Source organism: Triticum urartu, chromosome 6 (genome assembly GCF_003073215.2).
Source record: "Triticum urartu cultivar G1812 chromosome 6, Tu2.1, whole genome shotgun sequence".
Taxonomy (NCBI): Eukaryota; Viridiplantae; Streptophyta; class Magnoliopsida; order Poales; family Poaceae; genus Triticum; species Triticum urartu.
The window spans coordinates 230,274,866-230,419,044 of record NC_053027.1 but is presented as its reverse complement, the minus strand read 5'-3'; positions in this window follow the sequence as shown (position 1 = coordinate 230,419,044).

Here is a 144,179-nt window from a genome sequence, read left to right as displayed (position 1 = left end):
CAGAAGCCTCGCCGGTCGCCTTGGCGGCCCCCGCAGCGGTGTCCTCAGCAGCATCCTTGGCGGCCTCGTCAGCATCTCTGGCGGCCCCCTCGGCAGCAATCCTGTCGGCCTCCGCCGCGGCCTCCTCAGCAATATTCCCAACAATAGTATCCACGTCCTCCATACCTATTGAAGGAGGGCCTGGGTAGTAATGGGAGCTTTGAAGCCAAGAAAAAGAACAAGGAAAAAACAAAGATGGAGGACAGGCGACTCACCAGTGCCAGGCTGTGAAGCAGAAGTTCCCCCCCGCCAGCATTTGGCGCCATGGTAGAGTCACCAGCGCCCAAGTTCCCCTCTTCCTCCATCGGTGTGGGCTTCGTGCTTGATGCCCTTGCCGGGGACGCCCCCCGCGGCGGCGTAATCGATGGGGGTGGTGTGTTGGGGGTAGCCCTCTACGGCTCCTCCTGCTGCCGCTCCCCTCCTGCAAACCCGACAAGGTCAACACCATAGCATCAAATGCCTACCACGTGTCGAATAAGAGGAGGGTGACGAACTTACGCTGGGGGTTGTGCCGGGGGCTGCTGTCCGGGCTGCTCAACACCACCAGTGGCGTCTTTGAAGCCCCAGCCGGGGGCTGACTGCTCGCCGAGGCCTTCGCCCTCTTCACCCTCTGGGCCAACGTCTCTGCATCCCTGCAAAAGCAAAAACGGATCAATATGAGTGACTTAATTCACAGGAATGGAAATGGCAGTAAGGAACGGAGTACTTACTCTTCATCCATCTCCTCCTCTTCCACCACTCCCCTTTTCCTCTTTGGGCTGAGATGCCCAAGATCAAAAGGGAGCTCCGCGTCGACATCCGAGTCGACATCTGCCGGAGGAGGCGAAGAAGGTGGGGTTTGTGCGCGCCCAGATGGGGAAGGGGCAGTTGTCTTCTTCTTCTCAGCGGCCTTCGTCAGCCTCTTCGCTGTCGTGGCCCTCGTGTGACGCCCGGACCCCTCCAGGGTCAATTGAGGCCACGCAGCCCTGTCGGGCCGGACCGGCTCGCCAGAGCCAGCCCGCCGCAGGACTCGCCCTCTTCCCCTGGCTGCGTCGAGCCCGCCGCCACATCCTCCTCCCCCGACGAGTCGTCGGCCGCATCTTCAACAAGCAGAGCTCCCTTGTCGGTGCTGCTAACCTCCCCGGAGGCCACCGCCCACCGGGTGAGCTCCTCTTCCTCTGCAGTCGTTGCGGCCTTGTCCTCCACACCCCCGGTGCTGCCGGCCTCCATGGCAAGCTGTGCCTCCCTCGCCCTAGTGGCGATGTCGTCCAGCTCTGCCTGGGTGGTGTCCATGACAAGCCACCGCTCGGCGTCAGCATTGACATACACCTCAATCAGGGTGTCAAAGAATTGCTGCACATCAGCTTCCTTCGGCTCCTTCCAGCTCGGGACAGGGCCATGCGTGTTACAGTCCGGCATCATAGCGATGATCTCAGACCGACGTGAATTATTGCACAACGGGACCACCCCCGCTGGCAACTTGAAAAACGGCCCCTTGATGGCCTTGCCGACCTTTGCGGCAGCCCTCGCGGCCTTGCTGGTCCATTCGACCTCGCCGTCGCGACCCACATCAAGCTGAAAAAGCCACTGGCAGAAGTGGGCATGCGCCATCACCGTGAAATTGTGGTCGAGGCCAGGGCGGAGTCGCATAAAGTCAGCCGGATTCGTAAAAAGCCAGGCTGGCCTCCCCTTGTTGTGCAACGGGGAGATCCGGCGACGAATGAAGTCCGCCCCGATCATCTCAAGGGTGAGTCCAGCCCGGGTGAGCCAGAGAATCCTGGTGGTGGTGACAGTGAGCCTCCCGTCGGCGACGTCGACATCACTCCAATCGTTGCCGCGGACCGGCGGCACTCGGCAGACCTTGCAGAATTCCAGCGGGTCTTCATCTTCAATCCAGCACCACCGGCCACGCCATTCCTCCCACCTCTCCTTCACGGCACTGTCCAGGTATGCCCCCTTGGATCTTGGGATCCAGGTGACGCAACAAGAGACGGCACCTCCCGGTTGGATCCGAGGGGAGAAATAATGGCAGGAGAGTGTCGTGTTGGGCTGCACCCCGGCAAAGCCTTCGCAAAGATGCGCGAAGAAAGCCATGCATGCCACCGCGTTCGGAGTAAAATCCAAGAGGAGAAAGCCAAAGTTGTGCATGATGTCGCAGAAAAAATCGGAAAAAGGGGGACATAACCCGCAAGAAAGATAATCGACGAAAAAGGGATACCGATTTGGGGCAGGATCGGCGCAAGCGGTAGGAATGACGCGCGTCGCCGGATGTCCTGAAATCTCTCCCCCCATATTCACTCCCCATAGAGGCCTGAAGGAGGCCCGGAGCTCACGAACATTAACCATCAAGGGGAAGAAGAAGGCGGATTTCGTCCGGTCCCCCAATAGCACACTCTCCGGTGGCTCCACAGTCCCAGCGCACTTAGCCACCCCCTTGCCCTTGGCGGATTTGGGCGCCATGGCGGCTAAGAAAGTTAGAGGACTGAGGAAGGGGGATGGCGAAGCAACAACGGCGGGCGACGGTGGAAGCTTAGGAGGGAAGGAAGAGAGGAAACAGCGGCTCTGAGATTGGAGAAGGCACGAGGAAAGAGAAGAAAGTGAGCAGCGCGCCCACGGTTATTCCTTCTTACGGGGGAAAACACGGACCACCTCCTTTCACATTAACTGTGATGTGACGCATGCCCACGAGAACCAACCCCCCGCATATCACCCACAACACACGCACCTCCCCACGCCGCGCCACGCGCGGGAATCGTGGGAAGCGCAGCACGCGAAGAATCTTGCCGCGGTAAAAACCGCCCCGCCTGCCCGCGCACCGTTTTTGGGCCTAGCCCAACAACACGTTGCACTTATGTGTGGCCCAGGCCCGGGGGCTCCTATCGGTGTACAAAAAGAGGGGTACACTTTTTGTACCCCTATAACTGTGCACAGGCAGTCTGAGCCGCGGATACCACCACACCAAGCAAGGCAAGGGAGGTAAGCCAGGGTAAGACCGAACCTCGGGAGAACTAGAACCACGCCAAGGCCAAGACCACGAAGAGCAAAGGGGACGAAGCGGACTCCCCCGGCAAGATCCTTGCCGGCAGGCAGTTCTAGCAGCCCCGGCAAGACCATTGCCGCGGCGACTCGTCCCGCGCCTACGGAGCAAATCACCCTTGAGTCCACTGCCCCCAAAGGGCAAGGATTCGGGAGACATCCCCGTGGCGGCATGCAGATCTTTGTGAAGACATTCAAGATCAGATACGCACTAAGGAGACGACAACCCTTGGCGGGATCCTAGCCGAGGAAGACCACAAGGCCCCCGGCAAGCGCCTTGCCGGGGATGACAGCAGGCGCCTCGGCAAGACCCTTGACGGGGCCCCGGCAAGGCCCTTGCCGAGGACACCCGCAGGGCCACCATTAGGCCCACGCCGACTAAACCTCCACCACCGTATGCATGCAGCTGCCGACCGAACCAGCTGGGCAGGCACCCGCATGGCGGCATGCAGATCTTCGTGAAGACCCACCACTGCGCCACCGCAGCTGCCTGCCTACCTACATGGCATCGCAGGCGCTGCTGGCCAGGGCGCGTGTCGACACAAGAAGGAGCGGCGATGGACGAGACAAGTTTCTCCCCCGTCCACGATAAAGCAAGGACACCTAAGCAAGACGCATTAAATGCGCCTTGTCATGTGATGCGAGGGATAACCTCGCAGCACTGTACCCTTTCCACCTCCTGTGTGCCACTGTGGCAACCCCTTTTTTCTATAAAAGGAGGCCCGAGGCGACCAGAGGAAGGATTCTGCTTTTTGGAGCTCCTCACGCCCCATAGCTGGCTCAAGAACACAGATGTACAATCCACCAAAGCAGGAGTAGGGTTTTACGCATCCTCGCGGCCCGAACCTGGATAAACGAACCGTGTGCTATCTGTTTGATCCGCTCTTCTGATGACCCCGCGCCCTGCTAACCACGGTAGGGATTCTTGTGATCCCATAGGTGTCGTTCCCACCAACAGAGAAGGTCGATTCTTCTAGAGTTTTCCCTTTCTTCTCGTTGTCATGTTGGATGGAGTTCTCAGAGCAAGACGTCGAGACAAAGATGATGATCAAATCCATGTTCTTATAAAGTGCAACCTAGATCGTTAAGATCTTGTTAGCTTTGTGATCCCTCTGTCTTCTTACCTCACGTCTTGAATCTCGAGACGAGATTCTTGTTTAGTGGGGGTGAGTTGTCACATCCCTAGTTCTGGTAATGCTTAGTGCTAGCATCTTGTGTTGCATCATTCTTAAGTTTCAATTAAACCTGAAGTGGGGAATGACCAAACCCTAGCACCAAATGATGAAGATAGGCTCCAATAAAATCATTTTCAATGATCCCAAAATGCCCTTTGAAAATGTTCATGATTTCTGATAAAGGTGAAAACCTCTGCCAAAAATGATGAACATATTTCTAGGTCATTCCTGGATTTTTGAAATAAATCATATTATATTTGACTTTGGGCATTTAAACACTATAAACAGTTTAGATGCTCAAATAATGTTGGAACTATTTGTGGGCCACTAAAATAATTCAGTAAGTGCTCATGAATATTTTTAGGTTTTACAAAATTGATTTGGTTTTTAAAACTAAACTAGAAGCAAACTGCAAAATTAGAAAACATAAAGAAATAAAAGAGAGAGAGAGCGAGAGAGAGAAGGACTGCCTAGCCACCTACCTGTAGCCGACGCAGCTCGTTGGCCCAGCCCACCTGGTGCCTCCTATCGTCTTCCTCCTGCCAGTAGGAGCAGCTGCGTGCTTGCACGCGCGCGGCCGAGGAGGCCAGCTCCTCCCAGCCTGCCTGCCCCCTCCTCGACGCACCTGGATGACGCCATGCGACCCCCCAGACCCGCCCGGCTCTCCCACTCTCTCCCTCGAGCTCCTCCCCCCTCTTCTACTCTCTCCCTCCCACGCAACCGAGCGCGCCATCGCCGCCGTTCGCTGCCACCGCGCTAGAGCCACTGCCTCGCCTCGTCTTCGTGCCCCCAGCTCCGTCTCCTCGCGCTGAAGCTCTACACTGAGCCGGCCAACACCGGGAGCCCCGTTGCCACGCCATCACCACCATCTTCATCGCCATGGCCGTCGATCGCCGTCACTCGATTCACAGCAATGAGGACGCCCCCGAGCTCACCAACCCCTTCGTTCGATCTGCTGTGAACTGGTGCGTCGGTCCCCCTCTCCCTGGCTCTTTTCCTCCCACTAACGTCATTTCCCGTCGCGGCGAGAGCTTGGCTCCACCGGCCATGTCGCCGCCGTGGCCACCATCACCTAGAGCTGCAACCGAGCACACAGACGTGCTCAGCGCAACGCCAGAAGCCCAAAACCCCCTCTAGCTGCTCCTACCGTGCACCGTAGTGCCAAACCCGACCCTCCCAAAATCCGTCCTCCACCGCGAGCTCGTTTCCGGCGAACTCCGGCCACCCCAGCTACTGCCGCTTTCTGCAACGGATGCGGGAGAGCACCCGCTCCAAGCCGAGCCCCTCCTCTGTCCATTTTGTTGCCGGAGCACGAATCTCGCCCTGCCTCGCTGCGTCTGGTCATCGCCGGCGTTTAAACGCCGGTGGTTTGACCCGCTGACCAGGGATTTTACCCACCTGGGTCATTGACATGTGGGCCCTAGCCCTACTAACTTCGGGTTAAGTTTATAACTAAACTTAATTAACCCACTGACACATTGACTAGTGGGCCCAGGCCCCATTGACAGTTTAGTTAGTATTAATTTAACGCTAATTAACCCTGTTAATTAGTGGTGACACTGACATGTGGGTCCCACTGGCCAGGTTTGACCTGGACTGGCCCTGTTGACCGCTGACATCACAGTGACATCATGCTGATGTAGTAATTCTTTTTTGGAATTTAAATAAATCTTAAATGGTTTATTTATTTCATAAAATATTATGAATTTCTAGAAATCATATAAAATCAACCGTAACTCCAAATGACATAAGTTATATATGAAAAATTATCAGAAAAATCCAATATATCCGTATGTACCATTTTCATGCATGTTAGAACAACATATGGCTGATGTTTAGGACAAATCATATAAAGGGCATTTAAACATTCACATATGGAGTTTAAATTTGAACCTTGGGCTCAAACCAACTTCATTTTAACTTGTTGCTAGCTACATTAGCTCAAATCACAACATTTTGCCATGTCATAATCATGCACCGTATTGTCGCATTACATTGATTGTGTTCCTTCTCTGTTTGCCGGTGTTGTTTCCACTCAGTAGACGTTGATCCGACGATTAGTTCAGTGACATCGATGAAGAGCTATATCATCTTCAGAAGTGGCAGGCAAGCAAAATCCCCTTGTTCATTCCGATACAATCCCACTCTCTTGCTCATGCTCTCTTTTACTGCATTAGGACAACAAAGATTGAACTATTACATGTTGTGGTAGTTGAACCCCTTTCCTCTGCATGACCTGTCATTGCCACAGTAAATAGATGAAACCCACTAGCATGAATAGGAGTTTTTTGAGCCCTCATGTGCCTACTCATTCATGCTTGTTGTCATGCCTGCTACTGCTTAGAGTTGAGTTAGGTCCGATTCATCGGGGATGAATTGGAATGGTGATGAACATGTCCTATTGTGTGTGAGCTAAGTGTGTGAACACCATTTGGTAATGGTAGCAGTGAGAGGCCATGTAGGAGTACATGGTGGGTTGTCTCATTGAAACCGTCCTCAGGAACTGAGTTCTGTGTTTGTGATCCATGAACGGCTACTACCACACATTGGGCGCTGAAATATGACCCCGCTCAACTTATTAACCCCCCTGTCCTTTGTCCAGGAGTTGCAAGTAGTTTTTGGTGTTTGTAGTATGCTGGAGGCCATGCACAGCGCTGACCCGAGGGGTGGGTTGTGATGCGGTAGGCATGCCCGGTGTACCGAGTCACCCGTTTGGTGCCTCGGGAACCCTAAACACATCGTTCGGGCCCGTACGTGGAAACCTCGGCCGGACTCCCTTCGGATGGAACCTGAATAGGTGATAAACCTAGACTAGGGACTTGTGTGGTTAGTCAGGTCGTGGTCTACACGCACATCGGCTTTCGCTTGAAGTCTGCCGACCATATATCGTGTGGAGAAGCTAACTGGTGGAAACATGTGTGAATAAGTACACCCCTACAGGGTTATAAATGATCTATTGAAATAGCCGCGTCCGCTGTAAAGGACCTCTTGGTTTCCTATACAGTTCATAGACAAGTGAAAGTGGATACTCCAAAATGCACAAGATAAGCGTGAGTGCTATGGATGGCGTTCTCGTAGGGAGACGGGAGCGGGTTGCTACCTCTTGAGCATGCGTTGGTTTTCCCTTGAAGAGGAAAGGGTGATGCAGTAAAGTAGCGTAAGTATTTCCTTCAATTTATGAGAACTAAGGTAACAATCCAGTAGGAAACTACATGCAAGTCCCTCGTACCTGCACAAACAAACAAGAACCTCGCAACCAACGCGATAAAGGGGTTGTCAATCCCTTCACGGTCACTTACGAAAGTGAGATCTGATAGAGATAATAATATAAATATTTTTGGTATTTTCGTTGTATATATAGGAAAATAAAGATAGCAAAATAAACGACGCCAGAAATAGCTAGTTGACGGGAGATTAATATAGTGGAAAATAGACCCGAGGGCCATAGGTTTCACAAGTGGCTTCTCTCAAGATAGCAAATTATACGATGAGTGAACAAATTACTGTCAAGTAATTGATAGAAAAGCAAATAATTATGAGAATATCTAGGCATGATCATTGGAAGTGCGTTAAGTTGACTAGAGGGGGGTGAATGGGAGATTTTTATTAATTCTTCACTGAGGAATTACAGGGTGAGGAAATTCCTAAGAGAAGAACTACTTGAAGTGGAATAAGTACTCAGATGAAAACATAACAGAGCATAAGCATGGTCTTCATGATGAAGTGAAACAAGCACAGAATACAGAAAGTGTAAGCACGGGATAAATAGAATGAAGACAAACAGACTGAAGAAATTGAACTGAGGAAATTGAGAAAGTCTTCAGTCAATTTCTTCAAACAGATATGAAGAAGCACACAACACGGCAGTGAAGAAATGGAAGGGTTTAGGAAATAGAACCATTAGGATTGGTGAAGACAATGATTTGGTAGACCAGTTCCACCTGCTGTGACAGTTGTACATCTGGTTAGGGTGGCTAGGTATTCAAACCTGAGGACACACAGTCCCGGACACCCAGTCTTGAACACGCAGTTCAGGACACTTAGTCCTCACCGTATTCCCCTTGAGTTGAGGTCACATAGACCTCGCCCAATCACTCGTGGTAAGTCTTCAGGTGACTTCCAAACCTTCAAAAACTCGGTCACTCGACGATCCACAATTTCCTCTTGGATGCTCTAGACCATGACGCCTAACCGTCTGGAAGGTGCACAATCTTCAAAGGTAACAAGCGTCAAATCCACGCAGGATCAATCTCTTCGGTGATGCTCAATCACTTCGGGTTTGTAGGTGTTTGGGTTTGGGTTTTCCTCACTTGATGATTTTTGCTCAAAGTCCTCGGAGGATGGGATGCTCTCAAATGACAAGTGTCAGTTTCTCTTGGAGCAGCCAACCAGCTAGTGGTTGTAGGGGGGCGGCAATTTATAGCCTAGGGAGTAGCCTGAGATGATAAAACATAAATGCCCTTCAATGATATGACTGTTAGGTGGGAAGATATTTTGGTTCAGCTGGCGCGTAGCACAGCAACGATCAGAAATTTGACTATCAAATTCCTCAAGGCTATCATGTTCCTCACTTGTAGGCAATTCGCACTAGCGAATTCCTAACTCCCCAGTTACAACAAATTCCTCAGTGACCAGAAGAACTTCGTCTCTGTCACTGAAGAAATTGACTGAACTTCCTGATATTTCCAATGGCTTCACTCAAAGGGATTGGTAGGTGTAGGATTTTGAGTTGAGCATCACTTGAAAACTTTTCCTTAGTATTTCCTCGACCCCCTTTAACAGTACAGTGTTTCCTATGACTCAAGAATGAGAAAATGAAACTACGAAAACAAAAGTCTTCACGCTTCATGTTCCTCGAGTGAATACCAAGTCTTCACGGTGACACCAATTTCTTCACTTTCAAAGTCTTCAAAAAGTCGTCAGAAATCCAAAGTCTTCAGTTGAAGAACTTCATTTTTAGGGGTCGACTTTCTCTGTAAATATCAAACTCCTCATATACTTAAATACCTGTGTACACTCACAAACGCATTAGTCCCTTAACCTATAAGTCTTCAATACACCAAAATCACTAAGGGGCACTAGATGCACTTACAATCTCCCCCTTTTTTGTGATTGATGACAATATAGGTTAAGTTTTCAATGGGGATAAACATATGAAGTGTAAATAGTGATATTGAGGAATTTGATTGCAAGATATAGAATAACTCCCCCTGAAGATGTGCATAGTGAGGAATTTGCTTTTGAAGCAATGCACACTTGAAGAGTAGAATCATGGAGATCTCCCCCTATATCTTGTAATTCATACACGCATTTAACTTATACTACAAAGAATTTGAAATGAATGATGAAATATGGTGACTGATGTAATTTAGCATGCGTGCATTAACATATATGAGGAATAAGCATGCAGAAGAACACAACAAAAGTATAAGTCCGCCATCGGGTTTTAAGTTTACAACTCGATCTAGCAAAGTCTTCAAAAGAACGAGAGTTGTAACTTAGAAAAAACACCCATATAAGTAGACCCGTTTGAAGACAAACTCAAATTTCTTCCCCATTGTCATCGAATGACCAAAAGGGATGAAAAATGAGGACTAACGCCCCTAAAGAATATCATCACACAGTCGATGAAGGAGCGCCAGCATTGTTGGGGTCGGTTGTTGAGGTAGGTCCTGCTGCAGTGTCGTCCAAGTCTTCATGTTCATCAGTCGCGCTTGATGAAGAATATGAGATGGCTACCAAGGAAGGAACTTTGGTATTCTTGAATTTCTTCGCCGGTGGCTGAGACCAGCCAAAGTCCTGCTTGAGACCCATTTGCTTTAGATCATCTTCACCATACAGATGCGACAAAACAGCCCAGGTGCGACCGAAGACTTCATGGAGGTAGTAATGGTTTTCCTTCACTACATTGAGTGTAGCATTCATGTTGTGAAGAATAGAACCAAACTGACGATTAACCCATTTGTGGTTGCGATTGACCTTCTGGTGAAGACTAAGGACAAGCTCACGGCCAGTCATCACGCTTGGAGTTGTGCCTTGAGGATTTTGCTTTGAAGCATTGGCGGCAGAGTCATGAGTGGTAGAGTCATCAGTGGTGGAGTAGGATGTAGCTTTGCGGAATAGACCATCCAATGGATGAATGCCTTTATCAATAATTGTAGTAGCCTTGCCGTTTTCATTAGATGAGGAAAATGTCCGCTTGAGGACTTCTATTGGGGGCAGGTAACTGACGTGATTCTGAAAATCAGCCTTGTAGTTGAGTGAAGACCTTGTTCTGAGGAATCTCATAATCCAAGGAGCATAAGGCTTCAACTCAAATGGAGAGAGTGCGACATTTGCCAGAGTCCTCATGAAGAAATCATGGTAGATGATAGGAATGCCATGTATGATATTGAATAGCAGATTCTTCATGTTGCCAACAACTTCTTCGTCATTCGAATCATGGCCTTTTATTGGACTCAATGTCTTTGTCAGAATGCGATAGGCAGTTCTAGGTACAAACAGCAATTCCTTCACGAGGAATTTGGTCCTTGGGGCTTAACCGGGCTTCAGCGGCTTCATCAACACTTGCATGTAGTGAGCGGTAAGTTCAGGTTCATGATATATGCAACGAGCGCCTTCAAGGGGAGGACTGACAGGCAGGGCATGAAGCAATTCAGAGGCCGGTTCTTTGAAGTGAGTATTCTCTGTCATCCAGTCCAATACCCAAGAGTTCACATCTTCAGCATCTCCTGTGATATGCAGCGTTGCATAGAACTGAAGAATTAGCTCTTCCTTCCAATCAACAATATCAGTGCAAAAGTAGAGCAGTCCAACATCATGAAGAACACTGAGGATTGGGATGAAGCAAGGCAGTGATTCCATGTTCACATGAGGAATATGCTCATGGTTGAAGACTTTCTCTTTGTTGAAAAGCAGCGAAGAATAGAAGTTTGCTTGGCTGGCAGTCCAGAAATGCTTCCTTCTAAGACGAGCAGAGTCATAGGGGTTGTAGTACGTGAAGAATACATGCTCGTGGAACAAGTCATCAGCCTTGAATTTTTGCTTCTTTGAGAAAGGATCCTTTGTCTTGGGGTGAGGAGTGTCAGTCAATTGCATCACACCCTTAGGAATCGCAATCCCAGGATCCGCAGGCTGAGGAATTACAGTTTCTTCTTCAGTGGCAGCCTGGGTCTTCAATTCTTCAGCAGCAATTTCATCAGCACTAGTGGCTGGAATCTCTTTAGGGATATATGAAGTGGGGTGTGGTTCTTTAGATCCCATTTGAACTTCAGTAGTCACTGGGGACTGAGGAATTTGTTGCAGAGGAGTGAACAAAGGAGAATTGGGGTGCCGACTTTCCCAAAAGTCAACATTCATCACTGGCATTGTGCACCCAATGTCCACATCCTCATCTTCTCCACTCATTTCTTCAACGTTGGCCTCTTCAGCAGTAAACTGAGGCATGGGCGATGAGACAACCAGAGTTGAAGGGATTGCATCCACTTCAATTTCTTCATCCAACTACTCTAAAGAGCAGCAGAAGGAATATCTTCATCTGATCCGCTTGGGATCATGTATTCTTCATCAAAAGGAAGGAGTTCCTTTGATGGCATGCTCGAGACTGGAACAACATCAATCGGATTTTCAAACGAGCTGGTCAATTTCTTCATCTTCTTCGGAGCTGAAGATTCTGATGAAGTTGATGCTTTTCGTTTCTTCACACCTGCATGCTCCGCAACCATGGTCTTCTTCGCTTCTGATGCAGAACGAAGAATTGGACTTGGTGTAGTTGTAGGAGGAGAAGGGGAAATTGGTTCCGTTTCTTCAGGCACAACTGATGTAGTTGCCCTGGCATGATCAGTTTCTTCAGGCACCGCGGTTGAAGCTTCTGCTATCTTGACAATTTCTTCAGGCGCAACACTAGTGGTTACCCTGGCAGTTTCATCAGTGGCTGGAATGCTGTCATCAGCCTGGTTCTAGCATTTTCTTTAGTAGCCTGGTTGTCATCAGCGGTGCTGGCATTTTCTTCAGTAGGCTCAGCAGATGCTTCAGCCTGAGGAATTTCTTGTTGCATTGGAGCTGCAACATTGGTAGTGAATTTTTCAGCTAACTTCACAAATCTGACCTTGGCTCCAAGCCAATCTACACGGTATGCGTCAAATTCATCATTGAGGTTTTTGATACCCGTCTGAGAAGCAATGAGTTCATCAGTGATCATTTTCACAATGTTTTTCTTTAGAAGGCGCTCCTTCTTGTACTGCGCATTCTTCAGCTGCCTGGCCTTCTCAAACTTCCATTTTTCTTCTCCTATGAAGGCGGTCAGCATATGACTTTGGCCATAAGTCAGCTTGAAGTCTGGCATAGGACTGTTAGGGTCCTTGTGCCAGAGGTCAATGTACCCAAGCATCAACTTCGGATCCAGTAAGAGAGGAATTTCACTTCCTTTGGCTCTAGCGGCCCTCTGCTATCTGTCTCCGATGATTTCTTCAAGTTCTTCATCATCAGCTTCGTCCTCAGAGGACGGTACTTGAAAGGTGACCAGCTTCTTTTGAGGACTCGGTCTAGTGCCTCGTCCAGAAGTGGCCTTGGTCTTCAGCAAAGAGGTGCCAGTTGAAGAATGCAGAGGAGCTGATGAACTTGCAGAGGCTCCTGAGGCAATAGAGATGCATGTTGTCCTTTGGCACGAGGTGAGATGCGTAGGTGCAGAGGACTTTGAAGGAGGAGCTGAGGATTTTGTAACTTGAGGAACTGGGGCGGCTTGAGGAATTGGCCGGGAGGGCTTAGTAGAAGTTCGCCATGAGAGCATTGCAGAGGAGCTTGTCCGTGAGGGCATTGAAGAAGAAGAGGTACTGGGCTTGTGTGTGGGCTTCTTAGGCATGGTCTTCTTCGTCATGCTAGCAGAGGCCTCAGCAGTGGAAGCAGCAGAAACAGAGTCTTCATTACATGCCTCTTTTGCTACTTTAGCCAACTTAGCTTGATGCTTTTCCCATTCATCAGGATAGTCCTCACCGCGCTTGAGGCTAGTGGGATCAGCTTCTTGGCTAGGTGCCAATGGAGGTCTTGGGTAAGGAGGGTGAAGAGCGAATTTCTTCATACATTTTGGAGTGACATACCTATACTCTATCCATTCCCGTGCCCATCTCCTCTCTATCCTTTTGTATGCGCATCTTGCGCTGATTTTTGTCCTCCTTTCCACGTGTGGCCTCATCAGGAGTGCAATAATCCTTGTAAATGTCATTAGGGATCTCAAAAGCGGTGGTGACTTCCAGCTTCTTTCCTCCCTTCTGAGGTTTCTTTCCGTCAGCCATTTTCTTCAGCTGAGGGTTTTGAACTATTGAATTCTCTGAAGAGGTATGCAACTTTTCTTCAAGGAACGCTGCAAATGAGTTAAGTTGATGGCAACCTAGAGATTTAGCAACGGACATGTGTACCTATGAACAGAGTATAGGTGCGAAGAATTTGGAGAGGTCATATGTGTTCTCAGATGTTATTGCAAAAAGAACAGGTTTGAGGAATTTGACCAGATGAGTCTTGAGGAATTTCACTAAGCGTTCTTTGACTTAGGTTCCAGAGTTGTACAGATTTGAAAATCCACACAATTGAGGAATCTTGAAGAAAAATGTTGCTTAGGGAAACAGATCAAGAAGAGATGATATGATATGTGAGGTGTTTAGTGTGTGAAGATTTCAGGATCAAGAAGAAATGATATGATATGTGAGGTGTTTAGTGTGTGAAGATTTGAGGAATAAAGACCTTCTAAAGATTTGAAGAAAACATCAGAATCAACAAGGGCAGTAAAAGTAACTTTTAATTACCCTTGACGAAGAAAATGATGAACTATGACGAGTAGATTTAGAAGCTCATCAGTTCAAATCTTCCACAACCTAACTTGGCTGAGGAAGACAACTGCGGCGGCAGGGGAGTGAAGAAATCCGCAACCGGTGCGAGTACGATGGTGACGAGGTCGAGGCAGCGAAGCTCTTCCTCATCAGCGACGATGGAAGTAGCGGCGGCGCTAGTGTTTGAGAGCTCGAGCGCTGGAGTGAGGTCGAGCGGAGTAAAAATGAAGTGAGGAAGGGTGGGGAGTATTTATAGCAGAAGTGAAAAACTGCTCGCCCAAGGATATTGGACGAATATGCCCCTAACCCTTCTCATTCGCATGACATGTGTCACCCACGTACAGAGAGGTGACGATCGTGTGCAATTGTGGGTGAATAGGATAATATATCGCGAAAGGTGGAACGGTTTGAGCGGCAAAAGCCGAAAATTCAGATAAGATAAGTTCAATGTTTTGTTCGCAAATTCTTCACCTGATAAGGACATAGTGAACATCTTGAACGAGTTTCAAATATAACGCACATGAAGAATTTGTGAATATACTGGGTTGAGTTTAGCATAGAGGGGGAAGGGTCGGATCACATTCACTTTGCAGAACAAGCAACTTGAAGAAATAGCAATAAGTGAATGTTGTAGAGGACATAAACTCATATATATCTATATTGCCAATGAAGAACAACAAGGGAAAGAGTGAAGACATTGCAAACTTGAAGAAAATGAACAACTGAGGAATTTCAAATTAGGAAAAAAACTCAAATTGAAGATTTTCAACTTTTGGTGGTTGCGGGACCCACCGTATAAGAATGATGATTTCAGACAGCGCGAACAATTGTTGTAGGGTTCTGAGAATCAAATTCTTCGTTAATTTCTTCACACTTGAGGGTTAGTCTTCATTGATTGAAGAAAAATGTTACTTCCTGTGTTGCACATCTAAGGCATCAATTTTGCATAAGTGTTAGGATGTGTGTCCTTTTCAAAGGACATTCAAAGATTCTAAGATATTTAGCTCACACCTCAACTTGCTAAATCTCTTCTCATCCAAGGGATTTGTGAAGATATCGGCTAGCTGCTCTTCAGTCTTCACATGCTCAATAGCGATGTCGCCCTTCAACACATGATCATGAAGAAAATGATGACGAATCTAAATGTGCTTTGTCTTCGAGTGCTGAACAGGGTTATGAGCAATCTTGATGGCACTCTCATTGTCACAGTAGAGAGGCACATTCTTCATGTTGACACCATAGCCCTTGAGGGTTTGCTTCATCCACAGCAATTGAGCACAGCAAGAACCAGCAGCAATGTACTCAGCTTCAGAAGTAAACAGTGATACGCAGTTCTGTTTCTTTGAGGACCAACAGACCAAGGATCGCCCAAGGAAATGTCATGTGCTTGATGTTGACTTGCGGTCCACAAGATCACCAGCATAGTCAGAATCTGAATATCCAATGAGATCAAAAGCCGAGCCCTCGGAATACCATAATCCAAGTGTTCGTGTGTGAGATAGATATCGAAGAATATGATTCACAACCTTATGGTGTGATTACTTCGGTGTAGCTTGAAATCGGGCACACATGCAAACACTAAGCATAATATCTGGCCTAGATGCACATAAGTACAATAAAGAACCAATCATGGAGCGGTATACCTTTTGATCGAAGTCAATACCATTTTCATCAATGCATAGATGGCCATTTGTGGGCATAGGGATTTTGACTCCTTTGCAATCTTGCATGCCGAATTTCCTCAGTACATCCTGGAGGTATTTCTCCTGAGATATGAATATGCCATTTTGCTGTTGACAAATCTGAAGACCTAAGAAGACTTTCAATTCTCCCATCACAGACATTTGATATTCTTCACTCATCATATAGGTAAATTCATCACTGTAACGTTGGTCAGTATTGCCGAAAATGATATCATCAACATATATTTGGCACACAAACAATTAACCATCATAAGATTTAGTGAAAAGAGTTGGGTCAAGTGAACCGGGTTTGAAGCCTTTCTTCATGAGTAATTCCTTCAAAGTCTCATACCATGCCTGAGGGGCCTGCTTGAGGCCATAGAGGGCCTTATTTAGTCTGAGGACTTTGTCAGGATGCTTTGGATCTTCAAAACCTGGAGGTTGAGCAACATATACTTATTCCTCACGCTTACAACTGAGGAATGCAGTTTTCACATCCATCTGATATAAGATGATATCATGATGGTTAGCATAAGCAAGTAATATGCGAATAGCCTCAAGTATAGCAACAGGTGCAAAAGTTTCATCGAAATCAATTCCTTCAACCTGTGTCTAGCCTTGAGCTACAAATCGTGCCTTATTCCTCACCATAAGGCAATTTTCATCTTGCTTGTTGCGGTAGAACCTCTTCATTCCAATGATATTGTGCTTGCGAGGATCTGGACGTTTGACCAGTTCTCAGACGTTGTTGAGCTCAAATTGATGTAACTCCTCTTGCATAGCTTGAATCCACTCAGGCTCTAGAAATGCTTCATCTACCTTAGTGGGCTATGTGATAGAGACAAAAGCAAAGTGCCCACAAAAGTTAGATAAATCTGAAGCTCTTGAGTGTGTGAGAGGATTTGGAATGTTGATGTAGCTGATGATTTTCTCAATCTGCACTTCATTTGCAATGCGAGGATGAGCTGGTTGTCGTTGAGGAATTTGATCAACATTTTCTTCAGCATCATTTTCCTCAGGTGCATCAGCATGACGTTCTTCATGTTCTGGATTGATTTCTTCAGTAGATTCTTCTGTACGAATGACATCCTTAGTAGCCTTGAACTTTATGGATTTCTCAGTAGGTATTTCATCTGTCACAGGAGGTAGGTGCTCTCTTTGCGAGACATTAGTTTCATCAAACCGGACATCTACAGTTTTAATAACCTTATGGTGATAGGTTTTGAAGACTCTGTAGGTGTGCGAGTCCTTACCATAACCAAGCATAAAACCTTCATGTGCTTTTGGTGCAAATTTAGAACTATTATGAGGATCTCTAATCTAGCATCTAGCACCGAAGTCTTTGAAATAACTCACATTGGGTTTCTTGTCAGTGAGGAGTTCATATGCAGTCTTCTTGAAGAATTTGTGAAGATATACCCTGTTGATGATGTGGCACGTGGTATCAATTGCCTCAGGCCAGGAGCGAGTAGACGTCTTGTACTAATCAAGCATAGTGCGAGCCATCTCAACAGGAGTCCTGTTCTTGCGCTCCACGACGCCATTTTGCTGAGGAGTATAAGGAGCAGATAACTCATGAGTGATACCAAGTTCACCAAGATAGTCATCAAGACCAGTGTTCTTGAACTCAGTTCCATTATCACTTATGATGTGATTGATCTTCACACCAAAGTTGGTTGAAGCCCTCAAGGAAAATCGTTTGAAGACTTCCTGCACTTCAGTTTTGTTAGTGATGATATGCACCCATGTATATCGAGAATAATCATCAACAATGACAAAGCCATATAAAGATGCAGCATTAGTAAATGTGGCATAGTGAGTAGGACCAAAGAGATCCATGGTAAGCAATTCAAATGGATGAGTGGTAGTCATGATGGTCTTTGAGGGATGCTTGTCCTTGGTCATCTTTCCGGCTTCACAAGCTCCACACAAATGGTCCTTGAGGAATTTGACACCCTCGATGCCAAAGACATGCTTCTTCTTCGCGAGCGTGTGCAAGTTCCTCATCCCAGCATGACCAAGCCGTCGATGCCATAGCCAGCCTTCTGAAGATTTTGCAAGTAGACATGTAGCAGGTTGTGGTCATGTAGAGAAATAAATAATATACAAATCTCCTCTCCTAAAGCCTTCGAAGACTTTGGAATTGTCAGCTTCCATGATCACAACACAATGATGCTTGCCAAAGACAACAACCATATCAAGATCACAAACCATTGAGACAGACATGAGGTTGAACCCTAAGGACTCGACAAGCATGACTTTGTCCATGTGTCGATCATTTGAAATTGCAACCTTACCTAGACCCAATATCTTGCTTTTGTCGTTGTCAGCATAGGTGATATGCTTCAGATGTGATGGAGATAAACCAGAGTCCATAAATAAGCTCCTGTTACCAGTCATGTGATTTGTACATCCACTATCGAGGACCCACTCAGTGGCTTTGGGTTGATCATCCTACAGATGAATTGGTGCAGCTTATGAACTCATACACTTCATCAGTGAAGAATATGATATCAATTTCATCAGATCAATTTCATCAAGCAATAGAACAGATAAAGTAGTATGAGGACATGAGAAATGTGAATTCATTTCTTCATGATTAGCTTGCTTCCTTTCAAGCATATTCAGGTCTGCAGCAAATTCTTCAGACGTTTAAGTTCGTCTGGAGACCTGACCCTACATAAGAGATTAGTTCTTTTTCTTTACCACCCACATCTGAAGGGGTGGCAAAGAGTTCATCATTCTGCGAGCTCCATAAGAGAAAGGTGGCATAGAAGCCATTCCACTTCGTTTCACATAAGAGGGGTTAGGGTAATCATAAGAGTAAGCAGAGAAATTCTTCGGGGACTTATGAACATAATGATTTGAAGAATAATGTGCATATCCATAATCCTTAGATCTTCCCTGCAAAATAGAAGGGTTAGCACGATGATGTTCATATGAGGACTTTGATCCTTTTGAGGAATTTGATCCATGTGAGGAACTTGGTCCCTATGAGGACCTGGATCCATATGAAGAATTTGGTCCATATGAAGAATTTGATCTGGGTTCCTATTCTTCACAGGTGGTGTCATGATGACATTCACCTGAATACTTTCAAGGCACCTTTTGGGAACCCAGATTTTCTTCATAGGAGAACCGTTCCTGCAGTTAGTGCCAACATATCTAGCAAATACTTCACCATTCTGATTTTTGAACTGTTTATAGTTGGAGTCAAATGACTCAACAGAAGAATATGAAGATTCACATGTAAAGCCAGATAAAGTAGATGGATCCACTAAAGGTCCTTTTGCAGCAATCCATGAGGTTTCGGGATACTACTCAGGTTTCCAGTAGGTCCCATCAGCATTGAGTTTCCTCTCAAAGGCAATACCCTGTTTCCTAGGGTCCCTATTGAGGATCTGCTTTTTAAGCACATCACAAAGAGCCTGATGCCCTTTGAGGCTTTTGTACATGCCTGTCCTATACAATTCCTTCAGCCCTGCATCATCAATGATACTAGCAGTGTCCTCAGATGAGGAATTAGTGATAGCAGAGACAGTTGAAGAATTTGTAACATTAGAAGCATATGAGCATTCAGGTGAAGAATTAGGATTTTCACGTTCAATGCATTTCAAACATGGTGGAATAAATTATTCCTCAGTAGCGCTGATTTGTTGAGCAAGTAATGAATCACGCTCCTTCTAAAGATCTTCATAACTCACTATTAACTGCTCAAGATCTTGCTTTCTTTGAAGAAATTCATAAGAAAGCTTCTCATGATCAGATAAGAGAGTGTTATTATGACCTTGAAGATTGTCAAACTTGGAATGAAGTCTCTAAAGATTTTCAGTCAAAATTTTAGTGCGATCCATTTCATCACCCAACATATCATCGCTTTTGTCTAGCATATTTTGAACCTTTTCAAGAGCCTTTTGTTGTTTCACAGCAATCTTAGCAAGTTTAGAATAACTAGGCTTGATATTTTCATCAGATTCACCCTCACTTGATTCAGAGGAGGGATATTTGAGTACCTTTGCACCTTTTGCCATGAAGCAATAGGTGGGAGCATAGTCATCATCGCCGTCGTCAGTGGTGCTGGATAGGTCCTTTTGCTCAGAGTTGAAGATGGACTTGCTGATGAACGCGGTAGCGAGGGCTAGGCTCGCCACACTAGAGTCTGACTCCTCAGATTCCTCCTCTTCCTCATTTTCCTCAGATTCAGTCTCAGAGTCCATTTTCTTACCAATGAATGGCCGAGCCTTCTTGGAGCTTCTCTTCTTGTGAGATGAAGACCTTGAAGGTTTTGATGAAGAGGACTTTGAAGATTTCTTCTTCTTATTTGAATCATCAGAACTGTAGTCCTTGTACTTCTTCTTCTTTGATTCCTTTTCCCACTGAGGACAATCTTGAATGTAGTGACCGGGTTTCTTGCATTTGTGGCAGAGTCTCTTTTTGTAATCATGGGATGAGGAATCTGGTCTTAAGTCACCACTTCTTGAGGATTTTCCAAAATGACCACGTCTTGAGAACTTCTAGAATTTCCTCACGAGCATGCTAGCTCCTGGCTTAGTTCTTCAGGGCCACCAAGGCTGCTACCAGAATCTTCACCTTCAGATTCAGACCCTGCCTTGCCCTTCCGAGCTCGTGATCTTCCATAGCTTGGTCCATAGAGATCTCTCATCTCAGCAAGCTGGAACTCATGACTATTTAGCCTCTCGAGGATATCAGCGGGATTAAGTGACTTATAGTTTCCATGTTCTTATATCATCAATGCCAAAGTATCAAATAAGGAATCAAGCGATCTCAGCAATTTCTTCACCACCTCATGGTCGGTGATGTTAGTGGCACCAAGTGCTGGAAGCTTATTTGAGATGTCAATGAGGCGATCGAAGGTTTGCTAAACATTTCCATTGTTGAGTGTTTTGAAGCAGTTGAAGAGATTGTGAAGAACGTCAACTCGAGAGTCACGCTGTGTTGAGACTCCTTCATGGACCTTGGACAGCCTGTCCCAGATAAGCTTTGTTGTATCCGAAGCACTCACTCTGCCATACTGCCCTTTTCTCAGATGGCCTATGATGTTCTTCGCTTGAGAGTCGAGTTGCTTGAATCTCTTCACATCAGCAGCATTGACGGTAGGAGTGACATAGGGAACACCATTTTCCACAACGTACCAGAGATCGTTGTCAATTGCCTCAAGATGCATGTGCATCTTATTCTTCCAGTAGGGGTAGTCCATCCCATTGAAGGTAGGACACCCAGCAGAAACCTTGATCATACCTGCGGTCGGCATAACTAAAACTCCAGACGGTTAAACCAAAATCACACAGAACAAGGGAGTACCTTGCTCTGATACCAATTGAAAGTGTGCTAAGTCGACTAGAGCGGGGTCAATAGGTGATTTTTATGAATTCTTCACTGAGGAATTTCAGGGTGAGGAAATTCCTAAGAGAAGAACTACTTGTAGCGGAATAAGTACTCAGATGCAAACACAACAGAGCATAAGCATGGTCTTCATGACGAAATGAAACAAGCACAGAGTACAGAAAGCATAAGCACAGGATAAACAGAATGAAGACAAACAGACTGAAAAAATTGAACTGAGGAAATTAAGAAAGTCTTCAGTCAAAGCCTTCAAACAGATATGAACAAGCACGCAACATACTAGTGAAGAAATGGAAGGGTTGAGTAAATAGAACCAGTAGGCTTGCTGAAGACAATGATTTGGTAGACTAGTTCCAACTGTTGTGACAGTTGTAGGTCTAGTTAGGGCGGCTACGTATTCAAACCTGAGGACACACAGTACCGGACACCCAGTCCTGAACACGCATTTCAGGACACTCAGTCCTCACCGTATTCCCCTTGAGCTAAGGTCACACAGACCTCGCCCAATCACTTGTGGTAAGTCCTCAGGTGACTTCCAAACCTTCACAAACTCGGTCACTCGGCGATCCACAATTTCCTCTTGGATGCTCTAGACCATGATGCCTAACCGTCTGGAAGATGCACAGTCTTCAAAGGTAAGAAGCGCCGGATCCACGCAGGATCAATCTCTTCAATGATGCTCAATCACTTTGGGTTTGTAGGTTTTTGGGTTTGGGTTTTCCTCACTTGATGATTTTTTCTCATAGTCCTCGGAGGATGGGATACTCTCAAATGACAACTGTCAGTTTATCTTGGAGCAGCCAACCAGCTAGTGGTTGTAGGGGCGGCTATTTATAGCCTAGGGAGCAGCCCGACATGATCAGACATAAATGCCCTTCAATGATATGACCATTAGGTGGGAAGATATTTTGGGAGAGCTGGCGTGTAGCACAGCAATGGTCGGAAATTTGATTATCAAATTCCTCAAGGCTATCATGTTCCTCACTTGTAGGCAATCTGCACTGGCGAATTCCTAACTCCTCGGTGAGAACAAATTCCTCAGAGACCAGGAGAACTTCGTCTCTGTCACTGAAGAAATTGACTGAACTACCTGGGATTTCCAATGGCTTCACTCGAAGGGATTGGTAGGTGTAGGATTTTGAGTTGAGCATCACTTGGAAACTTTTCCTTAGTATTTGCTCAACCCCCTTTAATAGTATGGTGTTTCCTATGACTCAAGAAAGAGAAAATGAAACTACAAAAACTAAAGTCTTCACGCTTCAGATTCCGCGAATGAATACCAAGTCTTCATGGTCACACCAATTTCTTCACTTTCAAAGTCATCAGAAAGTCTTCAGAAATCCAAAGTCTTCAGTCGAAGAACTTCATTTTTAGGGGTCGACTTTATCTGTAAATATCAAACTCCTCATAGACTTATAGACCTGTGTACACTCACAAACGTATCAGTCCCTTAACCTATAAGTCTTCAACACACCAAAATCACTAAGGGGCACTAGATGCACTTACAATCATGTATATAGGCATCATGTCCGCGACAAGTAGGCCGAAATGATTCTGCATCTACTACTACTACTCCACACATCGACCGCTATCCAACATGCATCTAGAGTATTAAGTTCATAACAACAGAGTAACGCATTAGGCAAGATGACATGATGTAGAGGGATAAACTCAAGCAATATGATATAAACCCCATCTTTTTATCCTCAATGGCAGCAATACAATACATGCCTTGCTGCCCCTGCTGTCACTGGGAAAGGACACCGCAAGATTGAACCCAAAGCTAAGCACTTCTCCCATTGCAAGAAAGATCAATCTAGTAGGCCAAACCAAACTGATAATTCGAAGAGACTGGCAAAGATATTGAAATCATGCATAAAATAATTTAGAGAAGAATCAAATATTGTTCATAGATAATCTTGATCGTAAACCCACAATTCATCAGATCTCGACAAACACACCGCAAAAAGAATTACATCGAATAGATCTCCAAGGGAATCGAGGAGAACTTTGTATTGAGATCCAAAGAGAGAGGAGAAGTCATCTAGCTAATAACTATGGACCCGAAGGTCTGTGGTAAACTACTCACACATCATCTGAGAGGCTATGTGTTGATGTAGAAGCCCTCCATGATCGATTCCCCCTCCGTCGGAGCGCCGGAAAAGGCCCCAAGATGGGATCTCATGGGTACATAAGGTTGCGGCGGTGGAAATAGGGTTTCGTGGTGCTCCTGGATGTTTTCAGTGTATATGGATATATATAGGAGGAAGAAGTAGGCCGGTGGAGCTGCGAGGGGCCCACGAGGGTGGGGGTGTGCCCACCCTGTTGGGGCGCGCCCTCCTGCCTCGTGTGTGTCGCCCCGAGACCGATGCGCCAGGTGTCTTCCAGTTATTCTCTGTTGTTCCCTTGTCTTTTGCTTGCGTGTTGCATCTTGCCATGTCATCATGTGCATTGCATCTGCATGTTTTCGAAACGTGCATTAGTCCGGGTCTCCCAGTTCCTTCCATTGTCCGTTCTGAGCCTAGACACACTTGCACGCGACCGCGGCATGTTCGAAATAGTATTTTATAAGTGGCCGGAGAATGTTCTCGGAATGGGTTGAAAGTTGGCATGCGGTGTTGTTATGTTGTCAGTAGGCCGCCTGCCATGTTTCATCGCTTCGGAGTATGTTTAACGCCCCAACGGATAACTATAGTGGCAATAGTAGCCGATCTATCGTCGGACGTTTTCGGTCTCCGAAAACAGTTGCTGGGCTTTCCCTCTCTTTCCTCCCTAGACCGTCTACACAGTCCACTACCTACCGCCATGCCCTACCTAACACATCTCGTCAGCCTGCGCCCTCCTCGCGCGCACGTTCGGAAGCTGTCTCGGACCCGACCCGGGCAGTCATCACCGTTGCGTCCGGATCATCCCCAAACATCTCCGTTTTGTTAATTGGGCCCCCTAACCTATTTATCCGGGACCATCTGATTAAGTTTGGAGGGACCAAATGCCCCTATCTGAAAATCCTTTTGCCTTATATATTAGACCAAACCCTAAAAACTAGGTCATTTGTCCACTCTAGCCGCCACCTACAGCCTTCTCTGCCTCGGATCCGCCGCCGCCACACTCAAATCCCACATCGGGATCCTCCCAGATCCTCTTTCTCCTCGTTTTTCCTCCTCCACCCAATCCCGAAGACATCGCGGTCTCCTCTGTTTCCCTCGTCATCACTCGATCCCAGGAGCAGCCACCACCTTGCCCGCGCCTCCGCTGCCCCGACTCCACCTCACCTCGTCGTCCGGCAACCGGTGCTGGCGCCGGCGACCACATCCAGCCACCAGGTCGTCTTGCACTTCCCGTGCTCCTTTCTCGCTCCTCTCTCCCGTGAACTCTCCCTGACCTCATCTCTCTCTCTCTTTCTCTTTCACAGACAGGAGCCCAACCCCGGCGTCTGCGTCGCCATGCAGCCGCCTTGCTCCGCCCTCGTCGGTGAACATCACCAGCAGGAGCTTCAGGGAGACGAACGCAGCCGCACCTGCAGCCTCTCGTCCCGCAGCACGCTCTTACTCAGAGATCCACGCCAGGAGCTCCTTCTCTTTGCTCGCTTCGACCCCGGGTCGCCGGAGACACCAGGGGATCTCCTCTGCCTTGCCCCGTTCTCCCACAAGTTCCACAGCAGCACCGGAGTTCGCTCCGTTGACGAGAACCACCTTCAAATGAGCCCCGCGCCGCCCATTCCTTCCTTTCCCGATTCTCTCTGCTCCCTCTCACATCTCTATCGCGTTTCCTTTTTCCGTCAGAGAACCAGAGCCGGAGTTTGCCTCTACCTGGTCCAAGCCACGTCTTAGCCGGATCTCGCCGTCGTCGCCGCACCTCGACGTCGGTGCGCCTCCACGGTCAGACCTCGCCGGATCCACCTCGGGTGCCCGCTGCCAGGCCTCCTTGAGCCAAGTCCCCGCATCGCTCCCGCCCCTGTTGCTTCGTCCACGCGAGGGAAACGAGCGCTCGCCCGCATGCGTTGACTGCGCCCACGTGGACCAGCAGGCCTCGTTCGCCACCAGATCCAGCACCCCTGGCCCAGCTCCAATGCCCGCGTGGGCCACAGGCAGGCCGGCCCAGCGCGCCCCCTTGCCAGCCTCTCTTCCACCGAACGGGAAAATGCCCATGCTGAGGACGCGCACAACCCTCTCTTGTGCATGTTGGGCCAGCTAGCTTTAGCCCAGTGCACGTTTTTTTCCCCGACTGCGAATTTGTCTATTATCCAGAGGTCTATAGTTTTTACAGAATAACCCTTCTAGTTCATGCATTTAATAATTCACCAACCATGCATCACATGTAAAACATTATATATGTAAATTATTATAATTGAATCTAGATTCATAATATCCAACTTTCACGCATGTTTAAAATGTTGTTTGTTTAAATTTTGCTTAAATAACTTATTAAAATGCTTTATTTCATAACTAAATAACCGTAGCACGGTTTTAAATAAACTTTATATGTAAATGGGGTAGAAAAATGCCTAGTTTAACATGGTGACTTTACTTTGCATGTTTAACAACTCTAAAATATGGTTTAGGGCAGAAGAGTAAAAATCCATATTTTGCATATGAGGATTTTCGGATTCGTTGTTTGTTGTTTCCGGCCTCATTTAAACTTCCCTAGTTAGGTAGTTTCATAATGCTTCACCATATTGCCTTGTTTAATAACATTTAATATTGTTGGGTACATAAACGAGAGAGAGCTAAATAAGTCACGTGGTGTTTCGTCAATATGGAACGGAATTGCATATTGAGCTCCACTTAATTTGTAGGATTGTTTGTGCATTTTGCCATGCCATGTTTCATTAAACCGGACATGCATCATACTTGGTTGTGCATCATGCCATGTTCATGTGATGGTTGTTTACTATGTTGTTTGCTTCTTTCTGGTGTTGCTTCTTCGGGTTAGTTCCGATAATGTCGCGTTTGTGAGGATCTGTTCGACTACGTCCGTTTGTCTTCTTCATGGACTCGTTCTTCTTCCTTGCGGGATCTCAGGCAAGATGACCACACCCTCGAAATCACTTCTATCTTTTCTTGCTAGTTTCTCGGTCTATTGCTATGCCGCGCTACCTACCACTTGCTATATCATGCCTCCCATATTGCCATGTCAAGCCTCTAACGCTCCTTTCCTAGCAAACCGTTGTTTGGCTATGTTACCACTTTGCTCAGCCCCTCTTATAGCATTGCTAGTTGCAGGTGAAGATGAAGTTTTGTTCCATGTTGGAACATGGAAATTGTTGGGATAGCATAACTATATCTTATTTACTCTAATGCACCTATATACTTGGTAAAGGGTGGAAGGCTCGGCCTTATGCCTGATATTTTGTTCCACTCTTGCAGTCCTAGTTTCCATCAAATTGGGGTTATGTTCCTTGATTTTGTGTTCCTTACACGGTTGGGTGTTATGGGGACCCCTTGACAGTTCTCTTTGAATAAAACTCCTCCAGCAAGGCCCAACCTTGGTTTTACCATTTGCCTCACCACCTCCTATTTTTCCCTTGGGAGTCGTGCTTCCGAGGGTCATCTTTATTTTAAGCCCCCCCGGGCCAGTGCTTGTTTAAGTGTTGGTCCGAACCGAGTAGACTGCGGGGCCACGTAGGGGAATCTTGAGGTTTGTTTTACTCGTAGGATGTCTCATCCAGTGTACATTGCCCTGAGAACGAGATATCTGCAGCTCCTATCGGGATGTCGGCGCATCGGGCGGTCTTGCTGGTCTTGTTTTAACATTGTCGAAATGTCTTGTAATCGGGATTCCGAGTTCGATCGGGTCTTCCTGGGAGAAGGAATATCCTTCGTTGACCGTGAGAGCTTGTGATGGGCTAAGTTGGGACACCCCTGAAGGGTTTGAACTTTTGAAAGCCATGCCCGCGGTTATGGGTAGATGGGAATTTGTTAATATCCGGTTGTAGAGAACTTGACACTTAACTTAATTAAAATGCATCAACCGCATGTGTAACCGTGATGGTCTCTTTTCGGCGGAGTCCGGGAAGTGAACATGGTTCTTGTGTTATGCTTGAACGTAAGTAGTTTCAGGATCACTTCTTGATCACTTCTAGTTCACGACCATTCCGTCGCTTCTCTTCTCGCTCTTATTTGCGTATGTTAGCCACCATATATGCTTAGTGCTTGCTGCAGCTCCACCTCACTACCCTTTCCTACCCATAAGCTTAAATAGTCTTGATCTCGCGGGTGTGAGATTGCTGAGTCCTCGTGGCTCACAGATACTTCCAAACAGTTGCAGGTGCCGATGATACCAGTGCAGATGGCGCAAACTAAGCTCAAGTCAGAGCTCGATGGAGATTGTGTTCTTGTGTTGTTTCGTTTCATGTTGATCAGTAGTGGAGCCCAGTCGGGACGATCGGGGATCTAGCATTTGGGGTTGTCTTCTTTTATTTTGGTTCCGTAGTCGGACCTTGATTTTATTCTGGATGTTGTATGTTTAACTTGTATTGTGTGAAGTGGTGACTGTAAGCCAATTCTTTATCCCTTTCTTATTCAGTACATGGGATGTGTGAAGATTACCCCTCTTGCGACATGCCTACCATGCGGATATGCCTCTAAGTCGTGCCTCGACACATGGGAGATATAGCCGCATCGTGGGTGTTACAAGTTGGTATCAGAGCCTTCCCCAACTTAGGAGCCCCCTGCTTGATCGAATCGCTGATGTTGTCGATTCTAGAAGAAAATGTTTTGAGTCTTAGGATTGTATATATCGGAGAGTAGGATTCTTTTTACTCCTCAGTTCCTTCGTCGCTCTTGTGAGGCCTCCTGACGTAGAGTTTTGACTCTTCTCTCCTTAAATTTCATGATTTTTTAGGATCACGCGAGTATCTTGGAATCGTTCCGATAGTCTTGTGACGAGAACATTGTTCTTGGTGCCTCCTGACATTTAGGGGTTGTGGCAGTGTCCCGGGGAGTTGAGCTCCGAGGTGTTGTCGTCACAATTTTATCGTTGCAGTTCTAGAATACCTGAGTTCACCGACATAAGAAATCTCTTTTATGCAGTTGTTGGTGAGATAACCTCGACGCCACCCAGTACTGGGGCGGGAGTTCGGGAGTATTTCCATAACTCGTATAACGAATGCTTTTCGAAGGTTGAGGTAAATGATTTCCGAAGGTTTCTTGGTTATGTGTTGAAGGATGGATACAGCTGGATGCAGGATTTGTTAGTTTGGGTGAGATATTATGCTTCCCCTGTATCCCCAACACCTGATTGCATAACCAGAAAATTTTGGGAGTTTATAAGTAGGAATTCAAGTAGCTCCTAGAATATCTTTCCAACAGACACATGATATGATATTGGATCTATCATACGTTTGTTTCTGGCTTATTTTGCAAGCCAATCCTTTGTTTTTTTTGTTTTGAGTTGTGGTATTCGAGTTGCTTTAATGTCAAGTGTTGATTCCATACCTTTCCTAAGCGGTGTTCTCATACTCCTATGTGAATACAAATCCTTCATGTTAATCAAGATTGTCATGTCAATCCTTTTCAACCGGTGTGCTTCTCTTTAAGTGGATCCGATCTTTTTCAACATCCGCAAGATCAACTCTAAGTCTTCTCAATGTTGTTTGTTTCATCCATCCCAAGTTGCCTTTGTTTCACCCGCCCTACCACCCTTTTTTCTTCAAGGACTCAGATTTCTAAATCAAGTATCCATTTTATTCATGTGAAGTCTCTTCATTCTTTTTAGTCAATATTCTTATCTGGTGATTCTCAGGAAGAGACTAACGGAGCATCAAGTTCATCATTCCTCGTTTATTTTATATTCACCGGTGGATTCAAGTCAAGCTTTCGGTGTTGATCATATCCCTTTTCCTCGTTTCAAATACTTTCTCATGCCAGTGCACCTCTTCATTATCCACTTCTCGCTATTCAATTGTTCCGGAGTGCTGAAGATATCTCAAAAGATTCGTGTTCCCTCTATGCATTCGTTCAAGCTTTTGCGAGGATGTTATCTCATTCAAGCCATTTAATTCAACCGGCGCAATCTCTCTTTCAAGTCGTTCAACGGTCTTTTTCCAGGATCTTACCCGACTCTTCTAATTTTACCGGAGTTATTCTCAAATCTTTCAAAGTTTGACGTAAGAATGAATTGTCACCAGTCAAATGTCTTTCTCCAAGGTCTTTCAAATTCTTCATCGTTGGTTCAACCTTTCTATTCTTCATCCTGGAGTATCTCAACAATTCATGGTGGTCTTTCTCATCGTCATTCTCTGCATTTGATGATCGAAGAAGACTTTCTCTTCAATCATATCTGTTTTTCTTGAAGATTCATTGTTATAGGCTTGATGCCTTCCTCTCATAATTGTTCTCGATTGTGAGTATTCTTTTCACCCATCCGGAGTTATTCAGGAGTCCTTTCAGTTTGTTTCTCGAGAGCCCATCATCTCATAATTGTTCATTCTCAGCTTTCAGCTATTGTTCTCCAAATCTTACCAGTGCATCATTTAAGTTTCCTCTAATCAGTTCATGATCTATTCATTCTCGTGTATCAATTCCCTCAAGTATCTTTATTCGTTCTCTAATTCTTCCCGGTGTTTCTTTATCTTTTCTTCATTCATTTTCAGTTCTTACGGTGGTTCATTCAAGATTTCTCTTCCTTCGTTATCATATCAATTCATTCGTTCTTTCCAAATACTATCGGTGGTTCATTGAAGACCTTCCAAGTTTGTGCCATATCTATCTTAATCCTTTTTACGAGAATAAGTAGTATGCATACTTCGTTGCTTGCCATCAATTTAAATTGGTGAAGGATACGCATAACATAATTCTTATTCTTGTTTCATCCAAGTAAATTAATTCCTTGTTCCGGAGGCTCATCAAGTTCTCGGTTGCAATTGTTTCATCTTTTCTTTTCCTGGAGTCCCAAGCTCTATCAATTATATCGTCGCAAAGATCCATCTAAATCATTACAAGGTTTGGCCTTGTGTTAGATAGTTTTGTCATCGTTTGATCATCGTTTTGTTACCGGAGTATCATCGTTTTGTTACCGGAGTTCTTCATGGAGGCTCTACATCGTGGTTTGTCAAGGATTCCTTTCATTCTTAAATTGTCCCGCCAAGCTATACTCCAAAACAAACATGTTGTTCAACACATGTCTTGTTTTGAGGAGTTCAAGCATTCTTCTTCTTCCATTCCGAAGTGCAATTCTTTCTATCTTATCTTTTGAGGTGGTGTTATTTCATTCTTGACAATTTTTCTTCATGTTTCATGATTCACAAGTTGTAAGGAATGACATATTTTAAAGCCATCATTTTCAATTTGTTCATGAGATCCTTTGAACCAATCAATCTCTTCATTGGATTTATATTGGTTATATTTCACCTAAAGCTTTCCCTATGGATTGTTGCTATTTATGGTGCTTATAAATGACCCAAGTTCTTCATTTATCCTCCCAGTGAAATAAGTTTCTCGTATCCTTGTTCACATCAATCCAATCTCTTGTTTTCCATAGTGGCATGTATTCACCTCTAAGTTTTGAATTGTTTCCATATGCCCACACCAAGCTTATTCTTACCATTGTTGTTTTTCTCAAACAACTCCGTTCAATCCTACTTCGTAAGGATGCTCTTTCAAATTCATTTATGGTAGGAGATTTTGGTTTCATTCATAGTTCTATTCATTCCAACTATCTAACTATCATGCATTGTTTCCAGAGGCAATGTGTTGTTGATTTCGTCAAGTATCATCCAGTCTTCCTAAGTTTACGTTCAATTCCTTCCATTTACAGTCGGAGTTTTGTCCAAATTATATCATTCTTTTTCCTTCTCTATCTTGTATTAACCGGAGTGTTGTGGCTATCATTCCTCGTCTAACCGGAGTCTCATCCAAGTGCTTTCATTTTGCCAAGTTCATATTATTGCCTTCCATTTCCAACCGAAGTGTTGTCGTAATTGATCTTTACCGTTCCTTGTACATCTCGTTTCAACTTGAGTGCTTGCATGTACTTCTTGTCCATTGCAACCTTTTTTTTCTTATATCTTTCAACCTACAAGGTTCTAGTAATGTTCCTTGTTCCCCTTTTCTAACGGAGTGTTTTCAACTTTGTTCATCTTTGTTGTATTCTTTCTTTCAATTTGTTCAACCTCTCAAGGTTTTTTTTGGTTTCACTCGTTTGTCAAAGAAGCAACTTAGTTTTACCTCTTCTCTCTTTCGTTTTCTCTCCGGTGCCATCCTAGATCTCGGGACGAGATCCTCTTGTAGTGGTGGAGTGTTGTGACGCCTCGAGACCGATGCACCAGGTGTCTTCAAGTTATTCATTGTTTTTGCCTTTCTTTTGCCTGCGTGTTGCATCTTGCCATGTCATCATGTGCATTGCATCTGCATGTTTTTGAAACGTGCATTAGTCCGGGTCTCCTAGTTCCTTCCGTTGTCCGTTCTGAGCCCAGACACACTTGCATGCGCTCGCAGCATGTCCGAAATAGTATTTTATAAGTGGCCGGAGAATGTTCTCGGAATGGGTTGAAAGTTGGCATGCGGTGTTGCTATGTTGTCAGTAGGCCGCCTGCCAAGTTTCATCGCATTCGGAGTCTGTTTGATGCTCCAACGGATAACTATAGCGGCAATAGTAGCCGGTCTATCGTCGGACGTTTTCGGTCTCCGAAAACTATTGCCGGGCTTTCCCTCTCTTTCCTCCCTAGACCGTCTACACATTCCAATACCTACCGCCAGGCCTAACCTAACCTATGTCGTCAGCCCGCGGCCCTCCTCTCGCGCGTGTCCGAAAGCTGTCCCGGACCCGACCCGGGCAGTCGTCACCGTTGCGTCCGGATCATCCCCAAACATCTATAAAGCATCTCTGTTTTGTTAATTGGGCCCCCTAACCTATTTATCCAGGACCATCCAATTAAGTTCGGAGGAACCAAATGCCCCTATCTCAAAATCATTTTGCCTTATATATTAGACCAAACTCTAAAAACTAGGTCATTTGTCCACTCTAGCCTCCACCTACAACCTTCTCCGGCTTGAATCCGCGACCACACTCAAATCCCACATTGGGATCCTCCCAGATCCCCTTTCTCCTTGTTTTTCCTCCTCCACCCAATCTCGAAGACACCGCGGTCTCCTCTACTTCCCTCGTCATCGCTCGATCCCAGGAGCAGCCACCACCTCGCCCGCGCCTCCGCTGCCCCGACTCCACCTCGCCTCGTCGTCTGGCAACCGGTGCTGCCGCCGGCGACCACGTCCAGCCACCAGGCCATCTTGCACCTTCCCGTACTCCTTTCTCGCTCCTCTCTACCGTGAACTCTCCCTGACCTCACCTCTCTCTCTCTTTCTCTTTCACAGACAGGAGCCCAACCCCGACGTCCGCGTCGCCATGCCGCCACCTTGCTCTGCCCTCGTCGGTGAACAACACCAGCAGGAGCTTCAGGGAGACGAACGCAGCCGCGCCTGCAGCCTCTCGTCCCGCAGCACGCTCGTCCTCAGAGCCCCACGCCAGGAGCTCCTTCCCTTTGCTCGCTTCAACCCCGGGTCGCCGGAGACACCAGGGGTTCTCCTCTGCCTCGCCCAGTTCGCCCGCAAGTTCCGCAGCGCCACCGGAGTTCCCTCCGCCAACGAGAACCACCTTCAGATGAGCCCCGTGCTGCCCGTTCCTTCCTTTCCCTATTCTCTCTGCTCCCTCTCACATCTCTGTCCCATTCCCTTTTTCCGTCAGAGAACCAGAGCCGGAGTTTGCCGCTGCCTCGTCCAAGCCGCGTCCTAGCCGGATCTTGCCGTCGTCGCCGCACCTCGATGCCCGCGCGCCTCCACGGTCAGACCTCGCCGGATCCACCTCGGGTGCCCGCCGCCGGGCCTCCTTGCACCAAGTCCCCGCATCACTCCTGCCCCTGCTGCTTCGTCCACGCGAGGGAAACGAGCGCTCGCCCGTGTGTGTTGACCGCGCCCGTGTGGACCAAGAGGCCTCGTTTTCCACCAGATCCAGCACCCCTGGCCCAGCTCCAATGCCCGCGTGGGCCACAGGCAGGCCGGCCCAGCGCGCCCCCTTGCCGGCCTCTCTTCCACCGAACGGGCAAAGGCCCATGGTGAGGACACGCACAACCCTCTCATTTGCATGTTGGGCTAGCCAGATGCAGCCTAGTGCTCGTTTTTTCCCTGACTGCGAATTTGTCTATTATCCAGAGGTCTACAGTTTTACAAAAAACCCTTCTAGTACATGCATTTAATAATTCACCAACCATGCATCACATGTAAAACATTATATATGTAAAATGCTTAGAATTTCATCTAGATTCATAATATCCAACTTTCACGCATGTTTAAAATGTTGTTTGTTTAAATTTTGCTTAAATAACTTATTAAAATGCTTTATTTCATAACTAAATAACTATAGCTCGGTTGTAAATAAACTTTATGTGTAAATGGGGTAGAAAAATGCCTAATTTAACATGGTGACTTTACTTTGCATCTTTAACAACTCTAAAATATGGTTTAGGGCAGAACAGTACCAAATCCATATTTTGCATATGAGGATTTTCCAGATTTTTTTTGTTTGTTGTTTCCGGCCTCATTTAAACTTTCCAAGTTAGGTAGTTTTATTGTGCTTCACCATATTGCCATGTTTAATAACATTTAATATTGCTTGGTACATAAACGAGATAGAACTAAATAAGTCACGTGGTGTTTCATCAATATGCAACAGAGTTGCATATTGAGCTCCGCTTAATTTATAGGATTGTTTGTGCATTTTGCCATGCCATGTTTCATTAAACCGGACATGCATCGTACTTGGTTGTGCATCATGCCATGTTCATGTGATGGTTGTTTACTATGTTGTTTGCTTCTTTCCGATGTTGCTTCTTCGGGTTAGTTCCGATAACGTCACGTTTGTGAGGATCCGTTCGACTACGTCCGTTTGTCTTCTTCACGGACTCGTTCTTCTTCCTTGCGGGATCTCAGGCAAGATGACCATACCCTTGAAATCACTTCTATCTTTTCTTGCTAGTTGCTCGATCTATTGCTATGCCGCGCTACCTACCACTTGCTATATAATGCCTCCCATATTGCCATGTCAAGCCTCTAACCCACCTTTCCTAGCAAACTGTTGTTTGACTATGTTACCGCTTTGCTCGGTCCCTCTTATAGCGTTGCTAGTTGCAGGTGAAGATGAAGTTTTGTTCCATGTTGGAACATGGATATTGTTGGGCTATCATTACTATATCTTATTTACTTTAATGCACCTATATACTTCGTAAAGGGTGGAAGGCTCGGCCTTATCCCTGGTGTTTCGTTCCACTCTTGCCATCCTAGTTTCCATCATACCGGTGTTATGTTCCTTGATTTTGTGTTCCTTACACAGTTGGGTTGTTATGGGGACCCCTTGACAGTTCTCTTTGAATAAAACTCCTCCAGCAAGGCCCAACCTTGGTTTTACATTTGCCTCACCACCACCTATTTTTCCCTTGGGAGTCGCGCTCCCGAGGGTCATCTTTATTTTAAGCCCCCCCGGGCCAGTGCTTGTCTAAGTGTTGGCCGAACCTAGTAAACTGCGGGGCCACCTCGGGGAAACTTGAGGTTTGGTTTTAGTCGTAGGATGTCTCATCCGGTGATGCCCTGAGAACGAGATATGTGCAGCTCCTATCGGGATGTCGGTGCATCGGGCGGTCTTGCTGGTCTTGTTTTACCATTGTCAAAATGTCTTGTTACCAGGATTCCGAGTCTGATCGGGTCTTCCTGGGAGAAGGATTATCCTTCGTTGACCGTGAGAGCTTGTGATGGGCTAAGTTGGGACACCCCTGCAGGGTTTTGAACTTTCGAAAGCCGTGCCCGCGGTTGTGGTAAGATGGGAATTTGTTAATATCCGGTTGTAGAGAACTTGAAACTTAACTTAATTAAAATGCATCAACCGCGTGTGTAGCCGTGGTGGTCTCTTCTCGGCGGAGTCCGGGAAGTGAACACGGTCTTGTTTTACGCCTGAACGTAAGTAGTTTCAGGATCACTGCTTGATCACTTCTAGTTCACGATTGTGGTTTGCTTCTCTTCTCGCTCTTATTTGCATAAGATAGCCACCATATATGCTTAGTGTTTGCTGCGGCTCCACCTCACGACCCTTTCCTATCCCATAAGCTTAAATAGTCTTGATCTCGCGGGTGTGAGATTGTTGTGTCCTTGTGGCTCACAGTTACTTCCAAATAGTTGCAGGTGCCGACGATACCAGTGTAGGTGATGCAACCCATCTCAAGTGGGAGCTCGATGAAGATCGTGTTCGTTGTTTTGTTTCATTTCTCGTTGATCAGTAGTGGAGCCTAGTTGGGGCGATTGGGGATCTAGCATTTGGGGTTGTCTTCTTTTATTTTGGTTCCGTAGTCGGACCTTGATTGTATTCTGGATGTTGTATGTTTAACTTGTATTGTGTGAAGTGGCGATTGTAAGCCAATTCTTTATCCCTTTCTTATTCAGTACATGGGATGTGGGAAGAATACCCCTCTTGCGACATGCCTACCATGCGGCTATGCCTCTAAGTAGTGCCTCGACATGTGGGAGATATAGCCGCATCGTGGGTGTTACATCGTGGCCTCCTAGCTTCTTTCTTGACGTCCACTCCAAGTCCCCTGGATCACGTTTGTTCCAAAATTAACTCTCCCAAAGGTTTCATTCCGTTTGGATTCCGCTTGGTATTCCTTTTCTGTGAAACACTGAAATAGGCAAAAAAACAGCAATTTGCACTGGGCCTTTGGTTAGTAGGTTAGTCCCAAAAATAATATAAAAAGGTATATTAAAGCACATTAAACATCAAAACAGATAATAAAATAGCATGGAACAATAAAAAATTATAGGTACGTTGGAGACGTATCAAGCATCCCCATGCTTAATTCCTGCTCGTCCTCGAGTAGGTAAATGATAAAAACAGAATTTTTGATGTGGAATGCTACCTAGCATAATTCTCAATGTAATTTTCTTTATTGTGGCATGAATGTTCATATCCGAAAGATTCAAGACAAAAGTTCCATATTGACATAAAAATAATAATACTTCAAGTATACTAACAAAGCAATTATGTCTTCTCAAAATAACATGCCCAAAGAAAGTTATCCCTACAAAATCATATAGTCTGGCTATGCTCTATCTTCATCACACAAAGTATTTAAATCATGCACAACTCCGATGACAAGACAAGCAATTGTTTCATACTTTTGATGTTCTCAAACTTTTTCAATCTTCATGCAATATATGAGTGTGAGCCATGGACATAGCACTATAGGTGGAATAAAATGGTGGTTGTGGAGAAGACAAAAAGGAGAAGATAGTCTCACATCAACTAGGCATATCAACAGGCTATGGAGATGCCCTTCAATAGATATCAATGTGAGCGAGTAGGGATTGCCATGCAACGGATGCACTAGAGCTATAAGTGTATGAAAGCTCAAAAAGAAACTAAGTGGGTGTGCATCCAACTCGCTTGCTCACGAAGACCTGGGGCATTTTGAGGAAGCCCATCATTGGAATATACAAGAAAAGTTCTATAATGTAAAATTCCCACTAGTATATGAAAGTGACAACATAGGAGACCCTCTATCATGAAGATCATGGTGCTACTTCGAAGCACAAGTGTGGTAAAAGGATAGTGACATTGTCCCTTCTCTCTTTTTCTCTCTCTCTTCTTTTTCTTTGGGCCTTTTCCCCTTTTTTACGCCCCCCTTTTTTTTCCGAAGTCTCATCCCGACTTGTGGGGGAATCATAGTCTCCATCATCCTTTCCTCACATGGGACAATGCTCTAATAATGATGATCATCACACTTTTATTTACTTACTACTCAAAAATTACAACTCGATACTAGAACAAAATATTACTCTATGTGAATGCCTCCGGCGGTGTACCGAGATATGCAATGAATCAAGAGTGACATGTATGAAGGAATTATAAAGGTGTAACACCCATGATGCGGCTATATCTCCCATGTGTCGGGGCACAACTTAGATGCATAGCTGCATGGTAGGTTTGTCGCAAGAGGGGTAATCTTCACACAATACCATGTATTGAATAAGAAAGGGATAAAGAGTTGGCTTATAATCGCCACTTCACACAAATACAAGTCAAACATACATCAACCAGAATACAATCAAGGTCCGACTATGGAACCAAAATAAAAGAAAGACAACCCCAAATGCTAGATCCCCAATCGCCCCAACTAGGCTCCACTACTGATCAACGAGAAATGAAACAAAACAACGAACACGATCTTCATCGAGCTCCCACTTGAGATGGGTTGCATCACCTACACTGGTATCGTCGGCACCTGCAACTATTTGGAAGTAACTGTGAGCCACGAGGACACAACAATCTCACACCCGCGAGATCAAGACTATTTAAGCTTATGGGATAGGAAAGGGTCGTGAGGTGGAGCCGCAGCAAACACTAAGCATATATGGTGGCTATCTTATGCAAATAAGAGCGAGAAGAGAAGCAAACCACAATCGTGAACTAGAAGTGATCAAGCAGTGATCCTGAAACTACTTACGTTCAGGCGTAAAACAAGACCGTGTTCACTTCCCGTACTCCGCCGAGAAGAGACCACCACGGCTACACACGCGGTTGATGCATTTTAATTAAGTTAAGTTTCAAGTTCTCTACAACCGGATATTAACAAATTCCCATCTTACCACAACCGCGGGCACGGCTTTCGAAAGTTCAAAACCCTGCAGGGGTGTCCCAACTTAGCCCATCACAAGCTCTCACGGTCAACGAAGGATAATCCTTCTCCCAGGAAGACCCGATCAGACTCGGAATCCCGGTTACAAGACATTTCGACAATGGTAAAACAAGACCAGCAAAGCCACCCGAATGTGGCGACAAATCCCGATAGGAGCTGCACATATCTCGTTCTCAAGGCACACCGAATGGGCAAGACGTCGGGTTGGCATAAACCCTGGATGCCCAGGGGGCACCGGACATCGGCCAGTTCGGACCAACACTTGGAGAAGCACTGGCCCGGGGGGGTTAAAATAAAGATGACCCTTGAGTTGGCCGACCCAACGGAAGGGTAATAGGTTGTTAGGAAAATGTAAAACCAAGGTTGGGCCTTGCTAGAGGAGTTTTATTCAAAGCAAACTGTCAAGGGGTTCCCATAACACCCAACCGTCTAAGGAACGCAAAATCAAGGAACATAACACCGGTATGACGGAAACTAGGGCGGAAAGAGTGGAACAAAACACCAGGCATAAGGCCGAGCCTTCCACCCTTTACCAAGTATATAGATGCATTAATTAAATAAGAGATATTTTGATATTCCAACGTATCCATGTTCCAACAAGGAGCAAACTTAATCTTCACCTGCTACTAGCAATGCTATAAGAGGGGCTGAGCAAAGCGGTAACATAGCCAAACAATGGTTTGCTAGGAAAAGGTGGGTTAGCGGCTTGACATGGCAATATGGGAGGCATGATAAAGCAAGTGGTAGGTATCGCGGCATAGCAATAGAGCGAGAAACTAAGCAAGCAAAGATAGAAGTGATTTTGAGGGTATGGTCATCTTGCGTGAGATCCCACAAGGAAGAAGAACGAGTCCATGAAGAAGACAAACAGACGTAGTCGAACGGATCCTCACAAACGCGATGTTATCGGAACTAACCCGAAGAAGCAACACCGGAAAGAAGCAAACAACATAGTAAAACAACCACCACATAAACATGGCATGATGCACAACCAAGTATGATGCATGTCCGGTTTAATGAAGCATGGCATGGCAAATTGCACAAACAATGCTACAAATTAAGTGGATCAAAATATGCAACGAGTTGCATATTGCCAAAAACACCACATGACTTATTTAATTCACTCTTGTTTATTTACCCAACAATATTAAATTTTGGTTAGCATGGCAAGAGGTGAAGCATAAGAAAACTACTTAACTATGCAAGTTTAAATGAGGCTGGAATAACAAACAACAAGTCCGGAGAATCCCCATATGCAAATTATGGATTTGGTACTGTTCTACCCTAAACCATATTTTATAGTTGTTAAACATGCAAAGAAAAGTCACCATGTTAAACTATGCATGTTTCTACCCCATTTACATATAAAGTTTGTTAGGTTTGGAGCTACGGTTATTTAGTTATGAATTAAAGCATTTTAGCATGGCAATAGAGCAAAATTAATCAAACAACATTTTAAACATCTCAAACATGGATGAAAGTGGCATATTATTAAACTAGATGAAATTCTACGCAAGTTACATATATAGTTTATTTAATTCCGATGCATGGTTGTGAAGTTATTATATGCAGGATGCCTAGGGGGTTTTCTGCAAATCTGCACTCTCTCAATAAATAGGAAAATCCTCCTGAACTGAAAAAGAATATAACGGTCCGAATCTGCAGGCTGCTGGGGCGCTCACCATGGGCTGAGGCCCGGTCAGTGGAACAGGCCGGCGGATCTGGCAGCCCACGGCGATGGCAAAGTAGAGGAGGGCGCTGGGCCTGCGCGGCTGTGACCCAGCCGACGCTCGCGGTCAACGGGGACCGGATCGAGCTTGACGCGGCAGAGAACGAACAAGACGGCGGCACTGGAAGTAGAGTTTCGCGGGCGCACGCTGGGACTTTCAGCGGCGGGCGCGTTCTCCGGCAGCTCAAGGCGAAGGTGACCGGCAGCGGCTCGGTCCAGTGAAGAAGGAGACGGGAAAAGGGGAGCTGCGTGGCTACATGCTGCGGGCGGCGGAGCACTTCATCTGCGGGGCTCCGGAGGGGCGGCCGGGCATGTGCGAGGAGGAGGCACGGGGTTCCATCTTGCAGAAGAACAAGCGGCGCCATGTCCCTGGGGTGTGATGATGCTCGCCGGCGGTGACGAGCGCAACCCCTCGGGGCTTCCTGCGAGACGAGACAGAGATGAGAGAGGGATGAGATACAGAGAGGAGGAAAAACAGAGGAAGGAGAGGGCGCGACGGGGGCTCATCTCCGGCACGGCGGTGCTCCAAATGGCGGCGGTGGTGCTCGTTCTGGTTGGAGGAGGAGCTTGGGCGCGTGAGGGAGCCGGTCTCCGGTGAAGCAGAGGCGCGGCAGAGGGGGGTCCATAGCGCGTGGGCTTGAGGCCGTGGGGCCCTGGTGGCGCGGTCGCCAGCGACGTTGGAGGCAGCGGCTGCTGGTCTTGGTCGTCGGCGGGGATGGCGGGGCCTGATGGCGAGGCAGGAGAGACGGGGCATGGTGAGGGATGTAGGGGGCGCTTGCGAGGCTGCTTGCGGAGAGGGAAAAGTGGATCGATGGGATGGATGGAGCAGAGGGGATCGGGCGATGCTCTGGTTGGTTCGATGGAGGATTGAAGGGAGAGTGGGTGGCGGCTGGAGGTTGGGCAGCGCGGATCCCCAAGAAGATGGTGGCAGCGGCGGACACGGAATGGATGGGACAAGCGGGCTAGAATTTAGGGATTAGTCTAGGGTTGCCACTATATATAGCAATAGAACTTTGGGTAGAAGCTAATCCGGTCCCTCCGATTTAGATCGGACGCTCGAGATAAATAGGCTAGGGAGACCAAAAAGAAAAACGAAGCTGTTTTGTAGATGTTTGGGGATGATCCGGACCCATCGGTGACAACCGCCCGGGTCGGGTCCTAGAGATCTTTCGGATGCACACGCGAGGAGGGCCGCGGGCATAACCGGGAGAGGTTAGGTTGGGCCCGGCGGTCAGTAGCGGACTGTGAAGACGGACTAGGGAGCAAAGAGAGGGAATGCCCGACAACTGTTATTCGGAGACCGAAAACGTCCGACGATTTGACCGACTATATTGTCGCTATAGTTATCCGTTGGGGAGTCAAACGGACTCCGAATGCGATGAAACTTGGCAGGCGGTCTACTGACAACAAAACAACACCGCACACCAACTTTCAACCCATTCCGAGAACATTTCCTGGCCACTTATCAAATAATATTTCGGACGTGCCGCGGGCACGTGCAAGTGTGGTTGGGCTCAGAACGGACAACGGAGAGAACCAGGAGACCGGGATGGATGCAAGTTTTGAAAACATGAAGATGCAATGCACATGATGAAATGCAACACACAAGCAAATGACAAGGCAACAACAACTCATAACTGGAAGACACCTGGCGCATCGTTCTCGGGGCGTCACAAAAGGTGGCTTTGCCACAAATATGATGTCAACTACATGATCATGCAAAGCAATGTGACAATGATGAAACGTGTCATAACAACCGGAATGGTGGAAAGTTGCATGGCAATATATCTCGCAATGGTTAGAAATGCCATAATAGGTAGGTATGGTGGCTGTTTTGAGGAAGGTATATGGTGGGTGTATGATACCGGTGAAAGTTGTGCGGTATTAGAGAGGCTAGCAATGGTGGAAGGGTGAGAGTGCGTATAATCCATGGACTCAACATTAGTCATAAAGAACTCACATAGTTATTGCTAAAATCTATTAGTTATCAAAACAAAGTACTACGCGCATGCTCCTATAGGATAGATTGGTAGGAAAAGACCATCGCTCGTCCCCGACCGCCACTCATAAGGAAGATAATCAATAAATAAATCATGCTCCGACTTCATCACATAACGGTTCACCATATGTGCATGCTACGGGAATCACAAACTTTAGAACAAGTATTTCTCAAATTCACAACTACTCAACTAGCATGACTCTAACATCACCATCTTCATATCTCAAAACAATTATCAATTATCAAACTTCTCATTGTATTCAATGCACTTTTTATGATAGTTTTTATAATACCCATCTTGGATGCCTATCATATTAGGACTAATTTTATAATTAAAGCACATTACCATGCTGTTCTAAAAGACTCTCAAAATGATATAAGTGAAGCATGAGATATCAATAATTTCTATAAAATAAAACCACCACCGTGCTCTAAAAAGATATAAGTGAAGCACTAGAGCAAAATTATCTAGCTCAAAAGATATAAGTGAAGCACATAGAGTATTCTAATAAATTATGAATCATGTGGGTCTCTCCAAAAGGTGTGCACGGCAAGGATGATTGTGGTAAACTAAAAATAAAATAGTCAAATCACACAAGACGCTCCAAGCAAAACACATATCATGTGGTGAATAAAAATATAGGCTCAAGTAAAGTTACCGATAGATGAAGACGAAAGATGGGATGCCTTCCAGGGCATCCCCAAGCTTAGGATTTTGGTTGTCCTTAAATTTTACCTTGGGGTGCCTTGGCCATCCCCAAGCTTAGGCTCTTGCCACTCCTTATTCCAAAATCCATCAAATCTTTACCCAAAACATGAAAACTTCACAACACAAAACTCAACAGAAAATCTCATGAGTTCCGTTAGTATAAGAAAACAAACCACAACTTCAAGGTACTGTAATGAAATCATTCTTTATTTATATTGGTTTTAAACCTACTGTATTCCAACTTCTCTATGGTTCATACCCCCCGATACTAGCCATAGATTCATCAGAATAAGCAAACAACACACGAAAAACAGAATCTGTCAAAAATAGAACAGTCTGTAGTAATCTGTAGGTTTCGAATACTTCTGTAAGCCCAAAAATTCTTAAATAAATTGGTGGACGTGAGTAATTGTCTATTAATCATATGCAAAAAGAATCAACCTAATCGACTCTCCAATAAAAACTGGCAGCAAATCTCGTGAGCGCTAAAGTTTCTGTTTTTTACAGCAAGATCACAAAGACATCCCCCAAGTCTTCCCTAAGGTTCTACTTGGCACAAACACTAATTAAAAACATAAAACCACATCTAAACATGAGCTAGATTAATTATTTCTTACTAAACAGGAACAGAAAAAAAGAAACAAAAATAAAATTGGGTTGCCTCCAGCGCTATCGTTTAACGCCCCTAGCTAGGCATAAAAACAAGAATAGATCTAGGTATTGTCATCTTTGGTATGCAATCCATAAGTGGCTCTCATAATAGATTCATAAGGTAATTCAATTTTCTTTCTAGGAAAGTGTTCCATGCCTTTCCTTAACGGAAATTGAAATCTAATATTTTCTTCTTTCATATCAATAACTGCACCAATCGTTCTTAGGAAAGGTCTACCAAGAATAATAGGACATGTAGGATTGCAATCTATATCAAGAACAATGAAATCTATGGGCACATAATTTCTATTTGAAACAATAAGAACATCATTAATCCTTCCCATAGGTTTCTTAATGGTGGAATCCACAAGATGCAAATTGAAAGAAAAATCATCAAATTCACGGAAACCTAACACATCACACAAAGTTTTTGGAATCATGGAAAAACTAGCACCCAAATCACATAAAGCATAGCATTCATGATCTTTAATCTTAATTTTAATAGTAGTTTCCCAGTTGTTGGTGTCAAAACCGGCGGATCTCGGGTAGGGGGTCCCGAACTGTGCATCTAAGGCGGATGGTAACAGGAGGCAGGGGACACAATGTTTTACCCAGGTTCGGGCCCTCTAGATGGAGGTAAAACCCTACGTCCTGCTTGATTAATATTGATGATATGGGTAGTACAAGAGTAGATCTACCACGAGATCAGAGAGGCTAAACCCTAGAAGCTAGCCTATGGTATGATTGTATGTTGTCCTACGGACTAAAACCCTCCGGTTTATATAGACACCGGAGGGGCTAGGGTTACACAAGGTCGGTTACAAAGGAGGAGATATACATATCCGTATTGCCTAGCTTGCCTTCGACGCCAAGTAGAGTCTCATCCGGACATGAGATGAAGTCTTCAATCTTGTATCTTCATAAGACAACAGTCCGGCCAATGGAGATAGTCTGACTGTCCGGAGACCCCCTAATCCAGGACTCCCACAGTAGCCCCTGAACCAGGCTTTCAATGACGATGAGTCCGGCACGCAGTATTGTCTTCGGCATTGCAAGGCGGGTTCCTCCTCCGAATATACCACGGAAGAATTTGAATATAAGGATAGTGTCCGACCCTGCAAAATAAGTTCCACATAGCACCGTAGAGAGAATAATATTTCTACAAATCCAATTTGCTGACTTGTTTTGCAAACACGACATTATGTCACGGCCCGGTGATTATTCGAACCGTTTCCTTTAACTAGAAGAGATCGTGTCCCCTTATCACGGGATTCTCATCAATACGGGTGTGGGTAACCCAACCACGCCATCGATTGCGGCGCTTGGGGGATAAGCGAGTTTTACCAGGCTAGTGGGGATGCATAGTTTCGTCTGCCCATATAAAGGGATAAGGATTCACCTTTTCATCCACGCCTTCTTCCTCCTTTGCTCATCCATTTTCATGCACTCGAGCTCCAACACCCAAGTCCACATCCCTTCCCTCAACCTTCTCCAAACATGTCCGGAGCAGGAGGCAAATGGATGGTTTCCTCCGTTATGGAGGGACATATCAAGATGTTGCGCGGAGCTGGATACTTAGCCGCGAATATCGCGCATCGGTTGCCCGCTGCGGGGTAGATCGTCCCTACCCCGGAACCTCACGAGAGGGTAGTTTTCCTCCACCACTTCCTCCGCGGACTGGGGTTTCCCCTCCATCCATTCGTCCGTGCTCTCATGTTCTACTACGGGCTGGACTTTCATGATCTGGCCCCGAACTTCGTCCTCAACATTTCGGCATTCATCGTCATGTGTGAGGCTTTCCTCCGCATCCGGCCCCACTTCGGCCTGTGGTTAAAGACCTTCAATATCAAGCCGAAGGTGGTGGGAGGCCAACAAGCAGAATGCGGCGGAGCCATGGTGGGCAAGATGCCCAACGTTATATGGCTTGAAGGCTCCTTTGTGGAGACCATAAAGGGATGGCAATCGGCGTGGTTCTACATCACCGAGCCACGCGATGCCAAATGGGCAGCGGCCCCCGAGTTTCGATCCGGATTCCCTAAACGACTCACTTCCTGGAAAGAGAAGGGCTTGTCGTGGGGTTCATCGGTGGAGCTGGATGGACTCCAAAAATGTATCCGGAGTATGGCAAGCAAGAAGCTCAAGCTTGTCAACATAGTCCAGGTTATGCTCATCCGCCGGATCCTCCCGTGTCAACAACGGGATTTGAACTTGTGGGAGTTCGACCCGGCCCAGCACCATACTCTGAGCGAGCTCTTCGATACGACACACAAGGACGTCTGGAAGGTGCTGTTCAAGGGCACCGAGGTCCCTCCTTCTCTCGCCGAGGACCATGGACTAAGCGCAAAGCGCCTAGCGCATTCGGTGAGTTCAATACGTCCCGTAGGACATTTTTTCGCCTAGCTTAATCATGTCCGGGGTCTAATCTCCATGCCTTTGACATGACTGGGTGGAGACGTCAGGGCAGATTAACTGTCCGGCCCCCTTGCCCGAAGACACTGCGGGCGCTCTCCTGACGGAGATGCCGACTCCGGCTCCTTACAAGGTGTTGGAGAAGACCAAGAAGGCCAAGGGAACCCGAAAGAGTTCACGACGCCAGGCGTCGTCGGACTCACCGTCTGATGACTCTGCGGCGCACTCCTCCCCCGAGGACGAGGAAGAATAAGAAGATGCTCCCCCTCCTGTTGGGGGAGATAAGAAAAGGAAGGGCGCCCCAACTGGGGGGCCCAAGGGTCCATGAAGGGAAGGACTCTCCTTCCGGACAGTTCCACCACCGCCGACGAAGGCGAAGACGAGTGGTTGCCCAGGGCCAATCCCCTGGGGAGATCGTAAGTATTCGGATACTAGAGTAACTCATAGCATTCCTTTGTCACACTGCTTTCCCTAACGCCGAACATGATTATGCAGGCCGCCACGAACCAGTATCGATGTATCATCGGACGGCTCCTTGGGCTCGTCGGACATGGATAGTGGTCCAGTCCCGACTGCCACCTCCCCTCATCATGCTGACGACGCCAAGGTGCTATCTCACAAGGCACCGGGTCTAGGGGAGACAGTCCCGGAGGTGCCTCGAGGCGGCTTCCCGGACTCCGGGAGCCGAGGGGACAAGGCCCCTGAGAGCTCCGAGTTCGGCCCCCAGCCGAACACCGCGCCGGAACCTCCAGTGGTTCCGGGCTCGGGCAGGTGGCCTCCTTCTAAGAGGGGCGAGACGCCTGTACTGGTGACCTCTGTCCATCCAGAGGTGCCGGACAATCTACTGGAAGCGCTTCGCAGTGCTTCCATCGACGAGGAGCACCGCACTATCATGAGTGCGGTGATCCAGAAGGTTCAGTCAGCCAAGAGCGGATTGACTGAAGCCTATGCTAGCCTTCTAACAGGCTTTCAGGTAAGTGTTTGAAATATAGGAAAATATTACCGCATAGACAGTGGCCCCTGATGCTCTGTTCGGTGTTCACAAAGAAAAGCCGAATAGAGGATCAAACAATATCGCAGGAGTCTAATATGAGTATGTCAATATGCGTATGCAGGCTTCGTTGCTGGCGTCCGCCGCACTGACTGCGGAGGTCACTGTACTGAAGTAGGACCTCGAGGGGTCCAAGAAAGAGCTCGGCCTTGCCAAGAGGCAGCTCGAGGAGAAAAAGGGTAAGTAATACCCTGTCTATAGATATGTATATATAAAAGAAGACGCGATTGCAAAATGACAGGATCATCGTATATTTGCCAGGGGCCATGACCGAGGTGGCAACCCTGAAGCAAGCGCTAACCAAGGCCGAAGATAAAGCGGCCAAGGAGCGCACCGAGCGGGAAAAGCAAGAGGCTCGTGTGGGCGAGGTGCAACAAGAGCTCCAGGCTCTCGTGACGAAGCACGAGGCGTTGGAGCTTGACTCGAAGACGCGGGAGTCTGAGCTTGCCGCGTCCCTCGAGAGCGCAAAAAGTGCCAAGGCCGAAGACCAAAAGGCCCTCCAGGAGATCGACGCAATGAAGAAGATAGCGGCGGGTAAGGCATTCTATATGCGGAGCAAGCTTGTGAAAGTAAATTATCGATTACTTACCCGAATTCAGAGCTCTCCAGGAGCATTCGCAGATTTGCCCCGCAGCGTGTCGGATGCCGCGCAGTTTTACCAGGCCAACGTGGGAAGCTCAATGGAGAAGCTGTTCTGGTCTCAGTATACTGGGACCGAACACCCGATGCCTCTGAGCGATCAGCTAAAGCAGCTGGTCGAGCTACACAAGGCGGCCGAACAGGCCATGAAGGGCCTTATAGTCCGGCTGTGGCCTGGCGATGCCCTTCCGAATAGCTACTTCAGCCTGGTGAGGCGGCTTGTGGATGCCTGCCCACGGCTGGAGGTCGTCAAGCGGTCCGTCTGCATCGAAGGTGCATGCCGGGCTTTAGCCCGTGTGAAGGTGCAGTGGGCCAAGCTAGACGCCGTGAAGCTGATCAAGGAAGGACCGCCACAGGGCAAGGAGCATCGCACCCCCAAAATTTATTATGAGGGTGTCCTGAAGGGTGCCCTTCTTGTAGTGGACGAATGTTCAAAGTATGTAATATTTGAGTAAACTTGCTCGTGTGATCCTGTATGATGAAAACTTGTTTCATATGCGCTATGCAACGCTTGTGTGAATTTAAAATACTACCTTATGTTTGGCTGTTTATCCAATCTGAGAGCTGGCTCGTTCTCGGCTTCTGCCCCCATGCCACGAGTGCTGGGGTGTTCGGGATAAACGTGAGCACTCTTGTTCCCATGTTTGGGTCCTTCGAGGGAGGTGCTCAACACAACGAACAAGCCAACCGGACTAATAATGCTTTATCACTCTCACTTAGCCATAGAATTCTATAATTTTAAATTTCGGCGAAGCCCATGGTATTCGGAAGGCCGAATTCGGGGCGCGATACACGCCTTTAAGCCGGACAGGGCCGGCCCCTCGCTCTAAGCGGCATAAGTCTTTAGGGACTCGAAAACCTCGCCGACCAGCGACCAGTCTCTCGCCTTATCATGACAGTAAGTTTTAGCTTTCTCTACTGAGGTGCTTTAGCCCAGCAGAACCGGGGCACAATCGCAGTAGTTCTCCTAGCGCTACCTTAGCCGATAGAGCGGAACGTAAGGTACCAAAACATAGGAGCCGGGAAAACCCAACATTTGACCAAAGGCATGATTCGGAGCTGATGCATATAATGCTAAAAGTTCGGGGTGCCGCACTTGTAAAAGTGTTCGGACTTTTCACACCATATTGTGGGGTACGTAAGCCCCTGGTGTATTGGCCGTACCAAAGTGTACGGTTGCAAGGCGTCATTTAATGAACACACATATATATAACAAGAATGCAATAATAGTCGTAATGTTATGCATTGTTTATTCAAAAAGGTGCGTTAAAGCAGAATGATACAGATGGTGCGATAAGCAAAGAGTAGGACTATGTCCCTTCCAAGGGAAAGTTGAGGAACAATATTAAATCAAATATTTTGCTTTTTTACTGTAATCCACCTGGGAATTCCGTGGTGTGACCTAGCTTTCTGCCTCCTTGGTTGTTGCATCATGTATTCGGTGATAGTGCTGCCGGACAGGGTTTCCAGAGATAAAGGTCCTGAAAAAGAGAAAAATAACCAAACGGGAAGCCCCTAGTGCGGTTTAAGCTGCGTCTTGGGGCGTGGCACAGTGTGTCCCCCCTCCCCACCTCTGCCCATGGTATTTTTAATGCTTAATTATGTACGCGTGGCACGAGTTTCACCGTTCGGCTGGGACTGGGGTGGGGGCCGCATTGCTATGCGAGCTCAGATCGCGCCAGGCAGTCTAGTTGCCGATTGCTCCGAGCACGCTTGAAGGTGTCCGGGTCTTGAAACGCCGAACTGGTGGATTGCCTTGAGAGGTTGCTTTGCGCTTCTGCTGCGAGGGCCACGGTGTGCTCCTCCGTTCGAAGAGAGCGCTCTGTGTTTCCATTGACTATAATAACCCCGCGAGGTCCTGGCATCTTGAGCTTGAGGTATGCATAATGCAGTACCGCATTGAATCTCGCAAATGTGGTTCGCCCGAGCAGGGCATGATAACCACTGCGGAACGGGACTATATCGAAGATTAACTCTTCGCTCCGGAAGTTGTCCGGGGATCCGAAGACCACTTCCAGTGTAATTGAGCCTGTGCAATGGGCCTCTATGCCTGGAATGACGCCCTTAAAGGTCGTTTTTGTGGTTTTGATCCTTGAGGGGTCTATACCCATTTTGTGCACTGTGTCCTGATAAAGCAGGTTCAGGCTGCTGCCGCCATCCATAAGGACTCGAGTGAGGTGAAATCCGTTAATGATTGGGTCCAGAACCAGTGCGGTGAATCCTCCATGACGGATACTAGTGGGATGGTCCCTGCGACCGAAAGTGATCGGATAGGAGGACCATGGGTTGAACTTTGGGGCGACTGGCTCCAACGCATATACGTCCCTGAGCGCACGCTTCCGCTCCCTCTTGGGGATGTGGGTTGCGTATATCATGTTCACTGTCCGCACTTGTGGGGAAACCTCTTCTGTCCTCCGGTGTGTGGCTGCCGGGTCTCCTCCTCGTCATCGCTATGTGGCCCCTTGTCCTTATTTTCGGCAATTAACTTGTCGGCCTGCTTGAACACCCAACAATCCCTATTGGTGTGATTGGCTGGCTTTTCTGGGGTGTCATGTATTTGACACGAGTGATCGAGTATACGGTCCAAGCTGGATGGACCCGGTGTACTTTGTTTGAATGCCTTTTTCCGCTGACCGGGTTTAGAGCCTTTGAATCCGGCATTGACTGCCGTATCCTCGTTATGATCGCTGTTAATGCGGTGCTTATGTTTGTTGCGACGTGACCTGCTATTGCCGTCCTTGGTACCCGAAGTACCATGGTTCTTTGATATGTTATTACTGCGAGCCAGCCAGCTGTCTTCTCCCGCACAAAAGTGGGTCATGAGTGTCGTGAGGGCTGCCATAGATTTCGGCTTTTCCTGACCAAGGTGCCGGCTAGCCATTCGTCGCGGATGTTGTGTTTGAAAGCCACTAGGGCCTCTGCATCCGGACAGTCGACAATTTGATTTTTCTTTGTTAGGAACTGAGTCCAGAATTGCCTGGCCGATTCTTCTGGCTGCTGAATTATGTGGCTCAAGTCATTGGCATCTGGTGGCCGCACATAAGTGCCCTGAAAGTTTTCGAGGAATGCGGCTTCCAAATCTTCCCAAGAGCTAATGGACTCTGCTGGTAAGCTGTTAAGCCAATGTCGCGCTAGTCCCTTGAGCCTTAGTGGGAGGTATTTGATGGCGTGTAAGTCATCACCCCGGGCCATGTGGATGTGGAGGAGGAAATCCTCGATCCATACCACAGGATTTGTTGGTCGTTCTATCATTCAATATTCACAGGTTTGAAACCTTTTGGGATTTGATGATCCATTACTTCGTCTGTGAAGCATAAGGGGTGTGCGGCGCCTCTGTATTGGGCTATATCGCGATGCAGCTCGAATGGGTCTTGCCCGCTCTGTTCGGCCCGGCCAGATTTACATTTACTGTATCCGGCGTGACGTTTATCCTCTCGTATAGTGGCGCGCCCTCGTGATCCATAGATCGATCTTGCATGCTTTGCTTTGTCCTCCAATATGTCTCGCAGGTCTGGCGTATCTCCCCATGCCTTTTTATTTGAATGGCGTCTGGGTGCAGGCTGAGTTTTTGGCTGAAATGCCAATATATCGCGGCCACGAGGTGGCCGATCAGCCGCGTCATACACTTCTTCCTCCAATTGGGGTAGCAACCTGCATTTGGGTAACTCTTGGAGGGGCGCTCGAGTTTATATTCCTCGGCCACGAGGACTTCAGTCCATCTATCAGCTAGCAGATCTTGATCAGCTTGAAGCTGCTGCTGCTTTTTCTTAAGTGATGTGACCCCAAATGTCGTCGCTAAAAGTATTGTTAGTAAGGTGAACCGGAGAAATACTGGGAAGTATATAGTTCCTACCAGACGCAATGAGAAAAAGAAACAAGCTACTATTGTACATTGCAGCAATCAAGGAGTTGAACTGAGAGACAACTTTCTACACTGTGGGAAGACAACAACACATATTTTCATTGGACATGTTCCTGTTCAGCTTGTTGCACCAGACGACGTGGAGCCACGATTCAGAACGCCATGCATGCAAAATCATCTACGTGAGGACACAAAGGAGTAGTACTAGTTTGTTTTGTCTTTTGTGATCAGTGTGCCCTATTTTAAAATTAGTTAATTAGTGATGAAACAAGATAGGAGAGAGAGAGGGTTGGATCAGTAGTAGTACGTGGTTGTGGTCAGGTCGAGTCCAACTAGTATTCGGAAGGAGTCCAGGTCGTTTGTACCTAGTGCCTGCGTGCACTATTAATAGGGCCAGCCGGACGTGTATCGAGGGGGGTTAGTTTTTTTTGTGTGAATTGCAAACAGATGATAATCCGCCAGGTTCCGGCGGCACGCTTCAATCAAGAATCCCATCTATGGCTTGTGTTTCTTGGCTAGGAGATTAGACGGCGCGCCCTCTAATTTACTGCCGATTCTAGTAGAATCGCCCATGTGCTTCTTCTACCTGAAGACGTACGTGTAGTTCTCACTGGTTTGCATCTACTTGATCGTAAGCCTGTGTTTCTTTCATCTGTTATTTGGTGTAGACTGGATATTGGACTGGGAGTTGCTGAGTTTGTACTGTGAAAGATTGGGAAATTTATTCACGCCATCGATTTTCTTAAGCTATTTGCCGTGGTTATAAGCCGGTGTTTGAAGCGCTCTTGTTCGACGGGATCCTCTAGCACGGCGAATTCGTCATCGCCGAGGCTTGCCTCGTCTTCGGAGGGGGGCATGTAATTATCATCCTCCGCCTCTCCATCTGCCGCTCTCTCAGGAGGGCTGGCTCTTCCATCCTCCTGCTCTAAATCTTGCTGGAGGGGATTGTTGTTTTCTTCGGCACTATCCGGAGTGTTATTATCTCCTGTGCCGGTATCACCACTTTTGCTTTGGTGGGACTTAGAGCGGCTCCGTTGACGTCGGCACTTGGGTTGCTTCTTGGAGGGGTCATCCTCCGCTATCTCGTCGCCATTGCCTTCTTTGGGTGTATCCACGATGTATATATCGTATGATGAGGTGGCTGTCCAGTGCCCTGTGGGCAGTGGTTCCTCTTCGTCTCCCGCATCATCGTCCATACCGTCGATGTCTTCGGAGTCGAAGTCGAGCATGTCGGTTAAGTCATCGACAGTGGCTACTAAGTGGGTGGTGGGTGGGCCGCGAATTTCTTCGTCGTCCGCATCCCAATCCTGCCGGACATAGTTCGGCCAGGATCCTCCTGACAAGGAGAGAGACCTTAATGAGTTCAGTATGTCGCAAAAGGGCGAGTGCTGAAAAATATCCACGGAGGTAATCTCCATGATCGGCACCCAATCGGATTCGATAGGAACGGGCGCAGGCGGTTCGGAGTCCGTGGCCGGAGAAGGATCCGGCAGTTTAACAACACGGCTTTCGTGTAAGGTAAGGTCGATGTTTGGCTCGATCGCCGCTGAGGGTAAGGCCTCCGTGGCGGGGTCCATCCACCCGTCCATGGACGGCGCAACTAGCTCCGAATTGAGGGTCGGAGCGGCTGCCTGTGCGATCTCCTGAACACTGTCCGACGGTAGAGCTAAATCGTACTCATCGTGATCGCGTGACGCACAAGGCAGAGGCTCGAATCCGTCGAAGATCAAGTATCCATGGATATTGGCCGTGTAGTTTAAGCTTCCAAACCTGACCTGGTGGCCAGGGGCGTAACTTTCAATCTGCTCCAGATGGCGAAGCAAATTGGCCCGCAGTGCAAAGCCGCCGAACACGAAGATCTGTCCGGGGAGAAAAGTCTCACCCTGGACTACATCGCTGTCGATGATACTAGGAGCCACCAAGCCTAATGGCGACGACACATAGGAACTCCCAATGAAAGAACCAATGTCGGTGTCAAAACCGGCGGATCTCGGGTATGGGGTCTCGAACTGTGCGTCTAAGGCGGATGGTAACAGGAGGCAGGGGACACAATGTTTTACCCAGGTTCGGGCCCTCTTGATGGAGGTAAAACCCTACGTCCTGCTTGCTTAATATTGATGATATGGGCAGTACAAGAGTAGATCTACCACGAGATCGGAGAGGCTAAACCCTAGAAGCTAGCCTATGGTATGATTGTATGTTGTCCTACGGACTAAAACCCTCCGGTTTATATAGACACCGGAGGGGCTAGGGTTACACAAGGTCGGTTACAAAGGAGGAGATATACATATCCGTATTGCCTAGCTTGCCTTCCATGCCAAGTAGAGTCCCATCCGGACACGAGATGAAGTCTTCAATCTTGTATCTTCATAATCCAAAAGTCCGGCCAATGGAGATAGTCCGGCTGTCCGGAGACCCCCTAATACAGGACTCCCACACCACTCATCATAAAGTTTTCTAGGGATAGAGACTTCTAATTCGAGTTTCTCTTCATAAGATTGCATTACAGCATCAACGATATGTTTGGTAAAAGCTTTATTTTGACTATAAGCATGAGGAGAATTTAACATGGATTGCAACAAGGCAATACAATCTATTAAAAAATAATTATCATATTTAAACTCGTTGAAATCCCAAATAGTGGGTTCATTGCTATGTAAAGTTTTGACCTCTTCAATCCCACTTTTACCAATTTTTGTATCAAGATCAAAAAACGCCGAATCATTGGGACACCTTTTAACTAAAGTTGACTCATCTCCAGTCCCATCATTATCAAGATTCATATTGAAAAACAAATACTTGATAGGAGACACATCAATCACTTTTAGATCTTCATCCTTATTATCATGAAAACTAGAAGAACACGCTTTTATAAATCAATCTTTTTAGCACGCATCCTAGCAGTTCTTTCCTTGCACTCATCAATGGAAATTCTCATAGATTTGAGAGACTCATTGATATCATGCTTAGGTGGAATAGATCTAAGTTTCAAAGAATCAACATCAAGAGAAATTATATCCACGTTCCTAGCCAACTCATCAAACTTAGGCATTTTTTCTTCAAGCAAAGCATTGAAATTCTTTTGCGAAATCATAAATTATTTAACACTAGTCTCAAAATCAGAGGGCATCTTATTAAAATTTCCATAAGAGTTGTTGTAGGAATTACCATAATTATTAGAGGAATTACTAGGAAACGGCCTAGGATTAAAGTTTCCTCTATACGCGTTGTTACCAAAATTGTTCCTACCAACAAAATTCACATCCATAGATTCATTATTATTCTCAATCAAAGTAGACAAAGGCATATCATTAGGATTAGAAGAAACACTCTTATAAGAAAACAGTTTCATAAGTTCATCCATCTTTCCACTCAAAACATTAATTTCTTCTATAGCATGAACCTTTTTACTAGTAGATCTTTCAGTGTGCCATTGAGAATAATTAGCCATAATATAATCTAGGAGTTTAGTAGCTTCTCCTAAAGTGATTTCCATAAAAGTGCCTCCCACGACCAATTCTAAAAGATTTCTAGAAGTAAAATTCAATCCAGCATAGAAATTTTGTTTGATCATCCATAAATTTAATCCATGAGTAGGGCAATTGCGTATCATTAATTTCATCCTCTCCAAAGCTTGTGCAACATGCTCATGCTCAAGTTGCTTAAAATTCATAATATCATTTCTAAGAGAGATGATCTCAGCTGGAGGAAAATACTTAGAGATAAAAGCATCTTTGCACTTATTCCATGCAATACTATTTTTAGGCAAAGAGGAAAACAAAGTTTTAGCATGATCTCTAAGCGAAAACGGAAATAGCTTCAATTTAACAATATCATTATCCACATCTTTCTTCTTTTGCATATAACATAGTACAACAAAGCTGTTTAGATGGGTAGCGGCATCTTCACTAGGAAGGCTAGAAAACGGATCTTTCGTGACAAGATTTAGCAAAGCAGTATTAATTTCATAAGATTCAGCATCGGTAATGGGGGAAATCAGAGTGCTAATACAATCATTATTGTTGGTACTGGAAAAGTCACACAATTTAGTATTATCCTGAGCCATCATGACAAACAATCCAACACACAAGCACACAAGAAGCAAGCAAAAAGAGACGGACAGAAAAGAGGCGAACGAAAAAGAGGGCGAATAAAATGGCTAGGGTGAAGTGGGGGAGAGGAAAATGAGAGGTAAATAGCAAATGATGTAATGCGAGGGATAAGAGTTTGTGATGGGTACTTGGTATGTCTTGACTTGTGCGTAAATCTCCCTGGCAACGGTGCCAAAAATCCTTCTTGCTACCTCTTGAGCATGCGTTGCTTTTCCCTTGAAGAGGAAAGGGTGATGCAACAAAGTAGCGTAAGTATTTCCCTAAGTTTATGAGAACCAAGGTATCAATCCAGTAGGAGACTACACACAAGTCCCTCGGACCTGCACAAACAAATAAGAACCTGGCAACCAACACGATAAAGGGGTTGTCAATCCCTTCACGGTCACTTATGAAAGTGACATCTGATAGAGATAATAAGTTAAATATTTTTGGTATTTTTGTTGTATAGATTGGAAAATAAAGATAGAAAAATAAACAGCGCAAAAAATAGCTAGTTGACGGGATATTAATATAATAGAAAATAGACCCAAGGGCCATAGGTTTCACTAGTGGCTTCTCTCAAGATAGCAAATTCTATGGTGGGTGAACAAATTACTGTCAATCAATTGATGGAAAAGCGAATAATTATGAGAATATCTAGGCATGATCATGTATATAGGCATCACGTCCGCGACAAGTAGACCGAAACGATTCTGCATCTACTACTATTACTCCACACATCGACCGCTATCCAGTATGCATCTAGAGTATTAAGTCCATAAGAATAGAGTAACGCATTAGGCAAGATGACATGATGTAGAGGGATAAACTCAAGCAATGTGATATAACCACATCTTTTTATCCTCGATGGCAACAATACAATACGTGCCTTGATGACCCTGCTGTCACTTGGAAAGGACACCACAAGATTGAACCCAAAGCTAAGCACTTCTCCCATTGTAAGAAAGATCAATCTAGTAGGCCAAACCAAACTGATAATTCGAAGAGACTTGCAAAGATATTTAAATCATGCATAAAAGAATTCAGACAATAATCAAATATTGTTCATAGATAATCTTTATCATAAACCCACAATTCATCAGATCTCGACAAATACACCGCAAACAGAATTACATCGAATAGATCTCTAAGAAAATCTAGGAGAAGATTGTATTGAGATCCAAAGAGAGAGAAGAAGCCGTCTAGCTAATAACTATGGACCCGAAGGTCTGTGATAAACTACTCACACATCATCAGAGAGGCTATGGTGTTGATGTAGAAGCCCTCCGTGATCGATTCCCCCTCCGGCGGAGCGCTGGAAAGGCCCCAATATGGGATCTCATAGGTACAGAAGGTTACTGTAGTGGAAATAGGGTTTCGTGGTGCTCCTGGATGTTTTCAGGGTATATGGATATATATAGGAGGAAGAAGTAGGTCGGTGGAGCTACGAGGGGCCCACAAGGTTGGGGGGCGCGCCCACCTGCCTCGTGGCCTCCTCGCTTCTTTCTTGACATCCACTCCAAGTCCCCTGGATCACGTTTGTTCCAAAAATAACTCTCCCGAAGGTTTTATTCCGTTTGGTATTCCTTTTCTGCGAAACACTGAAATTGGCAAAAAACAGCAATTTGCACTGGGCCTTTTATTAGTAGGTTAGTCCCAAAAATAATATAAAAAGGTATATTAAAGCCCATTAAACATCCAAAACAGATAATATAATAGCATGGAACAATCAAAAATTATAGATACGTTGGAGACGTATCACGGGTCCATAGTGGTGTATTGATTGGTGAATATGTGGACTCATGTGCACCACCTCAACAGAGTTACTTGCAGACGTAGTTCAGGATAGCCACTAAGTCAAAGTTGGCTTGCTGTAGTTAAACTCCACCACCGCCTTTGTTGATACTGATCCATACGTAGCTAGTTCTGATGTAAGTATTACTGGGTACATTTGTACTCACGTTTGCTTAATTTATGTTTTTGCAGAGAGACTTCAGTCTCACTAGTTGTCGGCATCCTAGGAATGGGGGTCCCCAGACTTGCCTTCCTGCGGCCCGCTGCGTGGCTAAGCCAGCAGGCCGTACGACCCATCTTCATCAACAAGGCATCCAAGACCCTCGTGAGGGGCCAAGCCTCGCCAGGAGGATGACATGAGACCTGCTCTGGAGCGGCCTAGTCAGGCAGGCTCATGAGGAGCGGAGATATCAAGGCGAGGCGAACCTCATGAGGCTCTCGTGACGTGAGCCATGACGATCGACACCAGGCGGGCGCCAACATGCACAACATCCTTGTTTCATCTTTGGTGCTAAGGAAACTAGTGCAGGAGAGGAGTACTGAGGCATCAAGCAAAGGTTGCCATTTTGGTGCAACAAGACCAAGACTAGAAGGACGGCAAGACTGAGGTCATCGTGGAGCCCAAGACGGCTTCACCACCAGAGCCTTTCGCAGGTGCAGACCACCTTCCATCAGGATAGCTTGTACTAGCTGTCCCCCTTCAACTTAGCCCGCCGTTGTTGGCTCCCTTCCCACTCAATACTTGGGTAGAGGACCAGGGCCTCTATAAGTAGGGCTAGCCACCACCATAGAAGAGGGGGGCGAGGAGACGACATCTTAGATCACTCTCTCACGCATACAAGTTAGCCATGCACAAGAACACCTCAACCTCAGGAGGTTGCTCCTTCCCTTGTATTGTTCGTCATCAGCCCTAGAGGCAATCCACCACCACCACACTGGAGTAGGGTGTTACACCACAACAGTGGCCCGAACCAGTATAAATCCTGTGTCTTTCTGTGTTGCGAGTTCATCGAGTTCGTCCGCGAGATCTTAGCGAGCTAGGGCGTAGATCGGTAGGAGGGAAAGACTTCGCGCACACCCCAGTGTTCGAACCTTAAGGGTTTGCCGGAACCCCACATCCGACATTTGGCACTCCAGGTTGTGGTGCACTGTAGCTTTCCTTCTGTCAGTTTGTCGCTCCATCGCTCCATCGTCTCCATGGCGGACGCTTGCCGCGCTCGAGCTGAGCGTCGGGCTGCTCTCACCGCCCGCCTTGCTCAGACAGCTCCCATCGGCGGGCCACCATGTTGTTCTCCGTCCCCCGCCGCCAATGCTGCCACCGGCCCGGTGGGGAACGGGAAGCAAGCGTCTTCGCTGCATCCTTCGGTGCAGCAAGATGGCCACACCGCCACTCCATCGCTGGCCCCAGCCGGTTCTTCGTCTCACGCACATCGCGCTCCCATGGAGGCGCGGGCCGCACTCCTCACTGCAAACGAGCTCCTGCGCTACCACCCAGTCGACGACCTCTAAGAGGAGTGGCTCGACCGTGTCGCCGAGCTTGTCCGCACCGCATGGGGCTCCCCGGTGCCGTCCCTCTCTCGGCCTCACCCTCAGCCAGCCACGGGCAATGAGGCCCGAGGCGCGCCTCCACCACCCCATCCCAAAGATGGCGCCTTGGCACCAAGGCGCGCGGCCCCGCGATGTGATCCTCCATGACCGGTGCCCACGCGCGAAGAGAGAAGCTACCAAGAAATCCCACGGCCGCGAGAAGCTGCACCCGCGCTTCCCACGCCGCCTCGTCAAGACCATGCGCCGCTTGCGGCGGCGCCGCGCGGACCTCGACAAGAGCAAGCTCTACCTCCGAGGCGGGCCCCAGTAGCCACGTCCGGCTGCCGTGCCTTCACCCTCGAGCTCCGCAGCGTTGCCTGGCCAGGCAAGTTCAAGCTGGATCTGCCTCCTCGCTATGACGCCACCGCTGACCCCGCAAAATTCCTGCAGCTCTACGAGCTGAGAATCGAAGCAGCCAACGGCGACGAGAGAGTCATGGCAAACTGGTTTCCCATGGCTCTTAAGGATGGGGCCCGCACCTGGCTCCTGAACTTGCAGCATGGCTCGATCTCCTCCTGGGACGAGATGCGCGACCGCTTCGTCGCCAACTTCCAGGGCACTCGCGACCACCCTCCGGCCGTGACCGATCTGCGCCGCAGCAAGCAACAACCAGGGGAGACATTCCAGAAGTACATCTAACGCTTCAACAACACCCGCCTCAAGATCCCCAAGGTCACGGATGAGGCCATCATCTCTGCGTTCTCCAAAGCGTCCGTGATGTCAAGATGAAGGAAGAGCTAGCCATCCACGAGGAGCTCTGCACGTCTCAGGAGGTGTTCAACCTGGCGACCAAGTGCGCAAGAGCTGTGGAGGGGCGCCTTTCCCTCCTTGAGATACCAGCCGCAGGCACGGAGGAGAAGAAAGCCAAGGCCAAGGACGTGAAGCACAAGGAAGTGGTAGTGCTAGCTGCGGAGCCCGACACCAAACGGGGCAGAGATCAGCCCGAGTCATCCAAGAACAGCCGACCGTTCTACGCCTTCCACAACCTGAACAACCACAACACCAGTGACTGCCAAGAGCTCCGAGCCCTACGCGAGGGACGCTACGGTCGACGCCCCGAGCGCGGTGACTGGGTCTACGACCATGGAGGAGGACGAGGAGGCGGACGCTGGGACGACCGCGGCCTGCGCTAGGAATGGCGCGACAGACCTCGTGAGGAACGCTGGCAGGACCATCCTCGCGAGGGGCCCTGGAGGGACCAGCCTCATGAGGATCGCCCCCAAGGCAACACCGGTCTTCCTCCACTGCCGCCACCAACAAGGAAGCTGACGACATCGACCGGAGAGCATCCAAGCGGCAATCGCAGGAGCCGGGCGTCTTTGAGGAGCAGCTCTTCAAGCCATCAGTTGCGCCACCTCTTTCAAGCATGACCCAGCCTCGGGAGGAGCTCCCCTAGTCTCCGGCCACGGGAGCCCTGACCTGTGGACCGACCTCCAGGGCTCGGCTGCTCCTGGCACTCGAGCCTCAAGAGGAATGCTGGACCAAGGAATTCAAGGAGTACTTAATGCACGGGGCGTTGCCGGAAAATGAAGAGGAGGCGGAGTGCGTGGCCCGGCAAGCCACGGCATACTGTATCCAAGACGGCGAGTTATATAGGAAACGACCGAACGATGTCACACTACGCTGCATATCCAGCGACCAAGGAAGGGAGTTGCTGATTGACATACATGGCGGGGACTGTGGACACCACTCGTCATCACGGACCCTCGTCGGCAAGGTGTTCCGAAGTGGATTCTACTGGCCTACAACACTCAACGACGCAGCTGAGCTGGTGAAGTCTTGCGAAGCCTGCCAATTCCACGCCAAGCAAATCCATCAACCAGCTCAGGCCCTTCAAACTATCCCGCTCACATGGCCGTTCACGATCTGGGGGCTGGATATCCTAGGCCCGTTCCCTCGGGCGCCAGGGGGCTACTGTTACCTCTACGTCGCCATCGACAAGTTCACCAAGTGGGCGGAAGTGGAAGCCGTCCGTACCATCCCAGCCGGCTCTGCTGTAAAGTTCATCAAGGGCCTCGTGAGTCGCTTTGAGGTCCCCAACCGCATCATCACAGATAACGGTTCGCAGTTTACTAGCAACCTCTTCAAAACCTACTGTGCTAACCTTGGAACGCAGATCTGCTACGCTTCGGTGGCCCACCCCAGGAGCAATGGTCAGGCCGAATGTGCTAACGCAGAGGTCCTGAGGGGCCTCAAGACCAGGATCTTCAAGAAGAAGCTGGAGGCATGCGGCAGGGGCTGGCACGACGAGCTCCACTCCGTACTGTGGTCCATCCGGACCACCGCCACCAAGCCAACGGGAGAGACTCCATTCTTCCTCGTCTACGGAGCCGAAGTGGTCCTCCCTCACAAGCTCAAGCATCGCTCCGCATGGGTCCTGGCGTTCGACAAAATGCAGCAGGATGCCGCGCGGGGGATGGACCACGTGTTAGTGGAGGAACATCGCTGCGGAGCTGTGCTGCGTGTGGCGAGGTACCAGCAAGCACTGCGGTGATACCACTGCCGCAACATCCGCTCCAGGACACTCGAGATGGGAGACCTAGTCCTGAGGCGGGTCCTCTCCAGGGAAGGGCTGCATAAGCTTTCACCAATGTGGCAGGGCCCGTTCAAGGTCGTCCGCATCTCCAGGCCTAGCGCTATGCGCCTGGAGACACAAGACGGAGTACCGGTCCAAAATGCCTGGAACATCCAGCACCTCTGGAGGTTTTACCCATAAAGCAAGCCCCAGAACCTGAGAAGCAAGGCCGAGAGCCTGAGAAGCAAGGCCCAGAGCCAGAGAAGAAAGGCCCAGAGCCTGTGAAGAAGGCCCGGTGCCTGTGAAGAATCGCCGCCCGTGACACTCTCACGTAATAATGAGTTGGAGCTGTACATGCCCTAGAGTCTCAGGGGTGCCGGCCTCAGGCCCTGGGGCTCCCGCCCACGCCTAGTGGACAACACTTAGCTCCGCGCTGGTGAGAAGACTTGAAGACTAGATTAGGTGCCGGACGCGGCTTTTTCATTTGCTTTCCGTATTTGGATCCCTTTTCCTTAATCGAAATTTGCTTTTGGCATTCCTTGTTGAGTTGACCCTCTCGTTTCTCGCTGCGTTTTTTCGGCTCGGGTTAGATCCTGTTCTCTCTCTCGCATGCCTCATGAGGGGGCTGGGTAGGTGCCCTCGCGAGCATTTTCTCCCTTCTCTCCCTTATCGTGAGCCACCCGCGTTCGAGCCCAAAAGCTGGCGTGCCTCTCCTAGTCCGTGCCCCTCAGGTACCGCGATACAAGGCGCCAGGCCAGGACCAGGACGAACGGCAAATCTTTTAATGCACTTCCTAATGAGCTTTCGCAGTTCCCCAGCAGATGCAGGCCACCAAGGAAAGATGGCCACGAGGAAATGAGCACCTCGTGAGGAAGAGGGCGTCCCGGATACACCAGGTTAAGTCATCTTTGTAGGAAATAACGACACAACACGCACGGTGCCACGATCGAGGAACCATAGCTTGATACATGCCCCCCTGGGCCCAAACTGGTTACATTCTTGATGCAGGAAAAAGAGTAATACAAAAGCAGCGTCATAGCAATGTGCGGAGGCAGGCCCCTAGCGGCACCCCGAACTTACCCAGATCCTTCTTCGCGCTTGACGGAGGCACGGCGACGGGATGACGCACTGCTTCCTCCAAAGCGGGCGCGGCGGCTGGTTGTGGCCACTACTGCTGGAGCTTTCACTGGAGGAAGAGCCGCCATAGCGGGACAAGATGTTGCCGCCCCCGAGGGCAGGCTCGCCCCCATCCTTGTTGCGACCGTCCCCGAGACCGAGCACCTCCTCACCATCGTTCACCTCCGGGCAGCACCTGGCACGGGGACCATCTTCCCCAAACACCCTCACGAAGAGGGTTGATTCGCTGTAGTACTTGAAGTGGAGGGCGCACCGCCGGCCCAGGACGCGCGCGCGGGCGAACGTCTGCCAACCGCGGGCCACGGCTATGTTGCCTGCAGCGGAAGTCGCGACTATACCCAAGAGGCCTTGCTCCAGCAACCATCCACTTGCAGCCAGAGTCCGCCTGGACCGGAGGCCGGCAGCTCGTTGGCGAAGAAGCATGGAAGTTGGAGCGAGTTGCCGGCTGGGTTCTCCCACCAGATGACAAACTCCGGCGACACCTCCACCGTGTGGAAGCGCGGATGGGGGGGGGCGCCACCAAAGCATGCCTCCCCTCGTCAGTTGGATCGCCGTGGCCGGGATGACCCACTCCGCGTGTCGTGGCGCCACTCCGACAGTGGGCCGCGACAGGGGATGCTGTGGGCTTGCGCGGACGGCCACGTCCGCGCTTGGGCGCCGGCGAGCCGGGTCCCTCGCAAGGGGCCTGTCCCTTCTTGGTGGCGGAGAACTTCCTTCGTGGCGCCATTGGTGGCACAGCGAGCAACAAAGCGAAGAAGAAGAAGCTAGGAGCGAAGCGAGGAAGAAGAATCTAGGAGTGGAGCGAGGAAGAAGAAGCAGCAAGCGAGGAAGAGATGGGCGACGGGGGCTGCGCCCCCTCCCCATTTATAACAAGAGAAGGCCAACTGGCACCTCCCACGACCGGAGGTAATGTTGGTTTCCCTTGCATGTCATAGGGACTCATCAAGTCGTGCAGTCACTGAGGCAGCATCGGGAAGCGGAGGCGCCCACCACCACTCAACCGCCACGCGTCAACCAAGGCCGCAGGCTTCGGGGGCCCGTGTTGCTCCGTGCTTGGCCCTTGGCTTCGACACGAAGCCAAGCCCGAGCACACCTTGGGCCCCGGGGCTACTGTCGGCATCCTGGGAACGAGGGTCCCCAGACTTGCCTACCTGCGGCACGCTGCGTGGCTAAGCCAACAGGCCGTACGGCCCATCTTCATCAACAAGGTATCCAAGACCCTCGCGAGGGGCCAAGCCTCGCGAGGAGGACGACATGAGACCTCCTCTGGAGCGGCCTAGTCAGGCAGGCTCACGAGGAGCGGAGATATCAAGGCGAGGCGAACCTCACGAGGCTCTCGTGACGTGAGCCATGACGATCGACACCAGGCGGGCGCCAGCACGCACCGCGTCCTTCTTTCCTCATTGGTGCTAAGGAAACTAGTGCAGGCGAGGAGTACCGAGGCAACAGGCAAAGGTTGCCATTTTGGTGCAACAAGACCAAGACCGGAAGGACAGCAAGATGGACGTCATCGTGGACCCCAAGACGGCATCACCACGAGAGCCTTTCGCAGATGCAGACCACCTTTTGTCAGGATAGCTTGTACTAGTTGCCCCCCTTCAAATTAGCCCGCCGTTGTTGGCTCCCCTCCCGCTCAATATTTGGGAAGAGGACCAGGGCCTCTATAAGTAGGGCTAGCCACCACCATAGAAAAGGGGGGTAGGGAGACGGCATCTCAGATCACTCTCTCACCCATACAAGTTAGCCATGCACAAGAACAGCTCAACCTCAGGAGGCTGTTCCTCCCCTTGTATTGTTCATCATCATCCCAAGAGGCAATCCACCACCGCCACACTAGAGTAGGGTGTTACACCACAATGGTGGCCCGAACCAGTATAAATCTTGTGTCTTTCTGTGTTGCGAGTTCGTCGAGTTCGTCCGCGAGATCTTAGCGAGCTAGGGCGTAGATCGGTAGGAGGGAAAGACTTCGCGTGCACCCCAGTGTTTGAACCTTAAGGGTTTGCCGGAACCCCACATCCGACACTAGTAGTTTCATGTGGACTTTGACGTTTAGCTTGTTACCTCAGCTACGATCTTGTGCCCTCGGAAGTGTCTTGTAGATAGTCAGGCTTCTCAGCCTTTTTCATTTGTAGTTGTCTGTACTCAGACAAGTTAAGGTTATGCATGTGCTTGTTGCTTGTATGACTTGAATGCTAGGTCATCAGACCCATATTTGTAATATCTGGCTCCTCAGAGCCTGATGAATAAATACTTTGAGTCATAGAGTTATGTTGTGATGCCATGTTGTGTTTGAACATATCGAGCATATTGTCTGTATGTTATTTAAATGCTTGGTATGTGTGGGATCCGACAACCCCGTTGTTTATTCTTGGTAGCCTCTCTTATGGGGAAATGTCTCCTAGTGCTTCCACTAAGCCATGGTAGCTTGCTACTGCTCCGGAACACTTAGGCTGGCCGGCATGTGTCCCTCTTCGTTCCTATGCCTGTCCCTACAGGCCACAAAGTGATATGATGTGTTACATGCTAGATCGGTGCGTTGCGACCGGACCCAAGTGGATCGAAGTCTTTGTGCTTCAGTTTCATCCATGGATCGGTTTGCTGACACACACAGTACTCGAGGAATTATAACAGAGTTCAATCACACACTTTATTACATCGAGGTCCTCAAAAGAGTATTTATGAAAATAACTTGGCCAAAGGCCATTTAAATAAAAATAACTACGGAAGCATCGTAGGTAAATGGGTCCATCCAATTCCACGACAAACTGAGTGCAGAACAACAACCTATCGCACCTTTAATGCTCGTCGGAAAAGTCTACAACATGAGACATTGCAGACGTGTAGGTCAGCACATGGAATATGCTGGCAATTTTCACACCATAGAATAATAATGAAAAAAAATACTATCTCTATATGCAAATTTAGCTAGTGGAGGCTGTAAGTTTATTTTTTTTGCAAAAAGCCAATTTTACCCTACAAGAAAGGAATACATTTTTAATTACTATTAAAATGCCATTATTGAGAAGGTTCCTCCAACTCAATCCCAAATTCCCAAGTTATTGGTAACCCAATAATTTCATTAAAAAGAGTGATGAGATCAACCAATAATTCACTGCTAGATACTCAAGTTCTCCATAATCGGGGACATGGCTAATCATGATTAGTTTGTAGACTCTGCAGAGGTTTGTGCACTTTTCCCCACAAGACTCAACCACCAACATAATCAGAAGATCGAGACATAGCCTTTCAGAAGCGTTGCCCCTTAACCCTGGGTAGATCGGTACACCTACTTTCCCCTACATCAGCTAGTCTACCATGGAAAGAGGTCACCCAACTATGCTAGAGCCCATAATGGCTTGTGGCTGCACACGGAAGTTTCTAGTCATGAAGTGTTGTATGATCCCTTTGAGCTTGGGTGGCGGACCTAGGGTAATCACACGGGTACTCCGGGATCCCCTTAGGCAAACACTGGTTACTCCAGGTGCCCCAAACAATCGACCCAGATGTGTGTTAAAGTTGCCACCTTATGTTCTCCCAAAAATATTATCTCTCTCAACTTGCATGGATCACACGTACCAATCCCCGCCCACGAGAATGACTATCCAATATATGACATAACGAATATTTCTGGGGTGATCAAAGGGCATAGGTTCCTACCACATGAACTACATAGCATAACCACATGTTCCCAATCCTATTCAGGCAATCTTTGATGGTGAAACTAATGCATAGTAAAAACTGGGTATTGAAAAATATGATCAAAGTGTGAACTTGCCTTGCTGACGATAGTTGAACTCTAAGGATTTGTAGTAGAAAGCTTCGCACTATAGATGAACTAGCGTAAGCAAGCAATAACATACATAAGCATATAAGCAAAGATCCAAAAAGAAAACAAACAAAAGACTTCGAAAAACTCCAAAAACAATCGAATAAAGTTTCTGTACAGAACAAAATGTTTACACCAACAAAAATAAATGGTTTTGGTTTTAACAGAAGGTACATGTCACAAGCTTCGATTTGCAAAAAGAATCACCCAAAACGGAGTTACGAAACTCAAGTTATGGCCTAACAAAATTTTAATTCAAATCTATTTGAATTCAAATTTTAAATCTTTCAAAAATATTTTTCGTTTGGTTCTATGGATAGAGGGAATTTTTATGAAACCGTAGGAAAAAGAATCGGCTAAATCGGATCTATAGATTAAAAGATATACTAGAAAGAAGATTGGTAAATAATCTGAAGAAAAAAAACGTGAAAATACTAAATTTCAGCCGACAGTGGCCGTGGTGCCACGTGGCACTGCGGGATTGGCTGCGCATGTTTGCTACTACGGACGGCGGATCCTTATAAAAACATATCGTGGTGGGTAAAAAAACAGTATCCAGTTTGATCTAAACTGTAGAAAACCGATCTAACCGGTCTAATTTAGAAAAACCAAAACGTTTTGTTTAACTGAAGCGAACGGATGCTCTTTCAACTTAGAGCTTACAGAGAAGAACGAGCGTTTGTGGAGGCGCTCGGGCTCCGGTGATCATGGAAGCCGAGGATGGCGCGCCCCGACTGCAAAAACATGGCATATCCATATCAAAAAGGTTCACCAAGACGAAGCATGAAGGAAGGGAGAAGAATGGGGTCTAGGTACCTTGGACGACGCCGGTTTCGTCCGAAAAACAGCGGCTGCGGACGGTGCTCCGGCGAGGAATTGAGGGTAAACGAGGGGGAAAGAACTCCCACTAGGAGGGGGTTTCGGTCGAGGAGGTAATGGGGAAGGGGCGGGGGCTTTTATAGGTGTCAGGGGAGTCAATATGACGAGATCCACCCAGAGCTTAGTGCAACCATTAATGGTTGTTTGTGCAAGAACGTTTCCGGATCAGCTCGGCGATTTAAGTCAATAATGTTGGGTTTTAATTCTCTGAATAGGTTTAACTTATATTCCTCTGTATGTTTCGTGTTAGTAGAGAGTCGAAAGGGTGAAAGAATTTACTGGGAGGAGGAGAGGGAGAGGTGGTGCCATGGTTGTTCGTCTTGTTCTGCTGGTGTTCTTCAGGTACAGGAGGAAGAAGATGACTACATGGGGAAGGGGTACGGGCCTTAGCAGAAGAATAGGCCCAATAAAAGAAAGACGAAGAAAAAAATAGTGATAGCAAAAAATATATTTTTATATAGGACAATATATATATATATATCAAAAAAATCAAAAAAAGAAATCCTACATGATGAACTATTTTTCAGAGGCTAAATAAAAATTTTCTAAAAAACATTTTTCTTAAAAAAATCCAAATGAAACTCAAATTTGAATTCAAAACTTTTGGCATTTGTTTTCTTCTGACTTTTGGAGTGTCATGTTAGCTCCTCTCATACTTTTAAACAAGTAGTTGTCAGGGATTTTTGAAATAACTTTCAAATGCCAAGTTGAATTCAAAGTCAGATAAAACTCAAATGCCTCTGAAATTTCCAAATGCCACTCAATTCAAACAAAATGCATAGATGCTTAGCTAAAAATTGTAAAACATTCCAAATTGAAATTTTGGGTTGTTACAAACCTACCCCCATTTAGATGAATCTCGTCCTCGAGATTCGGGATGGCTAGCAAAAAGGTGTGGGTGGTCCTATCGAAGATCTTCTGCTCGTTCCCAGGTGGTTTCTTCCTCGGTATGGTGACTCCACCGAACCTTGCAAAACTTGATGACCTTGCTGCGGGTTACTCTGTTGGCAAACTCGAGAATCTTGACAGGCTTCTCCTCATATGTCAGATCAATATCCAACTGTATGGCCTCCATTGGCACTGTATCTCTCAAAGGAATATCATCCATCTCTGCATGGCACTTCTTCAACTAGGAAACATTAAACACATCATGAACTCCCGACAAGGCTTCGGGTAACTCCAACTGATATGCAACTTATCCTCTGCGTTCCAAAATTCTGTATGGCCCCACAAATTGTGGTGCAAACTTTCCTTTGACTCCAAATCGTTTAACTCCTTGAAGTGGCGACACAGGTAGATATGCTCTATCTCCGACTTCATAGGTTACCTCCTTGCGTTTAGTGTTGGCATAACTCTTCTGCCTGGATTGGGCTATTTTGAGTCTGTCACGGATCAACTTGACTTTGTCCTCTGAATCTCTAATTAAATCTGGTCCGAACAGTTTACGGTCTCCAACTCCATCCCACATCAATGGTGTCCTGCACCTACTTTCGTACAAAGCTTCAAAAGGGGCCATCTTCAAACTAGCTTGATAGCTGTTGTTATATGAGAATTCTGCGTATGGAAAACTATCATCCCAACTAGATCCATAATCTAGCGCACAATCTCTCAACATGTCCTCCAGAATCTGATTGACTCTCTCGGTCCGCCCATCTGTCTGCAGATGAAAGGTTGTACTTAACTCTAGCATGGTACCCAAAGTTTCATGTAATTGATACCAAAACTTCGAGGTAAATTGTGTTCCTCTACCTGATACGATCGTCCTCGGAACTCCATGCAGACATATGTTCCTGGTCATGTATATCTTGGCCAACTTAGCACTTGCATATGTGGTTTTCATGGGGATGAAGTGAGCTACCTTGGTCAAACGATCAACTATAACCCAGATGCAATCATATCCTTAACGAGTCCTGGGCAATTCGGTGATAAAATCCATGCCAAGCTTATCCCATTTCCAATCGGGTATCGGCAAGGGCTGAAGTAATCCTCCTGGTTTCTGATGCTCTGCCTTAACTCTCTAACATACGTCGCATACTGCTACATACTCGGCAATATCCTTCTTCATACATATCCACCAGAAATTTTCCTTCAAGTCCAAATACATCTTGGTGTTGCCCAGGTTTATCGAGTAAGGAGAATCATGAGCCTCCTGTAGAATCAACTTCCTGGTCTCTGGATCATTTGGCACGTAAATATGCTGCTCAAACCATTAGGTTCCGTGTTCATCCTCACGAAAACCTTTTGCATTTCCTCTGTTCATCCTTTCCTTTATTTCCACAATACCTTTATCAAACTTCTAGGCTTCTTGGATCTTTCCCAACAAAGTGGATTGAATTTCCATTGCGTAAACAAAACCTTGTGGTACTATCTCCAATCGGAGATCTCTGAGATCATTAATTAACTCCTGAGGTAATCCTCCTGCTATCAGGGTATTAGCATAGCTCTTGCAGCTCAATGCATCAGCCACAACATTGGCCGTTCCTGGGTGATAATGCAATCTCATATCATAATCCTTTATGAGCTCCAACCATCTCCTCTGCCTAAGGTTCAAGTCCTTCTGTGTGAAGATGTATTTCAAACTCTTGTGATCCATGTAAACATCACACCTATTTCTGAGAAGAAAATGTCTCCAAGTCTTGAGTGCGTGCACTACGACGGCTATTTCCAAATCATGTGTGGCATAATTCCGCTCATGAGTTCGAACCTGACATGAGGCATATGAAACAACTCTTCCTTCTTGCATAAGAACACCTCCAAGTCCCTGTCGAGAAGCGTCGCAATATACTTGGAAATCCTTGCGTATATTCGGAACAATTGGCACTAGGGGTGTAACCAAACGTTTCTTCAACTCCTGAAAACTAGCCTCACATTCCTCGTTCCAATTAAACTTGGTGTCTTTCTTCAATAACTCTGTCAGGGGCTTCGCGATCTTGGAGAAATTCTCAGTAAACCTCCGATAATATCCTGCGAGTCCAATAAAACTGCGAATCTCTCTGACTGAGATGGGTGCCTTCCATTCGGTGACGGCTTCAACCTTGGAAGGGTCTGCTGATATTCCTTCTCATGATATAACATGTCCAAGAAATCCGACTTCCTTCAACCAGAATTCACAATTGCTGAACTTTGCGTAAAGTTGATGTTCCCTGAGCTTCTCGAGAACCAAGCGGAAATGTCCCTTGTGTTGTTTTTTCATTCTTCGAGTAAATCAATATGTCATCAATGAATACCATGACAAACTTATCCAACTCCATGAATACCTTATTCATCATACTCATAAAATAGGCAGGGGCATTCGTCAAACCAAAAGACATGACAGTGTACTCATAAAGCCCATATCTCGTGGTAAAAGTTGTCTTGGGTATATCCTGTTCTCGAATCTTCAGTTGGTGTTATCTTGATCGAAGATCGATCTTGGAGAAAACTTTTGCTCCTTGTAGCTGGTCAAACAAATCATTGATCATTGTCAGAGGGTAATTGTTCTTGATGGTCACCTTGTTCAGCACATGATAATCTACAACCATTCTCAAGGATCCATCCTTCTTCTCAACGAGAAGCACTGGGGCTCCCCAAGGTGATGAACTTGGTCGAATATAACCTTTCTCCAATAATTACTTAATCTGCTTCTTAATTTCCTCCAGATCATTTGCGGGCATCCGGTACGGTATCTTGGATATTAGTCCGGTGCCTGGTAACAATTCAATCAAAAACTCTATGTCTCGATCCGGTGGTATTTCAGGCAATTCCTTTGGGAAAACATCGGGATAATCCTTCACAACTGGTACTTCCTCCTGAATAACTCCCGAAAGAGAATTCATCTGAGTCCTCCTTGGAATATGCCTCGACACATACTTGATTCATTTTCCATCTGGGGTGGTGAGAAGAATCGACTTACGGGCACAATCAATATTCCCTTCATACTTGGATAGCTAGTCCATGCCTAGAATTACGTCCAATCCTTGTGATTCTAGGATGATGAGGTTTGTGGGGAAAACATGTCTCCCTATGGTCAATGGCAACTTAAAGCATCCCCGACTAGCCATATACTCTGCTCCTGGGGAACTCACTAACATAGGTGACTTAAGGGCTACGGTCGGCAACTTAAACTTATCCACAAACCCCCTTGATATGAATGAATGTGATGCACCAGTGTCAAAAAGAACAAGGCATGTAAATGAATTAATCAGGAACTTACCAACACCGGCGTCGAGCTGGTCATAAAATTCCTCCACATTGACATGGTTCACCTGACCACTGGTGAAGGGATTGGGCTTCTTGCCTCTAGAGCTTCAATTTCCGTTCCCGTTCTTGGCCTGAGGGCAATCGGTGGCATAGTGTCCAGTTTTCCCGCACTTGAAGCAGGTAATGTGGCTCAGATCCTTCTTTGCTAGTGTAGTGGGGTTGGAGCAATGTTGATTGTTGTTTCCTCTATTCCCATTGCCATTACTATGGCCATTATGATTGTGTCCACTTCCTCCATGATGTGAATGTCCTCCATGGTTATGGTGAGTGTGTCCACCATACTTGCTAGAACCTAATCCATTATTTCCTGAGTACGGGGTATAGCGGGGCTTCTGCTGAACTCCAGAGTTGTACTTTCCCTGTCCATACTTCCTCTTGCAATTCTCCAACTACTGCTGCTTGCCTTCCAGAATAAGAGCCTTGTCGACCAACTCTTGATAATTGTTAAAGGTAGCCACGGTCAACTGAAGTCCCAGATCATCGTTTAGTCCCTCCAGAAATTTCTCCTGCTTAGCGGCATCATGAGCCACGTCTCCGGGAGCGTACCTGGATAACTTGCTGAATTCCTCCACATAATCACCAACAGAACGATTTCGCTAGCGTAAGTTGTGGAACACTCATAGCTCCATCTGAAACATGTGCGGTATGGAATGCCTACTGGAACTGATTCCAAGTCACATTGTCTATGAGGACTGTGGTGGTGTAATTCTCCCACCATGAAGCTGCTGGTCCATCCCGTTCATGTGTGGCAAAGCGCACCTTCTCAGCGTCAGTGCATCCTGCGGTGGTCAGCTCCCTTCCGATCTTGCGAAGCCAGTCATCTGCGACGATCTGCTCCGTGCTGCTAGAGAACGCGGGTGGGTTCAACCTCGGGAAACGGGTAAGGTTGTCGACCGGGGGTGGTGGCGGTGGGTTGTTGTTGCTCTAGTTCTGATTCTAGATGAGTATCTGCATGAGGGCATTTTGATTCTGGATCAACTGGGTAAGTTCCGGTAGGAATTCCGGGTCATGTCTCGGAGGCATCTGTTCGGTTTAGAGTGGATGAGAAATTAGAATAGAATAAGGGCCTAATGAGAGAAATCACTACCCATATGCTTATGATAGCAGGAAAACTTCAAATCAAGCAATTCATACAGATCACACCACACAAGCAAAACCTACATGTAATCTCATATCCACAAGAGATATGATCTCTTCATACTACCAAAAATCATTAGTTGGACTCAACTTGGTAGTGGTGGTCTGAACAAAATCTCCTCAAAACACTGTCAACTCTAGCTTCTTCTTCGCCAATGTTGTCTTCATAGGTCATGGTCTCATCGGGCTGAGCAACTTGGTGATGGGGTTCAACAACTATTTTATTGAATTGGAGAAGATATAGAAATGAATAGAGAAGAGTATAGACGAACGGATATATAAGGAAGTCGTAAAATAGAGTTTTCTTCCTATTGCTTTCCATTTCCTAGTGGTCGTGTCCTACAGTCAGCATGTGCTCTGATGCCATCTTGTAACGACACGACCCAAATGGATCGAAGTCAATGTGCTTAAGTGTCATCCCTGGATCGGTTTGCTGACACACATAGTACTCGAGGAATTATAACAGAGTTCAATCACACACTTTATTACATCGAGGTCCTCAAAAGAGTATTTATCACAATAACTTGGCCAAAGGCCATCTAAATAAAAATAACTGCGGCAGCATCGTAGGTAAATGAGTCCATCCAACTCCACGGCAAACAGAGTGCAGAACAACGACCTATCGCACCTTTAACCCTCGTCGGAAAAGTCTACAACATGAGATGTTGCAGCTGTGTAGGTCAGCACATGGAATATGCTGCCAATTTCACACCATAGAATAATAATGAACAAAAAAGACTATCTCTATATGCAAATTTTGCTGGTGGAGGCTCTAATTTTATTTTTTGCAAAAAGACAATTTTACCCTACAACAAAGGAATAAATTTTTAATTACTACTAAAATGCCATTATTAAGAAGGTTCCTCCAACTCAATCCCCAAATTCCCAAGTTATTAGTAACCCAATAATTTCATTAAAAAGATTGATGAGATCAACCAAGAATTCACTTCTAGATACTGAAGTTGTCCATAACCGGGGACACAGCTAATCATGATTAGTTTGTACACTCTACAGAGGTTTGCACTTTTACCCACAAGACTCGACCACCTCCATGATCGAAAGATCAAGACATAGCCTTTCAGAAGGGTTTCCCCTTAACACTGGGTAGACCGGTACATCTACTTTCCCCCACATCAGCTAGTCTACCACAGAAAGAGGTCACACAACTTACTCAACTATGCCAAAGCCCATAATGGCTTGTGGCTGCACCAGGAAGTTTCTAGTCATGAAGTGTTGTATGATCCCTTTGAGCCTGGGTGGTGGACCTAGGTTAATCACACGGATACTCTGGGATCCCCTTAGGCAAGCACTGGTTACTCCAGGTGCCCCAAACAATCCACCTAGATGTGTATTAAAGTTGCCACCTTATGTTGTCCAAAATTATTATCTCTCGCAACTTGCATGGATCACACATACCAATTCCCGTCCTTGAGCACGACTAAGCAATATATGACATAATGAATATTCCCGGGGTGATCAAAGGTCATAGGTTCCTACCACATGAACTACATAGCATAACCACATGTTCCCAATCCAGTTCAGGCAATCTTTGAGGGTGAAACTAATGCATAGTAAAAACTGGGTATTGAAAAATATGATAAAATTCTAAACTTGCCTTGCTGACAATAGTTGAACTCTAAGGATTCGTAGTAGCAAGCTTCGCACTCTGGATGATCTAGCGTAAGCAAGCAATAACATACATAAGAATACAAGCAAATATCCAAAAAGAAAACAAACAAAAGACTTCAAAAAACTCCAAAAACAATCAAATAAATTTTCTGTACAGAACAATAATTTTACACCAACAAAAATAAATTGTTTTGGTTTTAACAGAAAGTACATATCACAAGCTTCGATTTGCAAAAAAAATCACCCAAAACGGAGTTACAAAACTCAAGTTATGGCCTAACGAAGTTTGAATTCAAATCTGTTTGAATTCAAATTTTAAATCTTTCAAAAATATTTTTCATTTGGTTCTCTGAATAGAGGAGATTTTTATGAAACCGTAGGAAAAAGAATCAACTAAATCTGATCTATAGATTAAAAGATATACAAGAAAGAAGATTGGTAAAGAATATGAAGAAAAAAAAACATGAAAATACTAAATTTCAGCCGACTGTGGCTGTGGTGCCATGTGGCTCTGTAGGATTGGCTGCGTGTGTTTGCTACTACGGATGGCTGATCCTTAGAAAAACCGATCGTGGTGGCTAAAAAATAGTATCTGGTTTGATCTAAACTGTAGAAAATCGTAATCGGTCTAATTTAGAAAAAAACCGAAACGTTTTTTTAACTGAAGCGAACAGATGCTCTTTCAACATATTTACAGAGAAGAACGAGTGTTTGTGGTGGCGCTCGGGCTCCGGCGATCATGGACATCGAGGATGGTGCTCCTGACTACGAAAACATGGCATATCCATATCAAAAAGGTTCACCAAGACGAAGCATGAAGGAAGGGAGAAGAATGGGGTCTAGGTACCTCGAACGGCATCGGTTTCTTCCGAAAAACAGCTGCTGCGGACGGTGCTCTGGTGAGTAATTGAGGGGAAACAATGGGAAAAGAACTCCCACTAGGAGGGGGCTTCGGTCGAGGAGGTAATGCAGAAGGGGCTTTTATAGGTGTCAGGGGAGTCTATACGACGTGATCCACCGCGAGCTTAGTGCAACCATTAATGGCTATTTGTGCAAGAATGTTTCCGGATTGGCTCGGAGATTTAAGGCAATAATGTTGGGTTTTAATTCTCTGAATAGGTTCAAGTTATATTCCTCTATAAGTTTCGTGTTGGTGGAGGGTCGAAAGGGTGAAAGAATTTAGTGGGAGGAGGAGAGGAAGAGGTGGTGCCATGGCTGTTCGTGTTGTTCTGCTGGTGTTCTTCAGGTATAGCAGGAAGAAGATGACTACGTGGGGAAGGGTACGGGCCTCAGCAGAAGAATAGGCCCAATAAAGGAAAGACAGAGAAAAAATAAAGATAGCAAAAAAAATTTGTATAGGACGTATATATATAATCAGAAAAAAGAAATCCTACAAGTTGAACTATTTTTCAAAGGCTAAATAAATTTTTTAGAAAAAACATTTAAAAAAAAAATCCAAACGAAACTCAAATTTGAATTCAAAACTTTTGGCATTTGTTTTCTTCTGACTTTTGGAGTGTCATGTTAGCTCCTCTCATACTTTTAAACAAGTAATTGTCAGGGATTTTTGAAATAACTTTCAAATGCCAAGTTGAATTCAAAGACAGATAAAATTCAAATGCCTCTGAAATTTCCAAATGCCACTCAATTCAAGCAAAATGCATAGATGCTTAGCTAATAATTGTAAAAGATTCCAAATTGAAATTTTGGGATGTTACATGGTGTGACTTAGGATCGGGATCCTGACAGCTTCCACGTTTCAGATTAAAATATCTAGCGGCCCCAATTCCAGCCCTGCAAAATCTTTCTTCTCCACCGTCCCCTTCAGCGCCTAGATTGCTCAAATCCCTTATTTGCCGCCAACCCAAGCAAAGTTTGAATCGCCCCTCATCTCGTCCCTTTCCCCACGTTTGTGCCAGACGACGACGATGGAGACAACAGTCGCGCTTCACCAGCGCACCGGAACTACCTCATTTATGCTCTCATCCACCACACCGGGTGGTCCACCGACAACGTCGGCCGCCGCAACCAACGTGCCTCACAAACACCGACTTCCACCGCATCAGGTGCACTTCATCGACGTTGTCTCCCACCTCACCGGGGCTACTTCACCGAGCACATCATCGCACCTCCGCCCCCCCCCAAGGTCATTGGGGCTTCACCAATGGTCTCGTCCACCGCATCGTAGTGCTCAGCTGCCACTCAAGATCTGCATCCATGCGTGGCCAGCCAACGCATCACCCTCAACGGTTCTGAAGTGACCCACACTCTAGCTAGGCGAGCATTCCCAAACGCCGGCCCGAACTAGGTATCCACACATCACTCCCTTGTGCACTGTTCTGATGATGTTTGGATATCCTTTCAGTGCTCTCTTAGCTTACACGCCTATGTAACTCTGACTTTAACTCTTATTTCTTCTAGAGATATCATCTCAAACAAGCAAAACCATTTTTTAGCGAAGCATGACGGCGCTGTGGGATCTGGTACACATCCTGCACACCCGTATAACATTGTAAGTATCTTTCCTCTGATACAACAGCAAGGTCGATTCCTCTTATTTGATCAACCATTCACCGTGTCAAAAATGTAGAGGGCGATGAAAGGAGCACAACGCCTGCACATCCAAGCAAGTGGTAACATGGACTTGTACATGGAACATCCCAAGCGCAAGCAGAGCTGCAGTGAGCCTGTACAACGAACTAGCGTAAGTCCCTGCATTTCATTTAATTCATATTGGCCTGCGTGTATGATTTGTGTGCAGTGGCGGATCCACGAATTCAAGTTACCAGGGGAGAATATTTAACTTAAAAAATACAAAGGCACTTGCACTCTGAAAATGAACATAACCTGAGAAATGTGAAGCTACATGCACTTTGAAAACCAGCTAATGATCCAAAGTAGTTCAGATTATAAAACACTAAATGATGCAAGAACCAAAAAACACAAAATGCAACATGGTGTACAAGGACTACTAACATCGTTTGTACCTGCTTGAATTATTCATTCTCTACTTGAAAATATCAAAGTGTGATTACACCTATAACCAGTGCGCAAACTGCATATCAATATATCTATCCTGCACAAGTATGCCAATAGTTTCAAACAACATATTAGAAAAGTATTTATGCTAAGTTGTCATGATACGGGGACTTTCTGGTAGATGGCCTCGACATTTCCTCAAGCCATGAAAATGTACTATAATTTCCTTGTCATCAATTGCTGCAAATCTCTATGTCTCTCTCAACATATCAGATCATCATTAGACACTAAATCCTTCAATGGGAGCTTGCAAAATGCTTGCATTAGATCCCTCATTAGACACTATATGTTCATCACAATGAGCATGTAAAATGTTTGCATCAAATCCTTCATTAGCAGTCTGTTCCTTAGACACTTTAGGCTCAAGAACAACATGAGCTTGTATGTTTGCACCGGAAACTTGATTAGATACATCAGATTCGGTCAGTTCAGTAATGATTGGGGAGTTATAAAATAAGAAGAAATTAGTTTCATTTTCTCATAGATTCCCCACATACAAGCAGTTTTACAACACCGCCAGGTTTCACTATTGGCCAGAAATTGAACAGTTGAATTAGATATAATCAGGGATGTGATGTACCTGCTCGTTGCGCATGCTGCTCTTGCAAGCTGGGACTGTCCATTTGCACAAGCTCGATGCTATGCCCGTGCTGCCGCCGCTGCCTCCCATGCAGGCTACACCTACGGTTGGATCTTCATCTTCTTGTTCTTCCATTCGGTTGAAGCCCGGCGACCGCCCTCCAACGAGGGCGCAAGGAAGTGATGTGTCGGTCTGTCCAGCGGCGGCTAGGTTAGAAGCGAACCAGACTAGAGGCTGGAGCAAACGAATTGGGATTTTTCCTGCTATCGATCGATATGGGAGGCGCTCATTTGGGCCGCGAGCCTACTATAGGGCCTACCTTGCACTTACGTTATTTGCCCATCCAAATTGAAACGTTTTTCTTCCTTTTTTACATTGCCTGTTCGTGCGTTGGGACGAACAAAACTAGCTTGGACCAACCTGGATGACTCAAACTAGGTGCACAATTTCCAGCCACCCGAGGCAGCCGCCCATACCAGCCCCTACGGTGGCGTCGTCCCTTTTTGCGTGTATGATTGGGGTAGTGAAAAATATTCCAGTGGCGCTTTTGATTTATCCACAGAATGGTTGAATTGCTTGTTTCTATTAACTGAGTTCGCCAATAATGTGAAGGATGTCATTCTTTTCATCCTATTGTAGATTGATTAGATCTCGATATGCCAAATGTAATCGCATGAAATATACAGTAAAAGCCAGTGTGATGTGTGTGGCTACAACTAGTCTGACTACACGTCCTCATATAACATATCAAGGATGCACCATCTTACCAGATTAACCATTCGACTTACCAATGCAGTGTGGGAAGAAAGAAGTATTGGGACTGCGTATCCAAGCAATTGATTCCATGGACTCCTTCGTAGAACCTTGTAAGCAAAAAATAAGTTGCAGTGTGCCCGTACAAAGAGCTAGCGTAAGTTCAGTTACCTGTTTCTCGGAATTTTAGTTAGCCACTTATTGCAAAATTGTTCAATTACGTTGCTTGGCTTAACTTAGTTTGCTACTGATTACATAAAGCCATAGTCTATTAATCCTATTATAGACTGCGCCTATCTATGTGGTCGATACATACTGTTAAGAATTACCTGTTTGCCTGAACTTAAATAGCTACATAAGCACATAGATAGCTGGTCATATGTACTTCTAGGGTGCAGCAGAATTCACGTGTAATTTACGTTCTGATACCGTGAATGCTTAAATGGTTTGTTGTTATTACTTGTAGCACTAGTAATTTTTGCATGTTCATAGATAGACAACTGTCAGGTTTATATGAGGGACACTGTCTTTTTAACTTATATATGTGTTGGAATCATTTTTCTTACATCAAAGAAATTTACAAATGTCTGTGTTGCTGGTAAACGGTACCGACTTTTTACGTTAATATGTTGCCAAGAACTTGTTAGTTTTACTAGTTCATGTGTAATTAACTACATTGCCAAAACTGGTTAGTTTTACTAGTTTGATGCTAGTTTCTTATGGCTCTTGCAAAACTTTATTTATTGATTGCTTACATTGATGTTTGCAGGATCAAACTGAAACTCCGTTGGCACAACAGGTATGTTTTCAGAAACTTCCTTGTTTACCTGGTTTGCTGTTGTAACTTGTTGCTATAATCATCTAACCAACTTCAAGTTTTCAGGATCCAATTGGAAGTCCAATTGCACAACAGGTACATTTTCAAAAATATATTTGTGTAACAGGTTTGCTGCAGTAACTTGTTGCTCTAATCAAGTTATTGAGTACTCAACTTTTCAGGACCCAAGAGAAACTCTAATGCCACAACAGGTTCATTTTGCAAAACTTGTTTGTTTAACTGCTTTGCTGCTGCAATCGGTTGCTCTAATCACATTACTGGCTACTCAACTTTTTAGGATCCAAGAGAAACTCCAATTCCACAACAGGTACCTTTTGCAAAACTTGTTTGTTTAACTGCTTTGCTACTGCAACAACAACCGGTTAGAATGATGTTAATAACTACTTTTCAACATCCAATTGAAACTCTTTAATTCCTTGTTTGTTTAACTGGTTTACTGTTATAACTTCTAGTTGAGATGTTTTGCTAACTTCAACATTTCGGAATCCAATCGAAACTATAATGGAAAAACAGGTTAGCCCAAGATCAAAGAGCGAGGTCCCCGTGGACTTTGTATCATCCCACAGAAGAGGCACCGACCCAATCGTGCATCATGAATTGCCAACTGCTGATGCTCTAGAGGCTAAACTAGTGGTAGAAAGAGACTCTGCTTCTGCACTTAGAGATGAAGTTGACAAGTTGAGGAAGCAAACAACACAATCACAAGCAGTACTCAAGACAACCATTAAATATTTGGTGGATTTCAAAATGAAGCAAGCTGAGACTGACTGCATTGTAAAGCTCCTGAAGGAAAAAAGGAAATTAAATTCCCAGTTGGTAAATCATAGGTGAAATGTTCTTTCCATCATTGAATAACCTTTGTGTTGTTTGTTCATGTAATCAATCAAACCATTTGTTTTAGAGATCATGTAATAATTGTTTGTGTTTTTTGGTTTGTAGTTTTATTTTAGCACAACTCTGTATTAATTGATAAGACTCGGAGACATTTCATTTTGATTGTTGTGCCAAACCTACAAATATGCCAATCGGGCTGAATGTGCATTCAGCAATAATAATAGTATAGATGGACCATAAGTGGCACGCATCGGAAAGGGCCAAGATGATGTACTAGCTTTGCTGAAAAAAGGATGCTCTTCTAGCAAAAAAAAGTATAGTGGCCTGGCTTATGTATGTTAGTTGATATTATTGATCCATATACTCTATAAGTGTTTATATGTCTATTAGTTATGTACATTCTTTGTTGATTGACTCAGTATTTGAATCTTGATACATCGCTTGTGTACATATCTAAATGGGAGTACACATTATGCAGTGTGTGACATTTGAGTTGGACATAAAGTGTTCCAAATATTCAAATTCACCTTAAACTGGATTCTAGCTTCTGAATTTGAGTATCGGCATTTGTAAATCATATTCATATATGACAGTGGAATACACCGCTGTCGTGCTTTTGAAGATATACAAAAACACATAGAATGATTTATAAAGATTCATATAGGAATACAAAATGGATTCGAATTTAGTTGCCAGGGTAAACGTGGATGCTTATTGTCCCAACATTCAAAAGAAGCGGGAAAATGTCCACTCCCATGTCGGCTGCGCAAAGCCAAGTGTTTGGGAGATGAAAATTACTGTCTACCCCTTACACAGACAATCCATCGGCCCGATTTCCACTTCTCTCAATAGGTCTAGGTTAGTAACTTCAATTAGACGTGACTCGACCTCCTCTGAGCACATTCCGACATGGTGGGCGCCAAACATGGGCCGCAAAACACATTTGATTCAAGCTTGTCCGGAAGACCTCTGTTTCTCCCTCAATTTCCCCATTCATACACGGTGGGCGGCAAAACAAACTCGACTCGGCTGAAATCGATGTAGGTAAATATTTTCAATAGGTGCAGGTTTGTAACATAACTCAGACGTGACACAACCACCCTACCTGTCAGCCCCGTTCATACACCATGGGCGCTAACCATGGGCGCCAAAACACCCTCTCCTCACCCGAAATCACTCTGGGGAAATATTGGCAAGATGCGAGATTACCATCCTATCCCCAACCGACGAGACGTCCAAATTTTAAACGGGGGCTAAGTTCGTAACTTTCCCATATTTCAGACAGGCGTGTCCCAAAAACATGGTTCCGCGTACCTCTCCCTCCATTTTCCCATTCATACTCCGTTCGTGCTAGAACACCAACCCCACACTAGCCTCCTCTGTCCGCCACCCCATCCATCGCCGCCGTCCTCCACCCCATCAATCGCCACCGTCCTCCACCATGCCGCAGCGCCTACCAAGACCGCGTCGTCCACTGCTAGATATGGACGTTTCTCATCCACGGCGATGGACTAAGACACTTGCATCGCGTACTCTCGCTTCATCAGCGACGTCATCTCTTTATCGGGGCCGTTCACATGACCTTCTCTTCCACCACAATGGGACTTATCCCCAGATGCACCCATCTACCGTCGCAGATCTGCTTCAACGCCACTGACAGCCATTGCACTCCCGATGCCTACACGGCGCTGCAAGAGAGGTGGTATTTCATGTCTCCTCAACTTTTTGATCTCAACTAGAAAATAGATCATAACTTGGTTACTATACTTTCTTTTCAGCTCTTAGAATTTAGTTCTTAGTTCGAAGCAAACAATGGATGTTAAATAGCGTTTCTCCGGTTTGCAGCTTAAAATCTGCCATGGCACAGTCATAATAGGGTTTAATTGATCATGCTTAGGGTTTAGTTGATCATGTTGGTTCTGTGGTGGTTTCTTTAATATAAGTCGGAGGGGAAACCCTCTTTTGCTAAAAAAATGCTTAGGGTTTCCCCCTTTTATGATCACTATACGATCAACATACGTGCTTCGTGTCATAATAGCACTGCTCCACCCATCAAGCAAAACAAGCTTAGTTGTTCAAATATGAATCTGATATTATTAAAAAAGAGTAGTTTAATTGGTCAACTAAATGTTCCTAATTTAGTTTCAAAAATGCATGTTCGCCGCTCAGGTGTGTATCTCTATCGGGTGCCCACGGTGGGCCGTGGCCCACCCTGTGATTTTGGGTCGGCCCAGGCCCCGATTCCCCTCGGTTCTGCTATGCAATTCTGATCTCTACTCGGCCCCAGCCGCATGCCTCACCGGTGAATTGCTGTCCCCAGACATCATGACTCTAGCTAGGAGGAGACGCCGGACTACTAGGAGGTCAGGAGTCGCTCACCCAACAGTGTCACCGCTGTCCGGGAGCACCGCCGTGCCTACCTTCCCAGTTCGTTCAGGACTCAGGCGTGCAGCACCCACTAAGCCATCCCGATTTATCCTAAGATACGTCCTCAACACTCAGCAGCCACTCCTCATCACCCATTTTCTAATTGATTTAGTACTCATTAGGCAGGACTGTCATTAGGGTTTGTTGTGTGCTGATTGCTACCTACACTTAATGGTTCTGACGTATTTCAGTAATCTTTAGTACCTGTAAAGTTCACACGGTTTCAAAATTCCGGCCCTAGGAACAGACACTAGTCATTTTGGATTGGTGGTCGTAGTGACATTTCCCTAGATTACTATTGCAGGCCATGTTTGTTGACAATTTTACTTGTCTTTCTTACTCATTCGATATGATATCCAATTATTCATGTCGATTAGTTGCAAACAATAAGTGCTAGACAAACTTCTTGATTCAGATTTTCGATGGTCTCTTACTGTAGTTACAATTCTGCATACTTGTCCTAGTAAGCTCACAAGCAAATGATTGATTCACTACATCTATGCTTGCCTTGTCATATTTGTTGTCAATATTCTTTTTGGGTGGACCACCCTGTTTCAAAATACTGGAATGTAGACATGAGTGAATAGTATTTCTCTGTGTGATCTCTTCCATCATGTGTGGGCAATGAACACTGCATTGTATAGAAAGAAAGTGTCATTTCCAGCTTTTACATGGACTACGATCTTTTACATGGAATACAATCTGCCTACTTGCTTTGGGTCGCACTACCAGCACTCCACCCTTGAAGCTAAACATTATGCCACTCATAATTCCTTAGTTTATTCTTCAAATACGAATTTGATATGATTATAATGTTCCGACTTCAGTTTTGAAATGTGTGTCTTCCTGTTATAGAGACATAAGAGGTGTGTATTTCTGTGTGTGGTCTGGTCAGCGCAGTTGGGGGTGAACTTTGCATATGCAGGGGTTTATAGGGAGACACTCTTCGAGTTGAATCCGCAATGCATTCCATAGATAATCTGACTACTTTTTATGTTTACATGAATCTCAGATTATGAACAGCACCATAATGATTACGAGCTTGCGCGCATGAAAAGAATAAAGAATAACAATGCCATGGTTGTCAAACTTGGCATTAAGGGACTAAAATCAAGTCTTGATGCAATGCAATGCAAACGCTCTCCACCTACAGATTCATGCTCAGAATATTATCCTAACAGTGATTTTGAGCTAGAGGGAGACCTAAGTCAATGTAGCTCCCTAGTGGAGGAGTCAGAGGCAAATGCCCAATCTTATTCACCCATCAAGGTGCTTTCTCTAACTTTCCAAGGTTATATTGGTCGCGCATATCTTGCAACTGATGCTTTGCATTCCTTCTACTATGTTGCACTCACATTAGCTTAGTTTACACATCGTGTATGTGAATATGCCCTGCCTATCCATTTTCAATACATATTCCATCTGTCATCATACCATATTTATCCATTCAAATGTTGTTCTTCTGTATTAGACGTTCAGAAGGAAGAGGGCGATTGCTGATGGCGGAGGAACACGAGCAAAGTATTTGGAAAAACGTAGTGACACCTGATAATTCGAATAGCCCATTAGGTGTAGTTGCAATATCACCTGACCCACAAAACAACCCAACTCTAGCAGACTCTAGCCCTACTACACTGGTCATTTCTAATGCCCAACTTAGCAGACCCCAACTGCAGCAAATAGTATGATGATGCCAGTTGACATAGCACTAGCTCTACGACGCAAAACCCCCATTCCAACAAAGAGTACACCAAATCCAGTTTCCAAATCCCTTTTGAAACCAAAGAGAGCCCCAATTACAGCAAAGAGGACCCTTGTTCCAGTTCTTCCCAGTTTAGAAGACGATGCTTATATGTGTTGTCAGTAACTTTGTGCGGATCTTTCCTTCATGGAAAGATTATACCACAGACACAGAACAATTTCCAATATTCCTCCGCAACTTACGCATAAGTAATGTACTAATGTTATTCATGGTAATTACTGCATATGTTTCTGCTGACAGAAGACACAAGATTTCATTCTTTTAAATAGGCGAGAACCAAACTGGATTGTCAAGACGAGCAAGGGTTGGTTGCGCTTTTCAAGCACTCGTTGATGAAGTATCGTTCCTACCTGAGGTAAGCGCACTTTGATGGCAAGCGTCTAAACGAAATTTCTGTAAAGTCTCCGGTGCTACATTTATCCGATAGTGACTGGAATAATCTTATTACACATTGGTCTCGTCTCCAGCGTAAGGTACTGTCTATGATATCACATCACAATTTGAACTACGTTTCTGCATTTGCCTTAACTTCTCACTTGTACGAAAACTGTTAGCAGAAGAACATTCATTCTCAAGGGACCACGGAACCTCACAACTATACTGCACACTGCATTACTCTTGTGAGTACCTCTTGCCCTGTATGACCATACTTGCTTTCATAGTTGTTTGATTATGTAGCATCACTGCACATGTTAGCCTCGTTATCATCCATTTGGTGGACATTATAAGATCCGTATGGACTCTTACATAAATTTAGAATCAACCCAATGCTTTTGAAGAGGTTTAGCTTTGCAGTACTCTTGTAAGGACTGAACGTCATCTATCACTATACTTACATTAACAGCTACTCCCTCTGTCACCTAATATAAGAACGTTTTGTACAGTACACCAGTGTTCAAAACACTCTTGTATTATGGGAAGATGGATTGGTTCATTGTGTAGCATTCTGCATCTTATCTCCCTCGCCCACCATTTACTAGAAAATATCAAATCTATATTTTATCTTACCAAAATTTTGCATAAACAGATAATGCCAGTGCAGAAGTGTAGCCCATTGCTCTTGTCCGTACATTTTGTCCTGTAACGCTTGTACTTCTAGGGATTGGTAGTTGATTATGTAGCATCAATCTGCATCTTATCTTCATTATCCTCTATCCCTTCCAGTATTATCATAGCTATTTAATTTGCTCGTACTCCCTATCATTTTCTCTGTTTAGTTTGTTGTTTCTATTAAAATGCATGTTCGCAAGAACCATAAGTTCCAAGTTTTACTTGTAAAACCAAATTCCTTATTCATACCATGCACATTACTCAATACTCCCTATATGTATGCTTATTTTGTTGATCTATAATCCAGTGTGTGGTGAAGTAGCCCACGTTTGCACCTTGTCATCTCCTGTTCTATCTCAGCGATGTGGCTGATGATATGAACAATGTGCCATGCACATTAACCAGAATAGATACAATGATTGTCTTTGCCCTTCATCTATGCTTGTTATGTTGACATGGTAATCTAGTAGTGTGGTGAAGCTCCCCGCATTATGAACAATGCCAAATTATGCTAATAATATTTTGAAATTACTCTTTATTTTCTAATTTGAAATTGGATGGAATTGATAGCACAATTATCATCTTTGTTTATACACGTGGAAAACATGTCATCTCTCTGCTTGTTTCAGGGTGATATGCCTGATAGCATGCACAAGTCTACTGAAGGTTGTGAGACAAAACCAACATATATTGCAGCAAAGAAGGCAAAACATCTTGAAGATAGCGAGACAACCGCAAAGTCTTGTCTTGATGCAGTGTTCAAGTTACTTGAGACTAGTAGTCAGACCAGCTCACAGAATTAGCTGTCTGAATTAGTTTGACTTCTTTAGTCCCAAGTTCTAGCAGAAAGGCATTCCGCAACTCAACTTCGACTTGAAGTCCTATCTCTAAGAAAGATTGCGGAGAACACCAATGAGTACCTCATTACTAAACAACTACACCTAGAAGCTATTCCCAATATGCTAGGCCGGTCTCACATCCTTGCTCAGCAACTTGCACAACATTTCCCGCGCAAGGCTAATGTTTCTTGAACTGTCTTGAAGTGGTATCGGTTCAATATTAATTTTTTACGATGCAATGGTGCCCAGTTTTTGTAATCTGCTTCTTCGTTGCTCTTTATGATCACTGGTGGCAAACTTTGATGCCCAGGATGTAATATACCATAAATCCTTTATTGTATAGTGTAGGTTTATTCTAAGTTACTATGCCATAATTTCTTTATTGTATAGAGTAGGTTTGTTCTTAATTCCTACTAGTTACTCCCATCATTCCCTATCTGAAAAAATATGATGTAGTCGACCGGGACGAAACATTCGCCTCTACCGGGCCTAGTTTTTAGCGGGCCACAATTGGGCCGGCCTACATCATTCTTGGGCCCCAATGGACATTGGGGCCTTCACAATTTGTGCCAGGCCCACAACTTACTACAGCCTATATTCGGCCCAAATTTTAGTTGGGCCTTTTTGTGGACCCAGTGCTTAGTTTGGCCCATGTAGCGTTGGGCCATTAACATGCTGAATATTCTGCTGGCCTGTTACGGCCCAGAAGAAACCATGGGCCATTAGCAGGCTGAAATACATGTTGGGCCTCAATTTTCACTAGTCATCGACGGGCCTTCAGCAGGCTGTAATGTAAACCGGGCCTTTTTGTCCCAGTTATATGACGGGCCATTACCAGGCCGAAACATATCACGGGCCTTAGTTGGCCCACTGATATCATGGGCCTTTAAGAGGTCGAAAGCTTAGTACAGGAATCAACGGGCCAAATTATACGACATGCCTTTAACAGATCCAAAGTCACGTTGGGCTGAACTGTTGCCACCTTTATCACGGGCCGTTAGTGGGCCGGATGTCGCGTCGGACAATATATGGCCTATGGGCAGCATGGGCCATTCCCAGGCTGAAATACACGCCAGTCTAAAATGGGCCGATGTCTACATCAGGCATCTAACAGGCCGAAAGTCACTGGTCTGTAATTGGGCCCAAATATTCGGCGAATAATTAACGGGCCAGATCTGGCTTCGGGCTGTAAATGGGCCTTTATTAAACAGGCCGTTATTGGGCTAGCCCACTAGTACCTGAGTAAGTACTATGGGCCTTTGACTGGGCCGGCCTTTTTCACCTATATGGGCCTCTGTTGGGCCCTGCCACGTGTCCACGTATCATAGGCATGTCTACTCCAATGGACGGACGGCATCTAGCCCACCAAGGAGCAGACACGTGTTTCCTCCAGCCAATGATGATTTTACAAGTGGAAAATGCCCATTGGTCCGCGCTGTTAACGGGTTATCGGATCCAAACTGGAACCAGATAGCTTAATGGCGACCCGTTATGGTGCATGCCACGTGTCGGTCACCCTTGAAGAAAGCACTTCTCTGACGCGTGATTTATCGTCATGGAAGTGGACACTTCCGTGATGACAGTTTTGGTAATGTCATGGAACACTTCTATGACAACACAGGTATGACTATCTTGATTCTGTCATAAAATTGTCATGGATGTACATGCACGACAGAAAACGTGACCTACTATGACAAACACGTATTATCACGGAAGTGTATTTTTTTGTAGTGCTAGAGATGGCCTTATGACTTGTTTATTTCAGTTCTTCACAATGTGATGCACTATATGTGCAATTATTTTCCGTTCAGTTCAATTTCATCAATAACTGTTTCAACAATACCACTATGAATTACGATATTTGGTTGCTGTTAAGGATATTGCAATTAACATGCCTTTTCATTTTTTATCAATAACTAGTGTACTTTAGACCTGCAAAATACCAGTTTGAATGACTATTTGCTTGTTTTTAAATGTTATGCCTGATGCCATTAACACACCTTTCCACTTCTTGTTTTGCTTAACTAGCGTGCTTAAGCCTGCACACTGAAGCTATCATTGTAGATTATGTTGTCTACCAGGGATATATTTGGTTCATGTTTAGCCTGTTGTGCTTAACATGCCTTTATATGTACTCATGTAGGACAATATTGAGAATAGTGTTGTTTTCCATCGAGGTTAGTTTCATCACATTGCTTATATGTACTCACTGTTCAGGATATCAGTAGCTGGTACCATACAGCATGGGGCTGATAAGGGATTAATCATCGAATCGGACATTTCATTGAATATATCTATAACCCATTTATAAGTAGGTTAACTAGGGCCATATTTAATATATCTGAGGCTACATAGCAACATGCATTGTACTGAATGACTAAATATGCAATCCCGGGCTACATAGCAACAAGGAAGAGTGTTACCTTAATGTTCTGATGATGTCTAGATATACATGTAATAAAACCTTATATAATGGGATGGAGGGAGTGTTGTACTACATCATTTTTCTATTGTTGATTAGCTTCTAATATTAACTTGGTGCTTTTAGGTACATATATCATTGCCAAAGATCCACACTTCGACCCTTTCTGCGTATGGGGCAATGAGATATTCATGAACCAGCATCAAGTGAGGAAACTGATAAATATTGTTATTAAAATGGGTCAAAAGATGTCAATCGAACTATTTGTTTACACTTTATGCAAGACAACAGTGAACTATAGGATGGTAAGTAAGAAACCTGTAGCCTTCTTTTTACTGCCCATAATGAGTTGTGTTAGATGACAATGTCTGAATCTTTTTTATTTTACAGTGGATCCTGAAGCTGTTTACTCAAGATTACCTCTCAAACTACATGATTGGCGGCCGGCCATCACAAGGGGTTGGACTAGAGTCATGCATGCCTTTTGTATCCAGTTGAGCACAATAGGGCCATTCCTCTTCACCTTGTCCATCAACCGGAATGTTTGTCGCCTATTTCTTTACCATTTGTAATAATACAAGTATAGAACCCTGTTCATCATTCTTTATTTGGTGCTTATGTAATTCTTAAACATATGTAGCTATGAATCGAATAATGCATTGGTTGTTTGAACCTGATGGATATGAATAAAGCTATAGCCTACTTTCAAGTTTAAATTAGGTACAATTTTAAATAGCAGCAATTAAATTAGGGCGAAATTACGGTGTGCAGGTCATCACAGCGCACACTATTAATAAAGCACAATGTGTGCGATATACATCATAATGCGACACGGTTCACGGGGAGGAAACTTGTGTAACAATGCACACAATTGCCGTTTGCAAAGCGTGTGTGATGTCAGACACTATCACATACGGTGCGGGAAAACTAAATGTGTGTGATTGTCTACCTATCGTACACTGTTGGGGATATTACTATTAAGTATAAACCGGCCATGAGGGGCCGGGTTTTGCCCACAAGGAGTTAGTCATGTTCGAAGCCCATGACGACAAGAGGTATGACGCTTTACAGAGGAGATCTACATAAAAGCCCAGGGCCCAAAGGCAGATTAGGGCCCGTAGATATAAACCGCCATATGATATGTAACTTATATTGTAAAGCAAGGAAAGGTAGAAACCGAGCCGGGCACGTGTATGATCCGACCTCGGGATTCTGTAAACCGTCGGGCGTTTACCTGTGTATATAAAGGGACGACCCGGCGGAAGATTAGGGAAAACAAACAATAACTCGAGAGCTAGGCAAAGCGGATTCACTCCCTGGTCATCGAAACCCTAGCAATTCCATCACAACTGGACGTAGGCTTTTACCTTCACCGTAAGGGGCCGAACGAGTATAATCCCTTGTGTCCCTTGTCCACTTTAACCCCTTCAAGCTAACCCATTGCGAAGTCTCCACGACTAAGTCCTTTCACTAGGACATCTGCCGTGACAATTCCACGACAGTTGGCACCCACCGCGGGGCAATCGCACGATGGTTTCGAGTTCTTGAAGGGCAGCTTTTAAGGACTCAAAGGATACGTTGTGGGCCGGATGTGTAACGCCCTCGATGCGGCTATATCTCCCACGTGTCGAGGCACGACTTAGAGGCATAACCGCATTGAAAGCAATGTCGCAAGTCGGGAAATCATTACACATCCCATGTACATAAATAATATAAAGGGGAGAAACATAGTTGGCTTACACTCGCCACGTCACATCAAAGTACATAAATAACATCCATCATACAAATCACTCATAGCCCGACTACGGTGCCAAAATAGAAAAGACACCCAACATGCGACAAGGCCCTGAATCGATAACCCCAACTAGGCACCACTACTGATCATCCGGAAAAGACACGTAGTATCGCTGAGAGTCCTCGTCGAACTCCCACTTGAGCTCGTAATCATCAACTGGAGCAGAAACACCTGGACCTGCATCTGGAGTTGTAGTATCTGTGAGCCACAGGGACTCAGCAATCTCACACCCACGCGATCAAGACTATTTAAGCTTATAGGACAGGTACGGCAATATAAGTGGAGCTGCAGCAAGCAACTAGCATATATGGTGGCTAACTTATACGCAAATGAGAGCGAGAAGAGAAGGCAAAGCACGAGCGAGAAGCTAAAGGAACATCCTGCGCAAGCATAACTCCAACACCGTGTCCACTTCCCGGACTCCGCTGAGAAGGGGCCATCACGGTAACACACACGGTTGATTCATTTTAATTAAGTTTTAGTTCAAGTTATCTACAACCGGACATTAACAAATTCCCGTCTTCCCATAACCGCGGGCATGGCTTTCGAAAGATCAATCCCTGCAGGGGAGTCCCAACTTAGCCCATAACAAGCTCTCACGGTCAACGAAGGAATAGACCTCTACCAAGACACACCGATCAGACTCGGTATCTCGGTACAACAAGATGATTCGACAGGTTAAAACAAGTCCAGCAACACCGCCCGAATGTGCCGAAAAATCCCGATAGGAGCTGCACATATCTCTTTCTCAGGGTACACTCAGATGAGCAATCCGTACAACTAAAACCAGCCCTTGAGTTTCCCAGAGGTGGCGCTGCACAGGGCTCTAGTTCGGACCAACATTCAGAGGAGCACTGGCCCGTGGGGGGCTAAAATAAAGATGACCCTCGGGCTCCGGAAACCCAAGGGAAAAGGGGGTAGGCGGAAAATGATAAAACCAATGTTGGGCATTGCTGGAAAAGCTTTAATCAAGGCGAACTATCAAGGGGTTCCCATTATAGCCCAACGGCGTAAGGGACGCAACAATCCGGGAACATAACACCGATATGACGGAAACTAGGGCGGCAAGAGTGGAACAAAACACTAGGCGAGAGGCCGAGACTTCCACCCTTTACCAAGTATATAGATGCATTAAGATAACATAGCAATATAATGATATCCCAACAAGTAAATAAATGTTCCAACAAGGAACGGCTCCAATCTTCACCTGCAACGCTATAAGAAGGGCTGAGCAAAGCGGTAACATAGCCAATCAACGGTTTGCTAGGACAATGGTAGGTTAGAGGTTCAATCATGCAATTGGGAGGCTGACAAGCAAGTGGTAGGCATCGTAGCAGTGGCAAAGCAAAAGAGCGAGCAAACTAGCATAGCAAAGATAGTAGTGATTTCGAGGGTATGATCATCTTGCCTGCAAAGCTGTCAGAGTTGACTGGATCCTCAAAAGCACACTCAACGGGATCCTCGTTAGCGAACTCGTCTCCCGGCTATACCCAACAACACGAACAAGCAACAAGGATACAATCAACCACGTGCAAGGGCAACAATAATATGCAAAGACGGTATGCTATGCGGGATGCGATGCGGGATGCAAAATGCAAGACGTTAGAGAAAATTCATGAACTTGGCGTCAACTTGGAAAACCAAGTGTGCCAATGGATAGAGGGGAAGAAATCACCTGAAAACAATATAAAGATCATAGGAATCGGAGCTACGGTTTGGAAATGGCGAGCGTTTTTCGAAACGAACCGATCTGCGATATACAGCAAGTAGGCTCCTAAATGCAATGAAATGAACATGCTACAGCCACCAAACATGAAAACAAAATACATGGCAGTGATGTACACAAGATGCTTAACAAAACACTAGCACTGAGCCATAGGCAAATTCATCCATTAAGAGGTTCAAACAAGCATGGCAAAAACGCAAACGCAAAACAGATTCCAGACTTAGTGAAATTAACACTAGCCTGAAATTTCAGATCACGAAGCCCTCTTCGGAGCAGCAAAACAACATGATACAAAACCTGAACATGACAAGTAAGAACATGGCATGGAGCTACTCAACAAGCTTAACAAAACACCCAAAGTGACCTGGGGCCAAAAGGGTTCACCAAAATACTCTACCGAGCTCACGAACATAGCTCGAACACAATCAGTTTTCAGACTTAGTGAAAACTGAGACATGCAGAAATTTAACTCACGAAGGCATGTAAACGAGCTCGATGCACTCACTACGGTGCAAGTCATGGCAAGGAAAGCATATAACCAGCAAGAAGGCACAATATGCTAGCTACACATGGCAATAACAAAGGCATAGAATGCATGGAACACTAACGGTAGCATCGGCAAAATCGCAAACAAGTTGACGATCTGCCCAGATTAACAACGAAGCAAAAGTTGAGCTCGATTGAGTCAACCTAGAGCACTCCACATATGCAAACAAAGGCATGGATGGATAGAGCATAACATAAATATCAAAACTCCCTTACTGATCATCCTCAAAAGAGGCACGGATCACTAGGAAACAAGCTGGACATATAGCATCATGAACTAAAATATCCCAGACTTAGTGAAAATCACTAAGTCTCTGAAATCAGCAATCTCAGGTACCTCTCTTCGCAAGCTTGCACAAGACAACACACACATCCTAAAAATGCATGGGTGGCACCTCTGGAAAGAAGACAAAATGCTTAACAATTCATCCCAAAGGGGCACAGGCATATCATGCACGAATTAAACATGGCAAAAATGACAAAAGTGCATGATGAACTAACGGATCTGCAATTTAACTCACGAAGCCTCCTTCTAACAGCATTTTGGGCAACAAGATGAACTCAAATGCAAATGATGAAATGGAACGAAATGATGTACATGTCCAGACGAAGATTTTGATATATCAAATGCCCAAAACGGAGCAACGGTTGCGGAGATACGAGCAGTCAAAGATTGCATAAAAATCTAGGAGTTAGGGTTTCGGGGGAGAGGGGGTCAACCCCAGATCTAGATCCAGCGCACGGATCCCGAGGCGGCGCCGGAGTACTGTTCACGCCGGAGCTCCTGTAGCTCGTCGGCGAGGGGGCCGTGGCCGTGGCGGCTGCCGGCGACGAGGAGGCGGCGAGGAGGCGGCGGAGGGGCGCGGCGCCGGCCGGGCGTCGGTGGTGGCGGCCGCGGGCGGCGAGGAGGCCGGCGGAGGGGCGGCGAGCGGTGGCGGGGCGGCGGCCCACGGCGGCGCCGGGCGCCGGAGACAAGGAGGGAGGCGGCGCTGGCGGCGGGAGGCACCAGGCGGCGGGGCGAGGCGGCTGGGCCGCGGGGGCTTCCCGCGGGCCTGGCGGGCCGGCGGCGGCGAAACGGTCCCCCGGGCCACGTGGCGGCGGCTGAGTGGAGGCGGGGTGGAGCGGACGCTGTCCGGCGTGGGCCGGACACGTCCATCGGCGGCGGAGGAAGGAGATCTGTTTTTTTTAGGAGGAGGACGGGGAGGAAGACGAGATCCGAAATGGGGGGGTGTATATATAGGCATAAGTGGAGCTAGGAGAGTCCAAATGAGGTGCGGTTTTCGCCCACGCGATCGTGATCGAACGATCTAGGACATGGAGCAGAGTTTGGTGGGTTTTGGGACAAATTTGGGGGGGTGTTGGGCTGCAACACACAGGAGGCCTTTTCGGTCCCTCGGTTAACCGTTGGAGTATCAAACGAAGTCCAAATGACCCGAAACTTGACGGGCGGTCTACCGGTAGTAAACCAAGGCCGCATGACAAGTCTCGGTCCAATCCGGAAATGTTTCAACCCCACACACGAAAGAAAGCTAAAAATGGCCACCGGAGGAGAACGAAGCGCCGGAATGCAAAACGGACAACGGGGAAAATGCTTGAATGCATGAGATGAACATGTATGCAAATGCAATGCACGAGATGACATGATAAGAGATGCACGAAAAAGAAAAACAACACACGGAGACAAAGACCCGAACCCGAGAAATAAATATAACTTAGCGCCGGAGACGACAAGAGTTGGATACAAATATGGAAAGTATATCTGGGGCGTTACAACACTCCACCACTACGAAAAGATCTCGTCCCGAGATCTAGGACTGAAAGAACTCCGGGTACTCAGAACGGAGGTGATCCTCGCGTTCCCAGGTAGCTTCACGATCGGAATGGTGTGACCACTTGACTTTGAGAAATTTAATTGACTTGTTGTGAGTTCTGTGTTCAGTCTCTTCAAGAATGGCAACTGGGTGCTCACGGTAAGAGAGATCTTCTTGGAGCTCAATGTCCTCGAAGTTGACGGTGCATTCAGGCGTCTTCAAGCACTTTTGGAGTTGGGAGACATGGAACACATCATGAACATTGGCAAAGTTTGAAGGAAGCTCGAGCTGATAGGCGAGGTCGCCTCTCTTGCTAGCAATCTTGAAAGGCCCGACATATCTAGGGGCAAGCTTCCCTTTGATACCTAAGCGACGAGTACCTTTCATAGGAGAGACGCGGAGGTAAACGTGATCTCCGATCTCGAAAGCCAGATCACGGTGCTTACTGTCATAGTAGCTCTTCTGGCGGGATTGGGCTGCTTTGAGGTTATCACGAATGACCTTGCACATATCTTCTGCCTCTGTGATCAGGTCATTACCCAGCAGCTGACGTTCACCGGTTTCAGACCAGTTGAGAGGGGTACGGCACTTCCTGCCATATAGAATTTCAAAGGGGGCCTTGCCCGAACTTGCTTGAAAGCTGTTGTTGTATGAGAATTCAGCATAAGGAAGACAGTCCTCCCACTTCATGCCGAAAGAAATCACACAAGCCCTGAGCATGTCTTCGAGAATCTGGTTGACACGCTCGACTTGACCGCTCGTTTGAGGATGGAAAGCAGTGCTGAAGTGGATGCTGGTGCCCATGGCCTTCTGGAAAGAATCCCAAAACTTGGAGGTAAAGATGCTGCCACGGTCTGAAGATATCACTTGAGGAATACCGTGCAGAGAGACAATGCGAGAGGTATAGAGTTCCGCCAATTGAGATGCAGTGATCTACTCTTTGATAGGCAGAAAGTGAGCCACTTTGGTGAGCTTGTCGATGACGACGAATATAGCATCATTGCCACGCTTGGACTTTGGAAACCCAGTCACGAAGTCCATTTCGATGTGGTCAAACTTCAGTGGCAAGAGGTTGGAGGAGACCTGCTGGCCTTTGGTGTTCTGCCTTCACTCTTCTGCAGACATCACACTCATTCACGAATTGAGCGATCTCGCGCTTCATTCGAGTCCACCAATAAGCTTGCTTGAGATCCTGATACATCTTCGTACTACCAGGGTGGATGGAGAGGAGAGAGTTGTGAGCCTCGTTCATGATCACTTTACAAAGTTCACCTTTGGGCACAATAATTCGATCCTCGAAGAAGAGAGTGTCCTTGTCATCAAGTCGGTAACACTTGTACTTGGACTGACTCTTTGCAATACCAATCTTCACCTTTTTCACCATAGCATCAAGAAGCTGGGCTTGGCGAATCTGGTCTTCCAAGGTAGGAGAAACTTGAAGGTTGGCGAGGAAACCTTGAGGAACAATTTGAAGATTCAGCTTGCGGAAAGCTTCACAAAGCTCGGGTTGATAGGGCTTGAGAATTAGACTGTTGCAATATGCTTTTCTGCTCAAAGCGTCAGCAATCACATTAGCCTTACCTGGAGTATACTCAATACTCGGATTGTACTCTTGAATCATTTCGACCCATCGAGTTTGCCTGAGGTTGAGATTAGGCTGGGTGAAGATGTACTTGAGACTCTTGTGATCAGTGAAAATGTCCACTTTTCTTCCCAATAGAAGATGTCTCCAAGTCAACAAAGCGTGCACAACTGCCGCCAACTCGAGATCATGAGTGGGGTAGTTCTTCTCATTAGGCTTCAACTGGCGAGAGGTATAAGCAACAACTTTCTTCTCTTGCATCAGTACAGCACCGAGACCTTGGAGAGAGGCATCACAAAAGACCTCGTACGGTTTGGTTTCATCAGGCGGAGTTAGAACTGGAGCAGTGATCAACTTCTCTTTCAAAGTGTTGAAAGAAATATCACACTCCGGAGACCAAACGTACTTGACGTGCTTCTGAAGAAGATTTGAGAGAGGCTTGGCGATCTTAGAAAAGTTTTCAATGAATCTTCTGCAATAGCTTGCGAGACCGAGGAAACTGCGGAGTTGCTTCACGTTCTGAGGAGGTTCCCAATTCACAATTGCAGACACCTTCTCAGGATTCACGGAAATGCCCTTGGCAGAGATGATATGACCAAGATAAAGAACTCCATCGAGCCAAAATTCACACTTGGAGAACTTGGCGTAGAACTGATGTTCCCTGAGCTTGTCAAGAACCAAACGCAAGTGCTTGGCATGATCTTCCTTGTTCTTCGAGAAAACCAGAATGTCGTCGAGATAGACCAATACGAAGTCATTGGTGTAGGGGCTGAAGATGAAGTTCATCATGCGAGAGAACGTCGGAGGAGCGTTGGCGAGGCCAAAAGACATGACGGTGTATTCATATGAAGCAAAGCTTGTTCTGAATGCCGTCTTGGGAATATCTTTCTCACGAATACGAATCTGATGATAACCCATACGGAGATCAAGCTTGGAGAATACTTGGGCACCCTTGAGTTGTTCGAACAGCTCATTGATGTTGGGAAGTGGGTATTTGTTCTTGATGGTCTTCTTGTTCACTGGACGGTAATCAACACAAAGTCGACTCGATCCATCCTTCTTCTTCACAAAAAGAACACCACAACCCCACGGAGAAGTACTAGGCCGGATGAGACCCAATCTTTCTTGCTCATCGAGTTGTTTCTTCAACTCCTTCAACTCTTCGGGGCCGAGCTTGTAGGGACGTTTGCACACAGGTTCCGTACCGGGCTCAAGTTCAATAACAAATTCAACGGGCCGGTTTGGAGGCATCCCTGGGAGTTCTTCTGGGAAGACATCTTGATACTCACAAACAACCGGAATCTGCGAAATAGCATCCAATTCACCCTTCTCATTGAGAGAAAACAACCGGATGGTATTATCCCGAGCAGCAAAGACAATTGCATCCTCAGACGAATGAGTCAGTTGAATCTGCCTGGCTGCACAATCTAGCTGAGCTTTATGCTTAGAGAGCCAGTCCATCCCAAGAATAAGATCGATATCCGAGTTACCAAGAACCATAGGAGAAGGAAGAAACTTGAAATCGCCCATCGTGATAGTAACATCCGGAACACACACTCGAGATGTCAAGAGGCTGGTCGGAGAGTCAATAGACAACGGTCTCGGCAACATTTGAGTAACAAAATCATGCTTGGAAGCAAAAGGTCTCGAGATGAAACAATGCGATGCACCAGTGTCAAAAAGAACTTTTGCAGGAATATCATTAACAGGAAGGTTACCCATGATCACATCTGAAGAATCCTCTGCCTGAGCTGCATTCACCATATTGACCTTGGCATGCTTGGGATTGTGCTTGACCATAGCTGTACTTGCCGATCTGACAGGAGGAGGAGGAGGAAGACGCCTCTGGTTGGTACACTTGTTGGCATAGTGACCCTTCTGTTGGCACTTGTTGCACGTGACCTCTGAAAGCGGACGGTGATACGGAGCACTCGGTCTTGGAGCTTGAGACGAAGACTTGTTCTGAAAGCCTAGGTTGGGTGGGTGGGAGAAACCACTGCCACCTTTGCTCTTCTGCTGATACGGCTGACGGAACGAAGGAGGAGGAAGCCAATACTTCTGCTTCTTGGCCATTTGAGTAGAGGAAGACGGAGTAACATCTCTGGCACGCTTCCTGGAAGCATCACACCTCAACTGAGCAGCCTCTTGTTTCAGTGCCATGTTGTAGAACTCATCGTATCTCAACTGCTCGAAGAGGACAAGAGCGAGCTGAATTTCCTCACGAAGACCACCCCTGAACTGATAGATCATGCTCTTCTCATCAGGAACATCCTGCTTGGCAAAACGGGCGAGCTTCTGGAACAACTTGTTGTAGTCATAGACAGACAAAGAGCCTTGCTTCAGATTGGGAATTCCTGACGCTTACTTTCAACCACACTTTGAGGAATGTGATGAGCGCGGAAATCTTGACGGAAATCATCCCATGTGATCACACGTCCACCTCTGGAATCCTTGTACTGCTGGAACCACTCTGCAGCCTGATCTTTGAGCTGGAAAGAAGCGAACTTGACGAAATCTTCAGGCCTGACGTTGCTGCATTCAAAATGCTTGCCTAGATCCACTAGCCAATCGTCAGCATCGGTAGCCTCAACACAATTGCTGAACGTCTTTGGACTATTTGCGAGGAACTGGTTCAGAGTAGCAAAGTGGTACTGATTGCTGCCTTGATTCCCTTGACTGCCTTGATTGCGCTCTTGGAGGATTTGCATGATCAACTATGTGTTTGCATTAGTAGCGGCCATCACAGCTTGCCATGCTTCCGGAGGAGGCGGAGGTGGAGGCGGGTCAGGATTCGGAGTCGTGCGCGTTGGAGGAGCCATCCTGAACAGGTTGACCACCATTAGCACACAAATAGACAAATATTGAAGCTGAATCCAACGGAATGAAAATTGCAACATAAAGTCTTCACATCCGAACAAAATGAACGAATGCACTTCTCTTTAAGTGGTCACATATTCCTAAATTGCGAAGCCACGAAGAATCAGGTAGAAGGGGTACAACAACGAGGGATGGAATCAACATATGACGTCGAAGCAAAACGAATGCCACAACTCGAAATAAAACCAAGGGTTGGCTTGCGGAATAAGCCGGAACAAATACATGATAGAAATTTCGTCCGAAGTTTTCGTGGTGGGACCTACACGGGCTCGACCGTACAGCACCATCATGTACAAGGCAGTGCACATGACATACGAAGCGTCCCCGAGTCAGCATAGCCAAGTACTCTTTAAGACACAACGAGACCACTGTAAAATCGACCGTGAATAGGCGAACCACTAGACGTCGAACCCCAATTTCATATCATACATCTGTGGGAAAGATATCCTAAGACTACTTGAATTCCCACCTATGAAATTCCCGAAATTTTCCCGGTTATGCAATCAGGTGTTGGGGATACAGGGGAGCATAATATCTCACTCAAGCTAGCAATCCTACATCCAGCTGTATCCATCCTTCAACACATAACCAAGAAACCTTCGGAAACCATCTATCTCAACCTTCGAAAAGCATCCGTTATACAAGTTATGGCGATACTCTCGAACTCTCGCCCCAGTACTGGGTGGCGTCGAGGTTATCTCACCAACGAACTGCATAAAGGATATTTTCGATGTCGCGCACAAATCTCAAGTATACCAGAATTGCAACGATAAAATTGTGACGACAACACCTCAGAGCTTAACTCCCCGGGACACTGCCACAACCCCTAAAGACAGGAGGCACCAAGAATAATGTTCTCGTCACAAAACCATCGGAACAAAAGCAAGATACTCGCGTGATCCTAAATTTTTTTTTTGTGAAATTTGAGAAGAGAAGAGTCAAAACTCTATGTCAGGATGCCTTACCAGAGGGATGAGGAGGCTGGGAAGTAAAAAGAATTCCTAAGCTCTCCGATATATAATTCCTAAGGACTCAAAACATTTTTCTAGACACAACTCGGCTGCTAAAAACGATCAAGCAATGGGGGCTCCTAAGGTCGGGGAAGGCTCTGATTACCAACTTGTAACGCCCTCGATGCGGCTATATCTCCCACGTGTCGAGGCATGACTTAGAGGCATAACCGCATTGAAAGCAATGTCGCAAGTCGGGAAATCATTACACATCCCATGTACATAAATAATATAAAGGGGAGAAACGTAGTTGGCTTACACTCGCCACGTCACATCAAAGTACATAAATAACATCCATCATACAAATCACTCATGGCCCGACTACGGTGCCAAAATAGAAAAGACACCCAACATGCGACAAGGCCCTGAATCGATAACCCCAACTAGGCACCACTACTGATCATCCGGAAAAGACACGTAGTATCGCTGAGAGTCCTCGTCGAACTCCCACTTGAGCTCGTAATCGTCAACTAGAGCAGAAACACCTGGACTTGCATCTGGAGTTGTAGTATCTGTGAGCCACAGGGACTCAGCAATCTCACACCCACGCGATCAAGACTATTTAAGCTTATAGGACAGGTACGGCAATATAAGTGGAGCTGCAGCAAGCGACTAGCATATATGGTGGCTAACTTATACGCAAATGAGAGCGAGAAGAGAAGGCGAAGCACGAGCGAGAAGCTAAAGGAACATCCTGCGCAAGCATAACTCCAACACCGTGTCCACTTCCCGGACTCCGCCGAGAAGGGGCCATCACGGTAACACACACGGTTGATTCATTTTAATTAAGTTTTAGTTCAAGTTATCTACAACCGGACATTAACAAATTCCCGTCTGCCCATAACCGCGGGCACGGCTTTCGAAAGATCAATCCCTGCAGGGGAGTCCCAACTTAGCCCATAACAAGCTCTCACGGTCAACGAAGGAATAGACCTCCACCCAAGACACACCGATCAGACTCGGTATCTCGGTACAACAAGATGATTCGACAGGTTAAAACAAGTCCAGCAACACCGCCCGAATGTGCCAACAAATCCCGATAGGAGCTGCACATATCTCTTTCTCAGGGCACACTCAGATGAGCAATCCGTACAACTAAAACCAGCCCTTGAGTTTCCCCGAGGTGGCGCTGCACAGGGCTCTAGTTCGGACCAACACTCAGAGGAGCACTGGCCCGTGGGGTGCTAAAATAAAGATGACCCTCGGGCTCCGGAAACCCAAGGGAAAAGGGGGTAGGCGGCAAAAGATAAAACCAATGTTGGGCATTGCTGGAAAAGCTTTAATCAAGGCGAACTATCAAGGGGTTCCCATTATAGCCCAACGGCGTAAGGGACGCAACAATCCGGGAACATAACACCGATATGACGGAAACTAGGGCGGCAAGAGTGGAACAAAACACTAGGCGAGAGGCCGAGCCTTCCACCCTTTACCAAGTATATAGATGCATTAAGATAACATAGCAATATAATGATATCCCAACAATTAAATAAATGTTCCAACAAGGAACGGCTCCAATCTTCACCTGCAACTAACAACGCTATAAGAAGGGCTGAGCAAAGCGGTAACATAGCCAATCAACGGTTTGCTAGGACAATGGTAGGTTAGAGGTTCAATCATGCAATTGGGAGGCTGACAAGCAAGTGGTAGGCATCATAGCAGTGGCAAAGCAAAAGAGCGAGCAAACTAGCATAGCAAAGATAGTAGTGATTTCGAGGGTATGATCATCTTGCCTGCAAAGCTGTCAGAGTTGACTGGATCCTCAAAAGCACACTCAACGGGCTCCTCGTTAGTGAACTCGTCTCCCGGCTCTACCCAACAACACAAACAAGCAACAAGGATACAATCAACCACGTGCAAGGGCAACAATAATATGCAAAGACGGTATGCTATGCGGGATGCGATGCGGGATGCAAAATGCAAGACGTTACAGAAAATGCATGAACTTGGCCTCAACTTGAAAAACAAGTGTGCCACTGGATAGAGGGGAAGAAATCACCTGAAAAACAATATAAAGATCATAGGAATCGGAGCTACGGTTTGGAAATGGCGAGCGTTTTACGAAACGAACCGATCTGCGATATACAGCAAGTAGGCTCCTAAATGCAATGAAATGAACATGCTACAGCCACCAAACATGAAAACAAAATACATGGCAGTGATGTACACAAGATGCTTAACAAAACACTAGCACTGAGCCATAGGCAAATTCATCCATTAAGAGGTTAAAACAAGCATGGCAAAAACGCAAACGCAAAACAGATTCCAGACTTAGTGAAATTAACACTAGCCTGAAATTTCAGATCACGAAGCCCTCTTCGGAGCAGCAAAACAACATGATACAAAACCTGAACATGACAAGTAAGAACATGGCATGGAGCTACTCAACAAGCTTAAGAAAACACCCAAAGTGACCTGGGGCCAAAAGGGTTCACCAAAATACTCTACCGAGCTCACGAACATAGCTCGAACACAATCAGTTTTCAGACTTAGTGAAAACTGAGACATGCAGAAATTTAACTCACGAAGGCATGTAAACGAGCTCGATGCACTCACTACGGTGCAAGTCATGGCAAGGAAAGCATATAACCAGCAAGAAGGCACAATATTCTAGCTACACATGGCAATAACAAAGGCATAGAATGCATGGAACACTAACTTTAGCATCGGCAAAATCGCAAACAAGTTGACGATCTGCCCAGATTAACAACGAAGCAAAAGTTGAGCTCGATTGAGTCAATCTAGAGCACTCCACATATGCAAACAAAGACATGGATGGATAGAGCATAACATAAATATCAAAACTCCCTTACTGATCATCCTCAAAAGAGGCACGGATCACTAAAATATCCCAGACTTAGTGAAAATCACTAAGTCTCTGAAATCAGCAATCTCAGGTACCTCTCTTCGCAAGTTTGCACAAGACAACACACACATCCTAAAAATGCATGGGTGGCACCTCTGGAAAGAAGACAAAATGCTTAACAATTCATCCCAAAGGGGCACAGGCATATCATGCACGAATTAAACATGGCAAAAATGACAAAAGTGCATGATGAACTAACGGATCTGCAATTTAACTCACGAAGCCTCCTTCTAACAGCATTTTGGGCAACAAGATGAACTCAAATGCAAATGATGCAATGGAATGAAATGATGTACATGTCGAGGCGAAGATTTTGATATATCATATGCCCAAAACGGAGCTACGGTTGCGGAGATACGAGCAGTCAAAGAATGCATAAAAATCTGGGAGTTAGGGTTTCGGGGGAGAGGGGGTCAACCCCAGATCTAGATCCAGCGCACGGATCCCGAGGCGGCGCCGGAGTACTGTTCACGCCGGAGCTCCTGTAGCTCGCCGGCGAGGGGGCCGTGGCCGTGGCGGCTGCCGGCGACGAGGAGGCGGCGAGGAGGCGGCGGAGGGGCGCGGCGCCGGCCGGGCATCGGTGGTGGCGGCCGCGGGCGGCGAGGAGGCCGGCGGAGGGGCGGCGAGAGGTGGCGGGGCGGCGGCCCACGGCGGCGCCGGGCGCCGGAGACGAGGAGGGAGGCGGCGCTGGCGGCGGGAGGCACCAGGCGGCGGGGCGAGGCGGCTGGGCCGCGGGGGCTTCCCGCGGGCCTGGCGGGCCGGCGGCGGCGAAACGGTCCCCCGGGCCACGTGGCGGCGGCTGAGTGGCGGCGGGGTGGAGCGGACGCTGTCCGGCGCGGGCCGGACACGTCCGTCGGCGGCGGAGGAAGGAGCTCTGTTTTTTTTAGGAGGAGGACGGGGAGGAAGACGAGATCCGAAATGGGGGGTGTATATATAGGCATAAGTGGAGCTAGGAGAGTCCAAATGAGGTGCGGTTTTCGCCCACGCGATCGTGATCGAACGATCTAGGACATGGAGCAGAGTTTGGTGGGTTTTGGGACAAATTTGTGGTGGGTGTTGGGCTGCAACACACACGAGGCCTTTTCGGTCCCTCGGTTAACCGTTGGAGTATCAAACGAAGTCCAAATGACCCGAAACTTGACGGGCGGTCTACCGGTAGTAAACCAAGGCCGCATGACAAGTCTCGGTCCAATCCGGAAATGTTTCAACCCCACACACGAAAGAAAGCTAGAAATGGCCAACCGGAGGAGAACGAAGCGCCGGAATGCAAAACGGACAACGGGGAAAATGCTCGAATGCATGAGATGAACATGTATGCAAATGCAATGCACGAGATGACATGATAAGAGATGCACGAAAAAGAAAACAACACACGGAGACAAAGACCCGAACCCGAGAAATAAATATAACTTAGCGCGGAGACGGCAGAGAGTTGGATACAAATATGGAAAGTATATCTGGGGCGTTACAGGATGACCAAGAGTCGTCGCAGCAAGCTCTACATCGATGACGTAGGATGGGGCCCCGAGGCCGGCTCGATCGGTTACGGGTACCGGGTCCCCTTTGGCGGAATACATGTCTTCATTGGCAAGATCGGCGTACCAGGCCCTGAGCTGGACGTCTGCACCGACATCATTGAGACGACTCAGCGTGCAAAACCTGCCCGAGTTCAGGCTGCCGTAAAGCGTGCCTTCGTGGGAGTCATCCACGGAGCAGAATCTGAGGATAGATCGGTATCTGGTGGCGAAATCGTCGTCTACTCTGATGAAGAGTCTTCAATCGGAGAGACCGAGTCGCTGTATGAAAGCACAAGTGCTCCCTAGGTGGTTTTGATAATTGATGACAACATATCTCTTGTTGGACTAATGTTTCCATCTAGTATGTTTCAGATAGGTTCAACAATGGAGTGGCATGGACTAAAGGATGTGGGAACTCCTTCAAGATGATAAGGACAAAGGATTGGCTAAAGCTTCAAGCTCAAGACTCTTCATTTTACATTTTAGTGATCCAAGATCACATTGAGTCCATAGGAAAAGCCAATACTATCAAGGAGGGATGAGGTGTTGCTTAATGAGCCTCTTGCTTCATGTGCTTAATGATATGCTCCAAAATCCTCAGCTACTTTCCCACTTCCACATATGACCTAAACCCAAAGCCAAACTCGGTCCTACCGATTCTTTCTATCCGGCGCCACCGAGTTTCACTTGTCATAAGCCACTGCCAAACCCTAGCAATTCGGTTCTACCGATAGGGATCTCGGTCTCACCGAGATGGGATTGCAAACTCTCTGTTTCCCTTTTGTAACTTTTCGGTCTCACCGAAAAAGCGGATCGGTCCCACCGAGATTGCAATGTAAATTCAGTGTTTCCTTCTTGTAACTTTTCGGTCTCACCAAAAGAGCAAATCGGTCCCACCGAGTTTGCCTGACCAACTCTCTGGTTAGCTAATTACCAAAATCGGTCTCACCGAGTTTGTGTAATCGGTCTCACCGAGATTACGTTATGCCCAAACCCTAACCATATCGGTCCTACCGAGTTGCATGTCAGTCCCACCGAAAATCTCTAACGGTCACTAGGTTTACCTTTTCGGTCCGACTGAGTTTGTTGGTTCGGTCCCACCGAGATTGGAAAACTGTGTGTAACGGTTGGATTTTGTGTGGAGGCTATATATACCCCTCCACCTCCTCTTCATTCGTGGAGAGAGCCATCAGACTAAGCCTACACTTCCAACATCCTATTTCTGAGAGAGAACTACCTACTCATGTGTTGAGGCCAAGATATTCCATTCCTACCATATGAATCTTGATCTCTAGCTTTCCCCAAGTTGCTTTCCACTCAAACCTTCTTTCCACCAGATCCAAATCCTATGAGAGAGAGTTGAGTGTTGGGGAGACTATCATTTGAAGCACAAGAGCAAGGAGTTCATTACCTACACACCATTTGTTACTTCTTGGAGAGTGGTGTCTCCTAGATTGGCTAGGTGTCACTTGGGAGCCTCCGACAAGATTGTGGAGTTGAACCAAGGAGTTTGTAAGGGCAAGGAGATCGCCTACTTCGTGAAGATCTACCGCTAGTGAGGCAAGTCCTTCGTGGGCGATGGCCATGGTGGGATAGACAAGGTTGCTTCTTCGTGGACCCTTTGTGGGTGGTTTCTTCTTCGTGGACCCTTCGTGGGTGGAGCCCTCCGTGGACTCGCGCAACCATTACCCTTCGTGGGTGGAGCCCTCCGTGGAATCGCGCAACCGTTACCCTTCGTGGGTTGAAGTCTCCATCAACGTGGATGTAGGATAGCACGACCTATCCGAACCACGGAAAAAACATCCGTGTCTCCAATTGCGTTTGCATTCTCCAAACCCTTCCCCTTACATTCTTGCAAGTTGCATGCTTTACATTCCGCTGCTCATATACTCTTTGCATGCTTGCTTGATATGTATTGTGTATGTTGAAATTGTGCCTAAAACTCCACTCAAACCAAAAAGGCCTAAAAATTGCAACTTTAGCACTAAGTGTCTAATCACCCCCCCTCTAGACACATCTACTTCTAGATCCTACACTGTATCAGCTGCAGGATGGCCGGGTTAGTGGTGGTTCCGATGGCGATAGTATTCCGGACCTCTCTGATCCGCCGAGCCGAGTTGAGATCTTCATGGCCGGTACACAATAAGTGCAACACTCTTCTACCACCGCAGCAGTGATTTTCGGTTCAGCAGCTGCAACACCAGCCGGGGCAGGGGCTCTGCTCCACCGCCGGCTGAGGCTTTGTCTGATTTATTCAACACTTTGGCAACATTTCTAGCAGCTGAGGTTGACGCGGCAAATCAGGATTGGCATAACATGGAAATTGCCGCTGTGTAACACCCTCGATGCGACTATAGCTCCCACGTGTCGAGGCACGACTTAGAGATATAATCGCATTTAAGGCATATGTCGCAAGTTAGGCAATCTTCACAAACATCCCATGTAATATAGTAATAAAAGGGGAGATAACATAGTTGGCTTACACTCGCCACGTCAATCAGGTACATAAATAACATTACATCATCCAAACACTCATGGCCCGACTACGGCGCCAAAATAAAGAGAACCCAACATGCGACAACGGTCTCGTTCACCCCCGACTGGGCACTACTACTGATCGTCGGGAAAGGAAACATAGTATCGTTGAGAGTCTTCGTCGAACTCCAAGTTGAGCTCATACGCGTCACCTGGAGCGGAATCCTCAGGCCCTGCATCTGGTGTAATAGTAATCTTTGAGCCACAGGGACTCAGCAATCTCGCTCCCTCGCGATCAAGACTATTCAAGCTTATAGGTAAGGCAAGGTAAAATATGAGTGGAGCGGCAGCAAGCTACTAGCAAGTATGGTGGCTAACTTAATCGCAAAAGAGAGCGAGAAGAGGAGGCAAAGCACGAGCGAGAAGCTAGGGAACAACCTGCGCAAACATTACTCCAACACCGTGTCCACTTCCCGGACTCCGCCGGGAAGAGGCCATCACGGTAACACACTCAGTTGATTCATTTTAATTAAACTAGGGTTCAAGTTATCTACAACCGGACATTAACAAATTCCCATCTGCCCATAACCGCAGGCACGGCTTTCGAAAGTTCAATCCCTGCAGGGGAGTCCCAACTTAGCCCATGACAAGCTCTCACGGTCAACGAAGGAATAGACCTCCTCCCAAGATGTTCCGATCAGACTCGGTATCTCGGTAATTTAAGACACTTCGACAGGTTAAAACAAGACCAGCAACACCGCTCGAATGTGCCGACAAATCCCGATAGGAGCTGCACATATCTCTTTCTCAGGGCACACTAAGATGAACACTACGTACAACTAAAACCAACCCTCAAGTTGCCCCAAGGTGGCGCTGCAAGTGGCTCTATTTGGACCAACACTCAGAGGGTTTAAAATAAGATGACCCTCGGGCTCCAGAAACCCAAGGGAAAAGAGGCTAGGTGGCAAATGGTAAGACCAAAGTTGGGCATTGCTGGACAAGCTTTAATCAAGGCGAAATATCAAGGGGTTCCCATTATAACCCAACCGCGTAAGGAACGCAAATTCCGGGAACATAACACCGATATGACGGAAACTAGGGCGGCAAGAGTGGAACAAAACACTAGGCGAGAGGCCGAACCTTCCACCCTTTACCAAGTGTATAGATGCATTAAGATAACATAGCAATATAGTGATATCCCAACAAGTAAATAAATGTTCCAACAAGGAACGGCCTCCAATCTTCACCTGCAACTAGCAACGCTATAAGAGGGGCTGAGCAAAGCGGTAACATAGCCAATCAACGGTTTGCTAGGACATGGTGGGTTAGAGGTTCAACATGGCAATTGGGAGGCTGACAAGCAAAAGGTAGGCATCGTAGCATTGGCATAGAAAGAGCGAGCAAACTAGCATAGCAAAGATAGTAGTGATTTCGAGGGTATGATCATCTTGCCTGCACAGTTGTCAGAGTTGACTGGATCCTCACAAGCAAACTCAACGGGCTCCTCGGTAGCGAACTCGTCTCCCGGCTATACCCAACAACACGAACAAGCAACAAGGATACAATCAACCACGTGCAAGGGCAACAATAATATGCAAAGACGGTATGCTATGCGGGATGCGATGCGGGATGCAAAATGCAAGATATGACAGGAAAAGCATGAACCTGGCCTCATCTTGGAATTCCAAGGGTTCCACTGGATAGAGGGGATGAAATCGCTTGAAAACGATATAACGATCATTGGAATCGGAGTTACGGTTTGGAAATGGCAAGCGTTTTAAGATATGACACCGGTCTGCGATTTACAGCAAGTAGGCATCTAAATGCAATGAGATGAATATGCTACAGCACCCAAACATGACAAAAAAATACATGGCAGGGATGCACACATGATGCTTAACAAAAGTCTAGCACTAAGCTACGGCCAATTCATCCATTAACAGGTTCAAACAAGCATGGGAAAAATGCAAATGACAAACAGATCTCAGACTTAGTGAAATTAACACTTGTCTGGAATTTCAGATCATATAGCCCTCTTCGGAGCAACAAAACAACATGCTACAGGATCTGAACATGACAAAGAAAGACATGGCATGGAGCTACTCAACAAGCTTAACAAAAGTCCCTTAGTGAGCTTGAGTCAAAAGGGATCACAAATATACTAACAAGCACACGAACATAGCAAAAACATAATCAGTTTTCAAACTTAGTGAAAAACTGGGACATGTTGAAACGTAACTCACGAAGGCATGTTTACGAGCTCGATGCACTCACCACGGTGCAAGTCATGGCAAGAAAAGCATACATCCCTTAAAAAGGCACAAACTGCAAGCTAGGCATGGCAAGAACAATGGCATAGCATGCACGGATCAACTACAATAACATCGGCAAAATCGCAAACAAGTTGACGATCTGCCCAGATTCGCAACGAAGCAAAAGTAGAGCTCGATTGACTTAAGCTAGGGTGCTCCATAATTGCAAACAAAGACATGTATGCATAGAGCACTACAGTATTAACAAAACTCCCTTACTGATCATCCTCAAAAGAGGCATGGATCACTAGGAAACAACATGAACATATGGCATCATGAGATAAACAATCCCAGGACTGTGAAATCACCAAGTCCCTGAAAACAGAATTAGCAAGTGCACCACTTTGCAAGCTTGCACAAGTCACCACACACATCCTAAAAATACATGGGTTGCACCTCTGGAAAGATGACAAAACCCTTAACAAAACATATGAAGAACTCGCCGGCATATCATGCACACATTAAACATGGCAAAAATGACAAAAGTGCTAAACGGAGTAATAGATCTGACAATTAACTCAAGTAGCCCTCTTCTAACAGCACTTCGGGCATCAAGATGAGCTCAAATGAAAATGATGCAATGGAATGAAATGATGTACTCTCTGAGATGAACATTTATATGCCCAAATCGGAGCTACGGATGCAAAGTTACGGGGCCCCGAACAGAGGCACTTGGATCTGCAATTTCGGGAGTTAGCAAAAAAAACATCTCCTAGGGTTACTGTAGCTGCCTCGGATCTGGATCGGGGCGCGCCTCCCGAGGATCGCCGGATCCTCACCGGAGCTCGCCGGCGGGCTGGTCGGCGACGACGGCGGCTGGGCGGCGCGGCAGGGCAGCGGGGCGGCGCGGTGGCGGCGGAGCGGCGCGGTGGCGGCGGCTTGCTCCGGTGGCCGACAATGGCGCTCATGGCGGCGCGGCGAGGCAAAGGCGGCCGGCGGCGGCTCGGGAGCTCCTCTCCCTGGAGCCTGGCGCGGAGAGGCGGAGGGGAACGGGCCCCGCGGGCCAGAAGCGGGCCCCGCGGGCCGGCGGCGGCGGGAGGCGATGAAGTGGGCGCGGCACCACGTGGCTTCGCGAGATTGGCCCGGGCGGATCGGGCGGACACGTCCGGCCGTCCGGATTTTTGTCCGGCGGCTGGAGGAGGAGGGGGACTAGGGTTTGATCTGGAATTTTCGAGGAGGACCTATATATAGGCATAGAGGGAGCTAGGAGAGTCCAAATGAGGTGCGGTTTTCGGCCATGTGATCGTGATCGAACGCTCTAGGACATGGAGCAGAGTTTGGTGGGTTTTGGGCCAAATTGGAGTGGTGTTGGGCTGCAACACACACGAGGCCTTTTCGGTCCCTCGGTTAACCGTTGGAGTATCAAACGAAGTCCAAATGGTACGAAACTTGACAGGCGGTCTACCGGTAGTAAACCAAGGCCACTTGGCAAGTCTCGGTCCAATCCGGAAATGTTTAATCCCCACACACGAAAGAAAGCTAGAAATGACCACCGGAGGAGAACGAAGCGCCGGAATGCAAAACGGACAACGGGGAAAATGCTCGAATGCATGAGACGAACACGTATGCAAATGCAATGCACATGATGACATGATATGAGATGCATGACAACGACAACAACACACGGAGGCAAAAGCCGAACCCGAGAAAATAAAATAACTTAACGCCGGAAACGGCAAGAGTTGGAGTACAAATAGGGAAAGTTACATCCGGGGTGTTACACGCTGAGAGGGACGGATTAGAGGCACAAGCAAGGATCAGATAGCTCAAGCTAATGTAGATCTGGCAGCGGGAGGGATGGATTGGAGGCACAGGCCTATCGGCTTATGTTGGATCAGAGTGTGTCAGATGATGTCATGAGGAGAAGGTACCGGTCTCACTTGCCGCCGGTTTATAGGGGAAGGAACCTCTTTAACACGCCAGGAGCAGGAACCAGCAACCTGCCAGTGGTAAACTGGGTGGAGGCTCCTGGAACAGGGGCGCCGGTTCAGTCGCGCGTGAAGGATCCGCCTCGTCAGAACAGTGTCCCAACACAACACGTTTCAACGCCTCCGGGTCATTATTCTAACCCGTTGGATAACATCATTGCCGCCACTTCACAATTGGCAGCTCTCCCGAGAGATGGCGAGTCTCCAGTAGTAGTTGAAACACGACGGGCTAGGGAGCTCCTTCAGACAGCTTTGACTCAGCAGCAGGCTTATTCCTACAGTCGCGAGAGGATTCATTCCACCATGCACCCCCCGTCCAAGTCGGAGCGGCAGCAGGCATATTGATGAACCGGCCCTATCAAGTAGTGCGAGAAACCGTAACCCGCCGCGAGGTCATAACCTGGCGGGCGGCGGTGCTAATGCCCAGGATGTGGTGGATCACGGTAGAGCGCGTCAAGAAGCCGAGTTAGCAGTGCAGTGCGTGGCCCGTCTGCTTACTCCGGTTCGTCCAACTACTTCGGTGGAACCAGGTGTGGTTTTCAGTTCTTTGGGGGTGTCGTGTCTTACCCCGGCCATACGTAACATGCGGCTACCTAAGGACTTCAAGGGTCCTCGTAAGGTGCCCAATTACACTGCCGATTTACCCCCTGAGTCATGGGTTGAGAGCTATGAGATGGTGATGGAGATGCTGGACATGGATGATGCGGCATGTGCTAAGTACTTCACCATGATGTTGGAAGGGACAACTCGTACTTGGTTAAAAAGCTTACCAGCTAACTCCATTGGATCATGGGCCGAGTTAAAAAGCCGGTTTATCCAGAATTTCAATGCCACATGCAGACAACCCATGTCAATTGTGGACTTAGCTGCCTGTGTTCAAGAGGAGGGGGAGTCCACAACCCATTGGGTAAAGAGAGTCTCAACTATCCTGCATTCGTTAGACCGCATCAATGCTGACACGGCCGTCTTAACATTGGAAGGCAATTGCCGGTTTATGCCCTTGAAGCTTAAGTTGGGAAGGCTCAAGCATCACTGCAATGACATGGCCACGCTTATGGCAGCTCTGGTTAAGTATGCCGATTCAGACAGTACCAAGGACCCTAAGTCTGAGGATGAAAAGATGGGGATGGGAAAGAAGAATGGCAGTGCCAGGGGGTAGCAGCATATAACCCGACGGCTCATGGGAACAACGATAAGCGCAAGGCAGATAACAACTTGGATTTTGTGGCTAACACCAACACCCAGGATAATGGTCAGTGCCACAAGGGTAAACCACCCCAGCGGGGTAGAGGTTCAGGTCCCAATCTTGAACGCCTGTTAAATGAACTTTGCCCAAAGCACGGGTCACGAGAGAGGCCACCTACACACCTTTGGAAGGATTGTTTTACCATGCGGGAGTTTAAAAATTCAAGTTCTTTCCAATACGACCAGGAACCGCCCGGCGGTTCAGGAGGCGGTCCTCATGGGACGGGTTGTGGCGGAGGCAGCTCCGGTTCAGGATTTAAAGGCAATCAAATCGGACATGGAAATGAAGGCAATCAGGGTAACCAGGGCGGTTACAATCATCAGGGGGGTCGGCAGCATCAGCAATCGAGTTATCAGAGTAATTCAAAGTAGTTGAATAGTGGGCAGTACCATGTTTTCACCACTAGTTTGTGTAAGCGCGACCAGAAGCTTCATAAAAGGGCAGTAAACTCCGTTGAACCGGCAGTGCCCCGTTATCAGCGCTGGTCTGAACAACCCATTGTGTGGAGTCGAGAGGATCATCCACCCCAGGTTGATAATCTGGGTCATCTGGCATTGGTGGTGGCACCTCAAGTTGGGGGGTACAAGTTCACCAAGATACTCATGGATGGAGGAAGCAGTATCAATATCCTTTATTATGAAACCTTCCACCGCATGGGATTGATAGATAAGAATCTTAAACCATCGAACACCGTCTTTCATGGCGTGGTGCCTAGTAAATCGGCGTATCCAGTTGGTAAGATAGCTCTAGAGGTTGCTTTTGGAGATGATCATGATTCAAGATCAGAAACATTGAATTTTGAAGTGGTGAGAATCAAGAGCCCATATCATGCCCTATTTGGACGGCCACTTATGCTAAGTTCATGGCAAGGCCCTGTTATGTTTATCTGCAGCTTAAGATCCAGGGTCATAAGAAACCATCACAGTGCGTGGGATCCGGAAGATTGCTTTGGAATGTGAAGAAGGTGATGTGGCCTATGCTGATTCGGTTTGTGCAACAGAGGAGTTGAAGTTTTACAAAGACAATGTTGATCCGGCAGACATGACTTCTCTGAAAAACCCAACTACAAAGCATGATCCGGCTTTGAAATTTAAATCCGCTAAGGAGACTAAGGTGGTCGATTTTGTTCCTGGCGATTCATCCACGCAGTTCAGCATCAGCACTAACCTGGATCCGAAATAGGGAAGCGCGCTCATCGAGTTCATCCGTAGGAACCGGGGCATCTTTGCATGGAAGCCTTCTGACATGCCAGGTGTACCGAGGAAACTCGCTGAGCACACTCTTAATGAAGAAAGGCGCAAGGCTATTGGTGAGGAGGTAGCCCGGCTCTTGGCAGCAGGGTCTATTGTGGAGGTCTTTCACCCTGAGTGGCTGACTAATCCGGTGCTAGTACTTAAGAAAAATGGCACTTGGCGTATGTGTGTAGACTCCACAGATTTGAACAAGGCCTGAACAACTAATCCCTTTGCTCTCCCTCGTATTGATCAAATCATTGATGCTATGGCGGGTTGTGACCGTTTGTTTTTTTTGGACGCTTATTCCGGTTATCATCAGATGAAAATGGAAGTTATGGACCAGGAGAAGATAGCTTTCATAACTCCCTTTGGAGCCTTCTGCTATGTATCTATGCCTTTTGGGCTCAAGAGCGCCCAGGCAACTTATCAGCGTTGTGTACCGAATTGTCTTCATAATCAGATTGTGCATAGTGTTCATGCTTAGGTGGATGATATTGTGGTGAAGTCCAGAAAGGAGGAAACATTGATAGATGACTTAAAGGAGACTTTTGATAACCTCCGGGTTTATTAGATGATGCTTAATCCGGCCAAATGTGTCTTTGGTGTACCGGCAGGCGAGCTTTTGGGCTTTCTGGTGTCTAACAGGGGCATTGAAGCTAATCTGGAGAAGATCACAACTATTATGTCTGTGGCTAAACAGGCCTGTATTAACGATGTTCAGCGGCTGGCGGGTCGTATTGCAGCATTGAGCCGGTTTATTAGCCGTTTGGGAGAAAAGGCAATCCTTATGTTGATAAAGAGCCCTTGTTGCTCCTATTGATAAAGAGCCCTTGTTGTTATATGTGGCTGCTAATGCACGAGCTATTAGTGTGGCTATTGTGGTGGAGCGAAAGGAGACGGAAAGGAGTATCCGGTTCAACGGCCGGTTTTATTATATCAGTGAGGTACTGATTGAGTCCAAGCAGAGCAACCCACATTGGCAGAAGCTAGTGTATGGGGTTTTCATGGCAAGCCGGAAGCTCAAGCATTATTTTCAGGGTCATCCTATCATGGTGGTCAGTTCTGCCCCCTTGGGGGATATCATCCAAAACAGGGAAACCATTGGCCGGGTCGCCAAGTGGGCTATTGAGCTTGGACCTCATGGGTTAAAATATACGCCTCGCACAGCAATCAAATCCCAAGCACTTGTGGACTTCATCAATCATTGGACAGAATTGCAGGCATCGGAGGAAATGCTAGATAACACTTATTGGACTATTCATTTTGATGGGTCCAGACAATTGGAGGGCTCGAGGGCTGGAGTCACATTAACTTCCCTACGAGGAGATAAGTTTTGCTATGTTCTCCATTTAATGTTCCCTTGCACTAACAATGCAGCTAAATATGAGGCCTTACTCCATGGTCTTCGGATGGCTAAGGAGATGAATTTAAGCCGGGTTAAGTGCTTTGGTGACTCGGACCTGGTAGCTCAATAGGTGTCTGGCACTTGGGATTCCAAGGATCCACTCATGGCAGCGTATCGACGAGAGGTGGACATAGTGGCTGGTCATTTCAAGGGTTATCAGGTTGACCATATAGACCGATGCAAGAATGAAGCGGCAGACGCTTTAAGTCGCTTAGTGTAATGCCCTCGATGCGGCTATATCTCCCACGTGTCGAAGCACGACTTAGAGGCATAACCGCATTGAAAGAAATGTCGCAAGTGAAGTAATCTTCACACAACCCATGTAATACATAAGGGAAAGAGATACATAGTTGGCTTACAATTGCCACTTCACACAATTACATGAATAAAGCATTACATCATCCAGATACAATCAAGGTCCGACTACGGAACCAAAATAAAAGAAGACTACCCCAAATGCTACACAGATCCCCGATCGACCCCAACTGGGCTCCACTACTGATCAACTAGAACGAAACAACACAAAGGACAAGATCTTCATCGGGCTCCTCCTTGAGCTTGGTTGTGTCACCTGCTCGGTAACATTGGCACCTGCAGACTGGTTTTGGAAGTATCTGTGAGTCACGGGGACTCAGCAATCTTACACCCTCGCGATCAATACTACTTAAGCTTATGGGTAAGGTAAAGGTATGAGGTGGAGCTGCAGTAAGCGACTAGCATATATGGTGGCTAACATACGCAAATGAGAGCGAGAAGAAAAGGCAAAGCACGGTCGAACAACTATGATCAAGAAGTGATCCTAGAACAACCTACGCCAATCATAACTCCAACACCGTGTTCACTTTCTGGACTCCTCCGAGAAGAGACCATCACAGTTACACACGCGGTTGATGTATTTTAATTAACGTCAACTTCAGGTTTTCTAGAACCGGACATTAACAAATTCCCATCTGCCCACAACCGTGGGCACGGCTTTCAAAAGTTCAATCCCTTCAGGGGTGTCCCAACTTAGCCGATGACAAGCTCTCACGGTCAACGAAGGATATACCTTGTCCCGAAACATTCCGATCAGACTCGGCATCCCGGTTCTACAAGACAACTTCGACAAGTTAAAACAAATCTAGCAACACCGCCCGAATGTGCCGACAAATCCCGATAGGAGCTGCACATATCTCTTTCTCAGGGCACACTCAGATTGTCTTAGGTACGGGTAGGCCAGCCCAGAGTTGCCCCTGGTGGCCACCGGCAGCTGACAGGTTGGACCAACACTCAGAGGAGCACTGGCCCGGGGGGGTTAAAATAAAGATGACCCTTGAGTCTGCAGAACCCAAGGGAAAGAAAAGGCTAGGTGGCGAATGGTAAAACTAATGTTGGGCATTGCTGGAGGAGTTTTACGCAAGGCGAACTGTCAAGGGGTTCCCATTATAACCCAACCGCGTAAGGAACGCAAAATCCGGGAACATAACACCGATATGACGGAAACTAGGGCGGCAAGAGTGGAACAAAACACCAGGCATAAGGCCGAGCCTTCCACCCTTTGCCAAGTATATAGATGCATTAATTAAATAAGATATATTGTTATCCCAACAGGTAAACATGTTCTAACAAGGAACAACATCTCCATGTTCCAACAAGGAACAAACTTCAATCTTCACCTGCAACTAACAACGCTATAAGAGGGGCTGAGCAAAGCGGTAACATAGCCAAACAACGGTTTGCTAGGACAAGGTGGGTTAGAGGCTTGGTTCAACAATATAGGAGGCATGAAAGCAAGTGGTAGGTAGCACAGCATAGGCATAGAAAAAGAGCGAGCAACTAGCAAGCAAAGATAGAAGTGATTTCGAGGGTATGATCATCTTGCCTGGAATCCCACGAGGAAGAAGAACGAGTCCATGAAGAAGACAAATGGATGTTGTCAACGGATCCTCACAACATGACGTTACCGGAACCAACCCGAAGAAGCAACACCGGAAAGGAGCAAACAACATAGTAAACAACCAACACATGACCATGGCATGATGCACAACCAAGTATGATGCATGTCCGGTTTAATGAAGCATGGCATGGCAAAGTGCACAAGAAATTCTACAAATTAAGTGGAGCTCACTATGCAACGAGTTGCATATTGACGAAACACCACAACAAGTTATTTAGTTCGACCTCGTTTATGTACCCATCAATATTAAATGTTGTTAAACATGGCAAGAGGTGAAGCATAATAAAACTACCTATCTAGGCAAATTTAAATGAGGCCGGAACAACAAACAACAAGTCCGGAAACTCCTCATGTGCATGTTTTAGGTTTTGGTACTGTTCTGCCCTAAACCATATTTTATAGTTATTAAACATGAAAAGTAAAGCCACCATGTTAAACTAGGCAAAATTCTACCCCATTTACATATAAAGTTTATTAAATTCGGAGCTACGATTAAATAGTTATGAATTAAATCATTTTAGCATGGCATAGGAGCAAATTTAGCCAAACGGCATTTTAAACATTTTAAACATAGATGAGAGTTGCATATTATGAAACTAGACACAATTTTAAGCATTTTCCATATATAAATTATTTACATGTGATGCACGGTTTGAGAGTTACAATATGCATGGAGCTTAGGGGTCATTCTGTAAAACTGCAGTTTTCTGAACAATTAGGAAAATCGCAGCGCACAGCAAAAAAACATATATGGACCGAATCTGAGCTATCGGGGCGAACAGGATCAGGCTGGTGGAGTTTCTCACATCGGACCAAGGCCTGGCTGGAAGAACAGGAGGAGAAGGGCCGGCCCAGGGGACGGAGTTGATCGGTCCACGCGCGCTGGGACGAGGTCAACACGGGCGAGCAAGGCAGAGGCTCGAGCAGGCGACCACCTGCTCGATGCAGATGATGCAGAGGCATGGGACGAGCGAGCTCTTGCTCGTCACAGAGGAAGCAGAGCTCGATGCAGCTCGGCTTGGCGACGAAGGTGGCGTGGAGGCAAATGGCGGCCGGGCATGGCGGTTGCAGGGGGAGCGAGGCAGAGGAGGGAACGAGCCGCTCGTATCCGGGCTCCTGGCTGGAACAAAAATCTGGAGAAGATGAAGGCGGCGGCAGGTACTCCGACAGGCAGCGACGCGGCTAACAGCGTCGCAAGCGGTGAGAAGGAGGAAGAGGTGGGGCGCCTGGATCCGGGGCGGGGAAGATCGGAGGCGCGCATGGGACGACGTTGGCGGAGCTTGGCGCAGGTCAGGCATGGCCATGGAGGGGCTTCTGCTACTCCTGCGCTTAGCAAGAGAGTGGCTGGGGCATGAGAGAGAGGTTAGGGAAGGGGACGGGATGGAGAATACAAGGGAGCAGGGAACGCAAAACAGCGGTGACCTGGAACTCCGGCGGCTGGCCACGGGTGAAGACGATGTTGAGGCAGAGGACGATGACAACGGGATTCCTGCTGGCTTGCTCCAGCGTGGTGGCAAGGACATGGTGGCGGGGTCGAGGTTGGACGACGCTGGGACCTCCGATGGCTGCTGATGCTGCTGTTTGAGTGGCCGGCAACCACCGGCGAGGCAGAGGCGCGCAAAGCCGTGGCCTCGATCCATCCTGGAACGGGCGCCGGCTGGCTGCGGGGAAGACTGAGGAAAGAGGAGGCGGGGATGCAGATGAGGCTGGCGATGGGAGATGCAGTTGGATGGACAGATCAATTGAAAATAGTGGGGATTGGCCGGCGTTGAAAACAAGGAGAGTGGCGGCGGATGGGATGGATGGAAGGGACAAACTACCTAGGATCTAGGGTTGGTCTAGTTATATAGTGAGTGGGTTAGTTTAGGGGCTATCTCGTCCCTCCGATCAAAATCAGACGGTCGGGAAAAATAGGCTAGGGAGCCCAAATAAGAAAACGGTGATGTTTTGTAGATGTTCGGGGATGATCCGAATCCAACGGTGACGACTGTCCGGGTCGCGTCCGGAGAAGTTTCGGACACGCACGCGAGGGGTCGGTTGGAACTTGTGGGCTGTGCAGAAGGGCTCGAGCTGAGAGAATAGAAGAGAGAGAGGCCCGACGACTGTTTCCGGAGACAGAAAACGTCCGACGTTAGACCGACTATATTGTCGCTATAGTTAACCGTTGGGGTGTCAAACGGACTCCGAATGCGATGAAACTTGGCAGGTTGCCTACCTACACTATAATAAGACCACACGCCAACTTTCATCCCATTTCGAGAACATTTCCCGGCCACTTATAAAATAATATTTCGGACATGTCGCGGGCACGTGCAAGTGTATCTGGGCTCAGAACGGACAACGGGGAGAACTGGGATACCCCGGATGAATGCAAGTTTTGAAAACCTGCAGATGCAATGCAGATGATGACATGGCAAGATGCAACACGCAAGCGAATGACAAGGCAACAACAGCGAATAACTGGAGGACACCTGGCACAACGGTCTCGGGGCGTTACACTTAGGCTCTCAAGTAAACCGGTGCCTCCTAATGTCTTCCTAGATGTGCTACATAACCCGTTGGTCAAGATACCCACAGAGGAGGATTTGGTTGTTCCTAACCTAGAGGCTCAATTGGTTGCGGCTCTTCACGTTATCCAGGATTGGACAGTCCCATACTTGGTGTACATGAACCGGGGGGAGTTACCGGACGATGAAACTTTGGCCCGGCAGATAATCCGGCGATCCAAGTCAATGACCATTATCAATGGGGAGTTGCATCATTGCAACATAACAGGGGCGTTTCAGCATTGTGTGTCTCCTCAAGAAGGCTGTGAGATTTGGTGTGAGATCCACAAAGGAGATTGTGGTCACCACGCCGGTTCAAAATCCTTGGTAGCTAAGGCCTTTTGTCACAGTTTCTATTGGTTGACGGCTCATGCTGATGTTGAGGATTTGGTAAAGAGGTGTGACGGTTGTCATAAGTTTGCACGCCGCGCTCATGTTCCGGCTCAAGAATTAAGGATGATTCCAATCACTTGCTCGTTTGCAACTTGGGGGCTGGATATGGTTGGGCCCTTTAAGAGGTCCAAGGACAAGAATACTCACCTACTAGTGGCGGTTGATAAGTTCACCAAGTGGGTAGAGGCAGAGCCGGTCAGTAAGTGTGATGCGGCCATGACGGTTCAATTCATCAAAAAGGTGATCTTTCATTTTTGTTTCCAACACAAATCATAAATGATAATGGTACTAATCTGTCCAAGGGTGCTATGGAAGAATTTTGTCAACGTGAGCACATCCGGCTTGACGTGTCATCAGTGGCTCACCCCCAATCTAATGGTCAAGCAGAGAGAGCCAATCAAGAGATTTTGAGAGGCATCCAGCCCTGGCTTATGGTTCCTTTAAAGCGGACGCTGGGCTGTTGGGTGGAGGAGTTACCTTCCGTGTTATGGAGTATCAACACCACACTGAACAGATCTACGGGTTCCACGCCTTTCTTCATGGTTTACGGAGCAGAGGCGGTTCTCCCTAGTGGCATCCGTCATGACTCTCCCTATGTGGTGGCTTATGTTGAAGCTGATAATCAGAAAGCACGTCAGGGCTCACTGGACCTGTTAGACGAAGAGTGTGATCTCGCAGCGGCACGTTCTCCGATTTATCAACAAGATCTACAATGTTATCACAGCCGCCGGGTTAAAACCAGAACTTTTCAAGAAGGCAATCTGATGCTCCGGCTCATCCAGGATCAGACTGATATGCACAAGTTGTGGTCAGCAAAAATTTACACAACGGATCATACTACCTTCCCGATGTTCGAGAGCACAAAGACTCATGTAAATCGGAGGAGGAGACGCAACAGCCGTGAAATATAGCTCATCTTCGGCTTTACTATACTTGAGCCACAGGCTCTTCTTATGTACATAATTATGACTATGTATATATTATGGTCAATATAATAAACCGGAGCCTAAGCTAAAGCGGGGTCTCTGTTGTTTTATTGCATCATGTGTGCTTATATGGGGGCTTCTGTTTATAAAGCAGAGTTCTATTGATATGGCTTATAAAGACACACATATCAAAGGAAATCACTAGGGGGCTTGGTCGTATTCGAACCATAGCTACGCCTCCTGATCGGCTTAAGGCCAAAAGGAAATCACTAGGAGGCTTGGTCGTATTCGAACCATAGCTACACCTCTTGATTGGCTTAAGGCCAAAAGGAAATCATGTGGGGCCAAAGAGAGTGTTGCAACAGCACAACTCAAACATAGGCACCCACCAAGCATAGCTCAAATGTTGCTTGGGGGCTCTTTGCTTCTCAAAGAACAAAGAGTTTGCACCCTTGCAATAGGCTATCAAGCAGGGCTTGGAAGCCAGGTGTATTCACCTAAAACCCTGGGTTATCCTGCCTTTTTTAAGTAAGCCACTCCGTCCAGGTAAACCTAGTATGACCCGCCGAACGTTTGACAAGTCAATCTCATAGACCCTAAACTTGTCAAAGTTAAAACGACGATTGGTTAATGATTGAGGTCCATCTTAAAAGGCTTCGATAAATGGTTTAACTCAGTGGCCTGGCAGCCCATGAAAAGCCTCGATTTAGGGCCTGGCAGCCCATGAAAAGCCTTGCATATTCTTTTTATGTTTTTACCAAGTTTTTTCTCCTTTGGTGAGATTTATAATATTTTATGATAAACCGGCGTTTATTGACCCGGGCTGGCTTTCAATGACAAGTTGTTAGTACATGATCAATTATAATATGGCGCTTATTGACCCGGTCTAGTTTTTGACTACAAGTCACCAGCATTATATACGAATACACCAGTGTTTATTATAACCAGGTACGGTTTTATCATAAACTGGCAAACATGGAAGGAGTTATCAATACTCAAGATTGGGGTTATCACCCTAAATATATAAAGGTTGGTCAACCAACAGTTTGATTCGATATCACAGGTAACATCTTTGATTATTTTCAAAGTATAGCCTTGGTTATAAACCCCGGCTATGTATTTGGGCATCATGACCCGTCCAGCGGTAAACCTCCAGGACACTTTCAAACTTCTTGTATGCAGGAACAGTTTGCATAACACCGCTACGGTTTTGAACATAATATATTCTGAAGCAAGATGGATTAACAGTATTAAGCAACATAAATATGCACGATGGCATAGCAGAACAAGTATTTTGAACTAGCCTATTACAAGGGGCTTTAATGCCCAAAAAGAATAATTGTTTTCAGCAAGTATGGCAGTACGCGGAAGGATAAACCGGCCTCCGGATCATGTCTCGTCACCAGGCTTCCATGAAGGCTGTGGATCGTCCTGCGCTGGTGCATCTTCCTCCTCTCTACCCAGTGGATGGAAGTCAATGGTCGCCCAATCGATTCCAGTTAAAGCTTGGAACACAGCTTCATCACTTATAAGGTTTGAGGGGTCAACATCAGGGGCATAGGTGTGCTTACGGATTGGCGGAATAAGATCTTCTACATCATGTGTTGGCGTAGGATATCTTTTTTGATCAGAATCATAAACTGGCTAATAGTGAGATAGATATGCTTCCTCAGCCAATTTGCTCGCTATGGGGTGCATTTCCCTTGTCCACCTTCGAAAATCGTCATTGTTAAATTCTGAACCGTCCTCCTTTACGCCAGGGTAGCCCCTGCCTATATCTGGCGGTTCAAGATCTGGTATCCATGCCTTCGCCCGGATTAGCATAGTCAGCACATCAGACCTTGCAGCTGATCTTTTTAGCTCATCCAACCGGGCGGGCAGCATTGACATCTTCTCAATGGTTTCCTTTAGCAGTTTGTTATGCGCAGCGGTGCAAATGGCCCGTTGGGCTCCGAAATATAACTGCTCTATCAGCATATAGGCAGCCTTCAGCTTCATCCGCATGTGAGAGCACATATGGGTAATACGAGTTCCTGTGTCATGGCAAGCATCAGTAAACCGACAACTGATGAGATAATGAAAAGCTTCAGATGAGGATACTTACCAAACACAGCAGAGGTCATGGCATTTATTTGCCGCTTTAAGACAGTCAGTTCTTCGACCACCGGTTTAAGGGCTGCTTCTGCGTCTTCAGCTCCCTTTTGTAATCCGGTTTTCTCTGTGCCCCAATCTGCCCGTTCCTTATTAAAAACTTCTTTTAGCTTCTCCATGGCTACTAAGGTACTGGTCAATTCCTCCTTGGCTTTGGAGGTTTCTGCTTGTTGAGATTTGATGTTTTCTTGAAGATCAGCGGTTTGGGCTTGCTTTTTGCTCAGCTCAGCCTATAAGAGAAGGACATATTATGAGGTGGCAGTGAATATTTGAAGTGCCAAGCACATAACAAGTTATACACTTGGCACTTGGGGGCTAATGCCTATTTGCTTGATTATCAGAAATTTTTTACAAGTCCCAAGCACAATAAAAGTATTATTCTTGACACTTGGGGGCTAATGTACGTTTGCTCAAAGTAACATTGGTTAAAGTTCCGGTTTAGCTGGGAAAGATAAACCTGCCCTTGGGGGCTACATAGGTGAAAGTTACATGATTACAATGTGAAAGCACCGGCTCATGTTTAAAGAATCAACCAACCCTTGGAGGATAGGTGTACAAAGTTGAGATATTGCAAAGTCCTGGTTTAGATTGGCATCATAAATCGGCCATTGGGGGCTAATGGAGTTGGTACTTGAACTTAGACATAAGAGAGAAACAGTTATGAAGTTACCTTATATCGCTCCTTCATCAGATTCACTAAACCGGCTTCATAGTCGCGGTTTGTGTACATCCGGTTTAAGAAACCAGAATGAAGTTCTTGGGCATTGAGGTGGGCGTAGCTTGAAAAATCTGTGCTCCACTTACCTTTGCCCATAGTAGAGAGTTCCTCCTTGGCACTATGCTTTGATAACGCAACAGGATTGCCAAGGGTGGTGTGGCCAACGCCAGTAATTATAACATTATCTTCCTTGTCACCGGCAACCTTTACTGGAGTTGACGGTTTATCAGTAGCCTTAGCTGGACTAGACGGTTTATCACCAGTTGGGACCGGGCTTGCCGGTTTATCAGCCGGGACTGTTGCATCAACTTCTACTTGTTCAACAACAAAGTCATGATCTTGAGGCGGCGGGTCATCAAACATGGCATCAACGTTTGTTCCTTGTGGTTCTGGAGTTCTCTCCGGTTCAATAACCACATTGTCATTAGACGGTTTATCTACCCGAGCTTTCTTGCTGGGTCTGGCCTTGGCTCTGAAAGAAAAAGATATAAAGGTCAGTATAACACGCAAATATAAAGCGTTAAAAGGAGTAAATTTAAAGTGTTTACCCAGGAACAGTCTTAAGAGGAGGGAGCTGTGTGGCCGTTGACTTGCCAGATGATGAAAGAGGCGTTCCCTGATAATTTGAATCAAATGGATTAAGAGGTTGTCGGAAATAACCCGCCTTGGGATAAAAAGTATCGGAAGTGTTTGAGACCTCAGGTCGACGTTTCTGAACCGGAGTGTTCGGTAAACCGGATGAAGTGACTACTTGGCCACTATGCTGGGTCATGCGGCGAGCTTCGTGTTACTGTTTCTTCAATATAAAGTTTGGGTCCAAGTGAGCTAGGGGGTGAGAAAATCTTACTTTCCGGATTGCTTGCCAGATTTTTTGCGTTGGCACAGGACCTGAACCGGAGGAAAGGATAATTACCTCTGCGTCATCGGCTTGGCTGCCTTCAGCGTCATCGTGATAATAATCATTGTCAATGAGGTGTATGAAAAATGAACCAAGAGAGTCAAGTTCTACCTCTACGTCCGGATCATCAAGGTCATCATCAAGATTTAAGCCGATGGGCTCAGCTGCCTTTTTCTTGGCAGGTCTCTTGACAACCTTTGTCTTAGGTCGAGGGTTCTTGGCCGGTTTTTCCTGCGGCTTCTTCTTCCAGAATGAGTCGTCACCCTGTTAAAAAGATGGACAGAGGATATGCACAGTTAAGAATATCAAGTACAAAGCAGGAGTGAGGCAATTCTTACAGCTAGCGGTTTATTCAGTGTATAAAAGGGACTTAACCCGGTCCTACTGCAAACAACTTCCAGTTCATTCAGCATCTTCTTAACAGATTCAGTAACTTCAGCCTTTGTTAGCTGAATATTAATATGACATTGAGGATCTTTTGAGTCCCCTGTGTACTCACACATTAAACCGGGGCGAAGGCTTAACGGTAAAATGCTCCAAGATATCCAGCTACGAACAAAGTCCACTCCTGTCAAACCGTTAGCCATGAAGGCTCTGAGCTTGGCGAGTTGTGGTGCGTATGTGGACTGTTCCTTGGCAGTCAGTCGTTGCGGAAGTGGTGTGTGTGTTGGTAAGCCGGTGAGCACGATAACCCGGCAGATGGTTTTCATCTCCAGGGGAAGTATCCTTACAGTAGAACCAAGTCTGGTTCCAACCCTTAGGATGACGGTGATGTTTGGCGTGAGGGAAGCTGACATCCATCCTTTTCTGAATGGAGACACCGCCAAGTTCAGTGTTGGGCCCGCCTATGAATTTAGTACGACGGTTCAAATAGAAAAAATCCCGGAACAATTCAACAATTGGCTCTTCTTGCAGATAGGCTTCACAAAACACTTGAAAGTCGCAAATATTCGACACAGAATTGGGTCAAATATCTTGAGGGTGGACCTAGAAGTTGGCAAGCACATCACAGAAAAAATTGGATCCGGGCGGTTTAAAACCACTGTTGATGTGATCAACAAATACCACTACCTCACCGTATTTTGGGGTAGAAGGATTTTCTGGACCGGGAATACTCTAGTGGATTTCGCTTTGTTTTGGTAAAACACCAGTTCTGACGCATCCATCTAACTGCTCTTCAGTAACCCGGGAAGGGACCCAGTTACAAGCGTAGAACTGTTTGGCCATTTCGAATACGGAGCTAGAAAAGATTGATGCCGGTTTAAGACTCATGGTTAGCAAGCATAAAGCATAGCAGGTTAAGGAAAAAGCATTCAAGCATGCAAAATTGTTAAACCAGAGGTTGATGCTTGTGACGCCCCAAGACCGGAGCTTCAGATGCCTTCCAGGGTTTCCAGATTTCGTCGTGTGTTTTGTTTGGTTCATTGCATTCGTCATTGCATCATGTGCATTGCATCATGCCATCATGTCATTTCTTTTTCCTAACTCAATTAAATAAACCGTATGGATCTTCGATCCATTTAAACCGAGGGAATTCACATGGTGATTCTCTTGATAACATATACTCCCGATATTAGGGAGCTATACTAAATATTCCATTTTCGGAATCACCTATAACACACTTGCAATTTATCACATGCCCTTTTTCCGCTTCATGTTTGGTCCCCAAACTTGTCCTCTAATTTCTTTTGTCACTTCCCGGAGTTCCACCTAAATTCTCAACATTTCTAGTGCACTTCAAAACCCTAGCCCTAGTTCAATCTTCCGCTCAAATGAGTTTGAATTCATATCTTCTGATCTTTCCACTTCTAATTTTCTCAGACCATGCATATTTTTAAGAGTCCAGGAAAATTGTCCCCATGCCCAGATTCCACCCCTACCTTCTCTTTCTTTTTCTTCCTCTTTTTTTGTTTTGTTTTAATATGGAAAAGAGTAAGAGAGAGAGAGAGAGAGATACCAGCCAGGCCTCTGGCCACCTGGGCCTCCCTTCCACCAAGTCGGCCTTCCTTCCCCGCAGCCACAGTGGCCCAAGGCCCAACAGCTAACCTCCTTGATGCCTCACAGGCCCACTCCCCAGCTAACCCTAGCGCTACCTAGTCGATCGCTACCTCTCTCTCCCGATCCTTTCCTTTCCCTCGTCAGCCTCCTTGTGCCGCCAGGAAAACTAGGGAGCCCCACTCCCTCTCCCTCTCGTCCTCATCCAGCGCTGCCTCCCACCTCGACTTCCCTCCCACATCGCTCCTCCTTCTCTCCCTCGATCTCTTTCCCTGGAGCAGCGCCCGAGCAACCTCCCTCTCATTCGTTCCCATGCTCTCGTTCTCCCTCAAGCCGCCTCCCTTGGGCGTGCCCGATGCGCCTGCACCCGGTGTCCTCCGCTTCCAGCCGTGGCCGGCTAGCAGGCCGCTGACGTCCGCCTCCTCGCCATGGCCCCTCGCAAGCTGCCTCCTGCACGCCTCACCTCCTGCCTCCTGCGCGCCTCCTCCTCGCAAAGTCCCCGTCGCCGAGCACTCGAGGAGAAGAGCTCCTCGAGCATCCGCGCCTGCAGCCGTCGTTCCTCTACACCCAGCAGGAGCCCCGCCGGCTCCCCTCGCCCCCGTCTATGCCCCTTGCGGCTCTGCCTCGCCATGGAGCTCCGCCACCCATCTCTCTTCCTGTAGCGCGCTGTCGCATGGATGCTCGCCTCCGACCAGCATCGTTACTCCTCTTGGTCCGTCCTCCTATGTGTGGAGCACCACCATCACGGGCCCCCTGCCCGAGCTATTACTCACCACCGACCAACACCACCCGCAAGACCCGGACTCCGAACGCCAAGTACCACTACAAACCCGAAGAATTCTGATGCATCAAGTCCCCGAGGAGACCCGTTTTTCGTCAAGTTCGACTACCCATATCATCAAGAACCACTACGCCCGGAGACCTCAGACCCGCCAAGTACCCCTTCGAGCTATCAATACCCCAAGCGCCAAGTTCCACGACGACCCAAGTACCGTGAGAACATTTGTACCTCTACCGTCGCCTTCGGAATTGCTAAGAACATCTAGCACCCCTTCGAGATAACGAGACCGACAAGTTTAAATGACCCCAAGTACCTCTCCGAAAACGAGACGTATACCACTACCGTCGCAGGAATCGAGACCGACAAGTCCGAAGATGCAAGTACCACTCTGAACCATGTATGACGACCGTCGCCACAGACCCATGTAATGCAAACGTCAAGTTCAACTACCGTCGCGTGAACCGCTACTTCCCACGACGACCCCGTGAACAACTACTTCTCCTTTGATGCGTGTACCCCTACCGCCAAACTCGATCCATTCCGATAATGCACGCTTCGAAGGTATAACCTCGAGACGACGTCCGTGAACGAATGCTTGCGATGTTTGAGATGCTCGTGTTTGCATCGTGTCCAAATTGTCACTCATTCCCTTATCGCCAACTCGGGGGACACCCAGAATCCGGGATCACCCCACCATCTTTTGCATGCTCCCATCATTTTTCCTTTTGCACCAGTATTTCCATGAGCTACCAGAACCGTTATCGTTGCCGTGGCACCCCTTTATTTCCAACACGGTGACAAATGCTTCTTAATGCTCTTGTCAAATTTTAACAAAAAATTGCATAAACTTTTTCACGTCATCCGCATCATGATAACAACAATTAAAATGTTTAAATTGTTGTTGCACCAAATTGATAAATGCATATGGGGATTTACCGGATTTGTTATATGTTATATCCGGCCCCATTTCAATTGTTTAGATGGTGTAGTCTTGTTATGCCTCACCTCTTGCCATGCTAAACAACATTTAATATTGATGGGTACATAAACGAGATCGAACTAAATAACTTGTTGTGGTGTTTCATAAATATGCAACTCGTTGCATATTGAGCTCCACTTAATTTGTAGAATTGCTTGTGCAATTTGCCATGCCATGCCTCATTAAACCGTACATGCATCATACTTGGTTGTGCATCATGCCATGTTTATGTGGTGGTTGTTTACTATGTTGTTTGCTGCTTTCCGGGTTACTTCTCGCGTTAGCTTCGGTTTCGTTACCGAGTTGTGAGGATCCGTTCATCTACGTCCGTTTGTCTTCTTCATGGACTCGTTCTTCTTCCTTGCGGGATTTCAGGCAAGATGACCATACCCTCGAAATCACTTCTATCTTTGCTTGCTAGTTGCTCGCTCTATTGCTATGCCTATGCTGCGATACCTACCACTTGCTTTATCATGCCTCCCATATTGCCATGCCAAGCCTCTAACCCACCTTGTCCTAGCAAACCGTTGTTTGGCTATGCTACCGCTTTGCTCAGCCCCTCTTATAGCGTTGTTAGTTGTAGGTGAAGATTGAAGTTTGTCCCTTGTTGGAACATGGATATTTGTTGGGATATCACAACATCTCTTATTTAATTAATGCATCTATATACTTCGTAAAGGGTGGAAGGCTCGGCCTTATGCCTGGTGTTTTGTTCCACTCTTGCCGCCCTAGTTTCCGTCATATCGGTGTTATGTTTCCGGATTTTGCGTTCCTTACACGGTTGGGTTATAATGGGAACCCCTTGACAGTTTACCTTGAATAAAACTCCTCCAGCAAGGCCCAACATTGGTTTTACCATTTGCCACCTAGCCTTTTCTTTCCCTTGGGTCGGCCGGCTCAAGAGTCATCTTTATTTAAACCCCCGGGCCAGTGCTTCTCTAAGTGTTGGTCCAACCTAGAGCACCGTGTGGGGCCGTCCTTGGCAACTTGGGTTACGTTGGCACCCGTACGCTTAGCTTATCCAGTGTGCCCTGAGAACGAGATATGTGCAGCTCCTATCGGGATTTGTCGGCACAGCGGGTGGTCTTGCTGGTCTTGTTTTACCATTGTCGAAATGTCTTGTAACCGGGATTCCGAGTCTGATCGGGTCTTCCTGGGAGAAGGAATATCCTTCGTTGACCGTGAGAGCTTGTGATGGGCTAAGTTGGGACACCCCTGCAGGGATTTGAACTTTCAAAAGCCATGCCCGCGGTTATCGGCAGATGGGAATTTGTTAATGTCCGGTTGTAGAAAACTTGAAACCTATCTTAATTAAAATGCATCAACCGCGTGTGTAACCGTGATGGTCTCTTCTCGGCAGGGTCTGGGAAGTGAACACGGTGTTGGAGTTATGTTTGACGTAGGTTGTTCTAGGATCACTTCTTGATCATAGTTTCTTGACTGTGCTTTGCCTTCTCTTCTCGCTCTCATTTGCGTATGTTAGCCACCATATATGCTAGTGCTTGCTGCAGCTCCACCTCACATACCTTTTCCCTACCTATAAGCTTAAATAGTCTTGATCGTGAGGGTGTGAGATTGCTGAGTCCCCGTGACTCACAGATACTTCCAAAACCAGTTTGCAGGTGCCGATGAAACCGTGCAGGCGACGCTACCGAGCTCAAGGAGGATCTCGATGAAGATCGTGTTCGTTATGTTGTTCCGTTTCAAGTTGATCAGTAGTGGAGCCCGGTTGGGACGATCGGGGATCTATGTAGCTTTTGTGGTAGTCTTCTTTTATTTTGGTTCCGTAGTCGGACCTTGTGTGTATCTGGATGATGTAATGCTTTATTCATGTATTGTGTGAAGTGGCGATTGTAAACCAACTATGTATCTCTTTCCCTTATGTATTACATGGGTTGTGTGAAGATTACCTCACTTGCGACATTGCTTTCAATGCGGTTATGCCTCTAAGTCATGCTTAGAAATGTGGGAGATATAGCCGCATAAATGGTAAGGCAACTGGCGGTTTACGAGGGGACTAATGGCATATGGCAGATTATTTTCTAAAGGATAAACCGCCTATGCAGATGATGAAAGTACATATCTGAAGCAAAAAACGACTAAGTGAGGAAAAACAGGCTTCACAGGTTCACATTGGAATTTTAGATCTACCATGTGTCAAGAAAAGGAAAAATATTTAGACCTAAAAAGATTTGTGCATGAGCAGTTTGTGAAGTTCCATATCGGATTTTTGCGCACAAAGAACATGGTTTGATGGCAAAATAAGGGTTATCATTACTACCGCATGGAAGTACATCAAGTTTGGAGTTCATTGCATAGGATCTAATGAAGAACAAGGGAAAACACCATGAAGTTTTCTATGAACTCGCGCGAACCCTAGCAAATCTAAAGATGAAAGGAAGAACGACTTACTTAAGATATGAAACAGCGGAGAGGCGCTGCGGGTTTATGGTACAGTCAGCGTGATGCAGCAGCCGGAGTTGAGGCAGAAGCGAAGGTCGACGATGGCGGTGGCTCTCGGGTGGTGAGGCGACGCGAGATAGAAGAGAGACGAAGAGGCAACAGGAGGAAAGGAAAGGGAATCTCGACCCTATTTATACAACAAAGAGATAAGCAACAGGCACGGAAATCGAGGAGCCCAAAAAATGGATGTGTAGCAAAGTTGTTGCCTCGATTGTTGGAGGATCATTAATGAAGGGTATCTTCAGTTTTAATCAATAGGTGACGTCATGGCGGTTTATTATGAACCTGGACGATGACATCACGGCGATTTACAAGATCTACGTGAGGGTGCAGAAGGAGGAATTTTTCTAAGTGTTGAAGATTGACATGAATGAGTTCAAATCAATCTGGGGCCTAATGTTGGGGATATTACTATTAAGTATAAACCGGCCATGAGGGGTTGGGTTATGCCCACAAGGAGTTAGTCATGTTCGAAGCCCATGAAGACAAGAGGTATGACGCTTTAAAGAGGAGATCTACATGAAAGCCCAGGGCCTGAAGGCGGATGAGGGCCCGTAGATATAAACCGCCATATGATATGTAACTTATATTGTAAAGCAAGGAAAGGTAGAAACCGAGCCGGGCACGTGTATGAGCCGGCCTCCGGATTCTGTAAAACACCGGGCGTTTACCTGTGTATATAAAGGGACGACCCGACGACGGTTTAGGGACAACAAACAATAACTTGAGAGCCAGGCAAAGCGGATTCGCTCCCTGGTCATCGAAACCCTAGCAATTCCATCACAACTGGACGTTTTAACCCCTTCAAGCTAACCCATTGCGATGGCTCCACGACTAAGTCCTTTCACTAGGACATCTGCTGTGACAATTCCATGACATACACGGTTCATAATCATGAACTGTTTGGGATGTGTCAGGCATCGTAAAACTCTCGTGCCTAGAATCTGCCTAGAAAGCTCCCGTGCCTGGAATCTGCCTGGTTTTAGGTAAAACCACAAAACTCCGACTATGATGGCAATGCGAACACAAACGAGTAGCAAGGATGAAGCGTTTGGGATATTCGAGATATCGAAAACGGTTATATAGGGACAACTGTATGCATCAAGGCTCCCTATCCCTAACGGTTTCTGGGTTGTGTGGGAAGGACCCCCTATCGCCGTCACTCACTAGGCGACGGTTCCAAATGCCATCGTGGGAAGGGCTTAAAAAGTGTTTGTATAGCAACGATGCGTACCAGTGAAAGTTATAGCTTTACAAAACACTAATGGACAAGAGGTAAAACTTATCTGTTTGGCTTGCCGGGGATCATGGTGATGTGCAATCTTCTCGTTCCTTGTCGAAGCCAACTTCACGGCAGGAACCTGCAACTTCATGTAGATGAGAATGAATGCAGGATGCGATCCTATGTATATGCATATGCAAATGCTCATGAAATGCTTATGCAGTGATCTTGGTGTGCTCATGCATGCATGCAATCTTAGTTGAGGACCCACCTACAGCACTGGGTCATCACCCCAACTTTGTACAAAGGGTTACATGCAGCTGAAGCAAGGCCTGTACAAAAGGGTGGCTGCCAGGCAGTGCCCAGCAGCCTCGCGCCTTACGGGTAGTACTTGCAAAAATGCTCAATATTCCGTGAGTTTTGCAACTGAGTGCCATCTCCGGTCTCCAGATGGACTGCACCGGGTATGGTGACTCGTACCACCCGGTAAGGGCCTTCCCACTTCGGTGACAGCTTGTTTGTACCCTTGGCGGACTGAACGCGCCTAAGGACAGGGTCACCTTCCTCAAAACATCGGGCATGAACCCTATAGGTGTGATAGCGACACAGGGCTTGCTGGTAGTGTGCAACACGCGTAGAAGCCCGGAGATGGTTCTCCTCGAGTAGCACAGCGTCGTCACGACGGTGCTGATCTTGCACTATTTCATCGTAGGCAAGCACTCGAGGGGACCCGTAAATGTGTTCCACGGGGATAAATGCTTCTGCCCCATAGACCAGGGAGAAGGGAGTCTGCACGGTAGCTTAGTTAAGTGTTGTTCTGAGGGACCAGAGAACTACCGGTAGCTCCTCGATCCACCGCCTGCCATGCTTCTGCAGCATATCTAAAGTTCTTGTATTGAGTCCACGTAGCACTTTAGTGTTTTCCCTCTCAGCTTGTCCATTGCTCCAGGGGTGTGCCATAGAGGCAAATGAGATCTTGCATCCTAGGGTATGAACATATTGCATGAAGGCGTGGCTCGTGAATTGGGTGCCATTGCCGGTGATGATCCTTGCCAGAACTCCAAAATGACACACCAATTCTTTCAAGAACTTTATAGCCGACTAAGCAGTCACCTTCTCACGGCAGTCACTTCCGGCCACTTTGTGAACTTGTCGATAGCGACGAACAAGAATTCAAAGCCCCTGATTGCTCGGGGGAAGGGGCCGAGGATATCGAGCCCCCAGACCGAAAATTGCCATGATAAAGGGATTGTCTGTAGGGCTTGGGCAGGCATGTGTGTTCTCTTGGAATAGAACTGGCAGGCTTCACATGTCGTGATGAGCTCGACCGCATCTTGGAGGGTTGTAGGCCAATAGAATCTTTGCTGGAATGCTTTCCCAACTAATGCCCTTGATCCAATGTGTGAGCCGCACATTCCTATGTGAATATCAGCCAACAGTTCCTTTCCATCCTCCCAGCAGACACACTTCAATTTCACACTGATGGGCCTCCTTCTGTATAGAGTGTCATCGAGAAACTGATATATACTGGCCCTCCGGGCTACTTTCTCAGCTTCATCTTGGTTGCCCGGAAGTTCTCCGGTTTGGAGGAAGCGGACGATGTGTCTTGCCCAAGTTGGAGCCTGGGGCTCGGCAACGAGGACTAGTGGCACCTCCTCTGCTGCGGGAGCACCAGCCTCGTTCGTGGGGTCCATAGGCTCGGATGGAGGGGGTGGTCCGGTAGACTATGAGGAGTTGTTTTCGGCAGGGTCTCTGCCGGGAGCGGACGGCTCGATCGGGGGAGGCTTACCGTAGTCCAACTTTCTCCTTTTCTTGTCCATTGTGGCTGGTGATATGGAGGGCTGAGAGAGACGGAGAACAAAAGTTCCTAGTTCCACAGGAAGCTTTTGCGTAGCACACTTTGACAGGTGATCAGCTATGTTGTTTTCCGCATGGGGTACGTGCTCTGTTCGCAACCCATCAAAGTGGTCCTCCAATATCCTCACTTCCTCGACGTATCCTTCCATAAATGGGCTTTGATAATCCTTATTGACTTGTCTCACCACAAGCTGTGAATCTCCTCATATGATCACCTTCTTGATTCCCAATTCTACTGGAATTTTGAGCCCGGCAAGGAGCCCTTCATACTCAGCTGTATTGTTGGTGGCTTCTTCCCGGGAAAAGTGAATTTGGACGACGTACTTCAAGTGCTCCCCGAAGGGGGCAACAAGAAGCACGCCAGCCCCTACACCTTGTAGGGGAAAAGCACCATCAAAATACAAAATTCATTCTTGGGGTGATTCCTTGCCGGGAATAGCTGTCTCTGTCACTTCCTCATCAGGGGTTGGCGTCCATTCTACAATAAACTCTGCCAGTCTCCTGCTATGAATAGTTGATGTTCTCTCAAACTTCAAACCAAAGCTGGATAACTCCAAAGCCCACTCCACTATTCTGCCGGTAGCCTCAGGGTTTCGGAGTATCCTTTGCAATGGAAAACGAGTGACAACCATGATCTCATGGGCTTGAAAGTAGTGGTGCAGTTTTGTTGAGGCCATAATGAGACCAAAGATCAACTTTTGCACGCCAGAGTACCTCGATCTAGCCCCTTGTAACAAGGAGCTGACGAAGTACACCAGGTGCTGCACCACTTTCTACCTTGCCGCGTCCTTGGGGTTTCTCTCGTTACCGTGCTCATTGCTGTTCTGATCCTTTTGTAACTCTACCGTTATCTGCCAACTTTGTGCCGCATCCACTTCTCGTTGTGCTACCAAGGCCGCACCGACCACTTGGTTGGTTGCCGCCAAGAATAGAAACAATGGCTCTTGGGGTTTGGGTGCAACCAAGGTAGGCACAGACGATAGGTAGGCCTTCAACTCCAGCAGAGCTACATCTGCTTCCAGGGTCCACTTCATAGGCCCTGCATTCTTCAAAATTTTAAAGAACGACAGGACACGCTCGGCAGACTTGGAAATGAATCTACTTAGCACGGAAACGCATCTCGTCAAGTGCCTCCCATCCTTAACTGTCCTTGGGGCTTGGATCTGCTCGATGGCTTTGATCTTGTTGTGGTTAGCTTCGATCCCCCGATGGGACACGAAGAAACCAAGCAGCTTACCGGAGGGGACACCAAACACACACTTCTTCGGATTAAGCTTCAAGTTTATCTTGCGCAGATTAGCGAATGTCTCCTCCAAATCCTAGATAAGAGTGATCTTATCCTTGGTTTTGACCATGATATTATCCATATAGGACTCTATGTTTCTGTGTAACTATGGCTCAAAACCAATCTGAACCGCCCTTGCAAAAGTGGACCCAGCACTCTTTAATCCGAATGACATGCAGACAAAGCAGTACGTACCACATGGGGTGATGAACGATGTCTTCTCTTCATCTTCTTTGGACATGAAGATCTGGTGATATCCAGAGTACGCGTCCAGAAAGGAGAGAAAATCACACCTTGAAGTGGAATCTACAATCTGGTCGATGCGCGGCAAGGAAATGGGTCCTTCAGGCAAGCCTTGTTGAGATCTGTGAAATCAATGCGAAGCCTCCATTTCCCATTTGTCTTCCAGACTACCACTAGATTTGCTAACCATGTAGGATGCAATACTCCTCTGACCAAACCAGCTGCCTCCAGTTTATTGATTTCCTCGGCAATGAATTGCTTCCTTTCCAAGGCATGCTTCCGTACTTTCTGCTTGATAGGTCGGGTGTGTGGGCAGACAACAAGGTGGTCCTTGATTACCTCCCTGGGAACACCAGGGATATCAGATGGTTGCTAGCAAACACATTGTTATTCACCCGCAGGAAGGCAATGAACAGGCTTTCCTATTTGTCATCAAGGGTGGCGATGATGGTGAAAGAATCGTCAATGCCAGCCAGCCCTGCCGGGACCTTCTTCACTTGAGGTGCAGCAACCTTGGATGTCTTGCTGTTGGAAAACTCAGGCACATCGTCAATGGGTGTCGTGCACTCGGAGTGGGCGCGCTTCCTGAACTCCTTGCCGGAGGTCCTACAATCCCTCTTCTTTCCTTTGCTTTCTTTGGCAGGAGCTGTTACTGCCGCAGCCTCTGCTGTGACTACATCCCGGTACATATTGTCCATGCAGACAATTGGATCCTTCTCATCCGATGGGATAGTGATGACTCCAAGTGGCCCAGGCATCTTCAGAGTGTTATAGCATAGTGGGATGCTGCCATGAACTTGGCTGGCGTCCAAGAATCCCATTGTACGGCAGGGGGAGGTCAAGCACATCAAACACAACCTTCTCTGTCCGGTAGTTCAGTTCTCCACCAAACGTCACCGGCAACGTAATCTTCCCTTTAGGATGGTTCCTGCTGGGGTTAACTGCTTGAAACGTGCCGGTAACCTCTAGCTCTTCTTCTCCTATCTGAGGCTTGTTGATGACTGCCGAGGAAATCAGATTCAGCCTGGCCCCGCCATCCACTAACATCTTTGTGACCTCGAGGTTGTGAATTGTTGGGGAGACCAACAATGGCAAGCATCCTACCGCGGTGGTGCGGCCAGGGTGATCCTCCTCATCAGGGATGATTGGCATGTGGGGCCATTTGAGCTGTTTCCGGACCTCTGGCGCGAGCTCCGCGGCATTGATCTCTCGTGCCCATCAGTTGAGCTGGCGGTGGGAGGCGTGCAAAGATGCACCCCCATCAATGCATAGGGCATCAGTGGCCTTCAGAAATTCCAGCTCACTAGTTTCCTCTTCATTCCCTTTCGCACTCACATTATCAAAAACTTCCTTCTCTTGACCCCTAGCGGGTTTTCCTTGGTTCCGGAAGGGTTTGCCGGGGCAATTTTCTTCACCGCCTCTACCCTTTCCGCCAGTGGCATTATGGCCTTTTTCCTTGTCACGCTTATCATATTATGCCCTCTGTTTCATGACAAGCTACTCAACCTAGTAACACTCCTGAAGGTCATGGCCCTTGGTCTGGTGGATCTTGCAGTACGTGCCATCTCCTTTCCCAGCTTTCTTGGCGGCAACGACTGATACGTCCATTTTGCATTATGTTTTCTTGCTGTTATTTACAATGTTTTTATCCATAATAATGCTTTTTGGAGTAATTCTAATGACTTTTCTCTCATAATTTGCAAGGTACACACCAAGAGGGAGAATTCTGGCAGCTGGGAATCTGGACCTGGAAAAGCTACGTCAGGCCACCTATTTTGCACAACTCCAAACAAGCTAAAACTTCACAACGATTTTTTATGGATTATTTAAGAATTATTGGAGCAAATAACTACCAGAGGGGGGCCACCAGGTGGGCACAACCCACCTGGGCGCGCCGGGGAGCCCAGGCGCGCCCTGGTAGGTTGTGCCCTCCCCGACCCACCTCCGGTGCCCATCTTTTGGTATATAAATCATTTTGACCTAGAAAAAATAAGGAGAGGACTTTCGGGACAAAGCGTCGCCGCCTCGAGGCGGAACTTCGGCAGGAGCACTTTTTCCCTCCGGCAGAGCGATTCCGCCGGGGGGACTTACCTCCCGGAGGGGAAAATCATCATCATCATCATCACCAACAACTCTCCCATCTTGGGGAGGGAAATATCCATCAACATATTCAACATCACCATCTCTTCTCAAACCCTAGTTCATCTCTTATGTTCAATCTTGCTACCAGAACTATGGATTGGTACTTGTGGATGACTAGTAGTGTTGATTACATCTTGTAGTTGATTACTATATGGTTTATTTGGTGGAAGATTATAGGTTCAGATCCAATATGCTATTTAATACCCCTCTGATCATGAGCATGTTTATTATTTGTGAGTAGTTACCTTTGTTCTTGAGGTCACGGGAGAAATCATGTTGCAAGTAATCATGTGAATTTGATATGTGTTCGATATTTTGATAGCATGTATGTTGTGATTCCGTTAGTGGTGTCATGTGAACGTCGACTACATGTACATGACACTTCACCATATTTGGGCCTAAGGGGATGCATTGTGGAGTAGCAATTAGATGATGGGCTGCAAGAGTGAGAGAAACTTAAACCCCAGTTTATGCTCTATTCCGTAGGGGACCGATTGAATCCAAAAGTTTAATGCTATGGTTAGAATTTATTCTTAATACTTTTCTCGTAGTTGCGGATGCTTGCGGGAGGCTTAATCATAAGTAGGAGGTTTGTTCAAGTAAGAACAACACCTAAGCACCGGTCCATCCACATATCAAATTATCAAAGTAGCGAATACGAATTAAATCAACATGATGAAAGTGACTAGATGAAATTCCCATGTACCCTCAAGAACGCTTTGCTTATCATAAGAGAGCGTTTTGGCCTGTCCTTTGCCTCAAAAGGATTGGGCTACCTTTCTGCACTTTTGTTACTATTACCGTTACTTGCCCGTTACAAATTATCTTTCTATCAAACTACTCTGCTACTTACAATTTCAGCACTTGCAGATATTACCTTACTGAAAACTACTTGTCATTTCCTTCGGCTCCTCGTTGGGTTCGACACTCTTACTTATCGAAAAGAGCTAAATTGATCCCCTGTACTTGTGGGTCATCAAGGCTATTTTCTAGCACCATTTTTGGGGAGTGAAGCACCTTTGGTAAGTGGAATTTGGTAAGGAAACATTTATATAGTGTGCTGAAATTTATTGTCACTTGTTACTATGGAAAACAATCCTTTGAGGGGTTTGTTCGGGGTATCTTCACCTCGTCCGGAACCAAAATTAGCTAGCCCTCAACCTACTGCACCTACTGAAAATATTGAGTATGAAATTCCTTCGGGTATCATAGAATAACTGCTAGCTAATCCTTATGCAGGAGATGGAACCGAACATCCTGATATGCACTTGATATATGTAGAACAAATTTGTGGATTGTTTAAGCTTGTAGGTTTACCCGGAGATGAAGTTATGAGAAAGGTTTTCCCTTTATCTTTGAATGGAAAAGCATTGGCATGGAATAGGCTATGCAATGATATTGGATCATGGAATTGGAATCGTTTGAAATTGGAGTTCCACCAAAAAATTTATCCTATGCATCTAGTTCATCGTGATCGGAATTATATATATAATTTTTGGCCTCATGAAGGAGAACGTATCGCTCTTTCTTGGGGGAGGCTTAAGTCAATGTTATATTCATCCCCCAATCATGATCTCTCAAGAGAAATTATTATCCAAAAAATTTATGCTTGGCTTTCTCGTAATGATCAAACCACGCTTGATACTTCTTGTGCTGGTTCCTTTATGAAGAAGACTATTCAATTCCGGCGGGATCTTTGGGAAAGAATTAAACATAACTCTGAAGATTGGGAACTCGACGAAGGTAAAGAGTCAGGTATTAAACTTGAGTATGATTATGTTAAATATATTATGGATACCGATGCTTTTCAAAAGTTTAGCACTAAATATGGACTTGACTCTGAGATAGTAGCCTCCTTTTGTGAATCATTTGCTACTCATGTTGAACTCCCTAAGGAGAAGTGGTTTAAATAACACCCACCTATTAAAGAACAAATTAAAGAACTAGTACTAGTTAAAAAAGAAACTATACTTTAAAATGTTGATCCAATTGTTCCTTCTGCTTATATTGAGAAACCACCTTTCCCTGTTAGGATAAAGGAACATGCTAAAGTTTCAACTATGGTTAACAAAAGCTATATTGGAACACCTAAACCTGATGAACAAATTATAGTAGAACTTAGTATTGCGATGGTTAAAGATCTCTTGGAAGAAGATTTGGATGGGCGTGTTATTTACTTCTGTAAAGAAGCTGCTAGAATTTCCAAACCTGATAAGAAAGATAAATATAGACCTGTTGTTGGCATGCCTGTCATCTCAGTTAAAATAGGAGATCACTATTATCATGGTTTATGTGACATAGGTGCTAGTGTGAGTGCTATTCCTTACACCTTATATCAAGAAATTATGAATGACATAGCACCCTCAGAAATAGAAGACATAAATGTTACTATTAAACTTGCTAATAGAGACACAATATCACCAATTGGGATTGTTAGAGATGTTGAAGTCTTGTGTGGGAAAATAAAATACCATACTGAATTTCTTGTTCTTGGTTCCCCACAAGATGACTTTTGTCCCATTATCTTTGGTAGAACTTTCTTTAACACCGTTAATGCTAAGATAGATTGTGAGAAACAAACTGATGGTGTTAGTTTTGGTAATGAGTCTCATGAGTTTAATTTTTCCAAGTTTGGTAGAAATCTTCATGAAAAATAATTGCCTAGTAAGGATGAATTAATTGGTCTTGCTTCTATTGTTGTACCACCTACTGATCCTTTAGAACAATATTTGCTAGACCATGAAAATGATTTACATATGCATGAAAGAAATGAAATAGATAAAAATTTCTTTGAACAACGTCCTCTACTTAAACACAATTTGCCTATTGAAACTCTAGGAGGTTGTCCTCCACCTAAAGGTGATCCTGTGTTTGAATTAAAACATTTGCTAGACACTTTAAAATATGCTTATCTTGATGAAAAGAAGATATATCCTGTTATTATCAGTGATAACCTTTCAGAACATGAAGAAGAAAGATTATTGAAAGTTCTAAGGAAGCACCGAGCTGCTATTGGATATACTCTTGATGATTTAAAGGGCATTAGTCCCACTCTATGTCAGCACAAAATTAATATGGAACCTGATGCTAAACCCATTGTTGATCACCAACGTCGGTTAAATCTAAAGATGAAAGGAGTGGTAAGAACGGAAATATTAAAACTTCTAGAAGCAGGTATAATCTATCCCATAGCTGATAGTAGATGCATAAGTCCTATTCATTGTGTTCCTAAGAAAGGAGGTATTACTGTTGTTCCTAATGATAAGAATGAACTTATTCACAAAGAATTGTTACAGGCTAAAGAATGGTAATTTCTTTTAGAAAATTAAACAAAGCAACTAGAAAAGATCATTACCCTTTGCCTTTTATTGATCAAATGCTTCAAAGATTATCTAAGCACACACAATTTTGCTTCCTTGATGGATATTCTAGCTTTTCAAAAATACCTGTTTCTCAACCTGATCAAGAAAAGACCACTTTTACTTGTCCCTTTGGAACCTATGGTTATAGACGTATGCCTTTTGGTTTATGTAATGCACCTGCTACCTATAAAAGATGTATGACAGCTATATTCTCTGACTTTTGTGAAAAGATTGTTGAGGTTTTCATGGATGACTTTTCTATTTATGGGTAGTCTTTTGATGTTTGTTTAAGCAATCTTGATCGAGTTTTGCAGAGATGTGAACAAACAAATCTTGTCTTGAATTGGGAGAAGTGCCACTTTATGGTTAATGAAGGCATTGTCTTGGGTCATAAAATTTCTGAAAGAGGTATTGAAGTGGACAAAGCTAAGGTTGATGCAATTGAGAAAATGCCATGTCCTAAAGATATAAAAGTTGTTCGTAGTTTCTTAAGTCATGATGGTTTCTATAAGTGTCGGTGTACAAAAGTAGGGTGTCGGTGTACAAAAGTAGGGGCTCTTCTTTTGACCCCTTTACTTGTGCACGGGCAGTCAGAGCCGCGCACCACGGCCACACTTAGTAGGGCAGAGGAGGGAAGTTGGAGAGAAGCCGAAGCACGAAACAACAAAGGCAACACCAAGACCAGAAACGTAGGAGATCAAGAGGGCGAGGTGGACTCCCTCGGAAAGATCCTTGCCAAGGCAGCCACGGCAAGAGCCTTGAGCCCACAGGTTCCAACCGAACCAACTAAATTGGAACCAAGGCTCGGGAGGCTCCTCTGTGGTGGCATGTAAATCTTCATCAAGATCATAAACATGTGAGATCAGATGAGGACCAGAAGACGGCGACCCTCGGCAGGATCCTAGCCGAGGAAATCCACAAGACCCCCGGCAAGACCCTTGCCGGGGACGACTTCAACGCCACAGCAGCACCCTTGCTGCCCCCCCCCCCGGCAAGACCCTTGCCGAGGGCATCAGCGGGGCCACTGCCAGGCCCGCGCCAGCCAATACTCCACCACCGTCCCCAAGCAGCTGCTAGCTAAACCAGCTAGGCAGGCACCTGCGTGGCGACGGGCGGCCTCTACACCAACTCAGCAAGCACTTGCATGGCAGCATGCGACCCTTCATGAAGGCACCACCACCGCGCCAGCCCAGCAGCCAGCCAACGTGGCGCCACGATGCCTCATCAACTTGGACGTGTGTCGAGGCCAGGCGAGGCGGCGACAGTTGGGACGTGCTTCCCTGGCGTCCCCGATAAAGTAAGGAGGGCACGTCGGCGGCGCATTAAGTGAGTTTGTCCGACGGTCCCAGAGGATAGGCTTGTCGACTGTAGACCTTTCCACCTGCTGTGCCACTGTGGCAACCCCTTTTTCATATAAAAGGAGGCCCGAGGGGACCAGGAGGGGGATTCAGCTCTTTTGGGCAAAGTTGCACCCGGTAGCTAGCTCAAGAACACAAGAACACTCTCAAATACATCCACCAAAGCCGGACTAGGGTATTACGCATCTTCGCGGCCCGAACCTGGGTAAACGATACGTGTGCTTCCTATCAGACCCGCTCTTTGCACAATCTCGCGCTCGCCAACCGTAGAAGGGATCCCAGTGACCCCATAGGTGTCGTTTCCACCGACATAGGGGGTCTCCTTTTGCACCCCTTTACTTGTGCATGGGCAGTTAGAGCTGCGCCTACGATCGCACTAAGCAGGGAAGAGGAGGGATGCCGGAGCACAAGAAGACCAAAGCAACACCAAGAACAGGGACGCAAAGAGAGCAAGAGGGCGAGGTGGACTCCCCCGGCAAGACCCTTGTCGGGGTGGCTTCCGTAGCCTCGGCAAGATCCTTGCCGGGGCAACTTGCCTGACGCCAGCAGAGCGCGCCACCCTTGAGCCCAAGGGGTTCCAACACCATCAACCATATTGGAACCAAGGCTTGGGAGGCACCTCCGTGGTGGCATGCAGATCTTTATAGAGATCATAGATACACAAGATCAGATAAGAACCAGAAGATGACGATCCTTGGCGAGATCCTTGCCAAGAAAATCCACGAGACCCCCAGCGAGATCCTTGCCGGGGACGACCGCGGTGCATAGGAGAGACCCTTTCCGGGCCATCAGCAAGACACTTGCCGAGGACGCCTGCGGGGCCGCAGCCAGGCCCGCGTCTGCCAAGACTCCACCGCCGCTCCCCATACAGCTACCAGCTCGACCAGCTAGGCAGGCATCTGCGTGGAAGCACGCGACCTCTACACCAACTCAACAAGAACCTGCGTGGTGGCATCCAGATCTTCATGAAGGCTCCACCACCGCGCCAGCCCAGCAGCCAGCCAACGTGGCGCTAAAACGCCTCGTCATCTTGAACTTGCGTCGAAGCCAGGCAAGGCGACGACAGCTGGGACGAGCTTCTTTGTCGTCCCCAATAAAGCAAGAGGGGCACATCGGCAACGCATTAAATGTGTTTGTCCGACAATGCTAGGGGATAGACTCGGCCCCTGTACACCTTTCCACCTCCTGTGTGCCACTGTGGCGACCCCTTTTTGTCTATAAAAGGAGGACCGAAGCGTACTGGAGGGGGATTCGGCTCTTTTTGACTAGGGAGACACCGTAGCTAGTTCAAGAACACTCCAATATACATCAAAGCAGCACTAGGGTTTTATGCATCTCCACGGCCCAAATCTGGGTAAACGATTTGTGTGCTGACTGCCAGACCCGCTCTTTGCACAACCCCGCACCCGCCAACCGTAGAAGGGATCCAAGTGACCCCATAGGTGTCGTTTCCCACCGACATCTCTAGCGCGCCAGGTAGGGGGTGCGCAGTTGTGAAAATCCGGTATGGTTGAAGCAACAGCTTCATCATGGTCGTCACTTCAAGCAAGAAGACGACCAAACAAATGACGTCCTCGGTGGACGCGGCGAACGTTCACGAGTGGCAGAAAAGCTAAGTCATGCAAGACTTTGAGTAATTCCTTTTTATATATAAGGTTATCGTCCTCGACGATCTTGCCCTATGTATGGAAAACATGCACGCAATGGGGCCCTACCACTATTGGCAACGCTCTCGTTCTGTATCGAGTCCGCTCAACAGTTCGAGCGGCTGCGTCAAGAACGACAGGGTGAGCTTCTGCGATTGGCAACGCTCTCGTTCTGACTCATGTACGCTCGACAACTCAAGTGGCTGCGTCAAGAGCAGTGAGGTGGTTTGCCCGACAGCAAGCATACCCCGCAGGCCATTGAGGATCCGTCCTTAAGGCGCCGCATGGGTTTCCGCGCCGGCAAACCTACCCGTTTAACGTAGGGTGGACATACAAAGGGAGATCAAACAGGAAAATAACATGCATCGTTTTGAAAGTACTGCAGGGTTATATTACATCATTTTTTGTTGCGGTTCTAACTAAAGATAAAAATCGTCTTGGCCATGAACCTGCAGCGGCCTTGTACCCTTGGCGATAAGAAACAGGGTGCCTAGTCCGGGCGCTGGCCTTGTACCCTTTGAACTCCGTTGATGCGGCTGATGACGGGCTCGATGCGCTCCTCAAGCGGCGCAGGGTCCACGTCGTCCGGCAAGATATCCAGCGAAGCTTCGAAGTTGAGGTAAGGGTTCCAGTACGCCATCTTGGTGAGGACCTTGGTCATGGCACCCCGGCAAAGCCTCTGGGCCTCTTCGGCCAGAGAGGCCGCCCTGTTGGAGTGGAACCGCTCCAGGGCCCCGAGAACACCCTTGAAG